At 41.1% G+C, this 144,179-nt stretch overlaps 1 protein-coding gene and 1 long non-coding RNA gene across 5 annotated transcripts; both read right to left on the reverse strand.

Moving 5' to 3' along the window:
* Window positions 1–10,858: 10,858 nt before the first annotated feature.
* etv4 (ETS variant transcription factor 4) lies at window positions 10,859–117,461 on the reverse strand. 4 transcript variants are annotated; one of them, XM_072561575.1, is made up of 13 exons: window positions 117,243–117,458; window positions 102,565–102,673; window positions 102,107–102,191; window positions 101,931–101,978; window positions 97,317–97,370; window positions 66,751–66,877; window positions 61,030–61,209; window positions 59,174–59,427; window positions 47,614–47,682; window positions 35,618–35,686; window positions 28,824–28,993; window positions 14,263–14,364; window positions 10,859–11,233 (listed from the first exon to the last, which is right to left on the reverse strand). In XM_072561575.1, exons 2-13 carry the CDS (start codon window positions 102,607–102,609, stop codon window positions 11,012–11,014), a joined length of 1,425 nt encoding a protein of 474 aa, XP_072417676.1. In that variant the 5' UTR covers window positions 102,610–102,673; window positions 117,243–117,458; the 3' UTR covers window positions 10,859–11,011. The 4 variants fall into 4 exon arrangements, with proteins under 4 accessions (XP_072417676.1, XP_072417677.1, XP_072417679.1 ...); XM_072561576.1 differs by lacking the exon at window positions 117,243–117,458 and adding an exon at window positions 115,761–115,834; XM_072561578.1 differs by lacking the exon at window positions 35,618–35,686 and having other exon boundaries at window positions 117,243–117,461.
* A 3,210-nt stretch (window positions 117,462–120,671) lies between these two features.
* Window positions 120,672–125,348, reverse strand: LOC140465797 (uncharacterized). Its single transcript, XR_011955154.1, has 3 exons — window positions 125,132–125,348; window positions 124,623–124,982; window positions 120,672–121,204 (listed from the first exon to the last, which is right to left on the reverse strand). It is a non-coding gene; the product is annotated as an uncharacterized lncRNA (long non-coding RNA).
* Window positions 125,349–144,179: the final 18,831 nt, after the last annotated feature.

A 144,179-nucleotide genomic window follows, 5' to 3' on the forward strand; every position in this document is an offset into this window, starting at 1 on the left:
ATCCTTGTAAATCTTTTCTGAACTCTTTCAAGTTTCACAACATCCTTCCAATAGGAGGATGAGCAAGGAGTAGGATTGGGTCATTGAGCATTGAGATAATGGCTGATTGGATTATGGGAAATGATTGGTGACATTGACAACTGCAGGCAACAATGCATGTGCATGTTCACTGGAGAATGCATGGTTCCAAGCACTGATGCCATCATGCGTGTGTCATCATCAACCAATGCATTACTGTGCATGCACAGGGAATTGTGCCTGGTTTTGAAGTGGGCTTCAGTGGCGCGTAGAGGGATGCTGGATGGGGGAAGGAGGTGGGAATTTCCAGTATAAGAAGGGGAGCCCAGGAGCCAGTCTTGGTATGTCAACAAGGACAGGAGCTGCAAGGCCCTCTATCCGTCTGTCTCCCCCTCTGTGTTCCCCCAGCTTCTGAATCCTACTTCTCACCCATCTCCCTGTTATCACTCTCCAAACCTTCCCCCCGGTTCTGACCCAGAATCCTGGATCTCCCTTCTCCTCCCCCTTCCCCGGTCCTCCTGAACTCCCCCTCCACCCACCCACTAACTCTGACTGTATTCCACCAAAAACTATGCCCATGCAATTCAAAGCGGTGCAGGGTACACAGATATCAGTGTCAGCAATCACAGACTTGATTGTGACCTTAAATCTGTATTCCCATCTACTCCTGATAACATTCACCCCCTTAACTCAACAAGAATCTGTCAAACTCTGCCATAAAAATATTCAAGAACTCTGCTTCCAACTTTTCAAGACTTCCAAAGAGAGACAGGTTTTTTTCTCCTCCTCTTTGTTTTAGATGGGTGATCAAGTAGTAACCCCTCGTTCTAGTTTCCCGCACAAGAGGAAGCATCCTCCCCACATCTACATTGTCAAGACCCCTCAGAATCTTATACAGTGGTGACCCTGGAATCCGAACGCCCTATTGTTCAAACAAATCGGAATCTAAACAATTATTTTGAGGAAGTTTTGCCCTAAAATCCGAACACATTTTCAGAATCCGAACATCACGTACTGTTCAGGTCGCACATTGTTTGTTCAGTTCGTCCCTGGAAGTAGTCGTGAAAGCATCTCTCGAGTGTCCATCACTAGTTTACCTCGTGATTTGTACTAGCTTTTTTAATTATCACCCTTGTGCATTTACCATTGCACCCAAGAAGAGCAGTGAAGCAATTTCATATTTTCCCACATCATGTTCCTTATGTCAGAACTTTCCCACACACATAACCTATCAACATCTTTTTCTAGCCTCCTTATGTCATTTTAGCTACTTACTTTCCTACCTATTTTTGTGTCATCAGGAAATTTGCATTCATACCTTTTGACCCTTCATCCAAGTAATTTATATAAATTGCAAACTGTTGAAGTCCTAGCACTGATTATTCCTGGCTCTCTACTTCCTGTTAGTGAGCCAATTTTCTATCCAGGCGCTATCTTCTGCACCATGGGCTTTTACTTTCTGCAATGACCCTTGATATAGCACTTTACCAAATGCTTCCAGGAAACATTGACGATCCAGAGCCCACTAGAAATGGAGGAGCCCAAAAAGCTACCTGTTGTAGGTCTGGAAGAGGTTCATAAATAGGGTGGGGGCTTCTGTGTCAAGCTTGTGAAAATATCAGCATAAAGATAGCACAGTGTGGTGGTGTTAGGTCATTCTAGAATGAGAATGTATTAAGAATATATGATCATCAACAGAAAGATGATAGTTACATTAGTTAAGGACTAATCTACAAGTCAGAGCCTGGTTTATCCATAATTACCATGTACACCAGTATTTAGTATTAATTAATAATAGTGTTCTTTTAAGTCAAAGGCTGAAAACAGTTCTTTGTTTCACTTCTCTTTGACCAGTCTGTCTTGAATTCAAAGTCACAATGTGGCATCAAACCATATCATAGGAGAGGTGGGGCTGTGGAGGCATTTGGGATTGATGTGTTAAAAAAATTGAGGCGTTGCCAGACCAGTAGGCAATGTAGATCAGCGAGTACTGAGCCATAACGTCATAGAGCTGTGCAGCATGGAAACAGACCCTTTGGTCCAACACGTCCATACTGACCAGATGTCCTAAACTAATCTAGTCCCATTTGCCAGCATTTGGCCCACATCCCTCTAAACCCTTCGTATTCATATACTCATCCAGATACCTTCTAAATGTTGTAATTATACCGGCCTCCACCACTTCCTCTGGCAGCTCATATCGTACATGTACCGCCCTCTTCGTGAAAAACTTGCCCACTAGGTCCCTTTAAATCATTCCCCTCTCACCTTAAACCTATGCCCTCGAGTTTTGAACTCCATTACCCTGGGGAAAAGACCTTGACTAATCACCTTATTGATGCCTCTCATGATGCTCCAGGAGAAATAGGCACATCCTATTCAGCCTCTCCCTTTAGCTTAAACCCTACGGTCCAGGAAACATCTTTGTAATCTTTTTTGAACCCTTTCACGTTTCACAACATCCTTCCTACAGCAGGGAGATCACTGGGCTGACAAGTAGACAGCATTTGGGGCACATTAGGAAATGAACAATAGAGATTTGGATAAATTCAAGTTTATAGCAGGTGGGAGATTGGAAACTTACTAGGATAGCATTGGAATAGTCAACCAAGGTGTGCTTCATGTCAAATAGCTTACCAATACTTACTGTGCAGGTCACACATGAACAATGGTAGCGTAACGCAGCTGGCATCTGTGAACTTGTTTGAGTCAACAGATCCAAACATCTTTGGACTGTGGGAGGAAACCGGAGCACCCGGAGGAAACCCACGCAGACACGGGGAGAACGTGCAAACTCCACACAGTCAGTGTGTGGAGTACATCTCCTTTCAGCAATAGTGACTGTGAAACAACCGGAAAATTGGTAAAAACCCATCTAGTTCATTAATGCACTTCAGGGGTGAAATCTACTGTTCTTACGGCGGCACGGTGGCACAGTGGTTAGCACTGCTGCCTCACAGCGCCAGAGACCCGGGTTCAATTCCCGACTCAGGCGACTGACTGTGTGGAGTTTGCACATTCTCCCCGTGTCTGCGTGGGTTTCCTCCGGGTGCTCCGGTTTCCTCCCACAGTCCAAAGATGTGCAGGGTCAGGTGAATTGGCCATGCTAAATTGCCCGTAGTGTTCGGTAGGGGGTAAATGTAGGGGTATGGTTGGGTTGCGCTTCGGCGGGGCAGTGTGGACTCGTTGGGTCGAAGGGCCTGTTTCCACACTGTAAGTAATCTAATCAAACATGGGAAGTATTAGGAGATGGGAAAGGAAAGAGAACAGCAGTAAAAGAAAACATGAGAAACTTGAAAAGCATATAAAATAAGATAGGAGTGATAAATGAAAAAAAACCTAACAAAAAAAATGTACAGACACTGATGAGTTGAATGTTACCCCAGATGAAAAATGCCTGCTTTAAGAAAAATTGGTGATATTAAACTCAGGGATACAGTGGCAGAGTAGTTTCTCCTGGGATAGTAATTAAGGGGTTTGGACTAATGATCCAGAGATGTCTATTTGCCAAATCTGGCCACAACAGCTGGAGAAGATACATTTAGTGGATTAAATAATTATGGAATAAACATCTCCTTTCAGCAATAGTGACTGTGAAACAACCGGAAAATTGGTAAAATCCATCTAGTTCACTAATGTACTTCAGGGGTGAAATCTACTGTTCTTACCCAGTTGAGAAGACTCCATATCCAGTGACCTGGTTGGCTTTTGGCCGATTTCTTGAATGGTTTTTCCAGCAAACCAGTCAGTTCTATTGTAAATCAGTAAACACCAGCATGGCCATTGATTCCCATATCTTGGGAATAAATATATAAAAGGATTCAAATTGACAATTTTATCTATATTTCAGTTGTACCCGTAAACATTGGAGAATAGTTAGAGATTCATGATTTCAGAGAAAAGGCCTTTACTGACTACTCTGATGATTCAGTTTGGTTTGTTATTATTTGAAGAATCGGAAATGCCCACCCATATTATGGGTCATATTTTCTCCAAATTAATTTGTAGTTGGTTAGCTGTCTGTATTGGAAGACTTTATTTACATAACAAAATGCTCTGCATTTCAAATGAAATTATTGTTTGTGAATTCTTTTAAATATTTGACATAAAATGAATGTTAGCGAGTTTTGAGAGAATTAATAGCTCAGGTTGAGTTTCTGGATTTAGGTTTGCTCACTGAGCTGGATGGTTTGGTTTCAGACGTTTCATCATCATACTAGGTAACACCATCAGTGAGCTTCCGATTGTAGCACTGGTGGTATGACCCGCTTTTTATTTGTGTGTTTAGGTTTCCTTGTGTTGGCGACATCACTTCCTGTGGTGATGTCATTTCATGTTCTTTTTCAGGTGGTGGTAAATGGGATCCAAGTCAATGTGTGTGTTGATAGAGTTCCGGTTGGAATGCTATGCTTCTAGGAATTCTTGCGCACTTCCGTTTAGCTTGTCCTAGGATGGATGTGTTGTCCCAGTCAAGTTAGTGTCCTTCCTCATCTATAGAAAGATACTGGTGAGAGTGGATCATGTCTTTTTGTGGCTAGTTTATGTTACCCATTTACCAACTCCTGAGAAAAAGAACAGAAAATGGCATCACCACAGGAAATGATATCACCACGCCAAGGACACCCAAGCACATAAATAAAAAGCAGGCTAGACCACCAATGCTTCATCCAGAGGCTCACTGATGATGTTATCTAGTATGGTGACGAAACGGCTGAAACATAACCTTCCAGCTCAGCGAGCAAACCCACATCCATAAAATGACTTAAAAACCCCAAACTATCTGATTGATAAAGGAGAAATTACATGGGTTAAGAATGCCTTTTTATATAAAAAAAACTAGTTAATCTGGTAATGACAGAGTGTATAATGGTTTCAATTTATTGATTAATATTCATTTACAAATGAATTGCAACTACGACATTTGTAGTCAATTCATCATTGAACTATTTTATGCAAAAATCCTTGAAAAACAGATTACATTATTTACAAATCACTTTATTTTGTCAAGCTACTCAATAAAAGAAATAATAATGGTACAGTAAATCTTAGGCTCATCCGATCATTAAAATACATCAATTGAAAATCAATGTAAACAGACCTTGCAGATTAATTGAGTTGGGATGGGGATAACAGTATTGGAGTACATCCACTTTCCTGCCTCAACTTAAATGCCAGTTAAAAGCATTCTGGATGGAGATACAGCACATAGAGATGTGGTTCCAAGCTCCTACTAGCTTCAACCGGAACAGTAACTCTCACTGTATCCCATCATATTAATTGTTCCTACTTTGGTTAACATAATGGTTCCTGTGGGTAAAATTGCTGACCTGTGAACTCTGCTGATTGACACAAAGATTGAAACTCATTTTGCACACAAGTGAGCAGAGAGGCTTTCAATCTATCCTGGGATGCAATTGGATTCTGGGTTCAAGTAGGAGAGCTTAGATATCAGAAACCAAAAGTTAGCTCTCACCCCCAGCACTAAATCATTCCCTTTGAAAGACGTGTGTTTTTTTAAAAAAAAAACCAATGCCCCACTTCCCATAACAGTTTTACAAACTAAGACAATTGAGACCAACATCTGCAATATGTACAATGCTACATAATCACTGCTGCGATAATTGATGCCATTTTCCTTAAGTAGTGCTGGAAAACGGCTCTTGCTCGACATAAACTAATGTTATTTTGTTGACCAAATTCCTCATCTCTCTTTCTGAAGGTGTATTGACTCTTTGCTGAGGCACTGTTTCACAGGTCCTTATGTGTTTGAGATTTGACCAAAAGTTGCAAGATATTGAACTGTAGATGGAAGACATACGTCCAATACTTGCACAGGGACCTCCAGCAAGAGCCAGTGGACAACAAGCAAAGGGAGAAAACTTTAGTCTTCTCTCCCCTACCCTTCTCCTTAAGCTTGGAAAGGAGTAGTTTGTGCTTTTTGCTACACTTGCTCTGGAAACCAACACAATTCAGGGATGTAAACCCAATGGAAGTGGCGCAACAACTTTATCATGGACCCACTGAGCCATGGGAAGCATTTTCTGCAAATTAATTCAGCAATGAAGGCAAGGAAAGGGCGGGAATGGGGTACAAGAGGTTGATAGTTCTTTACTGACTATGTGACCAACTGTTCGTCTGTTTGTGAGTTTTACTATTGACAACTGTGCTCGCTGGACAAGGGTCACAAAATTTAATCCAAGCAGTGAGTTCAGCCTCCAGATTGATCCTGGTAACTTTGGTTTTATATCTCAGCACTGCCCACTTATTTCTCCTCAAATCCCTGTTGGATCTATCGTCAGATTCTATATAAAGCATTTACTACATGCTGGATAAAGACGCTTTGAATAGTTAGTTATTGAAGAACAAACCACATCATTCGGTGCGTCTGCACACTCAGTGTGGGCGTTACAGTCGGAGGTTACTGGTGGTTTGTTTTTCATTAACACTCTGTGCTGTCATTTATCTAGCTGACCAGAAAGCAGGGGATAGCTTTCCCAATGTGAGAGTTGGCAAAAATAGCACATAACTGAATCATGACAACACAAGAAATTTTGATTTTCAGTTTGTAGAGTGTATGCATTTTGGTCTTACTACCTGTTTGTCATTGGGGGAGTGCAGCAGAAGTCCACTAGGCTGAGACCACGTTGTCCTAGAAGATTGGTTCTACTAGGCCTGTGCTCACAAGCAGTTAGAAAGATGAGAGGGGATCTGATTGAAACAAATAAAAGTCTAACAGGGCTGCATTGCCCAGGTGCAGGGAGGATGTTTTCCCTGGTTGGCGAGTCTCAGACCAATGGTCACAGTCTCAGTACAGGATAGACCATTTTGGACTAAAATGAGGAAACATTTCCACACTCGGGCAGTGAACCTATGGAATTCTCTACCACAGAAGGCTGTGGAAGCCAAGTCATCGACATTCAAGAAAAAGACAGATTCATTTTTAGACATTAAAGGCAACGAAAGCGTATGGGGAGACAGCAGGAACATGGCATCGAGGTAGAAGATCAGGCCGCTCGGTCCAACAAGTCCACACCGACCCTCTGAACAGCATCCCACCCAGATCCATTCCCCCTACCCCATCCCTGTAACTCTGCATTTCCTGTGGCTAATGTGTCTAACCTACACATCCCTGAAGATTATGGGCAATTTAGCACATCCAATCCATCTATGATCACATCGAACATGCTCAGCCATTCAAAGGGCTGAATAGCCTACTGCTGCTCCTAGTTTCTATGTTTATATCAGCATCCTAGAGTAGTGACCCAAGTCAGCAGGGAGCTGTGTGAGAGTATGGCCATTCTGGATAGTAATGTGCCCTCAATGTTAAATGGACTGCCCAGACTCACTGCCTAAAAATATACATGAAGATATGCCACTCTGGATCTAGTATCATTGAATTGTGTCCAGGCAATCAATGTTTTCAGTGGCAGAGCAAAAAGAAGGCTAGAAACCAGTGTGTGTTTTAAACTTCGTCCTCCTTTTCTTGTTTTGTTCATGATGTGCATTCACTCCTTGGTATCAACCTTCGGTCAGCACATCCAGGATAAACTACCAGCAGTCATCATCTAATTGACACATAGGTCAGCCAAGATTGCAGTAACGTTATAAAGCATAATGTAAAATAAAACACCCATTCACAATGGCAGGGTACAACCTACTTGCTCATCTTGCAGTCTACAGGATGGCAGCAAAGTAAATGATCTCAGTCTTGATCTCAAAAACAAATAAAAATCGGTACAAACACTAATTTGACAAATGGATTTTTAAAAGAAATTTTAAAACTATTGATTGTCCCAAACTTGCATATTTCAGGTGCAACATGCTTGAACTTGCCTAAAATGGCAATGTCAGTCGAGGAATAAAATTTGTTTAACCGTGCATTATAAATACCATGCTTCCTTGCAAAGTTCTCATTCCTACAAATATCAGCAAAAGTTATGGCTCATGACTACACTGAAAAGCCTGTGACCACACTGGGCCACTTTTCCTTCAGACCAACTGAGTGTCTTAAGGAAACAGGACGAAAGCAACAATTGACCAGCTTAGTTTAAACTAATGTGGCCATCACGGGACAGGCCAAGAGCGATTAGTACATTTCTATGCCTGAAGTAGTGAACCTAAAATACATTGCAAATATTTTACACATCATTATATTAATTGGTCAACACAAGAGGTAGCTTTAACCATTCCTCTGCCAGAAAGACATCCAGTACTCTACACACTGTTTAATAATCACTTCACTGATATTATGCCACCTCCACACTAACATGATGAGCCTTAATACCTGTGAGTAAATAAAAGACTTAAGCAAGCCTTCAACCTGGTACAGACTCTAAAGCTGGCTGGCCAGGCATTTATTCCTCATTTTCACTTAACACTATGAGGCTGCTGGAGCTCTCTTCCTCAGAATTTTGCTCCTTACTCTAAGTATCAACTAATTTCATTGGGGGCAATGTACATGATCCATTTGTACTTCTCAATTTCATGTTTAATTTATTTCTACCATGGGGCATATGCTGAAAATACAAAGCTATGATTCAGAAAGGGTGACATAAATAATCTGAGAGTAACTCTTTAATGAGCAATGCTACCTTCCAAAATCTGCAGGCACAGGCAGGTGGATAAACCCATTTGGGTTTAAGCCAAACAAGAGCTCAAACTTCACTGGCAAGATAGCAATGATCATATCCACCACAGCCAGGAATGTATTGTATTTAAGGCTGATCAAGGTAAATGTGTTTAAGGGGAATTAAGTACTGTCTGTTTTCAATACCAAACTAGAATTTTTCCACTTACAGACAATGTCCAAATGTGGAAGATTTTCCTGGGGAGAGGTCCATGGCCTACCTTGGATAGAATACACACCTAATTGGAAAACTCACTGATAGTCGTTGATTTACAAAGCCAGGGCAAGATCTCCCCTCCCATCAGGCAAGTGCAGGATCACCAGTCAAAGTTCAGGGTTGTTTGAGAGAGCTTCCTGGAGGCCAATGCCTTGCCCTAGGTGTTGTACAAATTAGCGCAAACCACCCCCCATCCAAACATATTGACAGACAGGGATTTACCTTTCTGGTAGGCTGGCCCCTTCACTTCTCAAATATCGCTGAAGTAATTGCAGCTCCTGGTGGATGACACCCTTGAGTGGTCATTGATTAAATCACCAAAGTGCCTCATTGAATGGTGGGGCATGACGTTTGGCAGAAATGCAATTTCTCTAACGGCAGGAAAAGGGCAGGTATCTCTTTGATACCAACTCACCCAATTATCAGCTCCTCCCACCAACTGCTCTACATTTTATGGGAGAGGTATATTCCAAACCTCATTGCATACTTGAGAGAAAAATTACCTCCATCCATATTCAGGCCAATTCCAATTACACAGAAATATCATTGTTGTCATTTCCAATGCAATCAGCTCTCAGAGATGGTTCACTGGTGCAAGGTTTTGTTGGTTTTGTGCTATGAGCATGTTCTCACTGGGAACTAGATACAGAACGCACTTATTTTAAAAATGGTTCATTCAAAATACAGAGAGCAAAATCTACATTTTTGACTGGATCCCACTAATTCCTGGAATGAGAAGTTATTTCCCCAGCTGATAGATATGTAATGTAACTTTCAATAACATCACTCAGATCATTTACTTCCATATCTCAAACTCATGCTTAATGAGTGAATAATGAAATGTCTAAATGTGCAGCTACATGATAACCCCTAATAAGAAGTGACAAGATCACAATCCATGCACTCTCCATAGATTTAATGCGGATTGTGCACTATTGTTATAAATGCCCAATATTTATACTGCACGCTGCTGGATTCTGAAGCAGATTTCAAAGAGAAATCCACTTCCCCATTTTAAAAAGGTCTGTTTGTTCCAAAGATTAGGTTTACCTTTACATGCAGTGAAGGAAACAAACCGCCAGTCAAGCTGATCAGTCAGAGCATGGACTCGATTTAAGATTAGGCTTGAATACGGAATTGTATTTGATAGGAAGTGATTTAGTGCATTTTATGCATAATGCTTGTTTTACAAGTAAATATTGGATTTTGCAGTTCCACTTTGAATTTTTCTGGACTTCTTTTCCAGTACTCCCCTATTCAATTTTGCTAAAGTCAGATGAAGTTTCATTGAACTCACGTGTTGATTTTCTACTTTGCTTAACTCACATCCAAATTACAACCATAGATTTTGTTGTTTACCACAATAACCATCTTATGTTTTAAGGATTTTCAAAGCAGGTTTTCCCTCCTCTTTGACCAACTAGAGAATAACAATATTCCTTTTTTAAAATCTAGATCCTCTGGTGAGAGTCCAATACGTTAGATTTTTGGGGGAGCTGTGATATCTATTTCCCAGACAAGTCTCTGCTGCACAGAAACACAATCTACACTTGGAGACCCCAACTGTAATACCAGCCTGATAAATGGCTCTAATCAATGCTGATGAGACACAGAACTTAGACGTTAGAGAGCTAAGGAAGCAAAGATGTCCCAATTGCAGAGAGAGAGAGAAACAAAGTGAGAAAATGAAGAATATCTGTTCAGTCAGCAGCCATGAGCCTTTGAATGTTGGGTGTATTTCTGAAAATGTTCTGGCAGATTTCTACAAGAAAACTCTTGCAATGAAACTCAATTAAAAATGCATAAATATGGCAGATTTCTTTTAAAAATTGAGAAGAACAAATAGAATATATGCTGGGGTTTGCTCAATTTGCTGCTTATTTGGGAATAATGAATTTTTAAAAAAAGACGTGCCTCAAACTATGAAAGAATCTTGCACAATGTGTATATGTGGTGGGTGAGACATATGCAAGAAAGAAATAGACAAAACAATCCTCTAAAAATCATATACAGGACGACTTTATATCCCCAGTTATTTGATATACGTATGTTTAAAGCAACAGATTCTAACTTATAATTTCTACCAGTTTCTAATAGTTATTGCAGTGCAATTAGAGAGATTAAAAACCCAACATTTTCCTTGTTGTTGATCAATACATATATCCTTTGTTATAGTGCTGTGAATTGATGCAGCCAGCATCTGGCATGTAGGGGGTGTTCTCGTCCAGATGAGACAGGGGAACAGTGTCTTCTTCATTCACGTGCCGATCAAATTCAGACTTCAGCAGTGGCCGCTGATTGTCAGGGAATGCCAAAGAGAAGAGCGCTTCTGGTTCACAGACGAACTTGTACACGTATCGCTCGCCAGCCACCTGCAAACAACAAAGGTCATTGGAGTACAGCAGAGGGCACCCAGCTACTTTGTACACAGAGGATAACAATGCCTCATTCAGAGTTTGTGCCAGACTTCTTTGCAAGTTCTCTCCTCTCCTCCCCTGACAGTTCATGAAGTAATTGATTTTCCACGATTGCCAGAACCTTCTTTTTAAAATAAAACAGGTGCAAGCTTACACATGAATCTTGGCAGGCTATTGGACTATGGAGGGCACCATAGAAAACCCTCTCCTGTCTTCAGCTGATCCCTGCACTTCCTGAGCACGTCAGTGCTCTGTGAACAGCAGTGCAAGGCTGGCTAATTACTTTTGGCCAATTATTGTGACTCAGATGGGATTAGACAACTGCATAGAGCAAGGATCTAACGTGGCTCAGTGCCACACCAGGTCACTTACTGGAAGGCAAGACTTAAAGTAAGCCTGAACTGCCAAGTACCAAGTGCAACCTTCATGACAGATTGTAATTTTTTAGCATGCGATCAGTCCTTGGGCCAGAAAATTGTGTGGAAAACATGTAACTGTGTTCTTCCCTGATTAAAAAACAATACCAAATTAAGACAGAGTTTCAATCCAGCTTTCAGTAGAATAGATTGCGTGGTAAGCAGGAAATAAAGACTTCCCTTCATACTATCAATTTTCTACACTTACTTCACCATTAAGTCAGAGTCGTACAGCACGGAAACAAACCCTTCAGTCCAACCAGTCCATGCCGAACATAATCCCAAACTAAACTAGTCCCACCTGCCTGTTCCTGGCCCATATCCCTCCAAACCTTTCCTATTCATGTACTTATCCAAATGCCTTTTAAAATGTTAGAATTGTATTCATATCCACCACTACTTCAGGAAGTTTATTCCATGTCCGAACCATCCTCTGTGTAAAACATTTGCCCCTCGTGTCTTTTTAAAAATCTCTCTCCTCTCACCTTAAAAATGTGCCCCCTAGTCTTCAAACCCCCCATCTTAGGGAAAAGACAACTGCCATTAACTCCATCTCTACCCTTCACGATGTTATAGACTTCTATAAGGTCACCTGCCAACCTCCTGCACTCCAGTGAAAAACATCCTAGCCTTTCTTCATAACTCAAACTTTCCATTCCTGCCAACAACTATTCTTTCCCCTACTGCTTCCACTTTCTTTTCTTGAACCCAGTCAGCTAATCATTTGGGAAGCTGGTGGGCAAAGAATTCCTAGAGGACAGGGATTAAAATTGCAAGGGAATCTACAGTTTAACCACATACAGGTCACGTACTATTCTGGCTCCATAATATCAAGTCTGGACTTTAATGGGAATGGGAGGAGTTTAAAAGAAAAGGGGTGAAAACATGTTTGCTTCCTTAAGATTGTACCTAAAGTTATGGATCATATTTGGAAAGGTTGATCAGGTTGGGTTTATACTCATTGGACAGCACGGTGGCTCAGTGGTTAGCACTGCTGCCTCACAGCACCAGGGTCCCAGGTTCAATTCCAGCTTTGGGTGACTGTATGTGTGGAGTTTGCACATTCTCCCTGTGGGTTTCCTCCGGGTGCTCCGGTTTCCTCCCATAGTCCAAAGATGTGGAGGTCAGGTGAATTGGCCATTCTAAATTGCTCATATAGTGTTAGGTGCATTCGTCAGAGAGGACTGGGTGGGTTACTCTTCGGAGGGTCGGTACGGACTTGTTGGGCCAAAGGGAATCGTCATCTAGTCTAAATACGAAAGGTGATCTTATTGAAATACATGAGGTGAGAATGGGGTGATACAGTTTGGGAGGAAATATGGGGACTGCAGATTCTGGAGATCAGAGTCAAAAAGCTTATACCTGAAATGTCAACTCTTCTGCTCCTCGGATGCTGCCTGACCTGTTGTGCTTTTCCAGCGCCATGCTTTTTGATTCTGATACAGTTTGGGTCTCGCAGTTAAGACTCAGGAGAAATTTCCCCACCCCTTCCAAGGGGCCATTAGTCAGTGGAATTCCCTTCCTCAGAGAGCAGTGAAGACTTGGACATTAAATTATTTTAAGGCTGAGTTAAATTGAGTTTTGATCAATAGGTGAGTTAAGGATTATAGGAGGCTAACAAAGAAGCAGAGTTGAAGCCAAGATCAAATCAGCCATGATGTTATTACAATACAGAGCTGGCTTGTGAGGTAAAATGGTCTACTCTTGCTCCCAAAGCACGCACTCTCACTTTCCTGGAGACATTCATTCCAACAGCTTCCCTGCCCATTATGCTCTCTCCCACCCCATCCCACCTTGACAAGGTTGATCAATTGGCAATCCCGCTGCATCCCTATCACAATCTAAGCTGACCCTTGCGGAATTTTACTTAATATGAATTGGGGAGTTGGTTTCAGGCGGCACAGTGGCTCAGTGGTTAGCACTGCTGCCTCACAGCGCCTGGGAACAGGATTCAATTCCAGCCGCAGACAACTGTTTATATGAAGTTTGCACGTTCTCCCAGTGTCTGTAGGGGTTTCTGTTGGGTGCTTAAGTTTCCTCCCAAAAGACGTGCAGGTTAGATGGATCAGCATTGGTAAATTGTCCCATAGTGTCCAGGTTGGGTGGATTAGCTATGAGAAACACAGTTTACAGGAATAGGGTAGGGGCCTGGGTCTGGATGTGATGCTTTTCGGAGGGTTGATGCAGACTCTATAGGCCAAATGGCCTCTTTCGCCACTAGGAATTCTATTAGATTCAACTGTAGAACTGAAACTGAAACTTTGGACCCAGTGGTTGCATTCCTGTCTGGATTGGAGTGTGTCTATGACATGGCTTTTGGAAGTTGCAGTCTTATCCAATGTTGGGTAAAAGGAAGTGTGTTAAAGTCTGAAATAAGGAATGTGATCAGGAGATGTGCATAGTTAGAGAGTTAGTTGATTGGCAGGGAGTCAGGAGGCTGGTCACGCAATTTATGCAAAGGTTTATTGGGTGGGGGCTCAGTTTAATCTTTACAAAAGAAAATCGTCTGATTTGATGTGGCTGCTAGTCACAATAAAATGATCACTTTAATAATTACATTGAACTTACCTTTTGCATGATCCCCTTCTCATAATAGTAGCGAAGTGAACGGCTAAGTTTATCATAGTTCATGGCTGGTCGGTTCTTTTGCATTCCCCACAGTCTTGCCACCTATAGAAAGAAAATCATTTGTTCAACGTGTGCACAAAAATAAGAGAAAGTTTCTGGTATTTGCCACCTTTCAGGGAACGATATCACATTTTTCAACCAGTCTGGCCTACAGGTGGCTCCAGGTCCACACAGTGATGTTGCTGAATCTTAACTGCCCACAGAAATGACATAGGAATGTCATCTAACCTGCTACAGAAAAATACACTACAGATGTATCGATACTTCAGGGATTGCACCATTTCAAGGTGGTTTGTAACTAGGGCACAGGATAGGAGGTATATCAAGGCACAATAACAGGAGCCTAGGGCAGGAACACCACTGGGGGTCTGTGTTTTTTGTCCTCCCTCACAGCTACCTTCTTGAGGGATCATAGTGATGGGCAATTATCATTGTCTGTGTCAGCAATATTCACATCCCAAAAACAATAAAAAAAAACACACAAGTAATGAAGAGTGGCAGAAAATGGATTTGATATTTTATAATAGGCCTCATGGCAATATAACTTTGAATGCAGAAGTCTATGTAGGTTTAATCAGTAACACTAAAAAGTGGTTATCATTAAATAAGACAATACAGCAGATCACCTGGGCCTAGAAACTGGTCATCAGAATAAAAGCCTCAGTCTGCATTCACCTGTAAGTCAACAGTTCGGATGCGCATCCTTTTGCATTTGTTCTGAGTACAACTTGAAATGTAACTTTTTATTTACAGATGTTGACAAAGCGTCTGTGCTTTTCCAGAACTTTTTGTTTTCTTTCAAATTTCTGGCTTTTAATTATGTTTAAAAGATTCATTCGGGCACTCTTGAGTTTTGTTTCACTTTTGTTAAAATTGTAGTCCTCACTTTCACAATGTAAATAGAGTAATACACAGCTGTTACTTTGGAGAAATAGCTGCTCGAAGTGTAGCTGATACAACCAATCCACATAACCACGGACTTAGGGGTCAAATTACTTTAAGAAAATTTTCAGCATGACAGAGATGAATATTCTTGATGTAACATACAATCACAAGAATTAGGAACAGCACTAGGTCACTTAGTCCCTGGACTTGCTTCTGCCATTCCATTAGATCTTAGCTCATTTTTAAAAAAATCATTCACAGGACATGGGCATTGGTCAAGCCAACATTTATTGTCCATGCTTAACTTGCTTCAGGACAGTTAAGAGTCATCACATTATTGCGGGTCTGGAATCACAAGTAGGTCAGACCAGGCAAGCAGGACAGTCTCCTTCCATGAAGGACATTTATGAGCACAGATAGATTTTTCTGACAACTGCCAATAGCTTCATGGTCATCATTAGATCCTTATGGTGGGGCAGACAAGTCCTTAACATCTCAGATCAAGATGGCACCCCTGACATGCAGCACTCGCTCCATTGGTGCCCAGAAGGTGCCAGTGGGAGAGTGTCTGTGGATTCAGCTGCAGAGTCAGAGTCATCGGTCAACACTCAATGTTAAATCTAATCCATGACAGAAAGAGTGGTCCCCTGGATAAGAGACTGGTCAGTATGAGCGGCTGTGTGAGCAGAACCCCACAAGGGCTTTAGTAGCAAGAGAGAATATTGGCACAGACAAGACTTTACAACAGAAGAGACTGTAGAATTTCTCACTAGTTATTAAAAGAAACTATAATGCAATGTTATTTCTAAGAAATGGCTAATCAGAGGAAGCAATCATATTTACTCTCATCAAAGAATTGGATCCATGTCCGAGTGCTTTGCTTCCACATTTTTCCAAAGTTGTCATCCCATTTTTAAGGCATCACCTGGGGAACAACTAATGGATTCCCACAGCCAACAATAGCTCAGCCGCAGGGTCATTCTCTGGGTGGAACTTTAGACAATGAGTGTGATTGGATAACTGGACATGGCCACTATGTACACATTGTAATGTGGTAAGTCACATTACATGTGTATGGTCAGTGGGTGTTTGTGACAACCTCTGGTGAGTAATATTAGAGAAGCAGAGATCAGAATTTCCATTTACCTGTGTGTGCAAAATTGTATATAAATAAGCTAGTTAATACATTTCCCCCTGAAAGGGCAGTCTAAAGGCAGATGTCCCAAGGGTTAAATAATTGAACTGCATTAACCAACAGGTCTTTGTTTAACAATGTGGCCTCAAATGCACAATGCTTTTTGGAAGCTCTGAGCACCAAGGGAGAGTAACTTTGTTAAATGGAGTCATCAATCACCGACTGACACTAATGGGCATGTCCCTGATCTCCTCAGTTTATTGCTTTGATGTAAATGTTGATTTTTTTTAAACTGTCAGCACCTGGCCCTGGGTACAGAATGATGCCATTTTCATGTCAGCAAATAAAAATGATACATGGTCCAGAAGAAAGCAATAGCTCCTCGTGGATGATGCATGGGTCCCAGGGTTACAGCGTGGAGGCATACCTTGCAATGTTAACAGATTGTGGGTGCTACTGTACCAAACCATTCTGTAGGGAACATGGTCCAATCAGCAAAGATAGTTTATCTCAATAGATTTGGGCTTATCAGAGAAGCTGAAAATGTGTTGCTGGAAAAGCGCAGCAGGTCAGGCAGCATCCAAGGAACAGGAGAATCGACGTTTCGGGCATCAGCCCTTCTTCAGGAATCCTTTCCAGCAACACATTTTCAGCTCTGATCTCCAGCATCTGCAGTCCTCACTTTCTCCTCGTTTATCAGAGAAGGCCTTGGACCAGTGAGAAAAGAAACTCCATGAGAATTTCCATTTCCCACTCGTATCCATAGCGTAGTTCCACAGTGCACATAAAACAGCCAAGGTGAGCTTGTGATGTACACACAGATTAATAGCCTGTCAATGCCCATTGTCAACATGCACAAAATGGATGTTTTGGTGAGGTATTAGAATAGTCAATATCATCAGAAGCAACAACCTATAAATTACACAAACGCGAACAGGTCAAGCAATACTAATGTCATTATCACTGAGCCGTGTGGTGCAGATAAAACCTTCTGCTCTGTGGAGTTGCTATATTCTAACTGGACTTTTCTGGCAGAATGGGGACTGAACAGTACTCGATATGAAAGCAGGAGAAATCATTCAAAAGGGACCACCACCACAAAACCCCTCCTTAAAGCTTTTCAGCAACCACCTTAACAGCAACATGTGCAGGGATCTTGGGACAAGGTGTCAAGCTAGTCAATAGCTGTTCTTTCAGCAAATGTCATATCCACCCTTGATAAAAAACCCCAAGTCTACGGGTGCCTCTCAAACATGATGTTGATTAGTTGTATTCGATAGCCGAGAGATAACACGGTCATTAATACCAAAGTCATACACCAAATCATAATGGACTAAAACTGAAAAGCACTAACAAGAAATAAATAGAAAATCATGCTAATATTCATACTTTAAGTTTTAAATGGCTAAATATGGATGATTTATTGGAAAACTTAATCTGTGGAACCAAGCACCAAATGGAGTGACTGGACAGAACACTGAAAATTGTAGGCTTATGTGAATTGTGACTAATTAATAGACTTCATATGCCCTTAGGAGTTTTAGGCAATTCTAATGTGAGCAGAACATATCTGAAAAACTACTTAAATAGAACAATTTATCAGAATTGAACCATGGATTTTATTTCATGGTCTAAAAGTTCCTGTTCCAATAACTCAAATTAACATCCACAGGTGTCACTCAAATGTTGTTGCCTTGTTCTGAAGAAATTTGAAATATTACATTATAACGAGTATTATAAATCAAGTCAAACACTAGCTTAACAAAGTGAATATCTTGGCAAGTCTATCTTCCATAATGAAACTTTGTAAGAGTACTGCTCAATTGCAGTGTATTAATTGGTACACCCATGTATTAAACAGCACTGCTAGGAAAATGGACAATATTGCACACAAATCCCAAGATGGCAAAACCATAGTCAGTTCCTAATGGAAACTGGCAGATTATGAAGTCTCCACATTGCACTGCTGATTCCTGCTCTGACTGAATCTTCTGCGTGTTCCCAAGCACTAGGTTCTGCACTCCATAAGTGGCTTTTGGCTGTAGACTGGGCAGCACTGTAACAGTTAATGCACCAGTTGATCGGGATTTCCCCCCAGTCCATCCCCCAGATACATTGGCAGATGGAACACAGCATGGAAATACAGGAGATAGAAGCAGGAGGAGACCAGTTGACCCTTCCAGCCTGCTCCACCATTTGATCACAGATCGTTGAGCTCCATAAGCTAATCCCACCCTACCCCCATATTCCTTTAGCCACGGGAGCTATATCTACCTCCATCCTGAAAAACACAATGTTTTGCCCTCAATGCCTTCCTCTGGTAGTGAATACCAAAGAATCAATTGCCTTCTGCATTCGGCTCTGAGCATGTGGGCCCCAAACTGCACATAGAGGTGAGCGTTTAACTGAAACATGCATTCATGAAAGTGGCACATAATAGTCAGTTCAATAAAATTTCCACCTCACTTTTCGTGAAATCAAACAGAAGCTGATTGAAGCACAGCAAAGAAAATATGAAGCATCAACAGTCCCTATATAAAATTCTCTCATCCATAGTTCTTTCTGTTTGTTGCCTGTGGAACTGGCATTTGACAAAATAAGGGAGTGTCTGTGTGGATTGGCAAATCCACCTAGTCCCAGAATAGAGTGGTGCTGGAAAAGCACAGCAGTTCAGGCAGCATCTGAGGAGCAGGAAAAATCGACGTTTCGGGCAAAAGCCCTTCATCAGAAATACAGGCAGAGTGCCTGAAGGGTGGAGAGATAAATGAGAGGAGGGTGGGAAGAAAGTAGCATAGAGTACAATAGGTGAGTGGGGATGGGGATGAAGGTGATAGGTTGGGGAGGAGGGTGGGGGAAGGTAGCAAAGAGTAAATGGGTGAATGGGGGTGGAATGAAGGTGATAGGTCAGAGAGGATGGTGGAGTGGATAGGTGGAAAGAAAGATAGGCAGGTAGGAAAAGTCATAGGGACAGCGCTGAGCTGGAAGTTTGGAACTGGGGTGATTTGGGGGAAGGGGAAATGAGGAAACTGTTGAAGTCCACATTGATGCCCTGGGGTTGAAGGGTTTCAAGGCGGAAGATGAGGCATTCTTCCTCCAGGCATCAGGTGGTGAGGGAACGACGGTGAAGGAGGCCCAGGACCTCCATGTCCTCGGCTGAGCGGGAGGGGGAGTTGAAATGTTGGGCCACAGGGTGGTGTGGGTGTCCTAAAGATGTTCCCTCAAGCGCTCTGCTAGGAGACATCCAGTCTCCCCAATGTAGAGGAGACCGCATCGGGAGTGACGGATACAATAAATGATATTGGTGGACGTGCAGGTAAAAATTTGATGGATGTGGAAGGCTCCTTTGGGGCCTTGGATGGAGGGGAGGGAGGAGGTGTGGGCGCAGGTTTTGCAATTCCTGCGGTGGCAGGGGAAGGTGCCAGGACAGGAGGGTGGGCTGTCAGGGACAGGGGGGCATGGACTTGGACTTGACCAAATAGTCACGGAGGGAACGGTCTTTGTGGAAGGCGGAAAGGGGTGGGGAGGGAAATATATCCCTGGTGGTGGGGTCCATTTGGAGGTGGTGGAAATGTCGGCAGATGATGATTTGGTTTATGCGAAGGTTGGTAGGGTGGAAGGTGAGCACCAGGGGGGTTCTGTCCTTGTTATGGTTGGAGGAGTGGGGTCTGAGGGCAGAAGTGCGGGATGTGGACGAGATGCGTTGGAGGGCATTATTGATCACGTGGGAAGGGAAATTGCAGTCTCTAAAGAAGGAGGCCATCTGGTGTGTTCTGTGGTGGAACTGGTCCTCCTGGGAGCAGATACAGCGGAGGCGGAGGAATTGGGAATATGGGATGGCATTTTTGCAGGAGGTAGGGTGGGACAAGGTGGAATCCAGGTAGCTGTGGGAGTCGGTGGGTTTGTAAAAAATGTCGGTGTCAAGTCAGTCGTCATTAATGGAGATGGAGAGGTCCAGGAAAGGGAGGGAGGTGTCAGAGATGGTCTCGGTAAATTTAAGGTCAGGGTGGAATGTGTTGGTGAAGTTGATGAATTACTCAACATCGGCGCGGGAGCACAAGGTGGCACCAATGCAGTCATCAATGTAGTAGAGGAAGAAGTGGGGAGTGGTGCCGGTGTATCTATTGAAGATGGACTGTTCTACGTAGCCAACAAAGAGACAGGCATAGTTGGGGTCCATACGGGTGTCCATGGCTACCCCGTTTGGTCTGGAGGAAGTGGGAGGATTCGAAGGAGAAATTGTTAAGGGTGAGGACCAGTTCGGCCAAACGAATGAGAGTGTCGGTGGAAGGGTACTGTTGGGGACGTCGGGAGAGGAAGAAACGGAGAGCTTGGAGGCCCTGGTCATGGCGGATGGAGGTGTAGAGGGATTGGATATCCATGGTGAAGATGAGGCGTTGGGGCCCGGGGAAATGGAAGTCTTGGAGGAGGTAGGGCAGGGGTGATGTCTCGAACGTATGTGAGGCATTCCTGGACTAGTGGGGATAGGACAGTGTCAAGGTAGGTAGAGATTAGTTCAGTGGGGCAGGAGCAGGCTGAGACAATGGGTCAGCCAGGGTGCTCAAGCTTGTGGATCTTGGGAAGGAGGTAGAACTGGGCAGTGCGGGGTTCCTGGACTATGAGGTTGGAAGCTGTGGGTGGGAGATCTCCTGAGGTGATGAGGTTCTGTATGGTCTGGGAGATGATGGTTTGGTGATGGGGGGGTGGGGTCATGGTCGAGGGGGTGTTAGGAGGAGGTGTCCTCGAGTTGGCGTCTGGCTTCAGCAGTGTAGAGATCAGTCTGCCAGACTACCACTGCGCCCCTTTTATCTGCTGGTTTGATGGTGAGTTCGGGATTGCAGCAGAGGGAGTGGAGGGCTGTGCGTTGTGAGGGTGAGAGGTTGCGGATGGGGGAGGGGTGGTAGACAGGTTGAGGCAGTTAAATGTCCCGGCGGCAGTTGGAAATGAAGAGGTCGAGGGCAGGTAATAGGCCAGTATATAGGGTGTCCAGGTGGATGGAGTGTGTTGGAGGCAGGTGAAGGGGTCCTCGGAAGGTGGACGGGGGTCTGGATTGTAAAAGTAAGCTCGGAGGCGGAGACGACGGAAGAAGTGTTTGACATCACAGCGTGTATTAAATTCATTGATGCATGGGCGGAGGGGAATGAAGGGGATTCCTTTGCTGAGGACTTATCGTTCGTCCTCAGTGAGGGGGAGGTCTGGAGGGATGGTGAAAACTCGGCAGGGCTGAGAGTTAGGGCCTGGTGTGGGTGTGGGGCTGGGAGTAGGAGCGGAGCCTGTAACTGGAGTGGGCATGGTGGTGGGGGGAATGGGGGTGGAGTCATGACCAGGGGTGGTGTTCCCCTCAGGGTTCTGGGGGGTGGGGATAGTGACTGTGGGATCTGTGGGGGGCATGCCAGCAGAACGCAGGTGAGTGGCGTTGGAAGTGGTGGCGAACACAGCAGTGGGGGTGGGGGGTGGGGCGGAGGTCACTGAGCGTGTGACATCAGCGATGATGTGAGGGGCGGAAGTGATGTTACATGTGGTGCATGAGGAATTGTGAGGGGCGGAAGTGACGTTCTCCATTCTGTTTGTAACAGAAATAGCAAAGGCTCTTGTGGTGCAGTGGGTAATGTCCCTACCTCTGAGCCAGGAAGCCCAAGTTTAAGTCCCATCTGCTCCAGAGGTGTGCTATAACATCTTGAACACATTGTAAGAATATTCTAATCAATGTAAATAGAAGCATTTAAGTTTAGAAAGCTGTAATTCCAGTGAGGAATTCACTTCCTTGATTACTGGAAACTCAAACTGGGAATTCAGGCATAAGTCACAGCAGGATGCCATTTGGCCCATCGTGCTTGCACAAGCCCGATAATTATGCTCATTTAACTGGTGCCAACTTCCTGTTTTTGCATAAGCTTACACACTATTTCTCTCCAAATAATTATCCAATGCCCTCTTGAATGCTTCATTGAACCTGCCTCCACCATACACCTCCACCATTCCAGATCCGGACTTGCTGCTGACTGAAAATGTTTTTACTAACTTCACCCTTGCTTCTTTTGGAGGTCACTTTAAATCTATGCCCCCTTGTTCTTGTTCCTTTCCCAAGCGGTAAGTTTCTCCCTATATACTCTTGTCAGCCTGCTCACAATTCTGAAAACTTTATCAACTCGCAGCTCAGCCTTCTTCTTTTCAAGAAGAACTTCAATCTTTCCTCATAACTAAAGTTCCCTAACACTGAAACCATTCCTATAAACTACTTTTGTGCTCTCTGTCCAATGTATTCACATCCTTCCAATAGTTTGGTGACCACACTGCACACAGTACTCCAGTGGAGGTCTAACAAGTGTCTTATACAGGTTCAACATCACCTCCTTAATTTTGTAACCTATTCTCCTGTTAATAATGCCAAGGATATCATATTTTATTTACAACTCTCCACTTATTTTGCCACTTTTTGTGATCTGCGCTCATGTACACCCAGGTCCCTTGGCTGCTACACCTCCTTTCGAATTCTACCCCCAACTTTATATTGCCTTTCAATGTTCCTTTTACCAAAATGCATCATTTCACACTTCTGTGCTTTGAAACTCATTTGCCACCTATCTCCCCACTTCACCAAATTGTCCATGTCATCAGGAGTTCTACACGCTCCTCCTTACAATTATTCCATGTTTTTGTCCCCTGTGCACCAAGATCCAGATCCTTAATATATAGCAGGGGTTACAAAGGGTCCCATTATCACCCCTTGGGGAATTTCATTACAAACATTCATCCAGTTCAAAAAATATCCATTGACCATTATTTCTCGGTTTCCTGTCACTCAGCTCATTTTGTGTACACGTTACAATTGACTGACACATATTAGTGGATAGAAAATCTGGGGAACGTGCAGTGAAATTCCTAAGATCTGTTCCTAGTAAGTGCCATTTTGTAAAATTTCTCTTCAAGATGTTTATACAAAGTATCTGGAAGTGGATTCCATTTGATTTTGGACCAGATCATGTGAAGGGGGCGTAAGACCACAACAATAATTTGTATTTATGTACCAGCTTTAAATTTAATAAAGAGTTTGGAGATGCTGCACAGGAACCTTATAAACTAAAATTTGAGCCACAAAAGGATATATTAAAGCAGATGACCAAAAACATCAGTCAAAGAGGAGGTCTGAAGGAGTGTTGTGAAGATTAAAGGGAGATGAGACGTAGAGGGATTTAGAAAAGGCGTTTTTGAAGCTTTTGTCTCACAATTGAAGGCACAACCATCAATGGTGGAGCACTTTAAATTGTAGGTATTGCAGAGCAATGCAAGATTACTTGGTGCTGGAGAAGATTACAGAGATAGAGAGGGGCAAGATCACAGTGAGATTTGAGAACAAGGCTAAGAAGTTTATAGCATTGCATAATTGGCAGCACAAGGTGATGGATGAAAGGAGCTTGGTGCAAGTTAGGACACAGAGAGCAGAGTTTTGGATGAGCTCAAGTTTACAGAAAGAAAGAATTTGGATGTTGGCCAGAAGTACATTAAAACAGTCACATTCGAATATACCAGCAACGGGGTTTCATCAGCAGAGGGACTAAAGCAAAGATGAAATCAGGCAATTATTTGGGGGGGAGTGGGGGAGGTATGATGTCTTTGTGGGCAAAAGGGTTCTCAACATATTCAAAGATAGCACAAATGTAATCTTTGATTTAGAATTTGAGTCCCAGCAAGTATTTTTTATATAAAAGTGGAATTTAAGACTTCTTTAAAAACGATACAGTCTATAATGTGATGGTTGCGTTCTTGTGTGACCCTGAGCTATATAAAAATTGTGCAATAAAAATAGCATTTAAAGTGTTGGCGATGTAACTGCGTTATAATCAACACACATTTTACAATTTTGCACTTTAGAAACAATGACCCCTATGCGTCAATCGCATTGCAGCCAATTCGCGTTGACAAAACGCACATTATAACAGAATGACCTGCATTTGGTTTTAATTTTGAATCTTCTTCCTAACTGGTTAGGATTGTACTCAACCATTTGAGATTCAGTTTAGTAATGAATGTCAGCTTTTTGACGATGTCATGATTAACTCAGTTCCATTTTAGCTGATGGCGTGACTTTTGTCGTAATTGGTTCATTTGTCTTGTGTTAGGCTGGTAATAAATGTAATGGCTCCCTCCTCAAATTGGTTTTGGCTCCTGCATGGGTGACATCATGACAGCAAAAAAAAATCAATTTGCTTTAGATCAAACTTGAAAATTCAAATGTCTGAAATTGAAACTTCCAAAGAGAGAAATGGAGATATTTCTTTGTCAAAAGAAGATCACCACTTGAAACAGAATCGAGGTAGGTTATAGGAGATTAAAAACTGGAGTAATTTAAGAAACAGTTGGCTGAGGTGTGGTGGGAGGGAAACACAATTAGACCCTTAACAGATTGATCAACAAGGACAGGCTGAACAGTTTTCATCAACTGTTGGTTCGCACTGCTGCCTCATAGCGCCAGAGACCTGGGTTCAATTCCCGCCTCAGGCGACTGACTGTGTGGAGTTTGCACATTCTGCCAGTGTCTGTGTGGGTTTCCTCCAGGTGCTCGGTTTCCTCCCACAGTCCAAAAATGTGCAGGTTAGGTGAATTGGCCATGCTAAAATGCCCATCGTGTTAAATGAAGGGGTAAATGTAGGGGAATGGTCTGGGTGGGTGGCTCTTCGGAGGGTTGGTGTGGGCTTGTTGGGCCGAAGGGCCTGTTTCCACTCTAAGTCATCTAATCTGTATTACTCTTGCGATTATAACTCACTTAGGTTGAGAGAGTCAGACATGTACAGCACAGAAACAGACCCTTCAATCCAATTCGTCCATGCTGACCACATATCCTAAATTAATTGAGTGCCATTTGCCAACACTTGGCCCATCTCCCTCTAAACCTTTCCTATTCATATGCCCACCCAGATACCTTTTAAATACTGTAATTGTACCAGCCTCCACCATTTCCTCTGGCAGCTCAGTCCATACACACACCACCCTCTGTGAGCAGATTGCCCCCTCAGTCCCTTTAAAAATCTACCCCCTCTCACCCTAAACCTATGCTCTCTAGTTCTGGACTCCCTCACCACAGGGAAAAACCCTTGTCTATTTACGCTATCAATGCCCCTCAATTTTATAAATCTCTATAAGGTTACCTCTCAGCCTCCGATGCTCCAGGGAAAACAGCCCCAACCTTATCAGCCTCTCCATGCAGTTGAAACCCTCCATCCCTAGCAACATCCTTGTAAATCTTTTTTGAACCCTTTCAAGTTTCACAACATTCTTCCTATAGGAGGGAGACCAGAAGTGCACACAATATTCCAAAAGTGGCCAATGTCTTGTACAGTTGCAACATGACCTCCCAACTACTGTACTCAATGCTCTGACCAATAAAGGAAAACATACCAAATGCCTTCTTCACTATCCTATCTGCCTGAGATTCCACTTTCAAAGAATTTTGAACATGCACTCAAGGTCTCTTCATTCAGCAATATGCCCCAGAACCTTATCATTAAAATGTATAAATCCTATCCTTATTTGCCTTTCCAAAATGCAGCACCTCACATTTATCTAAATTAAACTCCATCTGCCACTCCTCGGCCTATTGGTCCATCTGATCAAGATCCTGTTGTACTCGGAGGTAACCTTCTTTGCTGTCCACTACACCTCCAATTTTGGCATCAGCTGCAAACTTACTAATTATGTTCACGTCCAAATCATTCATATATATGACAAAAAACACACTGTTGTTCTACTTCAACAGCACCTTCCTTAACTAAGCTGCATTGTATTCTAACACTATTCACCACAGACTGGTTTTGAAATGATTCGACTGTATCAAAATATTATCAACTCAGATAGTGTATTATGGCTCTTTTAATTGCTAATGTACAGAAAAGCTTTGACAAGAAATGCGCAAGTGAACTCAGTCAGGCCTTTTATAACAGTTTCCTTTATTATTTCTTTCAAATGTGTATTTTTGTTTCAATCTTAGTCTACTTTATTTAAAAATTTTGCCAAAGTACACATTTCCTGTGTCATACGTACCTCCTGTAACTGTGCCTGATGCATCTACCTCTGTCAATTTTTCCATCTTGACTCTTCCACGTTTTCAGTCATATTTAAACCTCTCTAAAAGATGCTGCTCTTTCCTATCAATATAGTTCCTGTAAACATCAAACACTTGCCTCAAGCAATGAGGATTCCACCCAGATTCTAACAGGGGCATCATCAGTACAGTCTGTCCTGATATAACGTGATAGTTCCCTTGCCATGCGATCCCATAGTATAAGAAAATCGCTTAATAGCAGCACCATTTAAACCAATGGGGCTGGAACCACATTATATCCAATACAGGTAAGGAAAGTTCGTGCTCTACAAAAACTCTTCAATCGTGCTACAGCCAATTTACATTATAGCAGAACTGACTGTACTTGTTCAGAAGGCACTGAAAATGCAAACAATTTAAGCTTGTTCTTGGTAATCGCTTAGAATGTAGCTTTTATTGGGTTTGTGTGAATGGCTTACACCTTCAAGCTTGATGATCAAAGTCCATTCAAGGCTGAGCAGGTTCTATAAAAGCAAGAGAGAGAGATGCGGTGCTTTAAAAAACACTATTGGTTTGGAGAGAGGGGATGCTTTCCAATGGATCCCACTTTGTAATGTGTTTTGAGTCATAGTCTCATCTAAACTCTGGGCATTGGTTAGCTCAGTGGGCTGGGTGGCTGATTTGTGATGCGGAGTAATGCCAACAGTGTGGGTTCAATCTGCACTGGCTGAGGTTTCTATGAAGGACTCTCCTTCTCAACAATTCCCCTCACCTGAGGCTTAAACTGTCACCAATTGCCTCTGGTATAGGGCATACTTTGAAGAAATCTTATCTGCACCACTAATACTCTCCCACGCCGCCCCCCCCCCCCCAAAATCTTTTGAATGGACCCACTATTATCACACTCCCCAGCTCCTAGTGGTTGATCTACTCTTGATAAGAATTCTAATGTTGTTCTCCTGACCACAGAATACTGCAAAATCTCTCCCCTGCCATCTTGGTACTAACATATTCTGAGCTCAGTTTTGTACGCCTACCTTAATTCACCAGAATCTCCCTCATTGCTCATGCCAGCCTCAAAGACTTGTGCTGCTGCCTTATGCAGACAGCACTTCCAATCCCAATGTGGCCAGTTAGTAGTATGTTTACCTCTGAAGTGCAAGGCTGTGGATTCAAATCCCACTCCAGGACCGGGGTACACAATTCAAGGCTAACACTCCTGCGTGGTTTGGAGAGAGTGCTGCACTGTCAGAGGAACATTCGGATGAACAATTAAGCAGTCCCAACCTCTCCTCCTTTAGTTCAATGCCCATTTTTGAAATTAAACTTTTGAGAAGCACTTTTGAGAAGTACTAAAGGCAAATTGCTGGTTTCCTGTGCTGCAAAGAAAAAGAGGCAAGTCCCAACTTCTCTGAATATCCTGGAAGCCTATTGCCAACTCCAGCACCAGCTACACTTTCTCCTGCTCCTTCTTTAAGCATTCCACTGCTACCCTCCATTTATCTAGAACTCCCAAAATGTGATGTGCTGAACTCTTACTTGCTGTTCATTCCAGACCAACACCTGAAATACACAGGGGGCAGGGGGCAAATCTATCCTGGGACACCCCCAAATCACCCAGGACAATCTACTCACGGGTGAATAATCAGAGAAAAGTCACCAGCGTAAACAGAATGGGATGAAATGGCGACGAGCTGCCCCTCCATTCGCAGGTTGCTTCTCCCCTGCAAGCCTTGCTGATTACCTGTTACTCAAGTCAGTTAGGAAAATGAGAGATCTCAGACAACATTTCTGGGAGCCACATTTCATTGAGCCAGGATTGTGGACCCCCGTGCCAGATCCAAGATTATGTTCATCAGGTTTGGGGATCTGGGTGGAGGAGTAAAAGGCTGCAAAGCTGGGGTGAAAAGGAGGCTGAAACAGGGGAGTGGAGAAGGTACAGAAGGAGACTGCAATAGGAGTCCATTGGAGAAGATGGATTCTGCCATGTGGAGAGACAGTTTGAAACCTGTCAAAAGACATAATCAACTAAATAGGATTGGAAAAAAAACTTTAAAATCACTGAGGTAATTAATTTATGTAAATAAATGTGGGATATCTAGTTTAAGGCAGTACAAGTTCAGGAGCTACTATACTTAAAAATCTGAGATGCAATAACAAGAGTAGTATTACCCTTTTTTATTAATTACTTCACAGAATGTGGGCATCGCTGACCTAATTAATGTGCGAGTTAGTGAGAATGAAAAAGTACTCCTCAAAAGAAAACTTGATCTCCCGCCCTACACTAAACTATATCCCCTTAGCCACTCCACATTAACATGCAATTCCCAGTCTGTCTCAGATGCTCCCTCTCAATGGTTTCCAGTGTTTCTTCTTGAGCTTATTTGCAATAGATATGAAAATGTGAAAAGCAGTTTTACAAAAAGAAACAAATTATTGTCTCACCTCTTCTGGTTCAACCAGTTTGAATTCCATGCCTCGACCTGTCCAAGCAATAAAGTTAGAGTTGGACGGGTCATCCAGGAGTGCAACCAGGAACTGCCATAGCTGGAGAGAGCCTCGCCGCTGATATAAAGGGCCCTCACGATATGTACTGATCTCCTGTTTGATGTCACCTGCCAAACAAAGACAAAATAATTAAATGCACCGAGCTGAGTGAAACAACTGAAGAAATTGGTCTAGATCATAAACAGTGATATGCAAGCATTCACGTTTTCTATAATGATGGAACCTGGTCATGCATTTACCCTATTGAGAAGTCTAGATAAAGGTTAAGACTGTGGAAAATACAAAATGAATTGAGAGTAGCGATGAGGTGACATTATGTGCATTTTTAAAAGCACACCCTGCAGAATAAAGGACATGGCATATGGCTTAATGGGTAGCATTGCTGCCTCAGAGTTCCAAGTTCAATTCCCACTCCAGGATTTGATGGGCAGTTGAGATGCATTTATTATATGGCCAACAGTTTGATTACCAAACTGCAAATCCTTCCAATGCTTTGGTAGATAATTAAAGAAACAGAATTTGTTGGTCAGCCAAATTGCAGAGGGTAATGGCGAACCTCCGCAGATTCATGGAGGGGGCATGGGATTCAACTTATTTCAGAACTGATAATGAGCCTTTAAATCTACCTGAGGCAGTAACCCAGGCAGGAGGTGGAATCTGCTGAAAGGGATAAGAACCAGTTTTGTTTCCTCAAATGTTCAATTGAAAAATGTTGTAGTTATGGAAACACACCTTCTGAGGCATGGAAAGAAAACTATTGTTAGCGATTTGGTCAGATGCATTGGAAAAGGCATCAAGGGAGCCTCACAAGGGCAGCGCCAAGTAGTTAGGCAACAGCAGAGGCAGCACAGGAGGACAGCATAGTCAAGAAGGACACATTAAGATAATACTGCAGTCAGACACGATACGCTTCATGAAAAATAAAAGGACATAGAACTCAATGAAACAAAATGTAGGACTTAGGTGATTGTAAATATGTTTTAAATTGAAGGTTGTCAGCTTCAGTTTAAAAAAAAAAGTGGCAGCACTGAAGGTGTAGCTTTCCATCATTTTGAGAATGTATTAATTCGCTAAGTCCTGTCTCCAATAGTGAGTGTGCAGAAGTATGATTGGGGCATAGAAGCTTGAAGAATGTACCATCTATTCAACGCCAAAGTACGCTAGCTCCTTCTTGATATTAGCAGATGGAGGCTAAGTAAAATTAAAATTAAAATATTTAGGTTTAAACCCTTTGCTTTAATATTAATGTCTCAGAACCTATGAAACAGTCAAAATTCAGAACACACTGGTGGTCTAATCCAAGAAACTGACCAATAGAAGCCTGGAGGAACAGGCAGTTCCTTCAGTCTTTACTCAGTGTCTTCTTGACAGTCTAATGGCCTTTTAATTTGCTGAATTTGGGAAGGTTATTGCTAGACTTCAGGAAATTGCATTTGCTAAGTTAAAGTTAGAATAAAATGCAGTGTTGCGGGAAACTAGTTGAAGATTACACAACACAATAACTATGTTCACACTTCATTGTGAGCTCCCGTGCTGGACGGCATCCAGCAAGTGGTGATAAACTTCATTCCCACTGGAGTCAGGCTGAGCCACTGTTTCCAATGGAAAATGCACTTGGGTACTTTAAAAGGAAATGTGCCCAGCCAGTAATAACTAGGCACAGCTTGGTTTGTGAAAGAGCTATATTAACAACTTTTACATGGATCACTCACAAGCTGTAGGCATGAATGCTTCAATATGAAAGTCAATTCACAAATTTTCATTCCTGTCTTTCACGAAAAATGAGTGTATGTTGTAATTGAGCCAAGTTATTTAATATTTATATCGTATTGCATCTCTTGCCTACCTTCCCCGTTTCAAAGTGACATGAACTAAAACATAGCAACTCGCCTTCGAGATCAGGATAGGTAGAATACTTACACTGAGCCAACTGAAGGGTTTGATTGCTTTGGCTGACTTTGCATTGTTTGAACTGGATGAAATCATTACTCTGGGCCATTCATTCATACCAGCAAATTATATTTGATGTTTCAAAGTTCAGTGTACACGTGGAACACTTTACTGGAGAGCATTCTGGAGAAAATGGAAAATCCTTGTAAGCTCTGTCGCTTGTGGAAGTGATGCAAGTTTCTCACTATCGTCCTCAGGGATCTATTATTCCAGTTCCCTGTGGGACACTCCATCTCAGACAAAGGAGGGTAAGTATTGACATTAACAGCAACAATGTTATTCCCTTTTCTTGGGTCATTGTTGAAAACCATTGCAAGTCACTCCTTTTTCAGGGTTTAGAATACGGAATGATCCTGCCTGAAATTCGTGTCGGAGGCAATTGTTACTTTTGGCTTTGGATAATAAAGTGGCAAGTGGATCACCTGCCCCTTATACTGTGCGCTTGCTACATGTATTTCCACCAGTTTGCTGTTCATAAAAAGGAGAGAATTGCCCAAAAAGAGCAAAATGAGAATTGTGCGTGAGAGCTAAATGCACAAGACAGTCAAAGGAAAGTCTCACCATGGAAAGTCAGGTGGTGGGGAGGTGTCTACGCCCAAAGTCTGCCCTTAGCAGTGCTGAAAGAACAGATTAAAACCAAAAGGGAGAGAACTCCAGGAGCAGGCAAAAGTTTACCTGAAGTTCCCTCAAGATTTATTCAGTTTAATGGCTGCTAATGTTGATGTGGAACTTGCATTCAGGGGTCAGCTTTGCAGTACTTCTGCAAAGAGGGTTGATTCATTCCAGCGTTTACACCATATTGACTGCTACACTTTGGTTAACTGAGTTCTATGCTGCAAAAATTCTTGGACTGGTCTCAAAGGGTGTACTCTTGCATACAGTCCCAGATCCTAAACCAGGATCAAGTCCCATCTTCTTGTCAGGCAGTTGTGCCAGGGTTGACAGCACTGACTGGTGGGTCTGCCAAATCAGGTCTGCTGTGGTTCAACTGGGAAGCACTCTTACTACAAGATCCCCAGTTCTAATCCTACTCCAGGTTCCAATGCATAGAGGGATCACTGAACCAACAGAGATGCTGACTTTTGCATGTGGGATTTAATAGACACCCCTTCTCCCAGTTCATGTGGATGCAAAAGATCCCATGACACTATTTAAAGGAGTTAATCCCCAGCCCGATAACCATTTCTCAAATTCAAATACATGATCCACCCATAATCACATTGTTAAATGCATTCACAGTTAAAAGTAATGCTGGTGAATTTGTTGTCACATGAAAAACCAAAGTAGAAGTAATCCTCGCTCTTGGTCTTCCACCAACGGCATGATATACAGTGTAGCTGGAATGTTTCTGAACAGTGTTCAGGCTAAACAAGCATTTACATCTCATAACTGATAGAAATTGGTCATTTCAGCTTCTTGGGGAAGTTCAGCCTCACTAGTATGGCATCGACCAATAGGAGACCATTTCAGCTTACTCTGCAGATAACTGGGAGCAAAAAAACTCCTGTTCCAAACACATCAGTTAGAAAGACCCTGATTGGTAAATCAGGTGTGCCTGCTAAGTCAGTGGGGCAAGACATAATTAGATAAGTCAAAATATTTGTCCCAAAAATATTTACAAAATTCTAAAAGTCAACTCATTGCATGGGGTTGCTTCTCTCCATTTTCAGCTCTTTGTAAACCTCTCCCCTTCGAAGAGACCGTGCCAGTGGGATCAGAAAAAAACCCAGCAGAATACCCCAATACTAGTTTTGATTTGGTATTTGAAGTGAACAGATTAAAATGGATGTTTGACATCATGTGGTGAGGTATGCGTGTGGTATAAGGACACACAAAAACAGGAAGATTTCCTGGAATCAACACGTTTAAAAAAGAACAATGATGAACATTCAGTTTGTGCCCAAACAACACATAATCAAATCGTTATTGAAGGCATTGGTTTACTTTCATTGGGAAGCAGTTTACCACCCCTTATTAAAATCAAACTATTTCCTGAAGTTCATTTTTTTCTCTGTTCTTTCATCAGATGTGTGCAAAGGCAGTATTTGTCATCCATCCTTAACTGCCTCTGAACTGAGTGATGTGCTCAGCCATTTTAGACAGTAGAACATAGAACATAGAACAATACAGCACAGAACAGGCCCTTCGGCCCACGATGTTGTGCCGAACTTCTAACCTAGATTAAGCACCCATCCATGTACCTATCCAAATGCCGCTTAAAGGTCGCCAATGATTCTGACTCTACCACTCCCACGGGCAGTGCATTCCATGCCCCCACCACTCTCTGGGTAAAGAACCCACCCCTGACATCTCCCCTATACCTTCCATCCTTCACCTTAAATTTATGTCCCCTTGTAACACTCTGTTGTACCCGGGGAAAAAGTTTCTGACTGTCTACTCTATCTATTCCTCTGATCGTCTTATAAACCTCTATCAAGTCACCCCTCATCCTTCGCCGTTCCAAAGAGAAAAGGCCGAGAACTCTCAACCTATCCTCGTACGACCTACTCTCCATTCCAGGCAACATCCTGGTAAATCTTCTCTGCACCCTCTCCAAAGCTTCCACATCTTTCCTAAAGTGAGGCGACCAGAACTGCACACAGTACTCCAACTGTGGCCTAACCAAAGTCCTGTACAGCTGCAACATCACTTCACGACTCTTGAATTCAATCCCTCTGCTAATGAACGATAATACTCCATAGGCCTTCTTACAAGCTCTATCCACCTGAATGGCAACCTTCAAAGATCTATGTACATAGACCCCAAGATCCCTCTGTTCCTCCACCTGACTAAGAACCCTACCATTAACCCTACTTGAGAATCACCACATTGCTGTGTGTCAGCAGAAAAATGTGTTGCTGGAAAAGCGCAGCAGGCCGGGCAGCAAAGGAGCAGGAGAATCGATGCTTCTGGCATATGCCTAGCCTGCCTCGCTTTTCCAGCAACACATTTTTCGGCTCTGGTCTCCGGCATCTGCAGTCCTCACTTTCTCCTAGCAGTTACATGTAGGCCAGATGAGGCAAGAACAGCAGATCGTTTTCTTACAAAAAGGAAGTAAATTAACCAGATGGGTTTCTACAATTGTGTAATTATGTTTCTTGTTACTGACAGTAGTTTTTCAATTCCAAATGAATTGATTGGAAATCTTAAATTCCACCAGCTGCCATTGTAGGAATTGAACCCATCTGCCCATACCATTAGTCTGAATCTCTGGACTATCAGCCCCATGATACCACCATTATGCCAAGAAGTTACACAGCTCATTGTTCTCAATTCCTCCACAATCTCAATCAAATCCAAATTTCCCATTTTATAACTCTCATGGACTTCATATTCACATCAGAAGAAGAAATTGCATGCAAATGGTTTGTAGTTAGATGCTTCGTTTATGGGTTTCGGAGGAATGGTCAAAAGTGCTGCGATCTCCAAAAACATCATCTCAGAAAGCACAATAATGAAAAAGGAAACTTGGCCCTGCTCACCTTTCCCTTGTCATGTCGGGTTGCCAATCATGGCTTCATGCCATGACATCATTATGGGGCACAGCAAGAGGCAGTCAAGAACTAGCTCAGCTGTCTGGGGATTGAACCCAAGTGTTCACTCAAATCAACTGAGCTAGCAGGCTGCCTGGCCCCGCACATAATGCGGTTACATTGGTTTCAATCAGGATTGCGTGAGTTCTGAATCAGGTGCAAGACCATCTCCAAGAAGAAAAAGGAGCCTTGCATTACATCAGCGTCACAGTACAAGTGCATATGGTGTCAAGTAATTTCTTTAAATGGAGATCAAAATTAGCCAGCTCCCAGGTAGCGGTTTAAAATCATCTTTAAAAGGGAACTTTCAGTCACCAAAGGCCAGTGAGTGGAGCTCTACATACATTTATATTCTGGATGTAGGTTTGCTCACGGAGCTGGAAGGTTCGGATTCAGACGTTTTATCACCATGCTAGGTAACATCGTCGGTGAGTCTCTGGATGAAGCACTGGTGGTATGGCCTGCATCTGGAAGCTCACTGATGTTACCGAAGATGGTGATGAAATGTCGGAAACTGAACCTTCCAGGTCAGCGAGCAAACCTACATCCAGAACCTCAACTCAAGCTACAAATCTTCTCAAAACTCACTAACATTTATATTATATGTGCTTTACCCTCAGTGGAAAATGGCGAGTGCAGCAAGGATAAAAGCATACTTGAACGACAACTTGTATTAATTCATCGCATTTTTGTAAGATGCTTTTATGGCTGCAATTGTTAAACAAAGTTTGGCATCCAGCTATTTAAAATATTAGGATGGATGAACAAATATTTGGCAAGGGGTGAATTTTAAGGAATGCCTCAAAAAGTAGAAGAATACAGAGGTTTAGTAAGGAAGGTCTGGGCCTTATGGCTGTGGTAACTGAAGGGAGCAGTGAAAATGGAACAATGTTAAAGCAGGTAATGGTGTGCAATCCTGCATTTGGAGGATTAGGAACCACCAGTCAAAAATATTGTAGAGGAAGAGTCCAATGTCCATGGACTGTGAAAACAACACACTTCATGCAAAGTTTATGCATTCAATATTGCAGCCCCCAGCAATTTCAGCAATCAAACAAGTTGCTTTATTTCTTCACAGTCTACATAAGTAAAATGAATATTGTGATAAGAATAAATACAAGAAATGCAATTGCAAATAGAATTTGTAAAAACTTAAGCATTTCACACCATAAATCAGAGCTTTTGATCTTCGGTTTATTGAACAATTGATGGACCATTCACCCACTCTAATACAATTAAAGTCCTAACCTTCAAGTTTGTCGGGAACCACAGATGCATCGTCACTGTAAGGTCTCAGCTGTTTCTCATATGAAAAGCCTGGAATGTACAGAAGCAACATTAGCAATTTTGTTATTGCCTGCCTCAATCCAATGCCTTGCCAATCTGATTTTAATATTAAAAGCTGATAGGAGATAATAACTTCAGGGACTGACGGATGGTGGAAGCAATGTGGTGAGGATAGAGTTAAGGTATCACAATGACTGGCTGAGTTATGCTGACTACAGGTTTGAAAGGAGTGAGAATTGCCTTAGCACCATTCACCAAGATGTCCTATGTGCACAACATCTTAGAATCTCAAAGGAGTGAGACTTAACAACTGGCAGTCCTCAAAAGTATTTGCAACAGTGTCTTTCATTGACGTAATCTGTGACTACTTGCTAATTTACAACAAACTATATCTAATTAGTAAGAGACTCTTCTACTTTGAACCAGGAAGTGTTTTTCTTCATCATGCTTGACCAAGCAGGCCTTAGTTTCCTCACTTAGAGGATGACGATGACAATTACCTTCATCATGAATAGCAAATCACACAGTGTAGTGAGCTGCAACATCCAAATGATAACATCAGCATTTGAGTCATGAGTTACACTACCATACAGCGAGTTTAAATTGTTCTACAACTTTGAAATGTTGATTGATAACTGCCCAACTACTTGCTGTGCTCAAAACATTCCTTGGCATGGAAATAGATGGACCTTATGAAGTAGTTCTCAGAATGTTAGTAATGTTCCTCTTGGTATGTTTACATTTCCAAGGGGGAACAACTTGACTAAAGTGCAAACAATTCTTTAAGACAAGAGCCTGGATTGCTGAATGGACGTTGTAAATTGCCTTTGTCTCAGTTCAGATCAGAGATTTACTCTACCATAATTGTTTTAGTGTGTACTTCAAAATGTCATACACATGTCTAGATATTAACTTTCAAACCTATATTCTTTATATTTACTTAATAATTACAGGACTTTACATTTATGATTTGATTAGATTCCCTACAGTGTGGAAACAGACCCTTCGGCCCAACAAGTCCACACCGACCCTCCAAAGAGTAACCCCACTCAGACCCATTCTTCTATCCTATATTTACCCCTAACTAATGCACCTCTCACTATGGGCAATTTAGTGTGGCCAATTCACCTAACCTGCACATCTTTGGACTGTGGGAGGAAACCGGAGTACCCAGAGGAAACCCACACAGACACCGGGAGAATGTACAAACTCCACACAGGCAGTCGCCAGAGGCCGGAACTGAACCCTGATCCCTGGCTCTGTGAGGCAGCAGTGCTAACCACTGAGCCACCGTACCACCCACTTTTTTTTTCAAAGCACAATGGATTAGCAATTCATTGCCTTCACCTCTCGGCCACCTCGTAACCCCCATGATTTATTCTCTCATTTTCTGATTTCTTTTGAACTTAACATACAGCCATGGCCAGATCATGGTTGATCTGCACCTCAACTCTGTTTATCTTTGTTCCATATCCTTTGATGCAAGAAACTCAGTGATCTCAACCTTCAAAGTTTCAGCTAACACCAACATCCATCCTCTCTTCCTCAAGTTATCTAGATTGCTACCGTGCTTTTTGCAAGAAGAAATGCTTTCTGACTCCCCTCCCAAAAAAGGAAGAATTCTAATTTGAGTACATCCCTCGCTCCAAGTCCCCAGTCCATGGTGTTATCCAGTTGAATATAGCAGCACAGTAAAGGTGTTTCAAATAGCAAGTTTCCACTGATTGAGATAACTTCTCTTGTATTAGTGTCAGACATTTTATTTAAAACACAGTTGAACACACAGGTTTAGCCTCTCATTCAGAGAACAGTGCTGCTTGCCATGTAAAATAAACAGTCAGGATTAATAGATACAAAAAAATACAAAGAAACATTTTCCATTGCAATCATAAACTGTACTATTAATAAACAAGTGTTACCTCAGGAGCTCCGTAAATTAGCTTCTTGCAGTTATATAATATTAATCATTTAACTGTAATCAATTACCAAATAACACTCCAAGAATCTGAAGCAAATAGCAGGAGGTGAATTCTAAATGGCCACTAGGATGCGTTCATGAAACAGGCTGTACTAAATCTCTGCAAAATTGTCGACAAGCCAGTTAATTGACAGAGGACCTTTAATCTCAATTGGTTCTACAAAAACAAACACCTAACTTATCTTCCATTTTATGTTTGCAACGATCTTCTGGTGAATAGCAACCCACCACCCTTGCAAGTAACGAGTCATTGCATTTAGCTGGCAGTAAGACATTTCAGGTAACAAGATAAAAATTTCAGGAGCTGATTAATGGGCAGGAAACTTGAACCAGTGGGTGAGATGGCTTGGGGGCAAGTGAGGAATAACTGCAGGTTAACGAAGGTTAGCATCAGCTTTGGGAGGAGAGCAGAAATCCTCTTGGGAGAGGAAGTAGAGGTGGAAGTTCAGGGAGGTTTGCAAGAGGAGCATGGAGGGAAAAAACAGGTAGCAAGGGACTGAGGCAGGAAATTGACTGCTCTCTTGGCATTTTAGTAGCATCCTCAGAGAGGTCACTCAGGGCCATGTAGACAAAACTAAGTGGAAACAATTTGGAACACGCCAACAACTACCTCACTACCATCAGCTGTTTCTTCAGTTATCCAAAAGGTGGTGCATGATTCAACCTTTATTCAAAGCAACTGCAAAGAACATTGTTCCTTATTCCTGGCATATTGTCTACAACATTTTGTGAAGTTTTTAAACTGAAATAATGGCAGGGGGTTGAGGAAGCTGTCAATGCACTGAGACAATTGAAAGGTAAATGACAAAATGGTTAATCTTTCAAAGGTGTCATCTTTTGTGCTGTTAGGTTCAGCAATTTTTCCAATTTGTCCGAATATGGCCACTACATACACGTGCTAGAAACGTACAAAAAACCCTAAAGAGGACGAATACAATAACTCCCAGTGGTTTTACAACACGTTTCTAAATATTTGGTTTCTCATGTAGTTGATGGAACAGGATTTGCGCAGGTTTCAAGAGGAGTAAAGAACTTACCTAACCCCAGAATCATGGCACTGCCAAATCCTGAGGTCACCAGTTGGTTGAAAGTTTCAGTAGCCTAACCTGGCATTTTTAAAAAAAAGGTAACCCTCCCTAATTTCCCCAAAATATGTGTAAACAAGAACTGGTTACCACCGCAAAACAAAATAAAAATGCCCAGGTATCCATCAAATGTATGTGTCTACTAATAAATCAAATCTGGAAGCAAAGACAGGTTTGGGTACATCATTGGAAACCCCTAAGCAACAATGTTTAAACACCTTTGTATACAGTGGAAGCTTGATTTGTTTGCTTTTAATTTTACAAATTGCAACTGTTCCAGTCTGAGCAACAGCATATGCTGATGGATGAATTGCAAATTAAAAATTAACTCAGTTTTATTTGGAGTACAGGTGACTTCATTCATAAACCTAGATTACTACTGTCCATTTGTAGACGACAGGCAGGAGGCTAGAAGAACATGGCAAGCCAGGCAGCATCTGGAGGTGGAGAAGTCGATGTTTCAGGTGTACCCCTTCTTCAGGGCTGGGGATGGGTGTGGGGGAAGCCACAGATAAAGGGGGAGGTGGGGCAGGGTGGTGAAGTGGGGATAGGTGAAGACAGGTAGAGGGTATGACCTGGTTGGTCAATGGGAGGAATGAATTCCATAAGTGGCAGGGAGGCGTGGAAGGGATGGAGTGTGTCTGGGAACGAGTCGGAGGATGGGAAGGGAGGTTATTTGAAATTGGAGGACTCAATGTTCGTTCTCCGCGCTGTAGGCTGCCCAGGTGGAACATGAAGTGTTGATCCTCTACTTTACGGTTTGGTTCATTGTGGCATGGTCATATTGGAAAGGGAGCGGGAAGGGGAATTGAAATGGGTGGTAACTGGGAGGTCAGGTGAGCTCCTATGGGCCCAGCTGCGATGCTTGGTGAACCGTTCCATAAGTTTAAGTTTTGTCTCCCCAATGCAGAAAAGACCACCTTGGGAGCATTTGATGCAGTAAACTATGTTGGAAGAGAGGTAGGTGAACCTCTGTCTCACCTGGAAGGATTGTTTGGTGCCCTGGATGGAGGTGAGGGGGAGGGTGGTGTATCAGCAGGTTTTGCATCTTTTCAATTGCAGGGGAAGGTACCTGACGGTATTGGGGGGGGGGTGGTGGTCAGTGGGGAAAGTGGCACAAATCAAGGACTGTCGAAGGGAATACTCCTTGCGGAAGGCAGAGAGGGGTGGGGGAGGGAAAGATGTTCTTGGTGGTGAAGTCTAGTTGAATTTGGCCGAAGTGTTGAAGAATGATGCTTTGGCTGTGGAGACTTGTGGGGTTGTGGGTGAGGACAAGGGGGCTCTGTCTTTATTGAGTTGGGAGGGGGTGGTTTAGAGCAGTGGAATGGGAAATGCAGGTGGTGCAGTGGAGGGCTGTCTGGAAGACAAACGGGGGAAATTGTTCAAAATAGATGGACATCTGGATTCTCGTGAGTGGAGTGTCCTCTCATCCGAGCAGATGCGGCGGAGGTGGAAGAATTGTGATAATTAGATGGAGTTCTTGCAGGATACTGGGTGGGAGGAGGTGTAGTCCAGGTAATTAGGCAGGATATCTCAGACCCATGATATGCTCCTCTTGCTCAATATGGGAGCTTAGGGCCATAGCTGAAGTCCCTGACTCCTTCACGTGCAGAAGTGTGTCCAGCTGCAGCTCTTGTTAGGCCACATGACGGCTCTGGAGCTGCGGATGGACTCACTTTGGAGCATACGTGATGCTGAGGTGGTCATGGACAGCACATTTAGTGAAATGGTCTCACTGCAGATTAGGATTGCTGAGGAAAAAAGGGAATGGATGATCAAAAAGCAGAGAAAAAGCAGGAAGGCAGTGCAGATGTCCCCTGCAGTCATTTCCCTCCAAAACAGGTATACTGTTCTCGGATATTGGGAGAGATAGTTCATCAGGGGAAGGCAGCACTAGCCAGGTTCATGGCACCGTGACTGGCTTTGCTGTACAGAAGGGTGGGAAAAACAGTGGAAGGTCTATAATCAACAGGGATTCAATTCTAAGGGGAGTAGATAGGCAATTCTGTGGTCAAAAATGAGACTCCTGAATGGTATGTTGCCTCCCAGGTGCACGGGTCAGGCATGTTTCAGATCGGCTGCAGGACATTCTGAAGGGGGAGGGTGAACAGCCAGCTGGCATTGGGCATATAGGCACCAATGATATCAGTAAAAAAAGCAGAATTTAGGGAGTTAAGAACCAAGTTAAAAACTAGGGCCTTAGAGGTAGTAATCTCAGGATTGCTACCAATACCATGTGCTAGTCAGAGTAGAAATGAAAGAATAGAGAGAACAGAAATGAAAGAATAGGCATGGTTTCAGAGATGGTGCAAGAGGGAGGGGCTCAGATTTTTGGGACATTGGGACCAGTTCTGGGAGAGGTGGGAGTATTACAAATTGGATGGTCTACATCTGGGCTGGACTGGAACCAATGTCCTTCGGGGTGCTTTTGCTAATGCTTTTGGGAGGATTTAAGCTAATGTGACCGGCGGATGGGAACCAAAACAATCAGGAGGGAGTAAATAAAGTCTGTAAGGAACTAGATCATGATGTCAGCGTGACTAAGGGGAAAGAGTAGGCAGGGAGCAGATGATGAATGCAAAGCAACTGGTGGCTTGAGGTGCATTTGTTTTAATGCAAGAAGTGTAGTAGATAAGGCAGTTGAACTTAGGGTTTGGATTAGTACCTGGGAGTATGATGTTATTGCTATTACTGAGACTTGGTTGAGGGCATGATTGGCAACTAAATATCCAGGATATCAATGCTTCAGGTGGGCATAGAGAGGGAGGTAAAAGGAGTGGAGGAGTTGCATAACGGGTCAAAGAGGATATCACAGCTGTGCTGAAGGGCAGCAATATGGAGGACTAGGCAGTGAGGCGATATGGGCAGAGCTCAGAAATAGGAAGGGTGCGGTAACAATGTTGGGGCTGTACTACAGGCCTCCCAACAGCGAGTGTGAGGTAGAGGTACAAATATGTAGAAAGGTCACAAAGATGTAGGAGCAACAGGGTGGTGGTGACAGGAGATTTTAATTTTCCCAACATTGACTGCAATTCACGTAACGTTAGAGGATTGGATGGAGCAGAATTTGTAAGGAGCATCCAGGAGGGCTTTCTCGAGCAGTATGTAAACGGTCCAACTCGGGAAGGGGCCATATTGGACCTAGTCCTGGGGAATGAGCCCGGTCAGGTGACTGAAGTTTCAGTAGGGGATTACTTTGGGAATGGTGATCACAATTCCATAAGTTTTAGAATACTCATGGATAAAGATGAGCGTGGTCCTAAAGGAAGAGTGCTGTATTGGGGGAAGGCCAACTATACCAAAATTCGGCAGGAGCTGGTGAATGTGGATTGGGAGCAGCTGTTAGAAGGTAAAGCCACATTTGATATGTGGGAGGCCTTTAAAGAGAGGTTGATTAGAGTTCAGGAGAGACATGGTCCCGTGAAAATGAGGGATAGAAATGGCAAGATTAGGGAACCATGGATGACAGGTGAAATTGCGAGACTAGGTAAGAAGAAAAAGGAAGCATACATAAGGTCTAGGTGACTGAAAATAGATCAAGCTTTGGAGGAATATCAGGAATGTAGGATGAATCTGAAATGTGGAATTAGGAGGGCTAAAAGGGGTCATGAAATATCTTTAACAAACAGTGTTAAGGAAAGGCCTAAAACCTTTTATTCATATATGAGGAGTAAGAGGGCAACTGGAGAAAGGGTTGGCCCACTCATGGACAAAGGAGGAAAGTTATTTGTGGAGTCAAAGAAAATGGGTGAGATTCTTAACGCGTACTTTATATCGGTATTCACCGAGGAGAGGGACATGGCCACTGTTGAGGTAAGGGATAGATCTTTAATTACTTGAGGTCAAGTTGGCAATAAGGAGGGAGTAAGTATTGGGTATTCTAAAAGGCATTAAGGTGGACAAGTCCTCAGGTCCAGATGGGATCTATCCCAGGCTATTGAGGAAAGAGAGAGAAATAGCTGGGGCCTTAACAGATATCTTTGCAGCATCCTTGAACACAGGTAAAATCCTGGATGACTGGAAAATTGCTAATGTTATCTCCTAGTTCAAGAAGGGTAGCAGGATAATCCAGATAATTATGGACTGGTGAGCCTGACATCAGTGGTAGAGATGCTGCTGGAGAAGGTACTGAGGGATAGAATCTATTCCCTTTTGGAAGAAAATGGGCTTATCAGTGATAGGCAGCATGATTTTTGTGCAGGGAAGGTAATGTCTTACCAGTTTAATAGAATGTTCTGAGGAAGTGACACAGTTGACTGATGAGGGAAGGGTTGTAGATGTCACATACATGGACTTCAGTAAGGTGTTTGATAAGGTTCCCCATGATAGGCTGATGGAGAAAGTAAAGTCACATGGGGTCCAAGGTGTACTAGCTAGATGGATGGAGAACTAGCTAGGCAACAGGGGACAGAGAGTAATAGTGGAAGGGAGTTTCTCAAAATGGACAACTGTGACCAGTGGTGTTCCACAGGGATCCGTGCTAGGACCATTGGTGTTTGGGATATACATAAATGATCTGGAAGGTATAAGTGATCTGATTAGCAAGTTTACAGATGACACTAAGATTAGTGGAGTAGCAGATAGTGAAGGGGACTGCCAGAGAATGCAGCAGAATATAAATGTGAGGTGTTGCATTTTGCAAGTTCCAATTCTAGAGTAAACGATACGGTAAATGGAATAGCCCTGGTGAAAATTGACGTCCACCTGGGTGTTCAGGTCCATGGTACCCTGAAAGTGGCAACGTAGGTCAATAGGCTGGTCAAGAAAGCATACGGCATGCTCTCCTTCCTCAGACAGGGTAGAGTACAAGAGTTTGCAGATCATGTTACAATTGTAAAAGACTTTGGTTTGGCCACCTTTGGAATACTGCGTACAGTTCTGGTCACATTACCAAAAGGATGTGGATGCATTGGAGAGGGTGCAGAGGACATTCACCAATTCTGATAATGGAGGGTGCTAGCTATAAAGACACGTTGAGTAGATTAGGATTATTTGCATTAGAAAGATAGAGGTTGTGGAGGGGGTGGGGGACCTGACTGAGGTTTACAAAATCATGAGCGGTATAGACAGGGTGGATAGCAAGAAGCTTTTTCCCCCCCAGAGTGGGGGCTCAGTTACTTGTGCTCATGAGTTCAAAGTGAGAGGGGAAAAGTTTAAGGGAGGTATACATGGAAAGCTCTTCATGCAGAGGGTGGTGGGTGCCTGGAACACGTTGCCAGCGGAGGTGGTTGAGGCAGGCACAATAGAGTAATTTAAGATGTATCTAGACAGATATATGAATGGGCAAGAAACAAAGGGATACAGATCCTTAGAAAATGGATAATAGGTTTAGAAAGAGAATCTGGGTCAGCACAGGCTTGGAGGGCCGAAGAGCCAGTTCCTGTGCTGTAATATTCTTTGTTTTTATGCGAGTCTGTGGGTTTTTAGTAAAGGTCCATCTGGAGACTGTCACCGGAAATGGAAATGGTGAGGTCAAGAAAGGGGAGTGAGGTGTCTGAGATGGACCAAGTGAATTTTAGGGCAGGGTGGACGCTGTGGGTGAATTCGGTGAACTCCTCCAGTTCAACCTGTGTGCAGAATGCTGCACCAATACAGTCATTGATGCATCGGTGGAAAAATTGGGGCACAATGCCCGTGTAAGTATTGAAGAGGGACTGTTCAATATGGCCGACAAAGAGGCAGGCATAAATGTGCCTATCCGGGCGCCCATGGCCATCCCTTGATTTGAAGGAAATGGAAGGAGTTGAAGGAAAGGTTGTTGAGGGTGAGGATCAGTTCGACGAGGCAGGGAGGGTATTGTTGGAGGGGGATTGGGTGGGTCTGTTGGAGTGAAAGAAGCTGGGGTGGGGGGCCTGGAGGCCACCTTTATGAGATATGGACGTGTATAAGGACTGCACGCTCATAGTGAAGATAAAATGCTGGGGTCCGGGGAACAGGAAGTTACTGAAGATATGGAGGGCGTGGTTGGTATTGCGGATGTAGATGGGAAGTGCCTGAATGAAGGGTGAGAGGATGGAGTTGAGATGGACAAGAGGAGCATGCAGAGATGATGGGTCAACTGAGTATTTGGGCTTTTGGGGCAGATAGAACTGGGCTTTGAGGGGCTGGGGTTTATATGTTTGGAGGTAGTGGAGGGGAGATCACCGGAGGCAATGAGAGCATGGACAGTGGGGGTGATTATGGCCTGATGGGTTATTGTGGGGTTGTGGGCAAGGGGAAGGTAGGACATGGTGTCAGAGAGTTGGTGTTTGACTTCTCCAGACTACCGCTGCCCCGCCTTTGTGAGCGGATTTGATGGTGAACTGGGGGTTGTTGCAGAGTGAGTGGAGTACTGCATATTGAGGAGGTAAGGTTGGAGTGGCTGAGGGGGTTGGAGAAATTGAGATGGCCGATATCACTTCAGCAGTTTGCAATGAAGAGCGTACAAGGCCATCGGGTGGTGACCAAGTGGAGGGGGAAGGTAAGAGTCAAGAGAAGACGTCGTCTGAGGGAGGTTGGGAGTGTTTGTCGAAGACGAAGTCACAGAGGTGGCGGAAGAAGTGGGTCCGGAATTCATTGAGGTGGGGGCGGAGGGGTACGAACATTTACCCTTTCCTAAAGGCAAAACGTTCAGCCTCAGAGTGCGAGGTCAGGGGGGATAGTGAATACGTACCATTCGTAGAACCACTGCATTGAAATGGCACGGAAGGAGATCTTTCAGCCCATTATGCCTTTGCCAGTTGAATTACCTAGGACCTTTTCCCTATAGTCCCGAACATCACGTCTACCCAAATAATCATGCAACACCCTACTGGGCAGCAAAGCCTGGGGATTTTTGACTATTCAGCAATTGATATTATCCATTAGGATCACAGTTCATGAGACAGGAGACTGCGCTATAATAGACTCTATCAAATTCCTACTGGATACTCTCAGGTCATGGTTGACAGAAAAATTGAAGCATTAATACTTAAAGCAGTCATGCTTTGTTGCTTGTGCATAATTATTAACCTTAATGCCTTGACAAAAATGCATAAATGGCAGCAAGTGTCAGATTGCCTGTGAATAAGTGTGAGGTAAGCAGGCTACCTTACAGACACATAGTCCCAAGCGGGTCTCAAAACGCCCGGTGCTGGTGATAGCTCAGCTTCCTGGACAGACACGGGCTCCTGGAATTGCCCAATCCTCAAGGAAATCAAGCCAGATTAAGACTACCCCTTTTATGGGCCTGTTTTGTTAATCAGTGCTAGCATCAGCCAGCTGCAGAGCAGCAGTAAGAGTTTATACAACTACTCTCCCATTTTTATAGAGACATTTTTTTTTATATAGAGACATAGTGTCCAATGTCTCTGCATTCTGCAAGCTTGATGATTTGGTGCTTTTTGATAATAGATTGGGATGGCTTTCTGCTGTGGATTAACCGGCAGGAACAAGACTGAGACAATTTCAAGGTGAACCTACATTTTATTCCAACAGTGACATCTTGACTCAACCCTGAACCAGTGGCACTGTTTCAGCTGGCAATTGCCGAAGGCTGATATTTGTTAAGAAGTAGATTGGCTTGGACTATATAACTTGGAGGTTCCATAAACTAAGCAAAGTCTTGACATGTGGCGTCTTTGTAAACACATCACGAGCTATGCTGCACCACATTTTTTTCAGAGACTCATTCAGATAGTAATGCATAATGCAATAATTGTAACCTCTGACTAGAAAACATCAGCATCACAATGTGGCAGTTCTCCAAAGAGACTTAGATATTCTGCCGACTGAGTCTATTCTTTGTCATAAAATGGTCAAGCATGAGCTGAGTGTAGAGCAAAGAGTTATTCAACTGCAAATTGAGGAAAACAGATATGAAAAGGTGTACTGAAACTATGATTCAATGTTTTAAGATGACAAGGTGACAAGGATTCCCTCCCTGCAAAAGGATAGTCAATCTGTGAAATTCCTTACCACTGCCAAGGCAGTTTCGTTAAGTTTATTCAAGACAGAGATACACATTTTTAAAATCAGTAAGTGAGCCAAGTGTTATGAAGATAAGGCAGGAAAAGTGGAGTTGAGGATTATGAGATCAGCCATGATCTCACTGACTGGCAGAGCAGACCTGATGGATAGAATGGCTTTAGGCTCTCCTTTATATGCCCCTTAGAGGTTCAGTTAGTAAATACACCATTCAGAATAACCTGTACAGAGTTAACTGGTGAACAGCAGCAGCTCGCATTGACTTTGGGACATAGAGGAGATCTAGTAAAGATACAGTCTCTGTTCCAAATTTCTGGTGATTGTGCCTATGCCAGAAAAAAAGGGAAAAGTCAAGTTTGGCTTTTTAAAATCACCCCTCAGCATGTAGTCAGCCAATCACTTTCAAACTGGTGCTAGAAGAATAACCTGGCCATTAAAACACACTTCAGAACTCCTTCAAAATAAGAGGGAAGATGATTGGAAAACCTTAATTTCTGCACTCAACTTGCTATAGAAATTATTATACTTCTTCAACAAAGGAACTGACTGAAAACTATTCAGGAAGGAAAAACAATGAAAAGAAAATCCATGAGTAATTTGAAAGCTAATGAGGAGATTCATCATATCACTATCTATTTGCTATACAAACAGAATTTGCAACATCCTTATTCAATTATATATTGAAACCACTTACTTTAACAATCCACTGTCTTAAAGTGTTAGAACAAAGAGAAGTGTAAGGTCATTAGACAATAACATTGCTCCAATAAATGGGAAATGTACAGGACTAGAAAAGTTCTTTGCAGTCCATCTGGCTGACTCCAGTACATATGTATTTAGGGTTACAAGACATACACTACCAACTTGGTACAATGTCATTTCACAGAATAGCATTCTGATCTGGAGAAGTTAACATCCTGAAAGAACTTGCATTTTTACAGAACTTTTACCTTCAAGGTTGCTGGACTGAGTTGCATAACCTTCACTGGGCACATACATAGAAGGACAGCCAGGAATATCTAGGAGAAAAAAAAAAGGGAAAAAAAAAATACATTACCAGTTATTCGGTGGAGTCCTTTCTTTCCACAAGTTCATCACAGATATGAGTAACTTTAAACAGGTCGACTATAACAGACTGATCAAAATGTTGCATCTCTAAGAGGACTGTATGGAAGCTATTTCATTCAAATTAGTCCAAAAACAAAAATATAACATCATGCATCAAAAGAATTATCTAACTGCAAAAAAAGTATAAATTTAAAAAGTTACAAAAGTGTAAGATGAAAATTACATGTATTCTACATACAAAATTCCATTCTACTCCGAAAGGTTCATAATACAACTCAACCAATTTGAGATTTTTCAGCTATAATAAAAAGGTAACGGGTTCATGGTTTTCTGCTTCCCAGGGTAAGACAGCCCAAAAGCTAGAGGGCACAGGTTTAAGTTGAGAAGGGAAAGATATGTAGATACCCAAGAAGCAACATTTTCATGCAGAGGGCAGTGTGTGTATGGAATGAGCTGACAGAGGAAGTAGTGGAGGCTGGTACAATTACAACATTTAAAAAAGGCAACTGAATGGGTATGTGGATAGGAAGGGTTTAGAGGGATACGGGCCAAATACTGACAAATGGGACTAGATTAATTTAGAATATCCAGTTGGCATGGACGAGTTGGACCAAAGGGTCTGTTTCTGTGATGTCAAATTTTAATGACTATTTAAACTGCTCAAGCTCAGCTCCGAAGCTAAAGTGTTTAATCATGTGTAAAATCATCACAGGACACAACTCCTTATTCTGGATTAGTGGTGCTGGAAGAGCACAGCAGTTCAGGCAGCATCCAAGTAGCTTCGAAATCGACGTTTCGGGCAAAAGCCCTTCATCAGGAATATGAAGGGCTTTTGCCCGAAACGTCGATTTCGAAGCTACTTGGATGTTGCCTGAACTGCTGTGCTCTTCCAGCTCCACTAATCCAGAATCTGGTTTCCAGCATCTGCAGTCATTGTTTTTACCTCCTTTATAACTCATTATACTAATGTAAAAAGTAAGCAGGCCATGCTTGATGCCCAACCCTCTATCCTGTTGATGGGGCAGAATAACCACCTAACCAATACCACAAACTTGCTGGGTTTGGAACCATGGACATAGTCACATTACACAACTGCAAGACAGCTAAACATTGGGATCATGCTGCACTCGGGAATCAGTCAATCATTTGAATGTTCTGAAAAAGAGAAAACAATTGCTCCCATCCTGAGTGTAAACTGGCCAATGGAACCATTATCTCTTTCTATTCCCCAGATACTAAAACCTTGTCATCATTTTTGTTTTATATTTATCCATTCCTGGATTTTTCTGATGTTTTATTTGTGTCAAAAGCACACAAGAATTTAAATTTAATTTTGGCTAGCTAGGACAATAAGTACAAACTGTACTGACCAAAAAAAAAGCTTTCAATGTGAACTGATCTGTATTAGCTCCAGCAATAGGGCTTTTTAGAATGGACTTCAATGTCCGGTTAAGAAATGGGAAAATTAAATCAAGACTTGCCCAATTATTGGCCAGTGGCCCACACATGCATTATTGTGATGCCTCATGAAAATGAGCAGCTTGTAATCATTCAATATCTAGTCCCATATGATGGGCAGGGAAGGGTCCTAGTCTGAATGGCTTGTAGAATGTTAACCCAACAAAATCAACAGGTCTCTGAGGTAGGTGGGTAAATGTTAGCAGAAACAAGCAGGTAGGAGGGAAACAACGTAATCGCATTTAAAACAAAGTGCCGGAGAAACCCAGCAGGTCTGGAATCAGCAAAGGATACAGAGAAAAACCACAGTCACTGTGAAGGCTAACATGACTCTTCTTCAGAGGTTCATGTTTTCTGAAAAATTGTCACAGGCTCAAAACATCACCTGTTTCTCTCTCTCCACTAATGTTTCCAGATCAGTGGAATTTCTCCAGCACTTTTGTTTTTATTTCAAACCCCCAGCATGCGCCACATTTTGCTTTTATTAGAAGTATTTTGTATTTGTTGAATAAACCGAATAAAAACATCTCTGATGTTATCATTATCCATTTTAAATGGTTTCCTAAAAGTACTGCTCCAGAATTAAACTTTAAAACATTAAAAATAGTCTTAAATCAGTGTAAGAAATGCTGAATGACTAATTTGTCCGTTGTCATTCAATAATAGCAAACTTGCTCCAAGTCAGAAATTCAGGGCTGCGAGCTCTCGGTAGACAATGTGATGCAGCACTGAAAGAGAGTTGTCAGTTTTCAGAGGAAAGCATTAAGGCATCTCTTCTTATTAGTGGATGCATAAGATTCCATGACACTTTGCAGAATATTATTGACGTTCTGCTAGACTCCCGGCTGAAATTTACTCCTCGAATAAAAGATTTTATCTGGTCATTATTGCCTTACTGTTCGAGAGACTTTGATGCCATCTTTCCCTCTATTCCAAACGTGACTAAAATTACTTCCTAGGCCGTGAAGTGTTTTGATCAGTGTGGTGTTGGAAAAGCACAGCAGGTCAGGCAGCATCCGAGGTGCAGGAAAAAAAAACGACATTTTGGGCAAAAGCCCTTCATCAGGAATGCTCCTGCACCTCGGATGCTGCCTGACCTGCTGTGCTTTGCCAACACCACTCTGACCTAACCTCTGGTGTCCAGCATCTGCAGTCCTCACTTTTGCCTGTGAAGTGTTTTGGTCCATGATTGACTCTGGAAATGGTGCTAAGTCAAATTCAGTTAATTAAACAAAAAGCTGGAACAAAGAGTCAGTGTCGCTATTGGTGACTGTTGTGTAAAGGCTTCAGCAACCTGGAGCATCCTTATAAATGATGCCATGGAGCTGCACATCACTGTGAACACAAAGTATGGAATTAGAAAAATGAGGGCACACAAGAGCAAACCTCGTAATGAGTAGACAAAGATACAAAGTGCTTACCAATGGTAACTATACATCAGAGCCTAGTGTACCTGGGATGACCATGAAAAGCAGTGTGTTGGAGCAATGGATAATAAAAGGTGTTACTTTGAAGTCTACATCTGAAGACAATTCTTGAATTAGCCTTTTCAGTCAGTCTGACTCAAACCCAAACTGTATCAAGGGACAGAAGAGTGACCAAACTCCCAGTACGCTGATACAACCAATTGGTTCACCAATGTCCATTAAAGAATGAAAATCTGCTGCCTTACCATCTGGCTTTCGTATGTGACTCCACACCCACAGCAACATCAACTCTTAATGCCCTCTGAAATTGCCAAGTAAGATGTTGTCTGAAAGCGTTAATACTTGATTGAGTGCACTAAGCACCATCCACAGTGTTGATGTCATAGGCACTTGGTCAGGGTAAAGAAGGAGCTTGAAGGGGGACAGGCTTGAGGTTTGTGTGCTCCCAATAGTTTTTGTAGTAAAGTAGGTCAAATTCATGCAATCCGTAAATAGTTGCAGTAATATCATGAAGTCCCCAGTGTTTAATCTGCAAGACTCCTCTCAAGAGCAACTAGTAACAGACAATAATTGCTGATCTTATCAGACTTATGTCACGTGAAATTTAAAATAAAACATCCATCAGGTGAGAAAGTACATTTAAATACAATTGTGTATGTTTTATGGGTCCACAGAGGAGCTTCAACCACAGCACTACATTTGCTAATTTGTAAATTCTGCGAATGATTTCTCAACTGTGAAATTAATGATCAGAGAATCCTTTCCAGCATTGGCCCCGATACGCTCTGACTGCAGGCAGCAAACTACGAAAGTCTCTCAATGTATTTCCCTCCCATTTTACTCCTTTTCCTTCTTGGCTCCTGCAGGCAACGATGCTGTAAATGAATTGGTGCCACTAGACGCCTTGAGCTTGCAGCACGAAAATGTGAACGTTGGTGGATTGTATCGAGCTGGCTGGGTATGGGCATGGGCAAGAGAAAGGGAAACGTGCTCATGCATTCCAATGGATAATAACCAGAAGCTGAAATGAACTCATGCTTAAATGCAGTATTTACTAGGCAGTGGTTAAGATCATTGTGATGTAGCTAATTAATTTGAGTGACGCAGACACAATGATATTCCTGATTGACATCAGTTTTCCAAATAATGATCAAACCTCAGATTATCGTAGTCTAGGAGACACAGTTGCAGTTACTGCTCATACTTCCCATTTGAGGAATTGGAATACACAGCAATGACCAAAATAAATCCTTGCAATCATTAAAGGGTTAATTAAGCTGGGAAAATGAAGCCAGTCTCTGGCTAAATCGGGTGTACAAACAGTTTATGTATCCATCAACCCAGACCATAAAAGGGAATCTATTCAATACAAAAGGTCGCACAATAGGAAATTCCCCTCTAATAGCTCACCATTCATCATGATTTTTTTTCCACTAAAGGCACAAGACTGACCACAAATCAAACAAAAAAAAAGGAAATATCCTGTGCTGGATTGCAGAGAGAATTTGTAAGATCATTATAATAAATAATGGATATTGAGATAGAATTGTAGTGCATTGCAGCTTAGTCATCACATAACTATACCACTGGGCTCTTTAATAAAAGCTTGGGGGGCATTCCATCTGCACAATTCTCTCATATGATCGCAGCAAGGGTTCCAGAATTGGTCTCATCACCCCATGACTCAGGAAGGTAAAAACACTGATGTCTGTTTCTATTTTGGGAACATAGGAGGGAGGGGGAAAAAGATGACTGTTAAATGCTGTTTTGCTTTTCAAACAATAAAACAACATAGCAGATGCATTAAACAAAGCACATAAGCCCAAGTTTATCCTGGTTATAAACTAGTTTGCCAGACCACCACATTAGAGTGGCAGAAATTGGTCCACACGACGAGGCTTTCCCCCTCCACCACGACGCACCAAACACTGACAATGATGTGACACATTTTGCAGTGGTGCATTCCTATACATAGACAGAGATGAGCTGATAATTCATTTGGATGAAGAATGCTTCTCCTTTCCTGGACCATGTTGATGCGGCTGATGTCAGATGAGCAGCAGTTTGCATTCTGTAACTAGCAATTAAATTTCAAGGCAGAAGACTGGTTGTCATCCAGTCAACAGCTGGACAGACTATAGTGTCTGACACATTGTCAGGCAAGGGGAGATCCAAGCTTATCCAAGCACACATGCACACTTTTCCAGCACTGGGGTGGGCCCACACTGGATGGATTGCATAGTTTAAGACAACAGTTCACCATCAACTTATTGAGATTAATTAGGGATGGGTAACAAATTCCCACATGAAATCATTGAAATAAAACCAAATGCAAAAGCATACAAATGAGGAAGAGGTCAGAGAGCATCATTGGCCTGCAGGATGCATTGCCCCTGCCCGGATCTTATTAGCACTCAGCACCATGGATGATCAGTCAAATAACTTCCCTTTCCATCCCCCAACTCCCCTCCCAACCCCTCCCCTCCCCTCCCCCTCCCTTCCATTCCTCTGACCTATCCTTCCTTCTAGCCACCAAATGGATTCATTCCTCCCATCGACCAACCAGGTTGTACTCTTTACCTATGTTCACCTATCCCTCCTCACCATTCTGCCCCCACTACCCTGATTTCCTGCAGCTCCCCTTACACACACCCCCCCGCCCCCACAAGTCATGAAGAAGGGTTACACTCGAAGCATTCACTTCTCCATCTTCTGATGCTGCCTGGCTTGTTGTGTTCTTCCAGCCTCCTACTTGTCGACCTCTTGTTTCTAAGGCCACTGGCTAAGTCAGCATTGACGTCACTCGATGACGACCAGTCTTCTGCCTTGAAATTTAATTGCTAGTTACAGAATGCAAACTGCTGCTCATCTGACATCAGCTGCATCAACATGGACCAGGAAAGGAGAAGCATTCTTCATCCATATGAATTATCGGCTCACCTCATCCCCAAAAACAATTGACAAGCCCCCTCTAAAACCTTTATATGACGATGGTAAAGGGATACAAAATTTGGCTTCAAACTTCTCTAATGCCATCCAGATTGACAGGGTTGTTAAGAAGGCATACAGTGTTTTGGCCTTTACTAATAGAGGGATTGAGTTCCAGAACGAGGAGGTTATGCTGCAGATGTACAAAGCTCTGGTACGGCGACACTTGGAGTATTGTGTACAGTTCTGGTCACCGCATTATAAGAAGGGTGTGGAAGTTTTGGAAAGGGTGCAGAGGAGATTTACTAGGATGTTGCCTGGTATGGAAGGAATGTCTTACGAGGGAAGGCTGAGGGCCTTGAGGCTGTTCTCGTTAGAGAGAAGAAAGTTGAGAGGTGACTTAATAGAGACATACAAAATAATCAGAGGGTTAGATAGGGTGGACAGGGAGAGCCTTTTTCCAAATATGGGGACGGCAAACATGAGGGAACACAACTTTAAAGTGAGGGGAGATAAGTATAAGACAGACGTCAGAGGTAGTTTCTTTACTCAGAGAGTAGTAAGGGTATGGAATGCTTTGCCTGCAACGGTAATAGATTCGCCAAGTTTAAGTGCATTTAAGTTGTCATTGGACAGGCATATGGACGTAGTGTAGGTGGGATGGGCTTCAGATTAGTAATGACAGGGCAGTGCAACATCGAGGGCCGAAGGGCCTGTATTGTGTTTAATGTTCTATGTTAAACAAATGAAGCAAAATTGAACTGGGGTTCCCATCCCGACTGCAGGATTCACTGGATGGTGCATTTAAGAATGGCAGGTAAAATGTGACTCGAGTTTAGCCATGATGCCTCCTGAGTACGAATAGCCTATAGCCACACTGTGGCATCGAATGCAGTACCAGAGGCAAGCACCCTCTGGACAGAATTGATACAACTTTTAGTTAAATAAAAAAGGCAGTTTATAAAAGCAAAAAAAAAAAATCACGGCAAATGAACTCCACCAGACTGTCGCCAAACTAACATCTGGCCAAATCCTTTAGTAGCTGAGATGTATAGCATGGTCTCCAGTTTCACTGGGCATGCTCATTTAACCCTGGTGAAGTCATGTGCCCTTATAGAGGAAGCGTCTGGTGAAATACTACACCGCAGAAATTCCAGCTGGGAATTCTAGTCTTTCAGCCCTCCATTTTATGAATGAAACACTGCAAACTCCATTCATAGAAAAACAAGTTCCTACTGGCTGGTCCCAGAGGAGGGACAGTCATTGAGGGTAGTGTAACAAAAGAGCTCAGCGGACTGGATAAGTACTGCAAACTTCTATTACCTAAAGGGTAACAACAAACAAACAGTCAGTCATACTGTCTGTTCACAGGCTTTCTAGTGAAGGTGGTCTCGCTAATTTGGAAAAAAACCAGTGCTACACAAAGCCTTAAAAAAGTATAAGAAAGCAAAAGGAAAAAGAAATGAAACCCACAATCTGTCAACAAGCATAAAGTGAACTATGATTAAACCATGAACCTGGAAGGTTTGCTATGAACTAGCAACAGGTTTGAAGACAACCACTTCAGTCACATTCTACTTTTTAAAATAAATGACAATGCAAAATTCTAAACAGAACAGCCGAAACGCTGAGATACAGAGTGAACTCTAGGCTGGCATGGGGATATTACAAAACAGCAATTCAGCAGGACTGAGCTCATTACTTCACAGTTCAGTTTAAATGCTTTATGTCAGCAGAACCCTCAGAATACAGAATTGCCCTGCAGTTTTGTTATTGAGTAAACCGAACAGACCAGGCATATCAGAGCATGAGGCACTGTTGAAGACAGTGTATGACACATGTTTCTGATGGACTGGTAGGTCATTTGAAGTCAACTACATTTGGATGTTATGTTGCGATACAGCATCATCAGACACTGGGGAAACTACAAGCCCCAAAATTTCCTCAGCGTGCCATCTCCGCACATGTTTATTACATTACAACTAGAGGCCCAGTAGCAAAAAGATGCTTTTATTTTTGCCCACATAATGTTCTGTTCAGATAAACTTGCCTGTACCAAGATCCTGCCCTCCTCATTCCCATGATGTCTGGTTGGTAATAGTGTGGAGGTACCTGACCTTTAATAACCCTGCGTCTCAGTGATTTGGGATACGTTCAGTGCTGGCCCAGATAGAAATCCCTCTCACTTCCAATGGCATAACCGGAATTTTGAGGCTGCTCCTGCCATCAGCCTTTGCTCAGTGACAGCCCCTTGGGTGCGTGGAATGCACTTCAGCGAAAGAAGTAGAGTCAGATACATTAGGGACTTTTAAGCAACACTTGGATAGGCACATGGAAGTTAGAACAATGAAGGGTAAGCAGGTTAGTCTGATCTTAGAGTAGGATAAAAGGCCAGCACAACATTGAGGGCCAAAGGGCCTGTACTGTGCTGTACAGTTCTATGTTCTATATCATAACTTTATTACTTTTGGCTCTGGAGCAAACAATCCAGACAGGATTGGAGGTGGTATTGGCCTTTGAGAGGATGAAGTGTTCATCTTCGATGCCGTTCACCCTCTGATAAACATAAACATTCCTAAGGCACTGTGGATCAGGGCATTCATCCTGGTGTCCAGACAAATATCACTAATAATTAAAAACAGATTTTCCAGTCATTTGTCTCATTGCTGTTTGTGGGGCTTTGCAATGCAGCAGGATTTCTTACAGTAAATCCTTTTTATGCTCTTTAACGGCCCGACAAGATCACTGAAGGCCTTCCCTTAGCTCACATTTTCACCAGGGACTATTGCCTCACTCTCCGATGTTATAGCCAAATAGGGAATAAGAAGGTGGCACGTTAAAAAGGCAGCCAGCGAAACTGGTCGAGCTGCCCTGCTGTCCTCCCAGATGGGCTGATTGCTCACTTTATCAAACAGCAGTGTGGAGTTAAGCCAAGCCCAACATAACCTCCATGAGGGGCATTTAGATCCTCATTGTCTTGCACACAGCACAGTCCAGCCTGTGTGTCACTGAGCACAGTGAGAATGGGAGGGGGGGTCTCACTGAGCACAACGAGAATGGGAGGTGGGGGGGGGATCATTGGGCACAGCAAGAATGGGAGGGGGTTCACTGAGCACAGTGAGAATTGGGGGGGGGTCATTGAACACTGAGAATTGGGGGAGGGGTCACTGAGCACAGTGAGAATTGGGGGGAGGGGTCACTTGAGCACAGTGAGAATGGAGATGCCTGAACTGTTCATGTTGTTTAAAAAACGCTTCTTTAGAAGTAAACCATATCCAGAATTGTATTTTTGCGCAACCTCTCAGATTTTGGACTTCCTTTCAAATGTAATAATCCTGTTCATTGCCGTTTCCTGCTTTCGTCCCCAAAATCCTGAAGGTTAGAGCCTCAGGAAATGCATACGTTATAAAAGCACCTTCAGGCAACAAATGGGCTCCACTCCAACAATGATACTTATTGACAGAGCTCTATTAGGAAGTCAAGCCGTGCACCCTTCGGTCGCATTTACATTTTGCAAATAAACACGGTACAATTTTCACCAAAGCTTTTTCCTCAAATGAGCTTAAGGCTGAGTTTGTGTTGCAGTCGTTTTTTTTTCCCCAAGAAACTGTTCTCATTTCTAGTCAAGGCCTCAGCCAGCATTAGGGGAAGGGCAAAATCCAAACTGACCAGATGCTGTCAGTGCACAAATATCCACAGGTGCACAATTTCCAACGAAGCCACTGGATAATAGATGAAGGATGGAAATCCTCACATATTCATTCTCACGGCCAGTTATTGTGGTCTCCCCACAGTCACTGAAAGGCAGTGAAACACCACATTCAAGTGATCAAACCTGTGACAATCTTGGTTGAGACGACAGGCAAGAGTTGATAGCATGCTGATAATGTCATTGGAACAGTAAACTAGAGGTTAATGCTCTGGAGAAAATCAGTTCAATTTGCACCATCACAGCCGACTGGAACTAGAATTCCGTTCCTAAGTCTTGGATTGAAACCTCGGCTCAGCTTTGGCGAACATGAAGTATTGATCGATATAAAAACCCCACCTGGTTCACTAAAGAAATCTTTACCTGCTCTGGCCTCCTTGTGACTCCAGACCTACAGAAATGTGATTGACTCTTAAATGATCTAGCAGGCTACTCAGATGGGGTGCAATCACCCACTATTGAATGGTTTACATGAAAGAGGAGTGGAGTGTAATAGTGGTGGGCAACCACTAATTGGGAACAATCATCCTGAGGGAGTTGACACATTCAAGAGAAGGAAGGACAACATTTGAGAAAAAAGTTCCTTGGATATCAAGGAGATCATTTTACACATTTAAAAACAAACAGAATATTTGAAGAGCAATCTCTTTCTTTCCTTCCCAAGCAAACTTGATCAGCATTCCTTGGATAAAGGAATGGGAAACATGAGAAGTCAATAACAAGCACCTTATGACAAACTCCATCTGTTGAATGGCAGACTTTTGAACATCCACAAAGAGTCGTCCTTTCTAAAGGGTTCAGGACGAGCCACTCCCCTTTCAGTGCCAATCTCCACCAGTGAGGTCCCAGTACGAACCACTTGTGTGTTTGTGAAGAAACAGACAAGGAGCAACTCCTCTACAGATTAAATGGCAGACTAAATTACTTTAAACTCAGTAAATGGGATGGTGATTGCTTAGCTTCAGAGATTTGCAATTGCAAAATACATCATTGAAATACTGCAAAGCAATATGAACCACCAAAATCACTGGCAGTGGTGTTTTCAAACTGTTCACGTGGAAGTGCTTTCATGCCAGTACTAATGGGATCATGCCAAAGTAATTGGATTCATACCAATGTAATTGAACAACAAACTAGATGCCAAATCATTTCCATTCTGCTCGTAATGCACACAACAGCCATACTGCATGACAGATTCTAAATAAACAGCACTTGTACAAATATTGACCAGTAGATGCAAAACAAGTGTGAGACAAAAACGAAGTGTGGAAATGTCCCTTTGAGACTGTCTAAATGGTCTTGGAACAAATGTGAAGAGACTAGCTGTAATGTTCTAATGCTGGGTTTCTGCAATAGTCAAGGCAACATTACAAGAAGCTTCAAAGCAGTGTACACTGAACTCAGTTTGATTCCCTAGCAGCACTAGTTTAGATGCATTCTTGTATAAGTGGGCAGAGAATGCTGTTATCCCTTAATTAAGGGCAAGTATACAAACAGCTTCCTTTACCATCTTCACTCCTGCTAATTTGCCAACCCTCAAACTTTTGTAAATACATAAATGCATTTGAGAAGACCTCAAATCCATTTTTGGAGTTTCCTCGACTCACTGGAAAATTTACCGAGCACCTTTCACAGCTTCACAATGTTTCAAAGTACTTTATGGTCGATGAAACACTTTTAAAGTGTCACTGTTGTTATAGAGAAAGTTGTGAAACAGTTTGATTTGGGGGAATTTGTTGCTTTCCACTGGCACAAGAAATATTTCTGTATTTACTATTAACAACATTCAGCTCATTGAGGCAGGAATGAACTCTCGCTACCTTGTTTCTGCAGTTCTACTTACTATGGACTGGTCTAATTTTGTCAAAATGTTTTTCTCCCAAACCACTACACCACAATCAATAAAAGTCATCACCTTACCTGGGTCATATGCATAATCTGGAGGTTCCTGCTTGATGAGCATGGAGTGTGAGAAACAGTGGGTGCTCCCACTGCCAATCGGGTTTCCCTGCTCATACATCGGGTCGTGGTACTCCTGCTTGTAACTTTGCTGTGGGTATGGAACACAGGGCTCAGACATTTGCCGCTGGTATGCCAAAGGTGCTTCCCTGTTCATGCCCTGGGAGGAATGGAAGCGATGACAGAGCTCCAAAGGCTGTTGTTGAAATTGTGAACTGGGGACAAATAACAAAATCGACTATTAAGAAAGCACAGTGACCCATGTGAGACTTGTGAATCTTCCCCTCACCAACCCACTGAAACAACTTTAGCATCCTTCTTGTTGCTTTCAAGACCCTCATCTATGCTACTTAACTCGGTGATCTGCCTGTATTGCTCGCAAGACAAAGCTTTTCACTGTGCCTTGGTACACATGACAATAAATTCAATTTAATTCACACTTCCACAGACTCGATCCACCTTCCATGGACAATCTCCTTAGGTCGTATGTCCTTACTCTTCATCCTTTGCCCCAACTGCCCCTGAATTGGTCTTTAAAATGCACTATATGTTTATTTAGTTGATGAAAACAAGAATCTGGAACACTGCAAAAATACACAGACTGGAGTAGACAATGGCCATTCAGCCTGCTAAGCCTACTCTGTCCAGAGATCACGTGAGTTTGCTTTCATAGATGGCCTCCCTCCAACACCACCTCAATCTCATCTTTTGTTTTGTTGCTTTTGGTGATGCTGAGGGATTCAGGGTTAGACACACAAGACCAGTACTTGGAGTCAAATTATCAGCTATCCATGATCCAACTGAATTGGCCAATGGGTCAAAGGGGCTGAACTATCTCCTCATATTGCTATGTTAAGGAACACCAATTTCTTTTCCCTAAATTACCTGAAAAATATCAAGCATTATGAAAATAAGAAATACCAGCCGATCTATTGAACATGTTCCTTACTGTCGTAGCACAGTGTAGCTTTTACATGCTCCAGAGTATGAAATCAGGTCATACGTTGAATTTTATATCATCATCATTAATAAAATTGTACAACAGATAAAAGAAACCTTTGCATCAAATCAGGATATATAAAATCTGCATAAAAGATTTCTCAGGCCCTTGTTTAAAGTGTTATGATTTTCTGATTTGCCTCTTGTGATCTTATAGGATTTTACTCATCAAATTTTAAGTTGCGTTTCAATTTACTGTTCAGCTGCCCAACTTGGAACTGCTGTCACATCAAAGCCAGCGTGTGTTAGCATGGAAAGCCTTTCAGCAATATTGCTACTTCTGACCGAACAAAGAAATGCTGGGTTTTCCTCATAAATCAGGACTCCCAGGCCACTCCAGGTGTAAAGGTACCCATCCAAAACCAAGCAGACATTAGGCAAAAAGGACATATGTTATACTGGGATCAGAAGTGTTCCGTGTTAAGCTAAGGTATTCCAGGTATTCTCAAATTCAACTAAATGCAAACCTTCCTCGGCTCAAAACAAAACGGTCAGAGACAAATGCTGCAAAAAATGACAGCATGAAATACTTTTTCAGATTGGAAATTTCTAAACTTAAATACAATAGTACTCCCTCAAATAATTGCTACTGGATTCCAAACAAAATGCTTCACATGAATTATGTTACATTAAATTGTGATACACTAACTACAATGCAAACAAACAGAGGCATGGTCAATGAATTCCAATTGATAGTACCAGTGACCCATTGTAGAAGTAAGAGGCATTTCATCATTAAAACATTCAAATAGCTTTGATTCAAAACGCAATAAAATTATGTGAAACTCAAAGACAATAGGAGATCTTCAAATCTGTACCTGTGGTCCATTGGGAATCGGCCATTGGTTATGGACTGTGTGGGTGTATGGAGATTCACAAAGCCGTGCTCCCGTCTGGGATTCACCGTGGACTTACTGCAGGGTTGTTGTAATGGAGTATTTGAAGGGGTCCCTGGAGGTGGGGAGTTGAGACCAACATGTGGCTTTTTCTCATAGGCACTACATAAAGTGAAACAAATGACTTGATTAGCTAAATGTTTTCTTTAACATCTTAGTAACAGTTCATTATATCTATGCCATGATTAAAGGCTTATTGTGATGTTTTGGACATTCCTTCAGCCTGTCATGAAAAGGATATTGTACCTCACCAAATAATTTCTTTCCAATATAATTTCAAAGCTTCCATTTTGGCTCCTTCCCCATCATTTACGAGGTATATCTCAACTACATCATTAAGTATAAATCCTGCTTTTACAGGGACACAAATGAGAATCAATTCCATCTCTCCCCACTTCCATCTACCAATTTCATGGCTGCAAGTATTCTTTCCAATTACATGCCTGGTAGGAAGACGGAGGGGAGCCACAATTGTATCCAGCTCAGTGGTGGCCAGGTCTTTATTCCAATTAGCAAACACATGCTTCGAGCATGGATTTCAAGAGGCTCCCTTGCTGTCGACATATGCCAATTTCAGACATGTGCTTAAGCTCGACTGACTGTAGATACCAAACTCTCTTTTCTCCGCTTCTGCTGTATCATTGACCTTCAGCTTATCTCATCTCTGTTGACAACTCTTTGTTTTACACCTTGAGATTTAACTTAGACACAGTCTTACAGCCAGATACCCCCTTGGAGACATTATAACTCAGTTTCACCTCCATTGACCCACCCATTCCTTTTCCTACTCCAGACAAGTTGATGTTAGGAACAGTGTTGTTTTTTTTAAATCCTTCTTTGGCAATCTCCTTCTGTCATACATCCTTGTATACATCTGTTCTTTACTGTTTCTCTATTCTTTATACCTCTCCACAGTGAATTACTGAAACCTTGTTCTTTGGAATCCTCTCCCTAGATTCTTGTCAATACTTCCTTTCCTGGAAACTCTTGGGATCAAGGACTCCATTTGGCCAAATTTTTCGATGTTCTTTCTTGCTGAACTTTCTTTCCCGCTCAATACTGTATAAGTGCGTGGAAATGTGATAGAGTCACATAGCACAGAGACAGACCCTTCCCTTCAACTTGTCCTTACCAACTAGACATCCCAATCTGACCTAGTCCCATTTGCCAGTATTTGGCCCTGATCCCTCTAAATGCTTTCTATTCACGTATCCATCCAGATGCTTTATACATATTATAATTGGATCAGCCTCCACTATTTCCTTTGGCAGCTTGTTCAATACACGCACCACTTGCTGCATGAAAACCGACTCCTCAGGTCTTTTTAAAATCTTTCCCCTCTCGCCCTAAACCTATGCTCTCTAGTTTTGGATTCCCCTATCCTTGAAGAAAGACATTGGCTATTTACCCTATCCATGCCCCTCATGATTTTATACACCTCTCAGGTCACCCCTCAGTCTCTGATGCTCCAGGGAAAAAAAAAATCCCAGTCTATTCAGCGTCTCCCTATAATTCAAACCCTCCAGTCCTGGCAACATCTTGTAAATCTTTTCTGCACCCTTTCAAGTTTAACAAATCTTTCCCACAAAGGCAACTAGGACTGTACGCAGTATTCTAAAAGTGGCCTCACCAATGTCCTATGCAGCTGCAACATAACATCCCTCCTCTTATACTCAGTGCACTGACCAACAAAGGCAAGCATGCCAAATGTCTTCTTCATCACCTCGTCTAGCTGCGACTCTATTTTCACAAAACTATGCACCTGCACTCCTAGGTCTTGTTTGGCAACACTCCCCAGGACCCTACATTAACTGCGGAAATCCTGCCTTGATATGCCTTACCAAAATGCAAAACCTCACATTTATCTAAATTAAACGCCATCTGTCACTCCTTGCCCAGGCCCATCTGATCAAGTTCCAGTTGTACAGAGATAAATCTTCTTGGCAGTCCACTACACCACCTATTTTGTTGTCATCTGCAAACTTACTAACCATATATCCTATACACACATTCGAATCATGTATATAATTAGAATGGATACTGGATTTTAAGATCTATGGCCCCAGGCTCCAAAGTTTATTTCAATTCTACCACTTTTGCGGTTAGATCGGCTGCATTTGAAACACAAATGTTAAAGCCAGAATCTCAGAGCACCTCAATTTGCTTTCCAGGTCTAGCATTCAAGTATAGTACTGTATTTATTGTTAATACAGTGATCACTGCTGGTTTGCAGAAAGAAGGCTACTGAAATACTAGTGTCACATCAAAATCTTCATTTTAACTTATAAAAATATAACATAAATCATCTTCATACAGGGTCCTTTAGTTGTGTTGTGTATAGAGGTAAGAAGCTTAGTGAGCCTTGCCTTTATAGAGATTATTTTGTAGATGCCGTTGTTGCTTCATGCAACTGCACCAAGTCACCAGGCACATCCCAATAGTATTAATGATAGTAATTTCAGCCAATGTGCACATACATAACTGGAACTGCACAATGCTAGTTTAGCCTCCAAGAGGAAATTGTTGAGCTTAATACAAACTTTTTAAGCTTGCTTTAATAATGCATGAAAAATTCCTCATTCACCCATTACTAATGCATCCTGTAGTGGATTGAATCACATTCATAAGGAATGTCTGTTGCCAATGAATTTCAGCACTGGGAGTACTAGAAAACAGACCCTTTGGTCCAATCCGACCAGATATCCCAACCTAATGTAGTCTCACCTACTGGCACCCAGCCCATATCCTCAAAACCCTTTCTATTTGTATACCCATCCAGATTCCTTTTAAATTTTGTAATTGTCCCAGCCTCCACCACATCCTCTGGCAGCTCATTCCATACACGTACCACCCTCTGCGTGAAAAAGTTGCCCCTTAGGTCCCTTTTAGATCTTTCCCCTCTCACCCTAAACCTATTCCCTCTAGTTCTGGACTCCCCGACCCCAGGGAAAAGACCTTGTCTATTTATCCTATCCATGCCCTTCATGATTTTATAAACCTCTAGAAGGTCACCCCTCAGCCTCAGACACTCCATGGAAAACAGCCTCAGTCTATTCAACTTCTCCCTTTAGCTCAAATCCTCCAAACCTGGCAACATCCTTGTAAATCTTTTCCGAACCCTTTCAAGTTTCACAACATCCTTCCTATCGGAAAAGAGACCAGAATTGCACACAATATTTCAAATGTTCTGTATAGCCACAATATGACCTCCCAACTCCTGTACTCAATACTCTGATCAATAAAGGAAAGCATACCAAACACTTTATTCACTGTCTGATCTACCTGCGACTCCACTTTCAAGAAAGTATGAACCTGCACTCCAAGGTCTCTTTGTTCAGCAACACTCCAGCTGACCTTACCATGAAGTGTATAAGTCCTGCTAAGATTTGCTTTCACAAAGTGCAGCACCTCGCATTTATCTACATTAAACTCCATCTACCACTTCTCAGCCCATTAGCCCATCTGCAAATCTGACTAAAAGTAAAGATACATCAAAATGCGGGAAGTAGCAAAGAAATGTCACTCTATGTATTGCTGTCTTCTCTATTTCTGTTAGAGCCATGAACAAAACAGCAAGGTTTGGAAAGCATTCAGCCTGAATATTCAAAAGTATTTAGGACAAAAAGAACTAGAATTCATGGCTCTGGAAACTTTCAAGGATACAGATAGTTTGTGGCATGAACGTTGGCCGAAATCAGCTTTAGAAAGGTAAGAAGAATTTTACTTGATGCATTCCCTCTCAATACCATTTCTGTACATTTTACACAGCAGTCTGAATGCTAGCCCAAGTCAGAGTATTACTTTGTAACACTGCTTCACCACTTCATGTTTAATATACTCTTCGATGAGGAAGGTGATGCAGAGAGTCTGTCACTGATGCTGGATCCCAACCTATGTTTTGAATTAAGTTGTGTATATAGGGGGAGAAAAAAAAAAGTGAGGACTGCAGATCAGAGTTGAAAAACGTGGCGCTGGAAAAACACAGCATCCTTCGATGTGCTGTGCTTTTCCAGCACCACACCTTTCTACTTCGATATATAGAGGTCAGTTAGCTCAGGTGGTTGGACGGCTGGTTTGCAATGCAGAGTGACACCAACATCGTGGTTCAATTCCTGCTCTAGCTGAGGTTACAATTAAGGATTCTCCTTCTCCAAGTTTCCCTTCACCCTGAGGCATGGTGACCCTCACGTTGAACAGCCAGTCATCTCTAATTGGAGAGCATCTGGTAAGACCATGGCGACTTTATATTTCACAGTTTTCCTTTTGTCATTTATCACTGATACCTTTTCCCTCCTGCACATCATACAATCCACCATTGCTGGCCTGGAACAAAATGTTTTTGACCACAGGTATCACTACAAGTCTAGTCAATGCTGTTGTATTGGCAACCCGTGAGGCAATAGGTTAAATTGAGCTGTCTCCATGCCTCATATGAAGTTGGAAAACTATAGACATTGGGATGCTTATAGTACAAAAAGTTTGTTGAGACAAAGAGACGGAACCTGGAGACACCTAGTCCAATCGAAACACCACTTGCAATGCTACCAGACGACATTTGTAGATTAGGTCTTTACATTAAATACAAGCCATGACAGAATGCCAATAACTATTCACAATTATTATGCAGGCATACCCTGACTCATTCCATATCTGTTTATAGATTAATGTGAATAAAATAGCTGATGTATTAATCATCAGCTATTTCTAGAAGAATGAAGTTGAAGTTGCCATGAAGTAAAAAAAAAACAAAATTATCCACATGTTCCACTTCCTTGGGAAAAAAAACAACCCTGTTAATATCAGAAATAGTTACAAACTTTGGAACTGAATTCCTAGGAAATGATTAAAATGATGCTGGTGCGGATGTGCAAATTAATTTTACATTGAGAGCTTGTGCTAAGGTCACCTATTGTCTTTTGATTTCCTTTATTAAGTCCAAATTTCCACACAGCCTGCCTACGTATTTTATAGGACCAAAGATAGGGAGATGAAGCAAAAAAAAAATAAAAACAGAAATAGCCCTCATACTACTATTTCCCTCAACTTCTATGTCACTCTTCCTGCTCTCTCTCAAACTAGAGACCTTGGCCTTATACTTAAGATTTAACCACAGGAAGAAAATAATAGGAATTGTATGACTTTAATGAATGAATGTTATAAATATTACAACATGTAATGGCAATAGTGGAATGAAGTCATTTGTGAGAGTTTTCCCATCAAAGAAACAAGAGAATTTGAATTTGGAGTAATTGGGAATAAAATCAAAGCATCAATGGGAATATTCTCCGAGGATCAGAGCTACCCATTTTGTTATCATACAAACAAAGAAAATAGGAACAGGAGTAGACCGTTCAGCCTCAGAGCTCACTCCTCCATTCAATATGATCATGGCTGATCATGTCATTCAGTACCCTGTTCCTACTTTTGCCCCAGACCCTTGTTTCCTATTTAAAGTTTGGCATGGAAGCCAGCAACACAATTTTCACTAAGATACAAAAAGTATTGTTTTGCATACTTTTTCAGCCTCTGCTCTATGAAGACAAAGATCAGTACTTTTTAGAAAAGGCAGAATGTGAATGAAACATTAACTCTTTCTATCACACCATTCTTCTGTGACTTACAGTAACAACCCATAACACTAACCTGGCATAAAGGCACTGTTCCCCATTGTTGTACTGGAATGATTGCTTGTGACGACAAGACAAGTTTGGATTAGAAATGGGACTCTGGGGCTCCTTTTTAATCTTCAGTGTGGGGCTGTGAAAAGCCACTGTTGGAAGGAAAATATTAAATGGTGGTTATTAATTGTCTTACAAAACTCTATTCTCTTCAATTCTATATGTTCAGCAGAACTCTGATCAATGTATCAGCACTACCTTAAATGAAATAATTTCCAGATGTTGACCAGGAATCTTATGCTGCTGTTACAGCTCTCAGTTACCAATAAACAATTCAGTATATTATTGTTCATATCGGAAACTAGAAAAAAAGTGAACTTTCTCAGACACCTCCAAGACTACCAGGAGAAAGTGAGGACTGCAGATGCTAGGGATCAGAGCCAAAAAGTGTGGCGCTGGAAAAACAGCCGGTTAGGCAGCATCCGAGGAACAGGAGAGTCAACGTTTCGACCATAAGCCCTTCATCAGGAATGCTTGGGAGGGCAAGGGGTTAAGAGATAAATGGGAGGGGTTAAGGCTTGGGGGAAAAGATAGCTAGGAATGCAATAGGTGGATGAAGGTGGGAGTGATGGTCATAGGTCAGAGTAGAGGGTGGAGCAGATAGGTGGGAAGATTGACTGGTAGGACAGTTCGAGAGGGAAGAACCAAGTTGAAGGTTTGGATCTGGGATAAGTTGGGGGGGGGGGACAAAGAGGGGAGGGGAGATGAGGTAACTGGTAAAATCCACATTGATGCTATGTGTACTGTCTCCTGGTCACAGTTCAGACTGAAATTCTACAATATACATTTGAAAAAAAGAGAAAAATTTTAGTGCTACTGTACATCAAGTGTACATATGAGAAACATGTTTGAAGCCATAACAGTTAGATAATTATAAACTATTAAATTATTTGGAAGAAAATTTACATTATTGATATTTAATGGAGAATTTTGTCAGCTTATTTAAGCAGATGTTGCTGAGTCTAGATATAAAAACAATTATTATGCAACTCTGCTATTAAAAACATACAATTGCAAAGCCGGTGTACATAGGTTTACTAACCAGATAACTGGTGCTTGTACAGAATACTGTCAATTTCACCAGAAGAAAATCAGAGTCAGCAGAAGACAAAAAACACAGACGAAGCATCAGGGGCAACCTGGATGGCACAATGCTACAATTCCCTTTGCATCCCCATAGCTCAAGGTGCTGGCTTTGGCTGAGCCTCCAAGTCAGATATATTGTGATTTCAAGTTACTCTCCACAAAGTTGAACTCAAGATGCAGGCTGACATTTCAGTGCAGCAGTCATAGCCATAGAGACAGAGCTGTAGAGAACAGACCCTTTGGTCCAACTCGTCCATGCCGACCAGACATCCTAAATAAATCGAGTCCCATTTGCCAGCATTTGGCCCCTAGCCCTCTAAACTCTTCCTATTCATATACCATCTAGATACCTTTTAATTGTACCAAAATTTCCTCTGGCAGCTCTTCCATACATGCACCACACTCTGCATGAAAAAGTTACCCCTTAGGTCTCTTTTATATCTTTCCCCTCTCACCCTAAACCTTGCCTTGTAGTTTTGGTCTCCCCCACCCCAGGGAAAAGACCTTGTCTACTTATCCTATCCATGCCCCTCATAATTTTATAAACCTCCCAAAGGTCATCCCTCAGCCTCCGATGTTCCAGAGAAAATAGCCCCAGCCTATTTCGCTTCTCCCTTTTGCTCAAACCTTCCAAACCTGGCAATGTCCTTGTAAATCTTTTCTGAACCCTTTCAAGTTTCACAACAGCCTCTCTATAGCAGGGAAACCAGAATTGCACACAATATTCCAAAAGTGGTCTAATCAATGTCCTGTATACTGCAACATGACCTTCCAATTCCTGTACTCAATGCATTGATTGATAAAGGCGAGCATACTAAACACCTTTTTCACCATCCGATCTACCTGTGACTCCAATTTCAATGAACTTGCACTCTTTGTTGTGCAACCCTCCTGAGGACCTTACCAAGAAGTCCTGCCCTGATTTGCCTTTCCAAAATGCAGCACCTCACATTCACCTAAATTAAACTCCACCTGCCACTTCTCAGCCTATTGGCCCCTCTGATCAAGACCCAGTTATAATCGGAGGTAAACTTCTTTGCTGTCCACTACACCTTCAATTTTGGTGTCATCTGCAAATTTACTAACTATACCTCATGTATTCATATCTAAATCATTTATGTAAATGATGAAAAGCAGTGGACCCAGCACCAATCCTTGTGGCAGTCCACTGGTCACAGACCTCCAGTCTGACAAGCAACCCTCCACCACCAGCCTCTGTCTTCTATCTTTGAACCAGTTCTGTAGCCAAATGGAGAGTTCTCTCTGTATTCCATGTGATCTCACCTTGCTAACTAATCTATGTTGATGAACCTTGTCAAGCGTCTTGCCGAAGTCCATACAAATCACGTCCACTGCTCTGCCCTCATCATTCCTCTTCATTACTTCCTCAAAAAAACTCAATCAAGTTGTTGAGTTCTGTTACAGGTGCTTTTTTCAGATGAGATATTAAGCCAGTATCATTTTTTTTTTTAAAAGCAGCCTCCTCAGATGGGTTACAATGATCAAGGCCAGTGCCTTGCCGAACATTCAGTTTTCAACCAGCATAATTGAAACTGCTCATTAGTACACCGCAGTGTGAAAATTGGCTGCCACGATCCCTCCATTATTACAGTGACTGTACTGCAAAAGGACATTATTGACTGTAAAGGGTATCTGAAAGTCACAAAAGACACTATACAAATGCAAGCCATTTTCCTTTAGACTCTTGATTAAAATTTTATACCATCACAGTAGAATAGATTTTTGATTGGTAGCAATCAACCCAAAGGAAATAATTAACTGTTCACACTTATAGCTGTCGCAAGTCTCACCAGGAGATAATGATCTGATGCATGCACTGACGTTGCTTTGCCAGCTGAATGCCAGTCAATTACTCATACCAACCTGCTGCTTCCAGCTGCAGTGATAATGTTGCAGTAGCTTGTACCATGTAATACAACTAGAATTAGCCCTGTAAAGTTTCTATTTGGCTACAATCTATCGAACAATATGAACCCGCGAACAGGTAATTGGCCATAGTTGGTAGCTAGTCAAATGAGATAATGATGTTCCAAAATGAATGTTGTTTGACCTCATCGTACCCATTTAATGTGACTTCAACTTGTAGCTTACTAATAAGGCAATTGGGATTATACTCAAACATGTTTACACAAATACAATCCAGTCTTGTAGTGCCCTAAATTGCTACTTTTGTATAATGTTTTCTGTTGACATTACAGGGGAGATTCTAGAATACTGACAGCAAGAAGAAGCCTCTGTCCCATTAAAAGTTTTGGTTTATGACTTGATCTGCTGCATACTACAGTTCCCTCATGAGATCATTTCCACTCTGTCATATCTACAGTAAACTGAAAGGAAAACGCTCAACCTTACGAATCCATGAACATGTGACTGCAGGATCATTACAGACCTCGACACAAAATAGGTAAACCAATTACCTCAAAGTTGTGCCATTTAACTAAGTCGGCAGATCTCTTGGTTAGAAGATTAATTTGTATCGCCATATCTAGATGGAGCTCTTCATCATAAACAGATACTTCAGTACAGAGAGAATACTGCACTGACTGCTATGTATGATAATAGTTCTAAAGGGTTTATGTTGGAGACTGCTCACCCAATCTATATCATTTTGGCTTGGTTGGTGTCCAGCTTATGACCCAGAGTCAGGTGCATCATTCGTAGCTCCTGCTGGGTGTAATTACCAAGACCAACTAACCAGTCTAACATGCAACGGACATCATGTAATAAACTAAACATTGTTGTGAAGACAAGTTTGTGGTTCATTCCCTACAATGATTAATTAAACAGGATCATTAATCCAACAGGAAAGAAAGATCATTCTTGTTCAGTTGGAACAAAAGTAGGAGAGGAGATTTCCAAAGTCACAAGATACCAATGATTGCTAGCTCAGAGTTGAGGAGCATTTTCTAGGAGTTAATGTGAAGACCTGAAGTTCTCATTTTTGATTGCAGACAAAAATGGGAAGAGTACTGTTTTAAACATCTAGGACTGTGGAAGACAATACTGTGTTACTAACGCTCATTGCAAATGCTGTTTACAGTGCTGTATCATCAAGCAGTGGAGGAGCAGGGGCAGCTTACTGCCAATGAGTTGGAGCTGGTGGGTGTGTACACAAACTGAAATTCAGCTGAAAACTGGTAATTGGTTGGTCTGTAGAATAGTGACCAGAGACCTTCTGCCTGTCAACAATTTTATGATGGGCTTCCAGGTAGTTGAACAGCTTAGGGTGTGAATGAGATGGTCACAAGCTTCTGGACCTCTGGAAATGGAGGTGCAGTCTTTTCTCTGCAGTAAAAAAAATCAAAAGCCTGAAGAGAAACAGCATATTTTCCCTCACCAGTTGCTATAAGCCGTGACTTTTAAACAATTAAGCTGTCCCTAAAATAATAGTAACAATATTAAAGACAAGCCAGAGAAACTTTGAGATTAGGAGCTCCTCAAGCTAAATGTTATTTTCTGTTGTATAGAACATAGAACAGTACAGCACAGAACAGGCCCTTCAGCCCACAATGTTGTGCAGAGCATTAATCCTCATGTATGCACCCTCAAATTTCTGTGACCATATGCATGTCCAGCAGTCTCTTAAATATCCCCAATGACCTTGCTTCCACAACTGCTGCTGGCAACGCATTCCATGCTCTCACAACTCTGTGTAAAGAACCCGCCTCTGACATCCCCTCTACACTTTCCTCCAGCCAGCTTAAAACTACGACCCCTTGTGTTAGCCATTTCTGCCCTGGGAAATAGTCATACAGTCAGAGATGTACAGCATGGAAACAGACCCTTCGGTCCAACCCGCCCATGCCAACCAGATATCCCAACCCAATCTAGTCCCACCTGCCAGCACCCGGCCCATATCCCTCCAAACCCTTCCTATTCATATACCCATCCAAATGCCTCTTAAATGTTGCAATTGTACCAGCCTCCACCACATCCTCTGGCAACTCATTCCATACACGTACCACCCTCTGTGTGAAAGAATTGACCCTTAGGTCTCTTTTATATCTTTCCCCTCTCACCCTAAACCTATGCCCTCTAGCTCTGGACTCCCCGACCCCAGGGAAAAGACTTTGCCTATTTATCCTATCCATGACCCTCATAATTTTGTAAACCTCTATAAAGATTACCCCTCAGCCTCCGACGCTCCAGGGAAAACAGCCCCAGCCTGTGCAGCCTCTCCCTGTAGCTCAGTTCCTCCAACCCTGGCAACATCCTTGTAAATCTTCTCTGGCTAACGACTCTATCTATGCCTCTCATGATCTTGTATATCTCAATTAGGTCCCCTCTCCTCCTCCTCTTCTCCAATGAAAAAGTGGGAGCTCAGTCAACCTTTCTTCATAAGATAAGCCCTCTAGTCCAGGCAGCATCCTGGTAAACCTCCTCTGAGCCCTCTCCAAAGCATCCACATCTTTCCATTAATAAGGCAACCAGAACTGGACACAGTATTCCAAGTGCGATCTAACCAAAGTTTTATAGAGCTGCAACAAGATCTCACCGCTCTTAAACTCAATCCCCCTGTTAATGAAAGCCAAAACACCAACGACTTTCTTAACAACCCTGTCCACTTGGGTGGCCATTTTAAGGGATCTATGTACCTGCACACCAAGATCCCTCTGTTCCTCCACACTGCCAAGAATCCTATCCTTAATCCTATACTCAGCTTTCAAGTTTGACCTTCCAAAATGCATCACCTCACATTTATCCAGGTTGAACTCCATCTGCCACCTCTCAGCCCATCTCTGCATCCTGTCAATGTCCCGCTGCAGCCTACAACAGCCTTCTATACTGTCAACGACACCTCCAACCTTTGTGTCGTATGCGAACTTGCTGATCCATCCTTCAATCCCCTCATCCAAGTCATTAATAAAAATTACAAACAGTAGAGGCCCAAGAACAGAGCCCTGTGGAACACCACTCACCACTGATTCCAGGCAGAATATTTTTCTACTACCACTCGCTGTCTTCTGTTGGCCAGCCAATTCTGTATCCACACAGCTAAGTTCCCCTGTATCCCATTCCTCCTGACCTTCTGAATGAGCCTACCATGGGGAACCTTATCAAATGCCTTGCTGAAGTCCATATACACAACATCCACAGCTCGATCCTCATCAACTTTTCTAGTCACATCCTCAAAGAACTCGATAAAGTTTGTGAGGCATGACCTGCCCCTCACAAAGCCGTGTTGACTGCATTTAATCAAGCCATGCTCTTCCAGATGGTTATAAATCGTATCCCTCAGAATCCTTTCTAACACCTTGCAGACGACAGACGTGAGACTTACTGGTCTGTAATTGCCGGGGATTTCCCTATTTCCTTTCTTGAAGGGAGGAATTACATTTGCCTCTCTCCAGTACTCAGGTATGACTCCAGTGGAGACCGAGGATGCAAAGATCTTCGCAAGTGGGGAAGCAATTGCATTTCTCGTTTCCCCAAAGCAACTGAGGACAAATCTGGTCCGGGCCTGGCGACTTGTCAATCTTAATGTTTGACAAAATTTTCAGCACATCAGCTTCCTCTCTCTATCCATTCCAGCGTGCACACCTGCTCTTCAAAAGTTTCATTCACTACAAAGTTTGTTTCTTTCGTAAAGACAGAAGCAAAAAACTCATTTAGGGCTTCCCCTACCTCCTCAGACTCCACACACAAGTTCCCTATGCTATCCCTGATCAGCCCTACTCTTTCTTTGATCATTCTCTTATTCCTCACATAAGTGTAAAATGCCTTTGTGTTCTCCCTAATCCGTTCTGCCAAGCCTTTCTCATGCCCCCTCCTGGCTCTCCTCAGACCATTTTTGAGCTCCTTCCTCACCTGCCTGTAATCCTCTAGAGCTGACCTTGACCTTAGCTTTCTCCACCTTCTGTAAGCTACCTTCTTCCTTTTGATGAGAAGCTCCACCGCTCTCGTCATCCAAGGTTCCTTTGTCTTACCCCTTCTTGCCTGTCTCAGAGGGACATATTTATTCATCACTTGCAACAACTGTTCCTTAAACAGTGTCCACATGTCTATAGTGCCTTTACCATGGAACAATTGCTCCCAATCCATGCTTCTTAACTCATGTCTAATTGCATCATAGTTTCCTCTTCCCCAATTAAATATCCTCCCATTTTGCCTAATCCTCTCCTCCATAGCTATGTAGAATGTGAGGCAGTTGTGGTCACTATCACCAAAATGCTCTCCCACCACAAGATCTGATACCTGCCCCAGTTTGTTTCCAAGCACCAAGTCTAGAATGGCCTCTCCCCTCGTTCGCCTGTCAACGTACTGAGTTCGAAAACCCTCCTGAACATACCTTACAAAAACAGCTCCATTCAAATCTTCTGCTCGAAGGAGGTTCCAATCAATATTGGGAAAGTTAAAGTCACCCATTACAACAACCCTACTACATCCACACTTTTCCAAAATCTGCTGACCTATGCTTTCTTCAATCTCCCTGCTGCTATTGGGGGGCCTGTAGTAAATGCCTAACGAGGTGACTGATCCCTTACTGATCCTAATTTCCACCCATATTGACTCGGTAGGCAGATCTTCCTCGACAATGGAAGCTTCTGTAGCTGTGATACCCTCTCTGATTAGTAGTGCTACACCCCCCTCCTCTTTTTCCCCCCTCCCTATTCTTTTTAAATGCTCTAAACCCTGGAATATCCAGCAACCATTCCTGCCCCTGAAAAACCCATGTCTCTGTTATGCCCACAACATCATAGCACCAGGTACTGATCCATGCTCTAAGTTCATCACTTTTATTCCTGATTCTCCTTGCGTTAAAGCAAACACACTTTAACTGATCCCTTGGTTCCTTCCTAGGAACATCCTTCCCACTAGCTGGTCTACCTCTTGCTATTGCCTCATGTGCATCAACTCTCACTTCTGGTATACAGCTCAGGTTCCCACCCCCCCTGCCATACTAGTTTAAACCCTCTTGAACTACTCGAGCAAACCTTCCACCCAGGACTTTAGTCCCCTTCCAGTTTAGATGCAACCCGTCCTTCTTGTACAGGTCCCACCTTCCCCAGAAGGCATCCTAATTATCTACATATCTGAAGCCCTCCCTCCTACACCAGCTGCACAGCCACATGTTAAGCTGCGCCCGCTCCCTGTTCCTCGCCTCGCTATCTTGTGGCACCGGTAGTAAACTAGAGAACACTACTCTGTTTATCCTGCTTTGCAGCTTCCATCCTAACTCCCTGAAATCACTTTTTATATCCTCAATCCTTTTCCTGGCTATATCATTAATGCCAATATGTAACACGATTTCTGGCTGTTCGCCCTCCCCTTTTAGAACCTTATACACCCGGAGACGTCCTGGACCCTGGCACCAGGGAGGCAACATACCTTCCGGGAATCCCGATCCTGACCACAAAATCTCCTGTCGATTCCCCTAACTATCGAACCCCTACCAAAAGTACTTTTCTATTTTGCCCCCTTCCCTTCTTTGCCAGTGTCAGAGAACTGACTACTATGGCTTTCCTCTGGTAGGTCACATACATCTCGGCAATGTACAGAAGATACCAGATTTATTTGCGAGAGAGTGTTAAAATACCTCTACAATCACAAAATGCCAGCAATCATGCTTACAGCTCAGTTCCTAATAGCTTCTGTAGTGCCTATTTGTTCTGAATCCACAATCAGGTTTAATTAATCATACTGAATAGATCAGTCACTAGACTTAAACACTGAACAATTGAACAGTATTTTATGGCAAGACATAACCTGCCGATGTTAATGAAGATGATGGGGATTCTGGAGCTGATCCTTTGGCCTCAGGAATACAAAACAGACAGACTGCTATGGTACAGTTAAAGCTAGACCAAACCAGAAAACAGTACAAGCTGTAGCCATTAAAACCAGTTAGTTTAACTGGGGTCATTGCGAAATTGTTGGAATCGATTAAGGAAGTAGCAACCGGACATTTGGAAAGTCAAAATGCTATCCATCAGAGACAGCATAGTTTTATGAAGGGTAAATCACTTTGCTTCTTGCATCTTTGAAGAACTCTAGCAAATTAGTCAAAGTAGATAAATATAGAGATTGAATATATCCAGACTTTCAGTAGGCATTTGATAAGGTGCCACGTGAAAGGCCAATACACAATGTATGATCAAATAGGATTAGGAGTAATAGGTTAGCTTGGATTCAGGATCAGCTTATCAACTGTAGGATAACTGGGTCTTTTTCTGGTTAGCAAGCTGTAAGTAATGGGATGCTGCAGGGTTTGGGTCTTGGGTCCCAACTAATTACAATATGTATTAATGACTTAGATGCAGGACAGAATATACTAAAACCAAATTTACAGATGACATGAAAATAGGTGGAAAAGTAAATTGCAAATGAAGAAATAATAAGTTTGCAAATGGATATGGATTGGTTAGGTGAATGGGCCAAAATTTGGCAGATGGAGTTGAACGTGCGTAAGTATGAGGTTATCCATTTTGGTTAGAAGAATAAAGAGGCAATTAACAAAATGGAGAGAAAATTCAGAGTGCTTCAGTGCCAAGCGATCTGGGTCTCTTCGTACATAGTTGCAGAAATCTAGTATGCGGATACAGCAGATAATAAAGGATGGCAAATGGAATTTTGGTATTTATTTGCTAAAGAAATAGAGACTAAAAGGTTGGGAAATGTTGCTGCAATTGTATGAAACATTGGTTAGACGGTGTGGGGAATACTGTATACAATATTAGTCGCGTGGAGGAAGGATATAATTGCATTGGAGACAGTTCAGAGAAGGTGACCAGATTAATTCCAGAGATGAAAGGCTTGTCTTATGAAGAGATTTGAACAAGTTAGTCCTGTACTCACTAGAATTTAAAAGAATGAAAGGAGATCTAATTGAGGTCTAGAAGATGCAAAGTGGATTGTCCCTTGTGGGACAATCTAGAACAATTAGTCAAATTAGTTTTAAGCTAAGGGGTGGCAGATTTAAAACACAGGAGGAGGAATTACTTCTCTCAAAGGGTCACGAATCACTTCTCCAGAGTGCAGCAGATGCAAGCATATGGAGAAATTTAAGGAAGGGATAATAATCTTTTAATTAGTAATGGGTTAAATGCTTACAGGAAATGGGCAAGGAAGTGGAGTTGAGGCAGGGAGGAGATCAGACATGAATGGGGGAGCAGACTTGAGTGACTCCTACTCCAAGTTAATAATCTGGTCTACTTCCCCAGTTGAAGCAAGATTGCAAAGAGGCGAGAGGAGGGAAGTGTAGAAGTCATCTAAAAGAAAGACAGGCAAACATAAGTGAAATTGTACAGTCATTGATGATATTGACTCTTAATGCCAAATCAAGGAGTTTTACAACATGATCTTACTCGGTACTTATTGAGGGATTTGGGCTAGGATAGTCATATTGAGTAAGACAATTTCATCTGGAGCAGTGGTAGGCACTGTAAATAGTTTCAGAACTCCAGGGTGGAATAGAGGGACTCTGGTGCAACATTCTGAGCCAGTAGTTACTGTTGGAAAATGCAAGCTGCCATGGAATTTGGGACAAACTGGCTTGTGATGATTCAAAAAGTTTACAGGTTCCCTGTCTCAGCTCATATATGGTGCAAACGTTTTCAGGAGAGAAAAGGGAGAAATGCAACATACTAACAGAGACAGGCATTGTTATTATATCGTAATCCCACTGTTCTCCCTGATCATCTCCCAGTTAATCAACTTTTATTAGCAGCAAATAATAAAACAAACAAAAAAATTCTTTGGACTAGCTATCTGGCAAAAGCTAACTTAGTGGACATCAATCTGTTTAATGCATTTATAGCTGACGGGTTTGCATCTGCCTGTTACACTGCTCAATAATTTTAAAAAAAACTTTGATATGCCAGCCCAAAAAACCCTACAACTCATGCTTCAAGAGTTAATGAAAAATACATTACACTTGTGCAGGAATGATGTAGACTGGTTAGATTTATCATTTGGATTGTTATTAGAGAGGAAAAGGCTTAAAACCAAATGATAAACAGATGGGTTTACGTCCTCCCCAAACTCTGCACTTGGGGTCACAATAAGCCAGTCAAGAATACACTCAGTACTCCTACTACCATGTACCTTAGCATACAAGGAATGCCCTGGAGAGCATTCACATCCCAGGATACAATTGCTGTTTCAGTAACATGTTTTAGCCAGAACTGGGACTTGTTTGCTGTCTTGATACACAGTGAAAGTGTAGACTTGGAGACACATTAAATCGTGTGAGAGAGGGGTCTTCTACTGGACTTCCCTGACAAATCATAGGACAACTTAGTTTCCCAAGGAGATTGGCTCCAGGCTGCAGTATTATGAATGCCCACAAACCTCTTTCTGTGAGAATCCTACACTTTTCTTTGGGGATGCTGATGTTGGGAAAGTGGGAAACCACTCTAACGTTCTCTCAAAAATATTAATTTGGTTTCTAAGCACATGAAGCTCGGCTGTTGTGGGCCAATAGATTGTGTGAAACAAAATAGTCTTCCTCACCCACAGCTGTTAGATGATCTAGGAGCAAAGCAGCAGTAACATCTCCTCACGGTAACCACATGGATCCAGAATTCAGAACATTAGCTAGCAGCTAATAATTTAACTAACCGACACACTGGAGGAATATATTAGTATGTTCTTTCATTCATCTGTAAATGGATTTCAAACTGTAGTTTATAGCAGAAGTTACAATACTCATTCATTAATTTTATGATGGCCAATTAAAAACCAGTTAGAGTAGAAAGTGTTTTCTCACTTTATTTGACAAAAACTCTGTAGATGACCACTTCAGAATTTCCAACAGATTTGATGAATCCCTCTGTCTGCTCAGCCAGTTGTTAGAGATCCATGATAGATTATAAAGAATAGCAAGTACTTCCTCCTCAAACAGGACAAGCAAAACCAGGTGATCTGATCAGACACTTGTCATTTGTGGCAACTTGTATGTGAAAAGTAGCTATTCCCTCTGCCCACTTAACAAGTGCCTCAGTTGTAAGGTATTTAAAGGTGTCTTGTGGATATGATTAAAGTGCTGAACAGAATCATGGAATAGAATTGGGGGCTGATACATCTATTTCAGAGTTGACACAGGTTTGGAGACATACAGCACAGAAACAGACCCTTCGGTCCAATCTGTCCAATGCTGACCAGATATCTTAAGCTGATCTAGTCCCATTTGCCATTATTTGGCCCATAGTCTTCGAAACCTATTCTTTACCCATCCAGATGCTTTTTAAATGCTGTAATTATACCAGCCTCCACCACCGCCTCTGGATGCTGACTCCATACACACACACACACACACACACACACACCCTCTGCATGAAAATGCTGCCCAGTGGGTCCCTTTTAAATCTTGCTCCTCTCACCTTAAATCTATGTCCTCCAGTTTTGGATTGCCCAACACTGGGGAAAAGACCTTGGCTATTCTCCCTATCTATGTCCCTCACCATTTTATAAACTTGTATAAAAGGGCGCCTTTCAACCTCTGATGCTTCAGGAAAACAGCCGTAGCCTATTCAGCCTCTCCCTGCAGCTCAAACCCTCCATCCTGACAACATCCGTGTCAATATTTCCTGAACCATTTCAAGTTTTACAACATCTACCTATATCAGGGAGACCAGAAATGGTCTCCCTAATGTCCTGTACAGATGCAAGTTCAATCTTGTTTCTATAAGCTTATCAGTGAAAATCCAAATGTGTCTTTTCTGTCTCTTTAAAAATGAGCTCCCTTGCTCTTTTCCAAAAGGTCAATCAATGGTTTCCCTTCAAGTGTTTATCCAATTATTGAGGGGTGACCTTACTGAGGTTTATAAAATCATGAGAAGCATAGGAAAGTTGACAAGTGTCTTTTCGCTAGGGTGGTGGAGTTCAAAACTAGGGGGCATATTTTTAAGGTGAGAGGAGAAAGATTTTAAAAGAACACGATGGGAAACTTTTTTGACACAGAGAGAGGCTAGTGTGTGGATTGAACCTGCCAGAAGCAGTGATGGTACGGCTACTGTTACAGCTTTTAAAAAGACATTTGGATAAGTGCACAATTGGAAAGGTTTGGAGGGATATGGGCCAAGTGCAGGCAGGTGAGACGTTTAGTTTAGGAACATAGTTGGCATAGACTGGTTGAACTGAAGAGTCTCTTTCCATACTGTATGACTCTAATTTCCATTTGCATGTACTTATTGAATCTGAACCTACCATCCTTTCAGGCTACGAGCCCCAGATTATAATAACTTGCTGCAAGAGAAATAAAAGCCTCTGAGAAAGCCATTCAACCCATCCTGTTTATGCTGGCTTGCTGAGTGTCTTATGACAAAGAAGTGTATGCTGGATTGTGAGTGAATGCAGGAGAATAAGAGAATCTAATTCCCTTTTCACTACTTTGATTCAATCTGCTTCCACCACAGGCAGGCAGTACATTCCAGATCTTACCCACACACTGCATTATTCTAAACCATTTGATTTTTACAAATTATGTTAAATCTGGGCTTATTAGTGGAAGCTATTTCCTCCCTATTTACATTAATCAGATTTGTCTTACTTGAAGTATTCAATATCATATCTCCTCTCAGCCTTCTCTTCTGAAGAAAATATAATTTCTCCAATAAAAAAGTAAAGAGAATCCAAAATTCTCAATGTCTCAGCACCGGTGGAGGTCAACAAGTTTAATGCTTCAGGTGAAAACGCATCAGAACAAGTTCACCAATGATCATCAATATGAAACATTAAAATCTTCCTTTGCACAGATGCTGCCCAATATGAAGTCTACAGTTTACTTTGGTTCTCATTTAAAGTTTTCCAGCATCCTCAGTATTTTCCTTTTGTAGTAGTGTACAGCATCTTCAATTTATCTCCGGAACTGAAATTCCCCCAAACCTGGAGCAGTTCTCATGAATCTTCCCTTCCCTCAAATGTTGCACTCAGAAATGGACGGCAACTCCAACTGAAACTGAACTTGTGTCTTATACAAGTTCAACATAACCTCCTTGCTCTTGTATTCCATGTGCCTTTTAGTAGAGCCTACAATACTATATACTTTAATTAACTGCTCTGCCACAATCTGTCCTCCCACATTTAATGAATTATGCTCATCTACACCCGGGTCCATCTGCTCCTGAAACCCCTTTTTAAAAATATTGTCCCTTCCTACTAAAATCAATCATTTCCTCTTTATTTGCATTGAGCTTTATTTAAAAAAAATAGAAAATCACTCATGGGATGTGGGTGTCATTGCCTGGCCAGCATTCATCGCCTGTCCCTCACTGCTCTCGAGAAAGTGGTGGTGAGCTATCTTTTTTAACCACTGCAGTCCATTTGGCACTCGTCTGTCCATTCCACCAACTAGTCCATTTCCTGCTGAACTTAAAGATAATCGTTCTCATGGTTTACTGACAAGTTTGAAATTGCATCTTATACAGAAAAGGTCCAGGTCATTAATATACATCAGGAAAAGCAAGTGTCCCAATAATGACTCCTGAGAAACTCCACTCCATTGAAAAACATGCATTAACCTCTACTTCCTGTCACTCATCCAATTTCACATTCATGTTGCTACTGTCCCATTTATTCCTGGAGCCATAACTTTGCAACCAAGTCTACTGTACAGCTCCAAATCAATTGGCTTTTGAAGTCCACATGCACTATTGAGAGGATCACCCATATCAACACTAATTTTTCCAGAAAGTCCAGTAACTTTATGAAACGGGAAATCAGTGTTGGCTTTCCTTGATGACTGCATAATTGTCCATGTGATGATTACATTTCGTTCCAAACTAATGTTTTTGGAATTTCCTGCTCAACCAAAGTCAAAGTGACTGATCAGTGGTTGCTAGGTTATCTTTATGCCCTTTTTTTGAGGGAGGATGCGACATTCACTGACCTTCTGCCACCAGAAACAGTTGTGCCAATGTGTCCTATCAAACTTAATATCTTTGTTAAATATTTAGCAAATACTTCATATCATTAAATTATATTAAATTTGCATCAGAATGATATTAGATTAGATTAGATTACTTACAGCGTGGAAACAGGCCCTTCAGCCCAACAAGTCCACACTGACCCTCTGAAGAGCAACTCACCCAGACCCATTCCCCATATTGACTTGCAAATTTCTAATTTTCGCTGGCCTTTCCTCCCACAGCAACTCCCTTTAAAATACTTACTTGTGCTAGCTGTTGGGTCACGGATCCAAACATACTCCAATAACAAATTCCAAGTGGCCATTAATTATATTGCGAATCTTGACCAGCAGAGACGGAAAGATACTGGACTGAGCAGCACAACCGACAAGATCGACCTGCCTTCCACAGAGGTCATCAGATCGCTAGGAAGAGCAAAAACCAATGCAGGTTGTTCCTTCTCTAAAATTGGAGACATAATACCAATATTCTGACACTGCTACAGTTGAAATTAGCAACTAGAGTAAGGACTGGAACTACACTCAACAACGTCCTGGTCTTTCCCGCTCAAGGAGTAAGGTATGAACCTGATGAGACACGGGGGGGGGCGGTAAACTGAGTGCATTAAAGATATAATTAGAATGATCTAAACTACATACAAATAGAATTAGATTTATTACAAAGTCATGATTGGTATGAGTTATTTGAGCAGAAATACATAAAACTATAAATTCTCCACAGGGTAATGCGAGTTAGGATCATTCAAAAAGAAAGTTGCAGATATTGTATCTTTTTTAAAAAGAAGAAGTCACAAATGCATTTAGAGTTTAGCCCTCTACCAATGGTTGGTAAGTCAGTGTTGAGTAGAAATGACACAAAGAGACCAGGAGAGATGCAGGTATAAACATAGCAATTTCTTATAGTTAAGAAGTCAAAGGGGGAAGTATAGTGAACATCGGCGCCCCTGGGTAGGAAGCGGAAACATAAATCTGCTGGGAGTTAATATCGTATGGAGGAGCAGTCTACAGCATCAAATAGGATGTTAGCACAGACTCTCATATATAATAAATAGCAAGAGTAGACCATTCTGCCCCTTGATCCCCTGTTCTGCTGTTTCATATACCCACAGACAATCTGGTTATGATCTCTGAGATTTTCTTTCACAATGTTCAACTCGCTTGTAGATCAGAAATCGGTCTAATTCAACCTCTTGCATGCATCAAATAGGCCAAAATAGAAAATTTGTAAAGATTAAATGGGCTTCATGAAAGAAATTCCTCCTAATCTCACTCTTAAAATGGAAACTCCTTATTTTTAAGTAATGTCCCCCTAGTACTAATTTGCTCATGGGTTTGTAGGAAGAGTGGGGCAAAGAAAGAGATACTCTCAGCAACTACCATGGTTAACACAGTGGATCAGTGGTTCACACTGCTGCCTCACAGTGCCAGGGATCTGGGCTCAATTCCAGCTTTGGATAACTGAGTAGAGTTTGCACATTTTCTCCGTCTGTGTAGGTTTCCTTCAACAGTCCAAAGATGTGAAGGTTAGGTAGTTTGGCTGTGCTACGTTACCCATAGCATCTTGGGTCATGCAAGCTGGGTGGATTAGCCATGGGAAACGCATGGTGACTGGAATAGGGTAATGGGTAGGTTTGGGTGCAACGCTTTAGAGAATGGCTGTGGACTGGATGGGACAAATGGCCTGCTTCCACACTGTTGGGATTCTATGAACTAACTTGTCAAATCCCTTCAGAATCCTTCGCATTCTTCTGAACTCGAATGAGTACAAGGCCAACCTGCTCAACTTTTCCCTACATGATAACCCTTTCACCTCATAAATATAAAAAAAAATGGGCAACTGAGAGAAAAGAGAGTTCTGCTAGATTCGATGAAATTATTCCAGCATGACTCAGCACCTTTTTAGAAGGAGGAAGAAATAAAATACCACATTTCCCAATTGATTCGTATTGCAAATTCCTTTGACAGACAGGTTAAGTGGGCCCTGGAGTGGAGCATTAAATTCTAGTACCAGTTTTATCTGAAAGAAAAACATTTACAAAAAGGAGTCTGGATTGGTAGATAACCTGCCAATGATAGCATTGACTTACATTACATTGACGTTGAAGCTTTATGGTAAGTACAATGCCATATTAAAGGGAAATTACTGATTAAAGAGTGATATTTAAATCCCATATGTGCATACACAATATGAATTGGAGGGATAATGCTTTCATCATGTTTAATGATTAGCTCCATCATACTTTCAAATGATTACCCACGCCATATTTTATGACTGGGTGCAGAAATGATGCTGTAATAACTGGCTAGTAGCTTGAAATTGACATGATTTATATTTAAAGAAAGTGTTTGAGAATACTGGACTTATTTTTAGCAGCTGGGCGCTGTCAGAAATAATTTGCCTTCAGCAAAGAAAGGAAGGAACCTTGTGTTAAACTGGTCGTCTCTCTCTCTCTCTTTCTCTCCACTCAGCACCACATATCTCAACCACTCTTTAACCATTTCCACGTTGAATCTCAAGCGCATGTTATTCTTTCTTGTCACTTACAGATGTATAGCTACTTTCTCACCACATGCCCAACAAGATCAAGCCTGACCAGTGAACGGCTTGCATTTATTCAGACAATTCTTCTCAGCTTTAGATGTTAAGCACTCATCTGAAAATTGATAGTCTGTCGTCTCATTGCTTCCTTAAAAAAGTTGCATTCTGCTTGTACCCAAACTGTATATTCAATGCCCCTTTTACCTTTGCATCTTCTTATAGAATCATAGACATCTACAACATGGAAATAGACTATCGGTCCAACTCGTCTATGCTGACCAGATATCCTAAAATTAATCTAGTCCCATTTGCCAGCATTTGGCCCGTATCTGTCTAAAAACTCTTCCTATTCATATACTCATCCAGATACTTTAAATGTTGTAATTGTACCAGCCTCCACCACTGCCTTTGGCAGCTCATTCCATACACACACCACCCTCTGTATGAAAAAGTTGCCTCTGCGTTCCCTTTTAAATCTTTCCCCTCTCACCTTAAACCTATTATCTTGTCTTGTCAGGAATTACTGTGCTGTTTTACATGTTTTGCATTTTTCTATGCACTTTATGCTGCCCTGTGTGTGACTGTGCTCTTGTGAAGTCGGTGTATTCATGCAACACCTTGGTCCTGGAGGAATGCTGTCTCGTTTTTTTTTAATTGTACCAGCTGTATATGGTAGAAATGACAAATAAAGTTAGTCTACTGTACTCCACCTCTGCCCTGTAGTTCTGGACTCCCTTGTCTATTTACCCGATCCATGCCCTCATGATTGTATAAACCTCTATAAAAAGTCACCCCTCAGCCTCCGATGCTCCAGGGAAAACAGCCCCAGCCTATTCAGCCTCTCCCTGTAGGTCAAATCCTCCAACCCTGGCAACATCCTTTTAAATCTTTTCTGAATCCTTTTAAGTTTCACAACATCTTTAGTAGGGAGACTAAAATTGCACACAATATTCCAAAAAAAGTGGTCTATCCAATGAGCTGTACATCCACAACATGACCTCCCACCTCCTATACTCAATGCACTGATCAATACAGGTAAGTATAACAAACGCCACCTTCATTATCCTGTCTACCTGCAACTCCACTTTCTTTTGTGCCAACTTCAAATCTCAATGCCACTGTCTCTATTACAATTCATGTTGCCCCTATGCTGGATTTCAACTTTGAAGGCCATCCCTTTCTTCTAAAAATGTACACAGTTATTTAAAAGAAGGCAGCTTGGCATTATTTAAGCACAATGATTTATGCTCCCTTTTCAAACTTCTCACAATGTGTTTCTACTCCCCAGTAAAAGGCTGAGGACAATAAGTTGCATTCATCCAGCAGCTTAAGCACAGTGACACTGAAAATCCATGCAGCGCTGCCAGTAACCCTAAGGGAACTGTCTGAAGACATGGTCAAAGGAGGAGGTTTCTGAAGAAGGCTCAAAGGGTTGCAAGGCCAGAACAATCTGGGAAAGACTGACGAATGAGGAGGTGATAACTAAAGGCTCTGCTAAGTGGAGAGGATGGGAAGATGCAAAGAAAAAAGGTCAAGAGGTGACCAGTGTGTAACACCACAAAGCTGGAGGATATTACAAAAGTAACAAGATGACTTATAGCAACAGAAGAGAATTTTAAAAGTATTTTGTTCATGGGATGTGAGAGTCACTGGTTTTGATATTTATTGATCATAAGACACAAGAGCAGAAGTAGAACCTTCATTACATCATCTGCTCCACCATTCAAAGAGGCCATGGTCAATCTAATAATTCTCAACTCCACTTCTCTTCCTTTTCTCCCAGAATTCTGATTCCCCTACCAATTTTTTTAAAAAGCCATCTCTCAAAGACTTTAATGTAATTAATGACCCAGCCTCGAGCGCTCTCGGCAGCAAACGAATTCCACAAATTCACCACCTCAGAAGAAACTGCACTTAATCTTGGTCTTAAATGGGCAATCTCTTGTTCCGAGATTGCACCCACTGGTCTTAGACTCTCGCACCAGGGAAACAACCCCTCAGCATCTACGTTGTCAAGTCTATTAAGAATCTTATCTTATCTCATCTGTGGATGTACAGTCTATATCCCCCAAAAGGACACCTCTCAATCTTCTAATCTCCAATGAGTAGATGCCCAATCTGCTCAACCTCCCCTCAAAACAGTCCCACCATACTTGGGACCAACCTAGTGGACCTTTTTTGGACTGCCACCAGTATATCTTTCCTTGGATAAGGGAACCAAAACTGTTCATCCTGTTCCAGCTGCAGCCTTGACCAGTTTTAGCAAGATCTCACTTTATTTGAAATAGAATATAGAGCATTTTTAAAAAAGTGCTACATTCCATTTGCCTTGCCCCATTTCCCACTGAATTTGGGTGCTTGCTTTTTGTGGTTTATGCATAAGGACTCCCAAAACTCTGTGTTGGAGCTTTCTGCAGTATTTCACCATTTAAATAATATTCAGCTTCTCTATTCCTCCTGCCAAAGAGCATGAACTCACATTTTATCACATAATGTTCCATCTGCCAAGTTGTTGCTCACTCGCTTAACCTGTTTATATCCTTTTGTAAATTCACATCTTCTATTTATGTATCATCAGCAAGCTTGGCTCTAGTACATTCACTTTTGTCATCTAAGTTGTTAACATATATATTGTAAATAATTGCAAAATTTGTCAAGAATGGAGAGAGTTCAACTGAGCATAAATTAAATCAGTTACACACACACACACAGAAGACTGTAATTTGATATGTGCCATGACTCGGAGACAAATATCAGCATTGAAATAGAACAAGTTGCAGACACACACAACAAATTCAGCTATGAGCAAGCGGGCGAGCAAGTGTGGGAGAGAGAGCACGAATGAGAGAATGAGAGCATGTGCGCGAGTGATAGAACGACAGTGTGTAAGAGAAACAGAGAGCATATGAGATGGGCGCTGTGTTAACTTTCCACTGTCTACTAATGCACATAACCTGTAACCTGCAGTCTATTCATTTAGAAAAACACTGCTTTATAATTGTACTAATTACTGCATTTTTCTCACAAGGACAATTTAAAGTCATGTACTTTTTCTCAGTTGGCTAATGTTTAAATGCAGTACTAAGTTGCACAATTTAGATGAACAATTATTTGGGTTGCTTAAAGAAAGGAACCATTCAATTAATGCTAAAATGTACATGAATTACAAAACTGCTCACTTAAACAAATGACTCCTTAAAGACTTGTGAAAAGTAAATGGTATTCAATAGGATGGCGTGAGGAGGAGCCAACATTTCATAGTCGTTTTGTAGGAAGTGATTAACAGGCTGTCAAGTTTATTGGTATTAAAATTTAAAAGCTGGCAGCGAAGTAAAAGCAAATACTTCAAATATACAGCAGGTCTACCTGCACTATTAAAAATAGAAAAGACACCACTTTGTCACAGCCTAGAAGATAAAACAAAAGACAATAAAGGATAGTGAAGGTGGTGTTTGGAATGTTTGCCTTTATTGATCAGTGCATTGAGTACAGGAGTTGGGAGGTCATGTTGCAGCTGTACAGGACATTGGTTAGGACACTTTTGGAATATTGTGCGCTGTTATGGTCTCCCTCCTATTGGAAGGGTGTTCTGAAACATGGATAACACCATTATGCGTGGGGACACTTCCCACCATGTACATGGTAGGTACTCATGCGACTCAGCCAACGTTGTCGATCTCATACACTGCAGGCAAGGCATGGCACATTGGTGAAACCGAGCAGAGGCTACGACAACAGATGAATGGGCACCACACAATAAAATCAACAAATAGGAGTGTTCCCTCCCAGTTGGAGAGCACTTCAGCGGTCCAAGACATTCGACTTCGGACCTTTGGGTGACCCATCCTCCAAGGCAGACTTCGGGACAGGCAGCAGCTAAGTTCAGTACCCATAGGGAGGGTGTCAACCGGGACCTTGGGTTCATGTCACACGACGTGACCACCATTGCACTACACACACACACACACACACACTCACAAACTTAGACCCCTTTACAGTCACACACACATATATACTCTCTCTGAGACACTCACAACAACCACCCCACCCCCAACCCTCACCTCCAAACACACGTTTGTGGGGTGAATTTGTACTTGCAGAGTTACAGTGTACTTTGCACAAAAACTGCATGAATCCATGTAAGATCCTGGTAATTCATTTTTAGATTAGAATCAGTCTAAACATTATGGCACAGTGGGCAGCACGGTGGCACAGCAGTTAGCACTGCTGCCTCACAGCGCCAGAGACACAGGTTCAATTCCCGCCTCAGGCGGCTGACTGTGTGGAGTTTGCACATTCTCCCATTGTCTGCGTGGGATTCCTCCGGGTGCTCCGGTTTCCTCCCACAGTCCAAAAAAGTGCAAGTGAATTGGCCATCCTAAATTTCCTGTAGTGTTAGGTGAAGGGGTAAATGTAGGGGAATGAGTCTGGGTAGGTTGCGGGTCGGTGTGGACTTGTTGGGCCGAAGGGCCTGTTTCCACACTGAGTAATCTAATCACAGACAGCAGCACACAGGGAGCTAACACCTTCAACACATTATCTGGGTTGACACCAATTGTTAAAGTTAACCTGAGAATGTAACTTTAAAAAAATGTTGTGTGATTTACATGTGAAAGAAGTGAAACTAACATGGTCATTCTAACAGATGTGAGACTTAACAAACAATCAAAGTATTTTTCAATGTATAGTTTCAGTTACATCACACTGTAAACTTTTGCCATAAACTCTTTGTTTTACAATTGTGTACTCCACAACCACCTGATGAAGGAGCAGCGCTCTGAAAGCTAGTGCTTCCAATTAAACCTGTTGGACTTTAACCTGGTGTTGTATGATTTTTAAAACTTAGTTCGAACTTGGAAGGGTTCAGAAAAAATTTACAAGGATGTTGCCAGGGTTAGAGGATTTTAACTATAGGAAACAGGTTGAATAGGCTGGGGCTGTTTTCCCTGGGGTGTTGGAAGCTAAAGGGTCAGCTCAGCGGTTTATAAAATCATGAGGGTCATGGATAGGATAAATAGACAAAATCATTTCCCCAGGGTATGGGAAAATCATTTGAAAAGGGACCTAACGGGCAATTTTTTCAAGCCGAACTGCCAGAGAAAGTGGCGGGGGCTGATACAATAACAACATTTAAAAAGCATCTGCTGGATATATGGATAGGAAGGGTTGAGAGAGATATGGGCCAAATACTGGCAAGTGGGGCTAGATTTATCTAGGATATCTGGTCAGCATAGACGAGTTGGACCGAACGGTCTGTTTCTGTGTTGTACATTGCTATGACTCTGTGACAAGGTGATTTTTTCTTCCCTGCATCACTTTGACCACCCTGTTTATATTGAAGAATGTACTCTCGAATTTTGCTGCTTATGAAAGGGTTACAATGAAAAAAAAAGTTGTTTACAAATGCTGAATATCCTACACCATTGTTTGTAACCTTTTTCTCCTCTAGTTATTAGCATTTTAGACTTATATTTACACATTTAACACCCGTGTGAGAAAATGAAATTGCAAGTTAATGTAACAATTGAAAAAAAATACAAATCCTATAAAACAGAAAGAGGGGCATTTGAACAAATTGTACTACATCCACCTCTTCTCAAAGGCAATAAGGATGGAGAAGATTACTTTTGCAAACAAGCCCACAACTCATGATGACTTTAGGAAAAAAATACCTTATGGATAAAGAATTGTTTGGTTCCTTCCAAAGCAAAATTGAAAGGATTTACTTGTACTATCAAATATAACCTACACAAAAAAAAACTTGAATCCCTTGTGAAACTAGTTGCTCGAAAATGTTGCATATTACACTTATAGCCCTACACTGATCAAGGGCATTTACTGCATTATTGCTTCATTTAAAATGGATGAAAGCAGAGGTCAAGACTTAATTTAACAAAGCAGCTATTTCTGAAGTCAAAGTGCAGCAAGAACCACAATTCTATAACAAAATGCAATTAATGTAGAACAGGACAGAAACACATTGGAACCTTATTTTAAAGAGTCATGATTTCAATACTCTCAAGCACAATGTGTTAAAAAAATATTTCTGAAAACCACAACAGTCTATGTGAGCTTGATTCAAAGTTGGGAGTTGCATGAATTCTTATTGTGCTGTCTGTGGTTCTGGAGCCACAGGTTGTAGACTGCTTGATTAAAGCCTTAAAAGAAGTTGTCACATTTGACTATGTTGATATAATGCAGTGTTTTGACATAAAAGCCAGGATATTGACAACTCGCTAAGTCATAGGAGTTTGCAACTGAACTTAGTACATGATTAATTGAAATATTGTAAAGATGTAGCAACCCCCAAGTACACATTTCATTAGATCCTAAGCATTTTCCACTTTCTGTCAGTGTAGAAACAATCATGCAAGGATAATTGAAAATTTTGACTAAGTCCATGGCGGATTGCTGGGAGGGCTTTTGATTCATGCCTCAAATGAAAGGTATTGACAAGGGCAATATTAAATTGGAGAAGATACTTTAGTGGATTCAATCCAAGTGAATATAAACTTAAATGGCAGGATAAAAGGAACTAGATAGATCCTAAAAATTTGTTTAATGTCTTCCACCTCCAGCTGGTTAAAAGAAATAGGCAAGGAAACTGCAGATGTTTTTATCAGAAACTTTTCAGTGCTCTCTAGATTCTAATTATGTCTTTCTATTGGAAAGTAATACAACTACATTTAAGATTAGAGTCAGAAAGAAACATGTAACCACAAATCTAGAGGATTAGCATAAATTGTGGGACAGTTATTGGAGTCAGTCATCTGGGTGAGCACTTGGGCATATGCCAGCTGTTACAAACATGGACAAAACACAATTTGCTTGCTTGAAGCACTCGGACTTTACAAAACACTCCATTTAGGTGCTGGATTGTGAGTGAACACTAAACTGGAGGAAGGCATCAAAACTTAAAAATTCAATGGGCACAGCGCTGAAACAGACTTCTGTAGGGAAAGGAAATACATGGCTGCGATGCTGAAAGGAAGTTCACAGAAGGAGGGCATTTCGACTGAAGCAGCCATTGATGCTGGATTAATGCAGTGTTTTAGCCTCCTTTCCTTAAACTTAATTGTACTCTGATAGGGTCAATCACAACTAGAGTAATGAAGGGCCAACTTTTTCTAGCCTTCTGGACTCGGAGTTTGAAGAGTTACAAATGAGTTGAAAACACATTAATAAAAGTACTTGCGTTTGTGTGATGTCTTTTACAACTGCAGGCCATCCTAAAGGACCTCATGGCCAATTAAATACTTTTTTGTGATCAGACTTCATTATGCAGGGAAAGCAGTGCCAACTTATGTGTCATAAACGATCAGATAAATTATAAGTATGGTTATTCGGAGACAAATATTACTCAAGATGGGAAGACCAATTCCAAATAGCAAACTAGTATCGATGCTGAAGATTTGAATCCACAAAAGGAAAACCGCAAAACATTAACTCAGAGGCTGACGGACCTGAGAGTTTCTCCAGACATTGTCTGAAGGTAAATAAAACTATGGGGATGCACTGCATGCACCTTATAGACATATGCTGAACAGACTCGGGCAGTACACCTTATCCAAAAGGCAACCCCTTTGGTAGTGCAGGATTCCCTCAACCTCCAGTTTTCAACCTAAATCACATGCTAAAGTTCACATGAGATTTCAATTCTTGTCCTTCTAATGGGATAGAAACATCTACCAGTGACCCACAGTTCTAAACAAGCAGCTATGGTTTCATGAAAGCAATTTCCCTTGCAGGCTGGTCATTACCACCCTGGACGGAATGCCTGACATAACAAATCTAAACATGTCAAAAAACTTTCAGTACAATCCCAGGAGTGGACTGAGTTAATGGAACAGAGTAAAGGGTGACAGTAGTACATTACTATCACTAAACCTTGGCTAAGGAATGTAAAAACTGCTAAGTTCTTGCTCCAGTCTCTTAGTAGGTGTATTCCAATCAACCTGTTTGGAGATTGGCCCCCTTCTGCACTGTAGGGATTCTTTCAGTTCATAGAGTCTGCACTGAACCTTTGGAGAGCACCTCATCCCCAACACTCCATCTCCATAATCCTCCATTTACCATGGATAATCCACCTAGGCTGCATATCCCTGCACTATGGAGTAATTTAGCATGGCCAATCCACCCAGCGTGCAAGCGTTTGGACTGTGGAGGAAGCCAAAGCAACCAGTGGAAACCCATGTAGACATGGGTAGACACACACTCTCAATTACTCAAGGTTGGAATCAAACCAATGTCCCTGCCGTTGAGAGGCAGCAGTGCTAACCACTATGCCACATCTCAGGAGCATGTGGACCTTGAACGTAGTGCTCCTGGTTCCAAGGTAGGGACACTACCTGTACAACATTACAGCCCTTCTAGCCACTTGGTAATATGTGAATTGTCAAGTAAGGAAACAATCTGTTCACATAGAGGTCTCTATGCAGAGGAGCTCACCAATGATCGCTATGCTGGCATAAAGAATGCCTCGTACAGCAAGAAATCAGGTCTGCCAGTATTGATGGGATGATATTCCATTAAGAACCACAGGAAAGATGAAATTGGTAAGCTGACAAACCTAAGCAACACAAGATCGTCTTCAACATTACTCTTAGTATTTATATAAAAGTTCTTTTTGAAGAAAATAGAACCTAGGTTCCCATTATATTTAATCAGACATTTGTAAAATGGCTCAATGTTAATTTGGATAATTGATAAACTTGATTTTTACAAAAATAAAATTGGCTGCTAAAATGTCATTGTCAGGAGGATTTTCCAGGAGTTCTATTCATTGAAAAACATCTGGAATGAATTGCATCAAATAGTATAAATAATGGAACTGATAAATTATTGGTGTCTAAATAACAAGCAGTTTAGAGGAACAGTCCTGATAAAGATTTTTTTTTAAATCGGGTGGGTATTTTGGCTTTTAATAATGAAATCAGCCAACATTAAGAGGCTACAGGAGACATGATAGTTTCAGATTTGCCAGTCCTAGGAAGTAGACGGTATAATTAGATACAGAGTTGAATATAAAACCCTATTACTTTACACAAATAGCTTGCCCCTCCTGTCCAAATATTCCCTATTGTTCCCTGCTGAAACAAAGAATCATTGTAACCTGAAAAGAGCACTGGGTTTGTTCACCTTCCACCTGAATCAATGAACCTTGCAACATCACATACCAGACTTAGACATTAGGATGTTGACATAGAATTACCAGCCAGCACAGTAAATAAGTGACCATTATCCAGATTTTGTCTTCCTCCTGCATTGTTTGACATTGTAATGCATCTGGAACTCAAGAAGTCAAAACTTTAGTACCAATTTAAAAATATCAAGGTACCTTGAAAGTGATGATAACATGAAATTAAAAGTTGTTTCTATTGTACTCCATAGAGACTCGGTTTAGTCAAAAGCAGCACTCGTAATTTGGCAAGTCATTGGGCTTCAGGTTAAAATAAAATGATGGAACCAGGTCAAGCAGAGTATGCTGTTCGCCTAAGACGGAACAAGACAGCAAAGCTCAACCAAAACCATTGGAGTTTACCATTTTGTTTGGGCAGATTGACTATTCTGTTTAGAAGTGGACAGGACTACAGACAATTTGCAAATACAGCACTAAACAATTTGACCAGAGTTTAAAACCAATTGCAAATCGCTGCAGTTGTAGGAAACAGAAACACAGAGACAGAGAGAGAGAGAAAGACAGACACCGGGATAAGCAGTCTACAATTTAGATCCACTTAGCTCCATAGATAGACTGGATTTCACATTCAAACAAAATTAAATCCAGGGCAGCAAGAGTGAACTACAATTCCAGATTAAATGCAAAACCTGGAACTTATGCTTAAACAATTCTTAAATCTTATATACTTTGTCACAACAAAATAGGATCCATTCCAAAATCACCTCTATTCCCTGACATTAAAATCAGCATGTTCATAACTTGGAAGAAAGCTAAATTTAAACCTTGTCCTTTATGCTGGTTGTGGAAAAAATGCAATTCATTAAACCCTTATGTAGTTCTTCACATGACTTAGACGTCAGAGGGAGATGTCACCTGCTGAAAATTGGCTTGTGAAGACTTGGGGTCTTAGGCATTGCATTAGGCGGCTGTGTTTAGGAATCTACTTTTACAGATATAAACAAAGGAGTGTTCTTTGCAAAAAGATTTGAAGAGCCATCTTCTAAAGGAGCAAGTGGCCTTAGGACGAAAGTTTGTATGTTTGTGCAGACACCCACAGAACAGGCTATTCAAGATCAGTATCTCAATGTATAAGTAGTAGCATTGGCCTAAAACACAAGGTAAAACACTTGTTACAGTCTTTCTTTTCTGTAAAATTGCATTTTTATCTATATGTAATGCTTACACGATCTAATCGGTGTAGAAACAATTCTGGAAGGTATGCTAACATTAGAAAGAGACAAGAATTTTAAAAAGAAATTAAAATGGATGGCAGCTGGACAAGGTGAAAAAGCATTTAAGTGAAGTTCAAAGTTTGACATCCTTACAGATTGGAGTCAAGGACAAATGATGGCTTAGTAAAATCCTCTAGTCAATGGCAGAGCCATAAATTAGAAAGTCCCAAGTTCAATTCTCAATTTGTACGAAAATAACTGGGTCTCTTTCTCTCAGTCTTGGCAGTGTGTATTTTCAGTGCCAGCAAGCTCCGTGGAGTTTGGATATTGGGAAATGGTGGTATTAGAACAGGTCTAGCTTGATTTTGGAAGAGCTTTTATGATCAAACATTGATCTGGTTATTACACAAGCATGTCTACAGGAATGATCATCTTACAGACCTCAAAATCAAGCCAACTCACCCCCTTAAAACAAATCAAACAGGTAAGTGGTTTTACACAGCACCAACATGCTGTTTATAAATGGAGTAAGGCACAGACAAAAATTCTGCTTTATTGAATTGCCAACATCAGTGACCATGCCACCCTTAAAAACTCATTGGGGAGACTGAACATTTTTCTTCTGGACTTTGAGAAGCAAAACAGAGTTGGGCTTCCAGAACAATTTTGCAAACATTTGACTGGCTCCAGATTATCATCGATAGCCAGTGTCCTAGGTTTATGGTCTTGTTTATGTCAATATACCTTCCAGAAATATGCCTATATCATCATTGGAACAAAGTATATGATGCAAGAATATAAAGACACTCCATCTTCGCCAGATCATTTGAAGTATTACAATCACTTACTATGAGCCCAGCAACTTGAATGCCTGAGAAATCCAACTATTGGTACATAATACTTTAATAAAATAATTGTTGGATTCTTCAATACCACGATATCCACACAGAGTTTCTTACATTACAGAAGCTAGAAAACTTCGTCACATCAAATAAAACATCTTGCTGGAAGGAAATTCAGCAGAAAAGGGTGGCCAGATTGGAATAGAGAGGTGTAAGAGAAACATTTTTTTTAAAACAGAAATACAAATAAAATCGCAAAGCTATTTATAATCAAACAGCTTTAAGAATATCAAAAATGCTTGCTTTCTGATTGGATATGGAATTATGTTAATACATTAACTGGTGAAGTGTCTGCTTGTTGAGACATTGGAGACTTAAGAAAAAACACTATTAGGTTATCAATATTGTAAACCTTGTGCTGCAAAGTAGTTAGCTGTGACAGTAAATGTAATCCAGCTGGCTATGCTTTTTAGCTTTTACTGACAACATGTTATGTAACAACTCATCTTTCTAGCAAGAGGCACTGGTAAGCCTGTCAACCATTCATCACCAGTAAAACAAACTAATGACCATATATGGAAGCACTTCCTGCTCATAATGATCTGTTGCAGCCAGCTTTCTGTTACAGATTACAACCAACCCATTCATAAAACGTGAAGGGCTGCCTGCTTTCACTTCAATGGGCCAGTCATAAGGGAGGGGCACATCACATGACAAATACCTCCTGATGGGAGGAAACAACTGATTGAGCAGATGTAGACCGGTTGCAGTTTTGTAATTTGTGATGCATTTACATTGCAAGATGTCTGAAGAATTCAATTATTCAAAGCTTTAAACAGCTTGTAGTGGTGCATGGAAACTCATTTGTAGTTGCATTTTTACATGATAAGATTGTGTTTCCATTGAGGCACATGCTGAGTAGTCTAACAGCAATGTTCTTGTCACAAAAATGTAGGTTTTATTACTTGGAGCAAGTTTAGTGGACAGTTAGGCTGAGGATAGCATTTTTCCCCAATTAATTCTTGTAATGCAAACTTTGCTGGTGAGACCTGCATTTATTATCCATCCCTAACTATCTTTGAATAGTCATGATATGGAGGTGCTGGTGTTGCACTCGGGTAGACAAAGTTAAAAATCACAACACCAGATTATAGTCCAACAGATTTATTTGAAAACACTAGCTTTCAAAGCAGTGCTCCTTTATCAGGTAGCTGACAGTTACCTGATGAAGGAGCAGCGCTCCAAAAGCTAGTGCTTCCAAATGAACCTGTTGGACTAAAACCTGGTTTATGTGATTTTAACTTTAAAGTAGTGGGGAGCAGTCTGTGACGAAGTGGGTTATGAAGCTGTTTGAAGGTGCAGGTGGGAGTGACAGGCAGGCCAGACCAGGTAAGGACAGCAAATTTCCTCCCAGTGGTTTTTATGACCGTCCAATTATTTGAAGATTAGTAGTAATTTTAGTCCAGATTTGTTAACATAAAGCCCCCAAATGCCATAGTGAGATTTGAACTGATGTCCCAGGATCCTGAGTGCAGATCACTGGGTCACTAGTTTAGTAAAAGTCCTTCTACCATCCTCAATTCTTCTGACATGATTATACTCCCCTCTCCCTTTAATTTCAATCTCCAAATAGTCCTTGATTTTCTCCTCCCAACTCCACTGTACATAGTCATATCATTGGTGTGTTGCTGTTATAAGGGCATCGGTCTTCAGGAGGAAATGTAGAAGTTTGGTTTTTTCTTTGTGGCATCCAAATGCCCTTTTCCTGAAGAGATGGGATTCCAAATCACCAAAAGCCAAGGAGCAATAAAAAATATACTCACGGCTTTCACAGTGATAATCCGGCACAAACTGCTCATCGCTGTCTGGCACCTGAGCTGGAAAAAAAAAAGAGTAGGCAGATTTCAGAGTTGTGAAAATGTTGCTCCTTCCCCCGTACTCACTCCAAATTCTCATCACTCTGCCCCTCAAGATGGGGAATGTATTTTGCAGAATTTCAGTACAATTGAGAGCTGGGTCGACAGCAGTGGTGATTCTTGTGGTTGATTCCACATGTGTATTTTCCCCAGTCGCCATTCAAAATCGGAGGTGATGAAACATTCTTTGAAAATGTTGATAATCACTAAGTGGGATGCCACTCTCAGCCAATTTTTGTCCCCTCTCGCTTTCCAGCAAAGGGTCACTACAGACCGGGACAGAGAATGGTTTGTTGACTTACTATTGTGCCTCAGCCTAGATGGTTAAAGAACTCTTGGCAGAAGTTGGATAAAAGTATACAGTTGGGATTATGCTGGATTTATTTAATCAGCATGCTTTGGTAGGGCAATAAGTGGTACAGTTACTCACCAAATAATTGAGTAAGTGGTAGATGTTCTTAGAGAACATAGAACTGCACAGCACAGGAATGGGTCCTTCATCCCACAATGTAATGCCGAAAATGACACCAAATTAAACCAATCCCATATGCCCATTCTTGATCCATATTCCTCCATTCCTGGCATATTCTTATTTAAGGCTTATCTAAACAGCCCTTCAACACCCCTATCGTATCTGCCTCCATCACCACCCTTGACCATGCGTTCCGGACTCCCATCATACTGTGTGTAAAATTTGCCCCTCATCTCCTTTAAGCTTTCCCCATATCACCTTAAATGCATGCCCCCTAGTATTAGACATTTCAACCCTAGGAAAAAGATTCTGACTGTCGACCCTATCTATGCATCTCATCATTTTATAGACTTCTATCAAGTCTTCCCTCAGCCTCCACCATTCCAGAGAAAACAATCAGAAATTTTCTAGCCTCTCCTTATAGCTCATACCCTCTAATTCAGGCAGCATCCTGGTAACCTACTTCTGCACCCTCTCCAAAGCCTCCGCACTCTTCCTGTAATGTGGTGATTTAAGTGTGGCCTCACCAAAATCTTATAAAATTGCAACATGACATCCTGACTCTTGTACTTAGTTCCCCAACCAATAAAGGCAAGCACGCCATACACCTCCTTTTGATGCTTAAAAAACAATTCATATCACAAACTACCAGCAATCGTGTAAATGGAAAAGCCAGGCTATTAATAAATTTGCAACTTGAATTGCAACTTGAGATCAACTTTTAAATACAAGATGCAAGCTCCAGGGCTTTTTCCCCTTTGAGAGATCCTTCAACAGGAAGTAGCAGTAATATGCACCCTGCACAGACTCTCTGACCAGGTATCAGACTGTTAGAAGCTAAACATCTGAGACTATATGTGATTCAAGAAGAGATTTTTTAAAAACCATGCAGTGGAGTTGTAAACGTATTCACAAACCAAGGCTCCATTTCCACCCTCGACCACATACTTACATGCAGTCCTGGAATAAACGTTTATGTTAAAAGAAAATTCTCTCCCATCCCATTGTGGAACTGAATATCACAAAAATAGTCATCATTTATACATACTTGCTGCAAGGTTTCCTTTCAAAATGACAAGATACAGATTTTTAGCCGACAAAATATGTAACAAATGACATGCATTAATGTTTGGATTCTCTGCCCATATATTGCGTGAGCACACCAACTCAGCACTGAAACAACAACCTTTTATTTCTGAAAACTCTCAGATGCTCTTACTGCTTGGCATAAAAGATGGTTTGAGCAAGGGTGACTGTGGAGACCCCATTATATTCCTCCTTTTTAAAATTAATATGGAAATCTGTCTTTAGATTTCAAAATATTTTAATATTCACTAAATGGAAATAAAGTTGACGAAATAGCTGAACACTTGCACTACTAGTTGGGCTTACGTGCAATGAACAGCTCACCATGTTAATGTGGATACACCCTGTGATGTTCAATCGATGTGGAAAATAAAAAAATCATACAACATCACTTCTGAAATGTTGTTATTTCAGATGAAATAGTGTTTGTGGGTTTAAGGAAATCTTGTATTCAAAGGTTCAGCAATTTTCTTTCTTAAATAATTTACAATGACGATGATATAACTCCAAGGTTTGTTCAGCATCACCCATGCTAACTTCCTTCTGTAAAACCATAAGCCCTTTCTAAATGATCAAAGCTTCAGTCATTAATTAGTGGGATCACCTCTAAAAATTTGTCCACATTATAAATTAACAACATAGTCTGTACGAAAACCTTATAATGAATACAGAGAACTGAAATCGCAATACACACATCAGAAAATATTTGAATGTTAATTGATCAGTGAAAATATCAACTTAATAATATTCATTTTTCTGTCGCACTTCAGCCAATGTAAAATCATACATCTGACCAAAACTGAAGATAAACAGAACAAAATCTTCAGATGCAAGTGAAAAAGATCAATTTTATACTGAATTATAAGCGACTCTTCAATCAATAAATTGAACATTGTTTAAATAAAAATGTTTGAAAAAGGTTTGGGGTGGAAATATTTAGTCAGTTTAAAGAAACCACACTGACAGTCAGAACTAAAATATTACAAATGTTTAAGTACAGGTCTACCAGCATTGGAGAAAATAAAGAGCAGCTGTTTACATTAAGACCCTAGTCTCCAGCTATGGTTTCAAACACCAAACAATCCAAGCATTTTCTGTTCTCAGAAATTAAGGAATTTCCTACGCTATCACAAACAACATAATAAAACAAGATACCGAGATGTACATCTTTAAGTAGAAGCCAAGCACCAAAGGAGCTCCACTGGGGAAGAATGGGGATCCAAGTCAAGCTTGAATACCTTTCTCCCCCCTTTGCTGCTAAACACACTGATTCTTATAGAGATGTATTTCCAAAAGGTGCTGGCAATTTTGTTTTAAGCGCCTCACCCATTCTGTATCTGGGAGCCAAACCAATGAGTATCCGCAAGCTATTTGACCATGAAGGGCATCAGTACCAAACCTGAACCGGTCTTCACCTGATGGCTAAAGGCTGTTTGTCCAGCAGCAGTTCCTGGAAAGACGGACGTTCTCCCTACCTGGACACGAAGGCCAAGTGTCATCAGACTTTACAGCACAAGAGGAGGAGGAAAAGGAGGAGCAGGAGATCATTTGGCTCACTGGGCCCATGCTGACACTTTTGAAAGCCCGACCCACTTTGCCCCCCTCCCTTGACCTTCCCTCACAGACATTTTTTTTAAAATTTCTGTCAGCTGCAAGTTTACAACTGGACACCGATTCAGAAGACTGGGTTACTTTGTCGTGTCAGGGAGTCTGTCACTGCCCCTCTCTGCTTTGGCAAAGAGAATCAATCAATCACATGACTGAACGAATACACCATCAGTCTTCTTCATTTTTGGCACAGGGTGGGCAAATGTGAGAGTTAATAAGGGGCGTCACTAACCAAACGCCAGCAGAATCCATGGCAGTCAACAACAGTTGCAAAGACAAGACCTGACCCAGCAATCTATTTTACTTCCCCTTTTTTTCCTGCAATTTTCTAATGCAGCAATTTCGGGTAATTCCTCCAGGGTTCATTTCTACCGAAATAAACAGTGCCACCCCTCAACCTGAAGTTATCCACCCAGGAGTGAAACTCCTTTTTCAAGCGGGAAATCTCATTGGATTGCCTGAACTTGTATTTGCTGTGGCCTTTGATGTTTTTACTTCCCTGACGGTTTCCAATTACAAATCCAGGCAAAGCAACAATAAAGAGGACACTTGTTTCTTCAAAACACCCGAACTCCAGACTGCTCAAGGTCTTTTTAAAAAAAACAAAAAAAAAATGTACTCATCGTGGCTCTCACACCGCCACATCCCTCATCTCCCCACATTAACAGTTAAGAACTTGTTTAGACACATGCAGGAATTCTCTGCAGTTCCTGTGCACACAAATCAGACTGCAGGGGATTTAAACAAAAAGCACACATCGACTTGCATGATGCTGGAAAAGGGAGCCAGGTTTAACTCACGTGTTCTCCACAAGTGGAACCATCCGATCATTCGACAGAATCACTTTTCTCATTCCTCCCCACCTCCCCCCACAACCCCCTTTTTCTTTTAAGTGGGAAAAATCCGCACGCTTCCCATTATTCTTCAGCAGTGTCGACGTTTAGAAATGGGGGGGTTAAAATTTTGGCATCACAACAAGTCTTTTAGAAGATGCAAAAATCAAAATGCAGCGATCTGTCAGTTTCAGAGACTTTTGTGCAATCACTTTTAATTTATTTCAGTCGAGTGCTTCTGCAGCCAAGAGGTTTAACTAACTTTGTAAGTTTTGCTGTGAACTGTCGAAATGATTTCCGCTCGGGGCTAGTAGAAAGCACGGCGGCCGAAGTACAAAGCTTTGGAAAGAAGGGGAAATATTGCAGATTGACAAGTAGAAGAAAGAAAAATTTTAAAAAGTGAGTCATTGAGGCAAAAGAGAACAATGCTCACCAGCGTCAGAGTTTAGCTGCACTAGGACTGGGAAGATGAAAAAAGTTCCCATTTATTATTATTTTTCCCATGTATTATTTTAAACTCACCTTCTGCAAGCCAAGTTTCTTGAAGTTGGCTTAAATCCTGGAAGAGATCTGCAAGAGTAAAAAAAAGGAATGAGCAGGATAGTGCTGTAAAGTGCACCTTCTCTCAGATTTGTTATTGGAAGCAACAAAGCTGTCAATATTCATGCAGAAGTTAGCTTCCTGGAGAAAGTGGTTACCTTCTGAATCCTGAGTTAGTTCTTTGGGGATATATCTTTTCTTTCTGGCAATCACTGCCCGCCCGAAGCTCCCGTCGTGCGCTTTCTGTAGATTAAATCAAACACCAAGTTTTGGTTTTAACCCGCTCTGTGAGCCTGTACCTGGCATGCAGAAGTTACTGATACAATTCGCGGATTCCTACAGTTAACATCCTCCCCGCTCCCCCTGCCCCGGCCAGTGACGATGGACTGGGCTCCCTTACCCACTCTTTGGTGCCATCGAACTGTAACTTCATGTAGTTTCGCGATGATTTTACAAACTTCAACTCTCCCCCACCCCCCACCCCGATGCACACACAATGAAGACAGAAAAAAAAAAGGGAAACACTTCAGTTTTAAAATTGCAACTTTCTTTTTTGTTAACTCCCACCGTTTCGAAGGGTCAATACAGCACCAAATTTCTCAGAATGACTACTCACGCTGGAAAATGTGTAAGGCACTTGCTGATCTAAGTAGCCATCCATCCTGTGTTCTGCTGTTAACCGTTTATGAGCATTTAGACTGGATTTGACATCAAGCTCGATCAGCCTGCGGAGATTGGGGGTGGGGGGAGAGCAGAGATCATGAATGAACGAGCGAAGCATGCATAAATAATAAGCTTCATTCACAAAAAAAAATTCAACACAGACAGCCTGCAGGCAATGAACGGCTGCTCTCTCCCGCAGAAACACACAGTCTCTTAAAGCGAGGATGTACCTGCTTAAAGAGGGAACAGTTTGCTCCAGGTTTTGCTGAAAATTTACGGTGAAATAACGCTGGGGGGGTCACATTTTAAACCTGACGGATAAAACAATCTAATGGAAGTCATCAATTAAAAAAAACACGCTTCTTCTAGTGTTTTAGACAAACAATTAGGTCCTTCTGAAGTGTAGACACTTCTTATTGAGGAATGGAAGTAGTCAATTTGTACACAGGAAGCTCCGCAACCAGTAATAAGATAATAACCAGCTAATTTGTCTTTTGGAATATTTTTGATGGATGGATATTGATCTGGACACAAGGGACAACCTCCCTTCTTCTGCTTTGAAAGAGAGTCATGGAATCATTTACATTTACCTGAGAAGGTGAACTCTGATATAATTTATGATGTAGCATTTATCTAACAGAGCACATTATTGCCACTGCTCTATTGCTCATTACTGCACTAACCTATTACACTAAAGTCTTGGGAGTTTGCAGATGTTGGCAACATTTCTTGACAAAAACAAAATCATCAAGTGCACCTTTCTACAAACAATTTATAAAACCATTCATAGGATTATAGAACCCCTACAGCATGGAAGCAGACTGTTCAGTCCATCAAGCAAGTTGTTGGAGGGAATCCTGAGGGACAGGATGGACATGTATTTGGAAAGACAAGGACTGATTAGGGATAGTCAACATGGCTTTGTGCATGGGAAATCATGTCTCACAAACTTGATTGAGTTTTTTGAAGAAGTAACAAAGAGGATTGATGAGGGGAGGACATGATCTATATGGACTTCAGTAAGGCATTCAACAAAGGTTCCCCATGGGACATTGGTTACCAAGGTTAGACCTCAGTTGAAAGGGTTCTCTAAAGATTTACAAGCATGTTGTTAGGGTTGGAGGATTTGAGCTATAGGGAGAAGCTGAATAGGCTGGGGCTGTTTTCCCTGGAACGTCGGAGGTTGAGGGGTGACCTTATAGAGCTTTTTAAAATCATGAGGGGCATGGATAGGTTGAATAGACAAAGTCTTTTCCCTGGGGTGGGGGAGACTGGAACGAGAGATTTAGGGTGAAAGGGGAAAGATAAAGAAGAGACCTAAGGGGTTTTTTTCATGCAGGGGTTGGTGTGTGTGTGAAATGACAACATTTAAAAGGCATCTGGATGGATGGATATATGAATAGGAAGGGTTAGAGGGATATGGGTCAAGTGCTGGCATTTGGGATGAGATTAGGTTGGGATATCTGGTCAGCATGGACGAGCTGGACCAAAGGGTCTGTTACTATGCTGAACATCTCTGTGACTCTCAGTCCATACCAACCCTCCAAAGATCATCCCATCCAGACCACATCCCTGGAATTCTGTATCTCCCATGGCTAATCCACCCAGTCTGCACATCCCTGGACACTATGTGTAATTCAGCATGGCCAATCCACTTAACCTGCACATCTTTGGACTGTGGGAGGAAACCAGAGCACCCAGAGGAAACCCACACAGACTTATAGAATTCAATAGAAGGTCTGCTAGGAAGAACATTGAAGTATCCATGGACTACATTCAGTAGACTTAAAAAAACATTCTGCAACAGCTAAACTCATTGGTAATACACTTGCTTCTCACTTCAGAAGATCATTGGTTTATAAGATGTCCCATTAGGGCACCAAGTGACAAAATTGTCCCAGTGTCCTAAACAACATGTCACTTCCATTACAAACTTATAAATATATTGACTGGTCATTCATTTAATTGCTGTTTATGCAGTGCAAAAAAATACTGTCATGTTTTCCTACAAAACTACAGCAACCACACTACAAAATCTATGAAACATTTCAACACTGCCTGGGGATGTGAACTTTGAGACATAAATAAAAATTAATTGGTTTTTGTTAACACAGATGCAAACAATGGCTGAAGATTCTGTACTTTTAACATCAACATGACTACTGTCTACGCAGATTATGATGTGAAGGTGCTGGTGTGGGACTGAGGTCGACAAAGTTAAAAATCACCTGACACTGAGGGGGGGGCATATAATCCAACAGGTTTATTTAAATCCTTCACCTGATGGAAGAGCAGTGCTTCAAAAGCTTGTGATTTTAAACAAACTTGTTGGACTATAACCCTCCTGGTGTCGTGTGACTTCTGACTGTCTCTACATGAATACCAACTCGTCTGTAAAGCACGGATAGCATTTTCAGTTTTGATTTGCAGTTGAATCACCATTTTAATATTTTAATTTGGGTAATTAGCCATGCCAAAATGGCTAATCATGCATTTAAAAAATTAATTCTCCTAAAGGCAGTCTATCAAAAAGTTTAAGTTCAATTATATTTTTGTGAAGAGTGGTGGAAATTCAAAACTCATAACACTAGTATCATTGATTCAGTGCACTTGGAGAGATTAACTTATAGAAATGGAACAATTGCAACAAACAGACTCCAACCTACTTCAATAAGGGTGCAGTGAATTAAACAGGTGACAGGGATGACTGCAGTACATATTGATTTGTGCCTGTGTGGATAAGGTTTCAAGGGAAGACATTTAACAATAGACCAGTTCATACCAGATGTATGGATTGAGTATCACTAGTTTACTTCTGAGAGTTATTTCTGAAACAAGCACTTCCTCTGTCTCAATTGTGCAATATTCATGTGACAAAATGTACACATATTGCCAGTGGCCAACCTCTTTGAAACCATCTTTTCTTGCAATACTTTTTGTCAGTTCCAGTTATGCAATTTTTGACATTATGTCCAACTTATGAAGTTAAATGCAAAATTTGTCCACCACTTCCTCACGCCCGTAACAGAGATGTTCCATGTAAAACCCAACAAACATAGACAACGCTGCTGCATACTCATGAAACAATGATTAAGCTCCCACAGAATAAAATTGTATTATTATCAGTGTGTAGCATTAATAAAATGCACAGGAAAAAACAATACTTTTCTGAAAAAAAGAAATTAGAAATGAACATCCTTGTTATCTGGCTACTTCATGTTTTAATCAATTACAAAATCCTGTTGTGCATCTCTTATATTTATTATCGGCATTAATTGTTTTCTGGAAGTCCTTGCCCCAGAGAGTTGTGGAGGCCAGATGATAAGGTATTTAAAGAAGAGGTCGATTGATTTTTGAAATATCAGGGAGTTGAGGGCTATCATCAGATGCACAAAAAAGGATTGAGACCCACTGGAAATCTTATTGAGTGGCTGGGGGAGACTTGTGGGACTGAATGGTTTACTCCTGTTTCTATTTCTTACGTTCATATTTGTAAACAGGGAATGAAGGAGCAAATATTTCTTACGTATATATGAAAAATATCAGAGCTTGCAATTATAACAGCACTGTTCACAACTTCAGAATGTACCAAAGCACTCCACAGTCAATGAAATACTTTTCATATGCAATCACTATTGTGATGCAGGAATTTTATAGCCAGTTGCACATAGCAATGTGACACAACCAATAATGAGATAATGACCAGATAATCTGCTCTGTGATGTTGATCAAGAAATAAAGATTTGCCTGTACAACAGGGAGTTCAACCCTGCTATTTTATCAATTGATGCCATGGACTCTTTAACATTCACCTGAGGAGCAGATCCATAGGATATTTTATGGAAAAGATTGCACCTTTAGTGCAGCACCGTCTAACCACCTGTCAAATTTAGATTAGATGATCAACTCTTGAAAATCTGGTAAATCCACAACCTCTTGAATCAAGGGAGTGTGTTTACAACTTGAGCCATAACTGATAAATAGATGCACATATAGCACACCACAGAAGACTGGACATTCTGATTGTAACAAGGACAGATGACATTAATAGATAAGTTTATAAATATAAAGAACATGAATCGTTAAGGGCAGGAAATCATATTTTGTGCCTGGTTACCAAATATTGTATTGATGCCACAATTTCAAAGACAGTAATTTGTATTTACATTGAACATTTAAAATAACGATTATTGTAATGTACTTCACAGAGCCTAAGCAAGGCCCCAAGCAATAACAGCAAAATATTCAGGGAAGCTGACTTGAAGAAGGGCAAAAGCAGGTTTTGAGAAGATGAGGAATGTGTCTTTTTGGGGTGGAGTAATTTATTGTTCAGATTGCAGGGCCAAATTTGATTGAAGACTGACTCTGAAAATAAAGCATAGAATTCTGAAATCAGAAGATCAAAATGTGACAGATAAAATTGCAGAAATAAATGGCAACAGCATGGAATTCTACTTTGGATGAGTTGGGACTTTATGCAGTGTGGAATGGAAACAAATGAGGAGAAACAGTGAACACATTAAGCCTAGAAATGGAAAAGATCTTGGTTGGGGGGGGGGAACTGTAGGACAAAGAGAGACAATATTGCAGAATAAAAAGACGTATTTCTATAGATTTCAGTATATCAGTAAAAGGTGTTATGATCAATGTGATATTATTTAATTTACTTCCATATTATATGAACTGTATTTCAACAATCTCTTGGGGTGATTAACAACCTTCTTGAAATGTCCTTGCTGAATAACTCAATGCATCAGAGTCTACAGGTGATCTTAAATTGATTGAGTGCTTTCAAAAGCACCTTTTAGTATAAATGCATCTGATCATTCAGGAGAGCTGAACATGGAAAATTTTAGAATTTCTGTTTGAGTGGTTCTCATTTGGCATCACTCACTGGTAACATTATGTGCCAGCAGAATATTGTTTACCAGAGCATTGCACAACCATTATAGATTTGTTTCAGATCACTGACTTGTTCTGTTCTTACTTGCTATGTGACTCACCTTTATGATACTTCTGGGCTGAAGCATTATGTAAAAGGGACAAGAATCAAGATACAGTAGGAAATGTCACTTTGTTGCTACTACTGAATCCTTACATTATGGGAGCAGCAGGGAAAATAAATTCAGATCACAAATCAAAGCCATGTGATGTCCAGAGTGTGAAATGCTCATTTATGTTTCATTCTTTCAGAGAATGTTGAAACAATGAGAAACTTAAAAATGAATAAACAGAGCCAGTAAAGGAGCAATAAAACTAATAATCTCGAAGTTATTGTTGACATTAGTTAATATTAACATACTGTAAGATTAGTCTTTTTTCAAACTAAAAACTTATTTAAAATGAACAAGTTAATCCAATTATTGGAGGAACATTGTACAGATGCATTAGCATTTAAGTTTGAATATCATGTGCAGGATTGTAATTGATAGATCTGATGATCATTTTGATTTGAGTCTTTACTATGGATACTCAAATGGTACAAGATGACACACCAGAAGCCAAATAATCTGCCAGAGAGGAACAAGTGTTTTCTAAAGGATATCCAGACATGGTGGCGTCATTTTCAATTCACCAGTAGAGATTTACGCCAGCAATGTATCAGAGACACCAGTTTTAGAAACAGCCAGAGAAATACATGCTTGCTATGACACTCGCCTGGCCCCACAACACTAGTTTTATGCTTGGATGGTAAATTGAAAATTACGCTTGATATGTTTACTCCAGGAAAAACTAAACAAGATGTGAAAGTTATCTTAATGGGGGAATTTAATCAACCAAATGTATGTTGAAATGCTCAAGTGGTTCATAGTCAGAAATGGTACATATAATGCGTGATTGCATTGTGACCTGGTGTGTCAGAAAAGCCACAAGGGGCAGTACACATCTTTACTTGCAATGATCTAACTAGAATTATATACAAGGAATAGAAATAATGGCACCTATGACACAGAAATGTCAAATTCAAAGTAAAGAAGGGCTTCAGAAATAACTTCAAATGAACTGAACATGTCCTTTTTTCCAAATAGCTATCTCACTGCAGGATGCAAAACTACAATTGAAACCCATAAACTGGAGTTTGATGAAGAATGACTTAAATTTATATAGCATCCTTTAATGTATTCAAATGTGCCAAGGGTCTTTACAGAGGCATTACTAGGAAAACTAGGACCGAGTCTCATAAAGAGATATTATGTTAGTTGATCCATAGTCGAGTGTGTGGTGCTGGAAAAGCACAACATGTCAGGCAGCATCTTGGGGGCAGCAGAATCGACGTTTCTGGCATAAGCCTTTTGTGGGATGCCTGAAGAGCATATGCCCAAAATGTCAATTCTCCTGCTGCTCCTCAGATACTGCCTGACCAGCTGGCTTTTCCAGCTCCACATTCTCAACTCTGATCTCCAGCATTTGCAGTCCTACTTTCTCCTAGCTGACCTGTAGCTTGGTCAAAAAGGTCAGATTAAAAAAGGAAAAGAGAAAAGTGAGATAGAGATCCAAAGGGAATTCTAGGGCTTTATACCCTGGCTACAGAAGGAACAAACACTAGCAACTACAATTGGGGATTCCTGGGAGACCAGAATGATACGAGTGAACATATCTTGGAGGATGTGGGGCTGGAAGAGATTACAAAACAATAGGGAGAGGTGAGGTTATTACAGGATCCATAAAGCAAGACTTCCAGATTTCATGGTATTTCAGTAAACCATGGTATAATAGTTACCCAGCCCAGGAATAAATATGACATGACCCAGTTCAACCAGCTTTTTGTGGTTGGATACAAAACCTCTAATTGAGGAGTTTTACTCAGGAAAATGGGTTTCTATGACACAATGGGACATATGTTAATTCTCAATAAACAAAATTAAAACCTGCAAACTATACTTAAATACAATGAAACTTCAATTGTATGTGTCCCACTTACCTGTTTTCCCAGCTATCATCTGCATGATAAACCTTTTTGTGGGATTTAATCTTATTGTATGTTGCATTAACATTAATGTCCTCCTGTAAATGATAGCAACCCAATTAAATTCAAGAAAGACTGAATTCAGTTGCTGTAATTGCATTGTACTTGTCTTCAATGCTGTACGTGAGAAATTTGTCTTTCTGTATGACCAAAATCTAAGGACATTTAATTATTCATCAGCTTCCATTAATGGAGGGTGGGGCACTTGTTTATCATGGCAGATAAATTCAGATAACAACGCTAACAAAACAAAATGTCCCAGTATACTCACTAATTCCCATGGACCTTCTACAGTAATGGAAATCCTATAACTTAGTAATCAGTTTTTTTTTATTATTTAATAGCTTCCCTTGCTGATGGTTTCTTTAATATTGTTATGCTAGCATTTAAATAAAAGTTCAAGTGATTTTTTTTTAAAAAAGCGTGAACACAAGATCATGAGATCTAGTTGGATGAAGAAGGCTCTTTAACCACTTGGTAACACTATTTGATCTCACACACCTTCACCCCTTTATATTTTCTATTTGCTCCTTAACTTAAACTAGACTCTGGCCTCAGTCACACTTCCAGGCAATTTGCTGTTAACATCTTTCATGTGAAAGAACATTTCTTGATTGTCTTAAAAGGTTTCCTTCAAATACCTTGAACTTGCGACCTCCTGCCATAACATATCTGAAAGTGTTATTTCAAATTTATTTCATTCACTTAAGCTATCTTTATCCTTCAAAGGTTTCCATTTCATCTCAAATTCTAATTATCTGTACAGATATTAAAATGCAACATCCACAGCACAGTGTTATTTCTTACCAATGGATTTTCTTTGAAGCTTAGTAAGTCTGGTGATTCTGTTACAATCATTACTTCTGCAGTAAGATACTCAATTTACTTGGTTTGCTGATGTATTAGGGCATCAACACCCATCAAGACACCACAACCAACAAAACAAAAACACAACAAACCTCGCTTCAGCTAACAAAACGTATTCCTCATACTTGAGATGTTGCTAAACAGTAACCAAAGAGAGAGGTTAGATGACAGTAGTTAGGCAAGGTGAGATTCAATCTCTGATGTCAACTGAAGCCCTCAGTGGAACTGCTGACAGCAATTACGCTCCAGTATCCATTATTCTGTACGTTATGGAAAACTACAGAAAGCTCCCAAGATACCTGGTAGTTACAATTGGTGATACTCTCCAGTGTGGAATGTGGGACAGGACTCTGTGTAAACAATGCTGCCAAGAAATGATGGGGCCTGATTGTAACTCCGTGTAAGTGAACGGGATTTAAGTGATGTCCCATGGTCCCATGTTTGATAGGACCAAATTAAAATGAACACTTTGATGGGTATGTTTATTTCTTGCCTTAAAGATAGCAATGTGGGGATGCTGCATTGAATTCAAATCTGTTGAAGCACTTGACTGGGCAGTGAGTGAATTTCTATTTCCCGTGAATGATGAGCTAATGGTTCCCCTTTACCTTTGCATTAAAGCCATAGGCCTCAGCTGGTTAGTGTATTGAGCAGCTGAACTTTTTGAACTTGCAAGAACCCAACCCAATCTCACATCTGTGGTAGATTGTTGTTCTGCTGAGATTAACCAATGAGTGTGTTACAACTGCTTTTAGTGTCACTGGATCAGGAAAATATTTGACTACAGTTGGAACTCCTTGCCTCATACCTGTTGGAAGAGCTTGTGTGTTAATATTGAGAGATGAGAGGACCAGGCTGTGATATGGTTTCCATCAATGAATAGCTTGGTAATATTGTTTAGACTGACGTTTGGATGAGGACAAGCATGTAACTGTATCCTAGGAAGTTAACATCTTCAGGAGGGAAGCAAAGACAATTCGTGAAAAATGTCCATGATTAGGCTCTTGAAATTGTCAGCAAAATTACAACTAACTCTTAAATTAATTTTTTTTTAAAAAGGAATGTAATAAACTGCTGGAGACTAATCATTGTGAAACTTCTGCTAGCTGTTAGTTATGGCAAAGAATTCTGGTTAGGAACAAAGTAACAAGGGGGTGGTACAGTGGCTCAGTGGTTAGCACTGCAGCCTCACAGCACTAGGGACCTGGGTTCGATTCCAGCCTCAGGCAACTGTCTGTATGGAATTTGCACATTCTCCCTGTGTCTGCACGAGTTTCCACCCATGGTCCAAAGATGTGTTGGTCAGGTAGATCGGCCGTGCTAAATTGCCCATAGTGTAAGGTGCATTAGTCAGAAGGAAACGGGTCTGGTGGGTTGGGCCGAAGGGCCTGTTTCCACACTGTAGGGAATCTAATCTTATTACAAGGCAGAAATGAGAACATTGCAAGTTTTTATTTTAAATCGGATCCACAAAATCCTCTCGTGCTGCTTTGCCTGAGCAATTTCATTGGCCTTTAAAGAGTTAAATAGTTTATTCCTCTCATTTTAAGAGGTATTCTTCAAAACAAAAACAAGTATTTCAATATGTTTGCAAATTTATATGGTCTGCTAATCAAATTTGCCTTGCTTCGCAGAACTGTTACCAAGGTTGCACTGCAATATTCAAGGGAATAATCTGAAAATTATCTGACTGCTAGCAAATATTTTCAACAACTTTTCATTCTTCATTGCAGTTTAGAATGTATGGAAATGTCTGCTTTGAAAATAGATTACAGTATCAAAAGATAACAAACAGACTCATTAGCAGATGGTGCATTCGTGCAAGATTAATTCAGGTGTACATTGAAGATGCTATATAAATGCAAGTCCCTATTGTAGTTTAGGCAAAACATCTTGTAAGTATAGATGAAATGAATACATTTTAACTTCTTAAATTCTTGCATTCAAACAAATTATGTGAACTTTACAAAGAACTAAAGCACAAAATCCATTGTTTTCTGTGTGTAATTTAATGGTATCATTATTATAGCTCAGGTATATTCACATTATGGCCAATACTGAAGTATTAGCATTTCTTCTTGCAAAACAATGTCAATGTGCTTTTAGTGGTTAATCCTTTTAGATCTTCAAGTTTGCAAATGTTATATCTAAACTCTGAAGCGTATTCAGTAGCCAGGTCTCTTACCCAAACCAATAATCCCCATCTACTGAGTTTCAAATTAAATTTTATTACCAGTGAGTCTAAAGACAAATTAAAATGTTAAAATTATAATACTCAATTCATTTACTCCATGTGTGCATTGTTTAGGCCTATATTCTCCATCGGATGTAACTGAAAATGAAGTTGCTGCTAACCCAGTGATGTGAATGATTCATAAAAGATAGAATGATTACAGTATCTAGTTCAGTTTAAGTTTGATGGCATAAATGGACTTACCTCTCCTTGTCCAGTTGGACTCTAGTGTGTTATTTTTCTGTTATAAAATTATTGAATGACTTGAAAGTGTCAGAAACTTATTATGCCTGGATATTTTACATACTATGCTTTCAAATAGTGAAAACTATCATTGTGTGTCATGGGCAACTCAGGTTTTGAACAATGTTGTGCAGTGTCTTGCAATTACATTCTTTGATGCTATCTATCTTAACATGAAAAATACAAATAATGCTTTGCAGAAGTAAATTTATCAGTACAAGGCTGGAAAATACACAGTTCCATTCCAAATCTCACAAAACAGGCAGAAAACAGTGCACAGTCTGAATACAAAGGTGGAATTGCAAGCTGGATTGCTATTCTTTTCTGGTTAATTAATATTAATAAAATACAATGATCACTGGGCATTGACATTCATCATTGTGCCTCTAAATTCCTGACCTTTTTTCTCATATACTGAATAAAATCACTGATAATGAATAGGAAAATTTTCATAAATATTTTGGAAGAGTCACATAAAGATGGCTATTTGAGTAATGTAATTCAAAACAAAACAATGGCAAGTAACATTGACAAGGTTTCTTTTTAAACTGGCCCTCAGAAATACTATATCTAAATGCATATGTGCCACTGTTTTGGCCATTTTTCTCCATATACTTTTGCAGAAGCATATTCATTGAGTATGTAATTCAAAGAAGGATTGCTCATGAAAAAGCCAAATTCAAACTGAGCCACCTATGTCTTAAATTATTTTTTCCAATAAAAATAAATTGATAGAACTTAATGGAACTCAATGTAAAGTGAATGCTTCACATTATGTGAAGATCATATGAATTTATACTTTTACACATGTGGCAAAAAAAAGTCACTTGCAAATTACAGAGTTATCTTCATATATTCAACTTGGGTTTGATGTTTCCCTCCTTTGCACAAGTACTGCAGTCGCACATCTGTGTGATATTCTATAAGCGCCTACTGATAATGTCTATAGGCAATGCTTTCTATCAAAATGTCTGAAAAACATGATGGGGTGATAAGCAAAAAAAAAAATTCAAATTGGAGCATGATTCCACATGGTGAGAATGCTGCGTTTTCCTCTAAATCTCTCTCCGATTTAAAATGTAACAATGAATGAATTAGAGAAGCCATGGAAACAACAGAAAATCATGAACATGCAATGTTTCACTAATGTGGCCTGGTAATAAGAAAAATGGCATTATGTTAGGAATATACATATTCTGTCAAAAAGATTTTCTAATATATTTCTAAAGGGACAGAAAAGGACAAATGTTGAGTTATCTGCTAACACTCACCTTACATTGACAATAGGAAGTTGGGGAGTACTTACATTGTTGATACAAGTTGATATTTTACATTGTACTAAATTGAGTTTCATGGTCATTGCCAGTAATTTCAATCTTTTTTTTAAAAATAAGCTCAGTGTGTAAATACACCAAAGATTGAGACTCTGAGCTATATCTGCACAGTGGTTAGCACTGCTGCCTCACAGCACCAGAGACCCGGGTTCAAATCCCACCTTGGGCAACTGTCTGTGTGGCGTTTGCATATTCTCCCCGTGTCTGCGTGGGTTTCCTCCGGGTGCTCCGGTTTCCTCCCACAGTCTAAAGATGTGCAGGTTAGGTGAATTGGCCATGCTAAATTGCCCGTAGTATTAGGTGAAGAGGTAAATGTAGGGGGAATGGGTTCGGGTGGGTTGCTCTTCGGAGGGTCGGTGTGGACTTGTTGGGTCGAAGGGCCTGTTTCCACATTATAAGTAATCTAATCTACTCAGATTAAGAGCATCTCAATGTAATTATTGTGTAAAACAGAAATGGCTAAAGAAACTCTAGAGAGAAAACAGAGTTAATACTTCTGGTCCATTCACCCTTATTTATTATCTATTTTAAGTTCACAGATGTCAGTCAATGTATGAGGCTAAACTGGCTGCAGTGCCCACAGACTAGCAAGTGAGAAATCAAAAACTCTTGCTCTTTATTTAACGATCCTTGCTTGAAAGTACATCCAAACATGTATCAGCTAACAATGAGATCAACCTCAACTGTAATACTATGCACAGTCAATTGACCTTTAAGTACTCACTGGCTAGATCACCATAAGAATGATCACTTGTCAAAGATATCAGGGGGCTTCTGGCACCTGTAAAACTGTCTCTAAACATATCAACAGTTTCCAGAAAGTGGATTTTAAAGGGGTAGAATGTTCCTACTTAAATAACCAGTACTCATAGCACCTTTAATATAGTAAAATAACCCATAAAGCAATATGGTCAGTCTTCATACATCTACGCACAGTGATGTGGTCAACATTACTATATCTAGGTTTAGTCACTTCTAAATTTTCCTTCCTTTCCCCAAGCGTTGTATACAATAAGACTCTAATGTCTATTGTTTCAGCAGTTTGATTCCTCTTGTGACATCTAGGAAGATCATTTGAGACAACTGTGGGATTAGACATTGTCAGCAATTAATGTTTTGCAGAAAGTGTCATTCGTGTTTATGAACAAGACAATCAAATAGGATTGCTGGGTGTTCAGTACTTCTGAAGAGCAAGTTGGGAATTTAGATGAACATTCAACACACAACTAAATAAATTGCCATTAAAGTCATTGAGTAAAATTGACCAAGATCATCACTCCTGATGATTGTTAATTTATACCCAAATGGAAGAATATGAGTGCAGAATTTAGGTGAGGACTAGAGTGTGTTAGATGTCCTAATATTCAAATAATATGCTGAGAGGAACAAGAGAATAATTAGCACTCTAATTATACCCCAATGGCTCCCAACATAAGTGAGGGAAGAAAAGTTCAAACATCAGAAGTTGGTAATATAGTAAAAATTGCACAAATTTCCAATCTTACCACAGTTTATCAGTCCCAGTCTAGCTGCTAAATGAGGTACCCCAGTCAATGTGCAATAATTATGATGCAATAACTGACATCTTCTACTGAAAGACAGAAGGAATTTAAGAACAGGGTAAAAGCAAAGAGTCCACTTTATGATAGCATCAATACTTACAGCAACATCGACAAATCCAAAGAACAAACTATTACCAGGCTATATAATGCACTTTCAAGTACTTTTCAAAATAAATCCTGCTTATTACAGCAAAGTTCTCTTCCATTAGAATCACTCTGTTTCACATCATGACAACGTAATTCTCTGACACTTAAGGATTTATGACCCATTTCCCCCCATTATAAACAGAAAGCCCATCTATGAAAAAGACCAATTATGGCTTGCGGCTGAGGTGTTTTAGATGCCTCTTCAGTGAAACATCTAAACCTTAATATTTTCCATCACTTTATTCCTTCTTTCTTTCTACAGGTCACTAAAACATCCATGTTCGAACACAGTCCATCTGACACTCATTATCAACACATTGAAACATCCCATATCTCAGAGACAATGGAAAGATAGAGAGAGAGAGGTACGATTGAACAAAAACTGCAAAGTTTCAATAGTCATAAAAAGGTTAAAGATCTACAATTACTTTTGTCTCCAACGGTATTGAACAAAAAAAAATGCAAAGGCCTGTTTTCCACAATAAACAAAGTTCCATTCTTTGCTATTGAGGCGAACAACCTTTAGGCACCAAACTCTCTAATTAGACTACAGCTGGATAATATTAATAATTTACATATAAATAGCCTTCAATCTACGTTTTCCGATCTGTATGAGTTAAGAATTGAATGACTAAAAATTAATGAGATATTAATCAAATTGCATTGAAAATAGGAATGAGCATGTGGTTGCTAAAATTAAAAAAAAAGCAAGCGCCATACTCGACTACTTTACTGTTAAAAACTCTTTCTGCCTCAGTCCTGAATACTTTTGCAATAGCGAAAGCCTAAATCGGTAAATAAGTATCAGATAGCATTTAAATATTTGGTAACGTTTTAATTCTCAAAGACAGCTTGAAGAGGATAACTGAATTTTGATATCATTTGCAGCAAGTCAGATGTTCTTTGTAATCAGGCAGGGGATTTGGTAACTAGCAATGTCTTTGCAAACAGCCCATTTGCAAACATGAACTTTCGTTTTAAAATATAATTAATTAATTTCTTCCCATTTCTGCAAAAGATGCGCTCAATATTCAATGTTATTTTAAAATAATTTGAAATGATAGTGGATTTAAATGCGCCCTGTCTCAGGTTGGCTACTGGGGCAGTGTAGCTTTAAGCATTTCCACTGTCATTGCCCAGCGCTTCATGTTTATCCGGATCAGACGAATAAACCACAAAGCAGATCATCGTGCGATAAGCACCAAACGTCAGGGGCTGGAAGGGATGAATAAACTGCTGCAACAAGAAATTAAACTTCATCTAAAAGTATGATCTCACCTGATTTATGGAACTGTTTTGGCTGATGCAACATAAATCCCCGGAATCGGAGAGCTGCATATGTAAAGTTTTTTTTTTAATTAAGTCTGTGCAGCCGACTTCAGTGATGGTTTCAAAAGACTTGTTTTTCTTGCTCCAGTCAGTTGTTTGCCCAAGGGATTCGGCGATTGGTTCATTTCCTCTTTCACGGGCTCAGATTTCGTGTCTTTTTTTAAATGAATGACCTGACTTAGTCAATGACATGACATTAACAAAGATTCCAGCCTATGAGAGGTGAGAATCGAGGTGTTATATTACCTGGAGATGGAACACCCACCCCCAGCTCGAAAACCAATCAGGATCCAGAAGCTCTGTTCCATTCATAGTTCTGATCCTCTGCCATGGCCTCTCATTCACAAAAAAAAACTTTCAAGGGGTCATTGATAAAATCTGGAAGCGGTGGAAGTATTTATTCAGACCTTTTTTTAAAGAGAAGACTGAATTTTGTTAGAATCAAATTTTTCAAAGCGGAGTTTTTGTACATAAAGTTTCTTAGTTATAGAGTTTGAAGAACAAGTTCATTAATTAACAGGTATCCCTTGTTATTTTTTTCAGATCTAGCTCCAACATGATACACAGTGGAGCACTGTTTACAGAGAAAAGCTGGAGTCAATTTGCATTTAAATCTTGCCTTAAGTTACATAGGATTATGAGGCATCAGGCATTCATAAGAATTGCATCATAGAAATATTTCTGCAGCTTATTTTCCACAGACTACTTGGTGCATATGTGTGACTTAACCCTTTTAATCACCTCCATCCTCAACACACATAATGACAAATACGTGAATTATACCTTTGTTACTAGTCTTTTGGGCATTTTTTAAAAATGTGTTTTCGGGGTGACTTAGAGACAGCATCACTGAAACACTCTTGCTGACATATCACAATGGCAGTAGTATATTAACAAACATTATTCATGTAGAAAGTCTTAGTAACATATGAGAAACATTAACTTGAGTTTAATAGATGATTTATTGGAGATATAATGTTTAGCAAACATAGATGGGAAATATTTTTTGTTATTTATGTTTGAAGAAAAACACTTTAGAGAATCAGTTTTAATGGAGTGACTACGGAATTCTGAGGATAACTATTGATTTCAAAGATTAGAAATGTTCTAAGCATTAACTCTTCATGCGCCAGTTGCAAGAACTGCTTGCTTCTGTAAAGCTTTGTAAGAAATACTCTGAAACTCTTCACAAAAAGGGACTGATGAAAAACAAACACCAAGACAGCTGAGGAAGCACCAAAAATGTTGTTAATGAGTAAAAGGAAAAGATTATTACTTGGGTGAATGAGAAGTGAAGATGTTTGTGAAGGAAGAGTCAGAGTTTAGGATTCGGACTGTTCAGTGATTCAGTATTAAAGTTGATGTGAAAGGAAAGGAAGACGCAAAAGATCAGAGTCGGAAGTCAGAGTGTTAGAAAGAGATGCAGGACTGGAGCAGATTGCAGTGACAAAGTGGAAATTAACTATGGAGTGATATATGATTAACATTAATATTTAAAATGTAGTACTTGGGGGAATAGGAATCCATTGTGGGTTAGTGAAGGGGAAGGTGGAGGGGAAGCCAGACTTAGTACAGGAGTGGATCAAACTAAACACAATACGAACAAGGCGGGGAAAGAAATGTCTCTTTGCATCTTTTCTTTTGACACTACAGGTTCCATTAAGACTCCAAAAGTATGTCAACTGCATTGGAAGAATGGGTTGGACTCCATAGTGGTGCCAGCAGTAGTTCATAAGAAATGAATGTTGACAGAAAGCGTGCAGAACAGGAGTAGAGCATGATGTCAATCAGTGTGCCACACAGACTTGACCCTAGTAGGTGATATTTTGGAACTCAATAGTCAAAGCAGTTGTGAAATGGAAATATTTCCAGAGATCACTGTCCAGATGAATGAAATTTAACAGGGTTTAGGGTGTAGGTTTGTTTGCTGAGCTGTAGGTTTGATATCCAGACGTTTCATTACCTGGCTAGGTAACATCATCAGTGGCAACATCCAAGTGAAGCGAAGCTGTTGTCTCCTGCTTTCTATTTATATCTTTCTCCTGGATGGGGTTCCTGGGGTTTGTGGTGATGTCATTTCCCGTTCGTTTTCTGAGGGGTTGAAAGATGGCATCTAAATCTATGCGTTTGTTTATGGCGTTGTGGTTGGAGTGCCAGGCCTCTAGGAATTCTCTGGCATGTCTTTGCTTAGCCTGTCCCAAGATAGATTTGCTGTCCCATTCGAAATGGTGGTTTTTTTCATCCGTGTGTAGGGCTATGAGGGGGGAGGGGGGAGAAACTCGCATTTCTGGACGTCACAGTAGAAAGAAAGGACAAGGGAGAATTACAAACCTGTGTATACAGAAAACCAACAAACACTGACCAAATACTCAACTACACCAGCAACCATCCCAACACACACAAACGAAGCTGTATTAGAACACTATTCCAACGAGCCACCACACACTGCAGCACAGATGAGCTTCGAAAAACAGAGAACCACCTATACAACGTAGTCAAGAAGAACGGCTACTCAAAAAATACAGTGCGCAGATTCCTCAAGAACAAACCACGACAAGCAGACCAAACACAGCCAGAAACCCAAACCACCTTACCATATATCAAAGAAGTTTCAGAAATGACAGCCAGACTACTGAGACCCCTCGGAATCCTAGTAGCACACAAACCCACCAACACTCTCAAACAAAAACTAACAAATTTAAAAGACCCAGTACAACCCATGGACAAAACCAACGTCATCTACAAAATTCCATGCAAGGACTGCACAAACACTATGTAGGACAAACAGGAAGAAAGTTAGCTACCAGGATACACGAACACCAGCTAGCCACAAAAAGACACAACCCTCTCTCCCTCGTAGCCCTACACACGGATGAGAAGAAAAAACACCAATTCGACTGGGACAACACATCTATCCTGGGACAGGCTAAGCAAAGACATGCCAGAGAATTCCTAGAAGCCTGGCACTCCAACCACAACACCATAAACAAGCACATAGATCTAGGTGCTATCTATCAACCCCTCAGAAAACGAACAAGAAATGACATCACCAATAACCCCAGGAACCCCATCCAGGAGAAAGGTATAAATAGAAAGCAGGAGACAACAGCTTCGCTTTACTTGGAGGTTGCCACTGATGATGTTACCTAGCCAGGTAATGAAACGTCTGGATATCAAACCTACAGCTCAGCGAGCAAACCTACACCCTAAACCTCAACCTGAGCTACAAGCCTTCACAAACTTGCGATTTAACAGGGTGTGAGTCACAAAGGTGAAAAATGGACGACTGGTGTTTGGAGGAAAAATGACATGGTCAATTCTATTGAATGCTATGGAGAGTTACAAAGCATGAGATACTTCTTGTGATTATCATATTAAATTCCAATTTATTCAGCAACAACCATATTGCAGTGCAGTGTTAATGTTGCATTGCCTGAAGTGCTCACCTTCAGATAAAATGTTAAAAATGAGGCCCTGCTCAGGTAATTGACTTGTGTTTCTGTTCTAAGGAGGTCTCTGAGAGCCAACATTTACTCACAACCAGTACCACTAAAAACAGAGGAGCTGGTCATTCAAATTATTATTCTCTTTGGGTTCTTGTTGTATTACAAATTAATTTCTACATAATGCAGTAAGTGATGGAATATCAATATGAGATGCTGTGAAATATTTGTAAGAGTGAGTAAGATGTTACGTAAACATAAGACTGGCTTTATACCCACTTGGCATTGACGCAAAAGGAAAATAAACTTTGCCAGGAATGCTGACGCCTTCACCGTTTGGCATTCTCACCTCCTGCCATTGGTAAAATAGTAGCAGCAGTGGCAGGAAACTCTTCAGTGTTGTAAAATGGCCATTTATGGACCCGCAATAGTCCAAATGTTGGCAGACTGCCAGACAACTCTGTCACCCTAAAAAAAACAAAGTAGGCAGGTGATAGGCATGGCACAGCCACCATGACACCCAGTTCTACCCCTCTCATCATAAACAGCCTGATCCTGGAGGAAATGTAACATTCTGCTCTGAAAACTCCTTTTATAGTACTAGTTATGTAGGCAAGATTTCAGGAGATCAGCATCTTTAGACTGGCTGCCAATCTCTACATCACTAAGTCTGACTTCCTTATTCCAAAGTCATTATCCCAGGGAAACCTGGGTGAAGTATTTTGATACCATTGCAAGTGTATGTGGTACTGTCATTACTGTAAGCTGTCACAGATATGGTGTCCCAGAAACCAAACTAAAAAGCCCAGCATGAAAATAACTAAGGAGGAGCAAAATGAAGACCTCTTTCCTGTCAACAAATTTCTAAGATTTCCCTCCTAGAATAGTTAAATCATTCTCATAAGGCAAGTCTCAATCCCTTTAATGTGCCCCCGGTTTCCAGAAAGTTTTAATCAAACTGTGCAGACACATTACAATATTGGGGCAGGTGGGATTTTAACTCTAACCTTCTTGTCCAGAGGTATCACTGCACCATAAAATTCTCCAAAATTCAGTGCCACGTATGGAGTTTTGAATTATTCCAAAGTGTTGTTTTTGTACCATTTCCAAGCCAGGAGTGCATTTTGAATCTCTCTCCCTTGCACCAGAACTCCAATGAGTTTTTTATGTGTTGCATCCTCTTTCTCTTGCTTTTAATATGAAGGATTTAAGGAATATAACAATATCCAATTGTTATATAGTCAGCCGATTCCTCCTCAAAGCAGTGTATTGACCAATTTCCATTGTACATTGAATTATCAAAGAGCTGCAGTCATGAAATCTCTAGGACAGGACGAAACCTCAGCTTGTGCCAAATTTATGAAAGAGATATCTGATTAGGCAAGGCAAGGTAATTACCCACTCCCCAAAGGAACAGAGGCATTTCATTCTGTTAGAGAGAAATAACTGGGTATTACCTCTGCATCAACCCTGGACAAGATGAGGAGGCAGATCCCCATGAACTACCACAACCTGCATGGAAATTGAATCTATCTGTGCCATCCAACCAACGAATTAACCCACTCCCACAATAGAATGGTGACAGCACCATAGGAAGACATTAAGCCCATCAAGTCTGCATGAAGAAATCACCGAATCCCACTTCTCAATTTTTTGCCCCATCAGGTGCAATTTCATTTTGAAAGTCACAATTGAATCTTCCTCCACCATTCAATCACAGCCAGTTAATTCTTGACCACTCAGCGCAGCAAACAATGTTTTCTAATTAGTATCATTGCTTTCTTTTTGCCAATTTCCTTAAATCTGTGTCCTTAGGTTCCTGATCCATCCAACAAAATAGTTTCTTTCTATCTACTCTATAAAATTTTGAATATCAAATCTCTTCTCAGCCTCAGTTCTCTGCCGACCAGCCCCGCCTCTCCCTGAAATTGTGCACCCTGAAATCTTTGTCATTTTTTTAATATACTGTCAAGTTCTCAAACTGAGGTGCCCAGGATTGAACACAATATTCCAATAAGGGCCAGTGTTTTGTAAAACTTCATCACGCTCTCCTTATTCATAAAGCACAGAACATTTAATTTTTTTTAAAGCATTTTGTCAACCTATTCTGATATTTTAATGATTTGTTCATAGGTATTCCAGAGCCCCTTTCTTCCTGGAACCCTCGCCTTTCAATTTATCTTCATTATGCTTTTGTTCAAAAATTTTAGCAAAGTATATTAGTTCATGTTTATTCTGTTAAATTTCTTCTGCCATATGTCTGTCCATTCCACCATCTCTTGGAGCTTTACAATATTCTCGTCATTATACTTCCAAGTTTTGTGGCATTTGTAAATTTTGAAATTATGCCTAATTAATCTCACACCCCTGTTCTTTCCCCATAGCCACAAAAATATTTCCTTTTTAAGTACCAATCAAGTCTATCTTTGATTGTCTTATTGCCATTGCTTTCACCTTGCAATTTTATTAGTTATATCCCTTCTGCTTTAAAGTCCATCCATAGACTTCCCCTTTTGATAAAGCAAACAACTACAGATGCTGGAGATCTGAAATACACAAAAATAAAATTTGCTGGAGAAATTTAGGAGGTCTGGCAGCATCTGTGGAGAGAAAACAGAGATAACATTTCAAGGCCAGTGACCACTCTTCAGAACTCAGCTTTAGAACTGAGCTTCCTCTTTTGACTCTCCCTTCCCACCATCTCTCTCACTCATTTTCCAGCATCTGAGCATGTTATATCTGTTATTTACAAAATACCTTGCAAGAACTGTAAGAAACATTACATTGGACAAACAAGCAGAAAACTAGCCACCAGGATACATGAATATCAACTAGCCACAAAGAGACATGACCCACTCTCACAAGTATCCTTACATACAGATGAGGAAGGACACCACTTCAACTGGACAACACATCCATCCTAGGACAAGCCAAACACAGATACACACAAGACTTCCTAGAAGCATGGCATTCCAACCAGAACTCTATCATCAAACACATTGACTTGGATCCCATTTACCACCACCTGAGAAAAAGAAAAAGATGTCACTACAGGACATGACATCACCAATCAAGAAAACCTAAACACATAAATAGAAAGTGGGCCATGGCACCAGTGCTTCATCTGGAGGCTCATTGCTGATGTTATCTAATATGGTGACGAAATGTCTGAAAACGATACTTCCAGCTCAGTGAGCAAACCTACATCCTATATCTGCCACTTTTGCCAGTTCTGACAAAAGGTCAGAAGGTTTGAGTGGAATTATCTGGTAGCAGCTAGATTATTGGTGGGGGCCACCAAAACTACTTGGCAATTTTGTTTGGGATGAATGCTTGGCCATACGTGACCACTCACCACCAATCCACTGCCAATTCCACTCTTTAGTGTTTTATTTTCAAAAGTTGACTTTTTGTCCTCGCATGCAATTGAGTGCCCCAGTTTCCCAATTCCCAGAAGGTTCTCAAGCTTAAGTCCATGAACTTGGATGGTTTCTCGACAGAAACTGTCTGACCTACAGAGCATTTCTAACATTTGTCATTTCCATTTCACCTCTCCAGTAACCACAGAATGCTGTCTGTCCCTTTTTTCCAAGTCTGAGTGTAGTATTTTCTGAATTTCCTGTGAAATGTCAGCTAATTTCTCAATCTAAATAATCTGTCAATTAATCAGCAAAAGAATTATGTTCTGTCATCACATTGCACAATGGAATAAATTATGTACTGGCCAAACTTGTTGATGGGAAAGGGGAAAGCCTGTCACTGTACATTGTCATTAACATTTTGTAATTGCTGAATTGCAAAGCGAGTAAGCAGTGCTGTGTTTTCTGAATGCAGACCTTTCTGAGAAACTGATCAATGAAAGTTTCACATTGTTTCTGAAACCTACTTTCATAGATGGTCAGAGTAGATTGGGCAGCGTCAAGACCATTACACGACAGCTTAGTTTGTTTACAAAGAGGATTTTTTTGTGTGTATTTTGTTTGCTTGGAAGTTCCTTCCAGGACTCAGATTTAAATGACGCTAGCAGGTACCCAGCTACTTTTTCTACTTGATGGGTTGCCTTTGCAACTCTTTTTCGATGGTTTCATGCTGCTTCCCCTCAAAATGTCCCCCAGCAGCTTTGAGTGATGGAGAGAAAGTGATGTTCCTCCCTTGGACTGCGCCGGAAGTATAGCTTTCCTTGACAAGTTTCTGATTGGCAGATCTGACAGCAGCTTTCTTCATGAATGTCCAGACAGCCCAACTCCTGGGAACAGAAAACAATGAGTGCAAGTTGTGCAGTTGTAAAAATATCAACATCTTCTATGTCATGGAAACAAATTGCATTCAAAACAATTCTGTTACTACATGAACTGTCTGGCTTGCTGAAATTGTGAATGCAATTGGAGCTTTTACCTGTTAGTACGAATTAATCTTTGTTTTCTTGAAACGAAGTGTGCGTACTTTGTACAGTATGTGTGACTCAATCCCGTTTTCTTTCAAGCTTGGTTCTGTTATTGTGTTTGAAATATGCAAAGTGCCATAATTATTCTGATGTAACCTCAGTCAAGCCGCCAGACTTCCTCTCTGTGTCATTTGAACAACCAAAACATAGGGCCGTACAGCAGAGGCATGTCTAACTCATTAAGGGTACACTCTCAAACATGGCAATGAAAATGAACCAACGGGAGCTTGCTGGACACAGCAGACGATTAATCTGATGGAGAGTGGATGCCATCAGAGGCTGCACAGCCTTTTCTGAAGTGGGAATAGAAGATGATTGATTAGCGGAAAGGGGGCTGTGCCAGAAATAACCGTTTTTCAAATAAAACGAAAACAGGAAACAATCATTTTGTGATTTCACTGGCCTCTCAGTAGAGGAATAAATGAATATTTTTCTTGGTATGCTTTGGCGGTGGGATCGAGAGCTTGTTGAGCAGAATAAATACCGATTCTTAATTATTCAACTCTTGTTTTATTGTTTGATGTTTCGGTTTAGCGGGAAAATGCTGCACTGGTCATTATGAAACTACAAAGTAATATCTAATGCACAGCACGCTATCACTTCAATTAGATGTTGCAATAGAATGCCAGTCAGTCTACTCCCGTCCTCTGGCTTCAGGCTGACGCCAGTTTTTGCTTCCTCCCTAGTCAGTTCCCGTTCACTGGTTAGATCTTCAATCAGATCGCAAGACCTACGACCTCAGCAAGTTTTTCTTCAACAAAATTGCTCGATTGTGAGAGTCGCATTCAGATCTTTGAAGTTAATAGGCCCTTGTTTTACACTTTAAATCTGTAGGTTGCTATATCAAATCTATATGTTGCAGAGAAGTCACGTTTGCTGATTGGTTTGAACTAGCAGTGTCACCTTCCAGATTCAGTTTAATATAGATCCCGTGGACACGCAAATAAAAGTAACCACTTGGAAGACTGAAATTTCAATCAATTGCTCTGTGGAGTTAACTCTTTTAAGTGATTTAAGACGTCATTTGTATTTATGATCACTCTAAATATCTTATCGTGTAAATGGTATTAATGACAAGGATACAAAAATGTCCTGGTAACATTATTAAATATGTGAGCTATTCTGTTACCTGCATGATATTTTGTAGCTCCACCACGTGATTTGATGAGGATTTTTTTCGGATTTTGACCATCAGGTTTGTTTCTTTGTTTGTAAGTTTGTTTCTTCAGCTGGTCTTTTGCCCATTCCTTTGGTACAGTGCCAGGCGCGATATTTGAGACTTTATTTTCTGTTTTATTTGCAGAATACCTTCGACCTTCTTGTACTTGAAGTTGACCACTCACCCTACACTGCTATCGAGTTTCCATTAATGGAGATTGCTATTGAAACTTTGGGGACTTTTATGCTCACATGGTTTTCCTTCAAGTACAAAGTGATTCAGAAAAACAAGATATGCTGCATACACTTTCCTTTTCCATTGAAAACAAGGAGTGGCAGAGAAAAGTTAGTGGGGGAGGTAACCTAGGCAAACCTAGGGATGTCTATTTTATACAATTTCAGGTAGACCTGGCCTGCTCTAAATGGGAGGCTGTTTAAATTGCATGCAATAATCCAAAAGTGGCCTAACCAATGTCCTGTACAGCTGCAACATGATCTCCCAGCTCCTGTACTCAGTACTCTGACCAATAAAGGAAAGTATACCAAATGCCTTCTTCACTATCCTATCTACCTGCAACTCCACTTTCAAGGAGCTATGAACCTGCACTCCAAGGTCTCTTTGTTCAGCAACATTCCCGAGGACTTTACCATTAAGTACAAGTCCTGCTAAGATTTGCTTTCCCAAAATGCAGCACCTTGCATTTATCTGCATTAAACTCCATCTGTCACTTCTCAGCCTATCGGCCTATTTGATCAAGATCCTGTAGTAATCTGAGGTAACCATCTTCGCTTTCCACTACACCTCCAATTTTGGTGTCATCTGCAAACTTGCTAACTGTACCTCTTATGCTCGCATCAAAATCATTTGTGTAAATGACAAAAAGTAGAGGACCCAGCACCGATCCTTGTGGCACTCCACTGGTCACAGGCCTCCAGTCTGAAAAACAACTCTCCGCCACCACCCTCTGTCTTCTACCTTTGAGCCAGTTCTGTATCCAAATGGCTAGTTCTCTTTGTATTCCGCGAGATCTAACCTTGCTAATCAGTCCCCCACAGGGGCCCTTGTCGAACGCCTTACTGAAGTCCATATAGATCACATCTACCGCTCTGCCCTCATCAATCCTCTTTGTTACTTCCTCAAAAAACGCAATCAAGTTTGTGAGACATGATTTCCCACGCACAAAGCCATGTTGACTATCCCTAATCAGTCCTTGCCTTTCAAAATACATGTATTATCTTGTTCCTCAGGATTCCCTCCAACAACTTGCCCACCACCAACGTCAGGCTCACTGGTCTATAGTTCCCTGTCTTGTCCTTACCACCCTTCTTAAACAGTGACACCACGTTAGCCAACCTCCAGTCTTCCAGCACCTCACCTATGACTATCGATGATTTCCTGAAAGTTTTACTTACTGCCAACACCAGTACTCAGTTCCAATATGTCATAACTATCATTGCATCTACTTTGAGTGCAAATCAGGTTAATAATCCAACAAACTTCTTAATTGGTTTTGTTGGTCATTGGATGCAAAATCACCATTCTGTGAGGACCTAGTCTGATTTATTAGGATGCAATTACCACTTTCCAAGTAAGACTACTCATTCAGAGTCCATCCTGATTTCTCTGTTTAATGTCTAACCCTAAATAGACAAAGGCCTCTAGATTCTGGATTAGTGGTGCTGGAAGAGCACAGCAGTTCAGGCAGCATCTGAGGAGCAGTAAAATCAACGTTTTGGGCAAAAGCCCTTCATCAGGAATAAAGGCAGAGAGCCTGAAGGGTGGAGAGATAAGCTAGAGGAGGGTGGGGGTGGGGAGAAAGTAGCATAGAGTACAATAGGTGAGTGGGGGAGGGGATGAAGGTGATAGGTCAAGGAGGGGGGTGGAGTGGATAGGTGGAAAAGAAGATAGGTAGGTAGGACAAGTCATAGGGACAGTGCTGAGCTGGAAGTTTGGAACTAGGGTGAAGTGGGGAAAGGGGAAATGAGGAAACTGTTGAAGTCCACATTGATGCCCTGGGGTTGAAGTGTTCCGAGGCAGAAGATGAGGTGTTCTTCCTCCAGGCGTCTGGTGGTGAGGGAGCGGCGGTGAAGGAGGCCCAGGACCTCCATGTCCTTGGCAGAGTGAGAGGGGGAGTTGAAATGTTGGGTCACGGGCTGGTGTGGTTGATTGGTGCGGGTGTCCCGGAGATGTTCCCTAAAGCGCTCTGCTTGGAGACGTCTAGTCTCCCCAGTGTAGAGGAGACCGCATCAGGAGCAACGGATACAAGAAATGATATTGATGGATGTGCAGGTTAAAACTTTGGATGTGGAAGGCTCCTTTAGGGCCTTGGATGGAGGTGAGGGAGGAGGTGTGGGCGCAGGCTTTGCAATTCCTGTGGTGGCAAGGGAAGGTGCCAGGATGGGAGGGAGGTTGTAGGGGGCCATGGACCTGACCAGGTAGTCACGGAGGGAACCGTCTTTGCGGAAGGCAGAAAGGGGTGGGGAGGGAAATATATCCTTGGTGGTGGGGTCATTTTGGAGGTGGCGGAAATGTCGGCGGATGATTTGGTTTATGCGAAGGTTGGTAGGGTGGAAGGTGGGCACCAGGGGCGTTCTGTCCTTGTTACGGTTGGAGGGGTGGGGTCTGAGGGCGGAGGTGCAGGATGTGGACGAGATGCGTTGGAGGTCATCTCTAACCACGTGGGAAGGGAAATTGCGGTCTCTAAAGAAGGAGGCCATCTGGTGTCTTCTGTGGTGGAACTAGTCCTCCTGAGAGCAGATACGGTGGAGGCGGAGGAATTGGGAATACGGGATGGCATTTTTGCAAGAGATAGGGTGGGACGAGGTGTAATCCAGGTGGCTGTGGGAGTTGGTGGGTTTGTAAAAACTGTCAGGTGTGGAGTGGTGCCGGTGTAATTATGGAAGATCAACTGTTCTACGTAGAGACAGGCATAGCTGGGGCCCATACGTGTGCCCATGGCTACCTCTTTGGTCTGGAGGAAGTGGGAAGATTCGAAGGAGAAATCTACAGCCTGACTTTCTATCTTAAATTCCTCTGATTTATTATTTTATCTACCACATATTGCTCTGAATACCATTGAACCCTCCCAGCAGAAACTCATTAATGTGTATCATAAATATGCCTGTTAGTTTCTCTGTGTAATACCAGTAGAACATTGCTGCTTTATCTTTAGCTGAATGCAACCTAATTTCACAAAGACAAGCCTAAGAGAAATACCTTCCTTGATAAATGATCCAAACCAAAAGCTGGCTTGTTTGCATTCCATAGCTTCCCTCCTGTAACACCTGCTTCCTTTAGTTGTTTCAAAAATATTTCCCTTTGAAATTTTTTGCTATGCACAAATGAACTTTTTATATCAAAAGACTTGCATTCCCATGAATATGTTACCAAAGGAACTAAGAAGATCTTTAAGATCACTTTTCCCACAGGAGGGAGATTCCCACTAATGTCTTGACCATAACTTTCCTCTTGAAACCTGAGCCATTAGTTTGGTATTCACATTTCAGGAAGCAGAGCACTTTTCCTGTGTATCTCTATCTGTATGATAATCCTGGATGTCCCCTGTCTTCTACCTTAATTTCTTCCAACTCTTCCAGTTTGGCATCCTTTATCAACTTATGTTCTACTATACATAGACACGAAATCTTTCTGATCCACGGTCTTCTACTTGCTTGGTATTCCCAGCTTGTTCCATAACCCTCATGCTGTCTAACTATAAACACTGTTTGCCCTCCTATCTCATTCTGAAGTACTACTGCCTTCCCAACATCAGGATTCCTTTTGTTAATTTGCCATCATTTCCTAGGAAAAGCCATGTTAACTTCCAGGTTTGTTTTTAGACTTTGAACTGTTTCTCCGACCTTCAGTATTTTAAATGAATTTTGGCAAAGCATGGATCTTGCCTATGTCCCTCATCCTGCACTTTAGCCAATGTTTACATTTTTCAGTAGCTTTCCCTGTTCTTATATTGGTAATACTCCCCCATTTTCTGGCTTCTGGCAAAATATAACTTTGGTGCCTGCTTTAGATTGTTGTCCTCTAGGGCAAATCGTGTGGTCCTGTATTTCTGCATCAGGTTGTTCATCTTCAGACAGCACAGCATCCACCATAATCTGCTCCTCATAATTGACCAACATACGTACATGTGAAGTGCATGGTACCTTTTACTTCCTATGATTTGTTCAGATTCTCTCTGTCTAATCAGTGCTAACTAACCTCAGTTTGGCTGTCATGCTATAAAATAACACCTGTAAACTTATTGGATTTTTTCCACTTTTTCTATTGTCTCTTTTGTATGTTTGCATTTCTTTGCCTTAAAATTAAATTCTTATGGACCATATGACATCATAAGGTTCTCCAAATGTTCTTCGAAACCTCAACCTTAGAGTGCTCTTCTCTCTGCATACAGGCCATTTAAGTGCTCAGAAAAATTGGAGTTAATTGTGGTCCCATCCAAAGTAGATGCATGATCACTCAATAATGATTTAGTTTTTGTGTTTCTCCCAGAAACCAATTGTTGTAGTCTTTGAAGGAAGGAACAGTGCACAATGGTTGGCATTATTAAGCCGTAAGTGACATTAGACATTGGGGGAAGAGGAGCCTTAGACTGGGTTCTAAGATGGGATGGTGCTGATGATAGGTAGATTTGGAGCTTGGTTCATAAATAGCAATTCATTCACAAATGCACAATTGTATTTGAAATGAAGAATCAACCGTGCCACTTGTGTCCTTCTACCTTGTGTCCTTGTCATTCTTCACAACTCTTACTACATGACATAATTGCTGTTTTTAAATCTTCATCTTTGCAATAGTGTTGCTTCAGTATGTTTTCGCAATATTGAGGGGTGTTGGGTTCGGTGGGATGCTCTTGGGAGCGTTGGTCAGACTCAGTGGGCTGAATGGCCTCTCTGAACTGTAATGATTCTGTGACTCTTCCCCATCCTTAAAGAAGGTTTCAGCTATTCTAGCATCTGCTTATGGTATCACTTTGTCTCTGGTGATGAACTTTATTTAGCCGTTGCCCTGATCACCACACAATATAGAAAAATAACTTGTTCCTATAATTGTGTGTCTTGAATCTCTTTCAGCCTTTCCATTATTATGTGTGAAGCTATAATCTTTACTTCAGCCAGTTCAGGTGAGATTGAGTTAGTTATAGTCAAATTCATGGAATTTACAAGAATGAAGGGGTGGGGGGAGATGGGGTTCTCATAGCAACCGATAAAATGCTAACAAGACTAGACAGTTAGATACAGGAAGAATGTCCCAATGGTGATAAGGGGTAAACATTTTAGGTGAACCTTCAGATAAGACATTTCTTCACCCAGAGAGTGGTGAGCTGTGGAATTCACTACCACAAAGTGTTTGAGGTCAAAACATTGTGTTAAAGAGATAGGTAAATATATCTCTTTTGGCTAAGAGGATCAAGCGATAAGGAGGAGGGTAGGTTTAGGGTATTGAGTTTGATACTCAGCCACGCTCATATTGAATGGTGGAGCAGGTTCGAGGGGTTGAATGGCCAACTTCTGCTCCTATTTCTACAGTTCAATGTTAACTAGGCATATATCAATTCCATCTACAGAATTTCTGAACTGTCAAGGAAAGCCTGCCAGCATTCTCAAAGATCCATCCCACACTGGCAATGGTTTTTTTTACAATGTCTACTATCAGGGAGAAGGTACAGAAGCCTGAACACATGCAGCAGCCAGTTTTGTAACAGTTTCTTCCCGACTCTTGTTAGAATACTGAATGGACTCGCAAACTTTTAACATTCACCTGTACCTGTGTTTTTGTTTTTGCCGCTGTTTACCTATTATTTACTATCTATTCTACTTAACTCTGTGATCTACCTGCATTGCTTGCAAGATAAAGCTTTTCATTGTGCCTTGGTACACATGACAATAAATTCAATTCAATTCAATTCAGTATTGACTAGCACTTTTCTGGATAACCAGTCACATTCAAACTTTTTTTTTAGCAACGGAACTGTGATATATTTTTCCCATTTACTAATCTTAACTTTGAGTTTGAGTAGCAATTTATTGCAGTACACTTGTGGGTTTAATGTTATCGTTGGAACGAAAAAGGGTCATCTTTCTTTTTAACAAAAAAAAGTCTTCTGACAAAAATTGTCTACCCAATTCACCTTGCCTGCACTTACGGCAGCTTTCAATCCTGGTTTCTTGGTTATAGTCACACTACAATTTAATTTGTGGTTTTTCCTTTTGAGTTCCATTTTTGGCTTGCTGTTATGAGCCCCAATAATTCCCATGGCCTTCTCTTGCAATTTCCAGTAATTTCAATGAATGTATCTTGCTTTATTACACTCAGGCCTTTAATTTTCACCTCCACCCTCTGTGCCTTCCTTTCTGATCTGAAGTGGGATTTTAGGACATTCAACTGTTCTTTCTTTACATTGACTACTCACCTTCCTTTCATTCTACCATCCTTTACCTTTCTCATGTTGGATGATGGATACAAGATTTTTTATTATGGATCAGCTCATAATAGCTATTATTGATGCCTATCTAGTAGTTTTATGCTTTGACCTTCAATATGGGTTCTCATTACAAATGGCAGTGAGTTTTTGTAATTCTTCCAAGAGAATGATCTGTTTGAGAACTTTATCTGTGGTCTCAATACCTAATGCTCCAATCCACCTGTCAAAATTACTTTGTGTAATGTTTTCACATTCACATTGTCATGAAATGTACATTGTTTCCTTAAATTTTAAAAACTTTACATGTGTGCTTCAGGAACTCTTACACATACACGCGCATACACATTCACTCACTTGCACATACATACACTCATACAACATAGTCTTTTTATAGAGTTATCAAGTCATGGAGTCCTACAGCATGGACACAGGCCTTTTGGCCCAAACTGGTCTGCTTCAACCAAAATGTCTGTCCATGCTAACCCCATTTCCCTGAACATGGCCCATAACTTTCTAATCCTATCCTATCCATGTATTTGTCCAAATGCCCTTTAAACATTGTTAATGTACCCGCATCAACTGTTTCTGCTGGCAGCTCATTCCATATGCGTACTACCCTGTGTGTAAAAATCAAAAGTTGCTGCTTGGGTTCCCTTTTTTATTCTTTCCCCTCTAACTTTAAACTAATGCTCTCTAGTCCTCAATTCCCCAACCCTGGGAAAAAGACTGAGTTCATTCAGCCTATCTCATGCCTCTCATGATCTTATGCACCTCCTGTAAAGTGCCCCCTCAGTCTCCTATGCTCTAAAGAAAAGTGTCCTAGCTTGTCCAACCTCTCCCTGTAACTCAGACCATTGAGTCCAGACAACGTCCTTGTAAATTTCTTCCACACTCTTTCTAGTTTAATAACATCTTTCCTATGGCAAGGTGACCAAAACTGAACACAATACTCCAAGTGCCACTTCAACAATGTCCTGTATAACTGCAACATAACTTCCCAATTTCTATACTCTGACCTTCGCCAGTAAGTGCACAATGTGCCAAAAACATTTTTCACTGTCTTGTCTACCTGTGACTCCACTTTCAGAGAACTGTCAACCTGAATTCCAAGATCCCTCTGTTCAACTACAGTCCTTAAGGCCCTACCATTCACCATAAAACTCCTACTTTGATTTGACTTTCCAAAATGCAAGACCTCACACTTATCTATATTAAACTCCATCTGCCATTTCTCGGCCCACTTCCCCAGCTGATCAAAGTCATGCTGCAATTTCTGAGAACCTTCCTCACTGTCTACAATACTGTCTATTTTATCAGCAAACTTTCTAATCATGCTTTTACATTATCATCCAAATCATTGATATGGATAACAAATCCCTGAGGCACTCTACTAGTCACAGGCTTCTAGCTCAACAAACATCCTTCCACTATTACCCTCTGCTTCTCACCATGAAGCCAATTGTGTATCCAACTTGCCAGCTCGCCCTGGATTCCATTTGATTTAACCTTCCAGAACAGCCTACCATATGGAACCTTATCAAAGGCCTTACTGAAATTGATATAGACTACAACTACCGCCCTGTCCCCGTCAACCTTGCTGGTCACTTTGTCAAAGAACTCTAACAAATTTGTAAGGCATGATCTCCCACTCTCAAAGCCGTGCTGACTACTTCTAATCAAACTTTTTAAAAATGTCATAATTCTTAGAAAGCTCCTCTGACAGAAAAGCACCCATTTTCTGTGGTCTACCTGTCTATTTGCTCTGAATGGACAGTGTTCAGATTTTTTTTGACCACCTAATTTGGTTTGCTGTTTTGAACCACTGTTAATTTGGGGCAGCATTGTGGCTTAGTGGTTAGCATTGCTGCCTCACAGCGCCAGGGACCGCAGTTCGATTTCAGTCTTGGGCAACTGTGTGGAGTTTGCATATTCTCTGGGTTTCCTCTGGGTGCTCTGGTTTCCTCCCACAATCCAAAGATATGCAGGTTAGGTGAATTGGCTATGCTAAATTGCCCATAGTGTTCAGGGATGTGTAGGTTAGGTGCATTAGTCAGGAGTAAATATAGGATAACAGTGGAATGGGTCTGGGTGGGTTATTTTTCGGAGAGTCAGTGTGGACTTGTTGGGCCGAAGGGTCTGTTTCCACACATTAGGGATTCTTCTATGAGTTGGCGCGGGTGTTGATCACCAGTGACATCACTTGGGTGCCCAGGTTGTTGAGTGCCACTGGCGGTTGGCTCAGCACAGCACAGCCTCTGAAAGATATGGAGTGAAGTGAGACAGAGGGATTGACATATCTACGGACAATGTAACCTTCTCTTTGTGACAATGAGACAGAGTAGAGTCTGCCTCATTGACTGAGGTCGGAAGCTTGGTGAAGAGATGAGATATTGGTATAGTTTCTCAGTAGCAGGTAAAGTAGCTGAGGGCTGAGTGGTTGCTGCTGGTTTCGAGCTGGTACCTGGTTTGGGAGGAAGGGAAGAAGAAAGGTGGCACGGTGGTTAGCACTGCTTCCTGACAGTGCCAGGAACCTGGGTTTGATTCCAACCTGAGGTGACTATTTGTGTGGAGTTTGTATGTTCTCCCTGTGTCTGTGTGGGTTTCTGGCGGATGCTCCGGTTTCCTCCCAGAGTCCAAACATGTGCAGTTTAGGCAGATTGGCCATGCTCAATTGCCCATAATGTCCAGAGATATGCAGGCAAAATTGATTAGCCATGGTAAATGTGGGCTTATGGTGATAGGGAGGGCTTATGTCTGAGTGGGATGTTCTTTGGAGGGTCAGTGCAGACTTGGTGGACTGAATGGCCTCTTTCTGCACTGTAGGGATTCTATGATTTTCTCAAATGATAAAGAGTGCTTTCACTACATTCTCCTCAAATTTTGGCAGGGCCTGCACAAGTGTAAACATTTCCTTACTGGCCTTTAGACTATGACTGGAATTTTCCTTGTCACAGCCTTCTTTGGCTTTGTGGTCTCCTTTTTTAAACTGCATTATTTTAGGTTTAAATTATTTTACTTCGACTTTTTCTCTCCCTCGAATTTCTAGTTCCAGTCTTTTCGTTTCCGTTCCCATTTCAATTCCAATTCTTTTTCCTCGTCTTTCTCCAGCCTTTGAAATTCCATCTCCTTCTCCTGTTTTTCCATCTTCAACTGCTTAATTCAAAATCTTCTCATTCAAACTACTTTAACTGTTAGTCTACATTTTTCCAAGTATGGGAACGGTAAACACGAGGGGACACAACTTTAAAGTGAGGGGAGATAGGTATAAGACAGATGTCAGAGGTAGTTTCTTTACTCGGAGAGTAGTAAGGGTATGGAATGCTTTGCCTGCAACGGTAGTAGATTCGCCAAGTTTAAGTGCATTTAAGTCGTCATTGGATAGGCATATGGACGTACATGGAATAGTGTAGTTGGGATGGGCTTCAGATTAGTATGACAGGGTGGCGCAACATCGAGGGCCAAAGGGCCTGTACTGCGCTGTAATGTTCTATGTTCTATGTACATTAACTGACTCGGAGTTACCCAATCTCTCCCGAATTTCTACCCAGCCCGAGTGCTGTGCTAGTCCTACAATTATTCTTGGCCTCATAGTTTTGGCAGAAAATGATGTGACCTTTACAGTTTCATGTGATAATTGAGGTAGAAAGTGGTGACTATAGTGGTTTGCCACCAAAAATGAAAGGAGTTCAGATTTCACGTTGCAAGAAAGTTAACAATGAAGTGTAACCCAAAGAAGCAACAGCTGAACTACCTGCACCACCCCAGTGGATGTATATGATAGTTATAGTGCTTCTATTATTTGTCTAAGTTGAGGTTGATTGGAATCTTGTAAATGACTAGTTTTGACAAATTCAAGTCTGGCATTAGATGCTGAGGTGATAAGGAATGGACAATGTCAAGCAAAATTCCAAAGAAGAATCCCTAAATAACTGAAAGAGTATTGCTTTAAGTAAGAGTGAATCTCTAGTTAACACAGCAAACAATCTGGTTTCACAAATAATTTAATCACTGAGTGAATGAGAAAGGCCAAAATATTCAAGGAGTTGAACTAATAAAATCTACCCACTTCAACGAGAAATAAGAACAAAATTCTGCTGATGCAGTTTGAAGATGTAGTACATACATGTTACAGAAGAAATAAACAGAACCCAAATATTCAAGACACTGCAAACAAAATAATTGCAAGCCATGGTAGGATCATGCTATAAATAAAAGACATACCACACCAAAGTCATCCGTGAAAGACATTCCAAAGGTTCAAGGGTCTCCAAAGAGAAAATGTTTGGATCTCAGACTATTGAGAAAAACAGTTCAAGTCAACTTTCCACACAACAAACTGCCATTCTTCCAGCTCTGTGGAGAGAACATGTTGGGGGCAGAAAAGATGAACATTCCAGGTCATCTGAATTTTTAAAGTCAAAGACTTGGAGGAGAAGGCACAGTGGTGAGTGAAAATATATAATTAAATGTACAACTATTGAAGCACAAAGGGGGAAGAATAGACCTTGTGGGGGAGGCGTTGGTTATGGGTCTCAAAATGTTAATACTTTATTGTGTGCAATAGTCACTAGCCACTGTGATGACAACATTGTGACTTGATGGAGTCAAGTCACTTGACTTGAAGGAGCTTGTAGGAGACACACCTGAGATTGACATGATTCTAATAGAGCAGTCATGTAGAACACATGCATGTACCCTGTAAATCATTGCAGTAATGCAACTTCATATTGTTTACTCATGATTCTTCTAATGTGCTCTCCTTGTTCATATTAGATCAGTTTGGGCTTGAAGGAACCTATGCAGAGAATGTGCACGGCCCATATCCAGCATGGGATAATCTCCCATGCACCGTACTGATCTCATAAGTGTCCATATTTCCCTGAAATTAGAATACAATTAGAATATCCTTTATTGCCACATGTACTCAAATACAGAAGTATAGTGAAAAGTTTACAATGTCACCCCATATGGTGTCATCTTAGGTACAGAGTACCTAGGTTAAGATCTTTGATACTAAATAAAGAAATAATGGGAAAAAAGAAAAAAAAGTCACATTACTCACAGTTGTTCAGAGTAGAAGTTGCAAAAATGAGAATAAAGTTAAAAAAGTAACGATTACAGTTTTTCCATAAAGGGCCAACTGTAGATCAGTGCAGGAGGCTTCCACACGTGGTCTGGTCTGGCCAGGCTCACAGGCCACTGACTGCCTCACTGATCCCGAGTCCAACAACAGCCCCCCTCCCCCTTGGACTTTGAGTCCACTCTACCTCAGGAGAGAACACCAAGAGGAGAAGAAAAGAGCAGAAAATGGGAAATAAATGGAATGAGCGATGCAGCTCCGATTGCAGTGTCCTATTTTGCCGCCATCTTGACTGAAAATGTAGTGATCACATGATTTCTAAGCCTTGCCTTTTGGAAAATTCCAGTAGGTGAAATTTTAATTTCTCACAAAGGGTAAGGATTGGTCTTATTTGTAAGAAATGTAAGATTTGAAAAAAAAACATGAGTAGCTGTTTTGCATAAATTTTAAAACAGATTCCACCCTCAAGCACTCCAAATGAGGAGTCATGGTAAGAAATTAAAGGCCCAAAACAAATGATTTTCTGTAGTATCAGGGTAATTTTATAAACTTTTCTCTCCTGGGTTTAAAATCAATCTCAGGTGCCCGCCTATAACAGAACATTCCCTATTCTGGTGGTTAACCTGGTTGGCTTGTCTGGTGTGTCTACCAATGGCAGTGGCCACAAGAAGATACACTTTTCAGGGTGAACTTGGCCTTTCCAACATTCCTCTCTCAAGCAGTAACCAGTACAACTAGAAAACTAGTACATTGGTCATTCATCTTTTCTGTGAATATGACGTGCAACATTAGTTCCTGTGTTTGCCTTTATGACAACTTTCTGTTGTACTTAGAGAAGCCCTGAGGATGTAATAATGTGGTCCATAGAAGCAATTCTTTATTCCTTAACTAACAGCTTAAAATTTGTACGTATGCCACTTATACTGTTATAATCTTATCTGGATTTGAAACGCAGACACCCACCTTTTGGATGTCACTGTAGATGTAGTAAACATTCAATATTCTTGTGGATGTATTGTTTGAATTGAGGTGTTGAAAGACTTCTCTGCTCACTTCCAATTTTCTATATTAAGTAACGGAAGTCAACCTGAAGTGATTCCAGTGTGTGCACATAGAATTAATTTTTTGGAAACAGAATGGATGTAATTTTCCAGCTATTCATTTACCCTGTGGTTTTAATAAGGGAAACCTCTGCCCACTGGTTCAGATGGAACATCTCTGCCACTGAGCCTTGAAGCTGTGCAGCTTTGCAAGATTCTGGTTTAGGTCCCAGGTTTGTGCCAACTTATTTCAGTTAGTCACAGTGCCATAGATCATGGAGAGGGATATCAGCCATGGCTCCTGCTCCTGGGAATATGGAAACCAATGTATGTGCATGAGCAGATAAGGAATAAGTATAGGATCAGGCTTGGCTGTGACATCGTTGGCGCAAATAATTAATTGGCAATCTTCATTTATGATTGAAAAGGAGCCCCTCAACTCCACCCCGCCCCCATCAGCTTACATTTTCTGTCCTGTCTTGAATGCCTTTGCTGAACTGTTCCAGTGATGGAATCTGTGGTTACAGGCACAAAACCCAAGATCCTATGATTTTTCTTTCCTTCAAGTCCTCCCCCACCCCCATCCTGTCTGAGATCAGAAACAGACTGTATGCGAATAATGGGACAGATGTCTTCAGTGCACAATCTGTAACAAATTTGTAAGCCCAAATAAGTTGGTTTTGTGATTTTGATGCTCATGAACGCAAGAGGAAATCTTATCCCTTCAAGTTTCCAAATAGTGTGGTTGTAGGTCTTTTATAATTACTGGATTGATGCTGTCTCAATAACAACTCCCCCAGTGGCTCAGCTGGTTAAGGCAGCAAACATTGGAGTCATACAAAGCAGGAAGTCTCTAATTAGATGTTGGTTTCTGCGTTAACTGATCTCAGCCAAAAGAGCAATTGGGGTGTTGCAAGTGGTCACTGTGTGTCATGGTTAGGAAAGGTAAGTTGACCAAGATTCTGTTTAATGTTCATTATTTCCAGGAATGCTTGTTGGAGATGAACAGATGTCAGGGGATTTTGGAATGATCAATTTTTGTGATACTGCTATGGGTGATTATCCAGTGAGCATGCACTGTCTTGGCACAGTTTGTTATTCCATGTGGTTTGTTTGGTTTTGTACATTTTCTCTTGCAGTGTTTGTGTTTATCATATTTCCTTCACACACAATAGTTGTCCGGTTCAAAACCAGGCAGAGATATTATCAAAGTTGCTCGTCTACATTTGAGAGAAAGATTGCACTGTCTTGGCTGACAAGATTAGTACTTGGCTAAGCTAGTGGAAGCCAACAATTACTCAAGAGATGAGGAAATGGCAGAAAAAGGAAGAGGGGAATTGGAGCATTGACTTAGAGTCATCGAGTCATAGAGATGTATAGCACGGAAATAAACCCTTCAGTCCAACTTGTCCATGCTGACCAGATATCCTAACCTAATCTAGTCCCATTCACCAACTTAATGAAAAAGACAGTTGATCATAAGCAAGGAGATCATCTTCAAGAACAAAACCCCATTGGTTTCATTCATGGTCTGACCTTGAGCTTAACTTCCCTAAAATTCTGTGGAAACTGCTGTGGATTTATTAGGTGGATCGTTGAATTAACAGCAGTGGCTGCCAGCTCAGTTCACAATACTCTTGCCTCCAAGCCAGAAGGTGGTGGCTTCAAGTCTCGCCCAAGATGCTTGAGATAGAGATGCTGTTAAGACACCGATGAAGCGGTGACTCTCACTGCTGATGTTACCTAGTCATGATGACGAAACATCTGAAAACAAAACTTGAAGCTCAGTGAGCTAACTTACATACTTATCATCAATCTGAGCTACAACTCCTCTCAAAAATCGTTACTAGAGATGCTGTACTAAGCATTGTCGGATTAGATTAGATTACCTACAGTGTGGAAACAGGCCCTTTGGCCCAACAAGTCCACACCGACCCTCCGAAGAGTAACCCATCCAGACCCATTTCCCTTTGACTAATGCACCTAACATGATAAATTGGCAATTTATCATGGCTAATTCACCTGACCTGCTCATCTTTGGACTGTGGAAGAAACTGGAGCATGCGGAGGAAACCCACGCAGACACGGGGAGAATGTGCAAACTTCACAGGCAGTCGCCTTATTTAGATGCAACCTTAAATGAAGGCTCCACCTAATCTCTCAGTTGTAAGTAAAACATCCTTATTTTGAAGAAGAGCAGTGATGCTATCACATTGTCCTAGCTAATAGTTAACCCTCAACTACCACCACCGAAACAGACTATTGGATTCTATAGCTAATTAGTATATGTGGGACCTTGCTGTGCATAAATTAGATGCCATGCTTCTTGCATTACAACAATGGCTTGACATCAAACGTGCTTAATTGGCTGTAAAGTACTTTGGAATATCCCGAGGTCATAAAAAGCAATATATAAGCAAATGTCTCTCATTCGTACTTTCTTTTGATATTGTTTATTATCTAAATTAATCCTTAACAACACCATATCTCACGGAACATGACACAGAACCTTGCAGATTAACCAATCTAGCAAATTACAATTTTGAGTCCGGAGTTCACCATCCTGTGTAAAACCAAGAATCTGAGGTACATCTTCGCTCCTTTTTGGTTAGACTGTGTGCATTGGTAGAAATATCCCTTTTAATGTGCTTTATTTAGTTCATTTCTATCATTAAACTTATTTCTTGTTTTGAACTAATTTGACAATAAATGCCACCTAACGTGGATCTGCATGCATTAATATTTCAGGATGTAATTAATCCATTTGTTAAAAATGCGAACAATGTTTAATATAGTGCAAAACTGAGATAGTGAGCACACCTACTAGAATCCTGATAATTGCTTGCTTTAGAAAAATTATTTTACCGATTTATCCTGGCATTAGAGATAAAGGTGAGTGATTGCAATGTCTTGTGTGATCTTCAGTTTCACAGAGGCTGGTGATTGAAGCCAAATTGTGATGTAAATTACTCACTGTCGCTCCGGGTTATCTGATTATCCATAAAATGATCAGGTACTAGAAAAGTAATATCATACTTTTTGATAGACAGTTAATTACAATTTTAATAAAGAATTGTGTGTGGATCATTATGCATTTCTGCTCCAGGTATAATGTAAATAGAAGAAACTAATGCCCCAGAAAATAGGGGTACAAGGACTTGCATCAAGTTTACATTGGCTTTGATTTTATTATACATTAATGAGTCAGTTATATTTGTACAGCTGCACTCCATTTAAATGCTCAGTTTACAAAGCCTTTATGGAACCTACAATCTGACGTTTAACACACGCAAGGGCAAGTCACAAGTGATAGTAGGGCAAGTCAACCAACCTCATTTAAACAAGAGCTTTATGAATTCTTAGAAGGGACATTACTGCTTCTACGTCACATTGTCCACTGTACAAAGAAACTGGAAATCTGTACCATGCAGTATTGTGAAAGAGCGTAAAGTTGCCAGTGGAAAACAGATGTGCAGCAAATATGGAAATTGTGAGTCAGTGACCAGGATGGTGGTTTCATGCTTCAGTCGGTCACAAAAGTTCTGTTTATAGATGTTTAGTTGTTCTACCATAATCCTATTAAAATGCACAGTATAAATGACACTAAAATAGAAAAGGACAGATTCATTCTGAAGGGGCAATTGAGGACATGCAAAATGATGGAAAATGTAAACACACAGATTTACTGGTTGATAAAGTTTACTGCTAACAAGGTCTTTCAATCAGAGAGACTGAAAAAGGTTCCCTATTACTTGTTGAAATAGTGGTGAAATACCAAGGATGCAATTGAAAGAGTCGCATCACATGTCTTGTCATTACAGAGCAACAATCAACGAGGAAGTACGATAACAAACAGACATCAGCACCAGTCAGAAATTGTCTGATTGCTCTGATCAGGCCAAGCACTAACTTATTGTGAAGTCATAAGGTTTAAGGCACATACATATGATTTGGCCTTCTTCCCTCATACATTGAAATGGCTGGGCCAACATTTATTACCCATCCTTAATTTGAACAGAGTGGCTTGCTGGGCAATTTCACCTTGCTGGGAAGCCTGGAATCACAGAGGACAGACCAGGTAAGGGTATCGGATCTCCTTCTTATTCTGGCAGTAGGAAGAGAACCCTAGCTTTTAGCTGTAAGAGAGAGAGAGGAATAAGAGCTTCCCCATTCAGCCTCAAGACCTCAGCAACATCTACTGAAAACTAAAACTAAAAATTCTGGTTCTGTGGGAGCTTGACCCCACTCATACAGGCTGCTTCTATTGTTCTAATTTTTAAAAAAATCCCAAGGCCTCACAAGCTATTTACTGTTTTGAACTATATAGATGCAGACTTGAAGAATCCCGAATAAGTACAGGTCTCAACGTTTCTTACAACATAAACCTCTTTGTTTCTTTAATAAATATTTTTATTGAAAGAAGATCTTGATTTTTTTTACAAAATCATAAAATTACTACAAAATAGTACAACAATCTTATAACAACAATAACTGGCTGTACAGGACATTGGTTAGGCCACTGTGGAATATTGTGTGTAGTTCTGGTTCTATCGGAAGGATGTTGTGAAACTTGAAAGGGTTCAGAAAAGATTTACAAGGATGTTGCCAGGGTTGGAGGATTTGAGCTATAGGGAGAGGCTGAACAGGCTGGGGCTGTTTTCCCTGGAGCGTTGGAGGCTGAGGGGTGACCTTATAGAGGTTTACAAAATCATGAGGGGCATAGATAGGATAAATAGACAAAGTTTTTTTCCCTGGGGTGGGGGAGTTCGGAACTAGAGGGCATAGGTTTTAGGGTGAGAAGGGAAAGATATAAAAGAGACCTACGGGGCAACCTTTTCACACAGAGGGTGGTACGTGTATGGAATGACCTGCCAGAGGAAGTGGTGGAGGCTGGTACAATTGCAACATTTAAAAGGCATTTGGATGAGTTTATGAATAGGAAGGGTTTGGAGAGATGTGGGCCAGGTGCTGGCAGGTGGGACTAGATTGGGTTAGGATATCTGGTTGGCATGGACAAGTTGGACTGAAGGGTCTGTTTCTGTGCTGTACATCTCTAAATGAACTGCTATTCTACTCCACAAACAGTTTAAAAGAAAAGAAATTTAAAAAAAATCTACCCACACGACAGTTCAATAAATAATTTTTAAAAATAAACTAAATTAAATTTGATTGAACCAAGGTAGATTAAATTACAACACTCAGCTCCCCATCACCAGGAGCATCAGTTGGCGTACCCGTACTTATTCGGGATTCTTCCGACCCCCCGGCCCACCAGACACAG

This window comes from Chiloscyllium punctatum, chromosome 42, assembly GCF_047496795.1.
Source record: "Chiloscyllium punctatum isolate Juve2018m chromosome 42, sChiPun1.3, whole genome shotgun sequence".
NCBI classification, from domain to species: Eukaryota; Metazoa; Chordata; class Chondrichthyes; order Orectolobiformes; family Hemiscylliidae; genus Chiloscyllium; species Chiloscyllium punctatum.

Bases quoted from the DNA above. Each gene is read 5' to 3' on its own strand.
- etv4 (XM_072561575.1), bottom strand. From the start codon at position 102,609: ATGGATGGCTACTTAGATCAGCAAGTGCCTTACACATTTTCCAGC. The intron at 59,428-61,029 runs GTACAGATTTGA...ATTTGTCCCCAG, and splicing joins CGATTCCCAATGGACCACAG to TTCACAATTTCAACAACAGC. The intron at 47,683-59,173 runs GTAAGGTGATGA...TTTTTCTCCTAG, and splicing joins AGATTATGCATATGACCCAG to ATATTCCTGGCTGTCCTTCT.